Source organism: Sorex araneus, chromosome 6 (assembly GCF_027595985.1).
Source record: "Sorex araneus isolate mSorAra2 chromosome 6, mSorAra2.pri, whole genome shotgun sequence".
Taxonomy (NCBI): Eukaryota; Metazoa; Chordata; class Mammalia; order Eulipotyphla; family Soricidae; genus Sorex; species Sorex araneus.
The window spans coordinates 43,881,783-44,025,961 of NC_073307.1; the positions used below are offsets into that span (position 1 = coordinate 43,881,783).

Below are 144,179 nucleotides of genomic sequence, written 5' to 3' on the forward strand. Positions count from 1 at the left end.
GTTGCTTACAGGGAGTGGGTGGACATTCAGTTTGTCCTCATTGTAAGCCTGTTGAACCCAGACATTATCTCCCTGTATAGAAATACTAGTCTCTAGAAAAGCTCAAAGGTTTCTGCAGGAAGGTACCTAAAGAGGCCTCTGGAGTCCATGATCACGTGGACTTCGTGAGTCCACGTGGTCATGGGATGAAGCTGAAATAGAGTTCCTGAGCCTGCCTCATGAGCTGGGAGAGAAGGCAGCTGGAGTAGAGAAGGGATCACTAAGTAAGTGATGGGTGGAGGGATCATTTGGGATGGGAGATGTGTGCTGAAAGTAGATAAAGGACCAAATATGATAGCCTCTCAGTATCTGTATTGCAAATCATAATGCCCAAAGGTAGAGAGAGAATATGAGGGAAATTGTCTGCCATAGAGGCAGGGGGAAGTGTGGGGTTGGGTGGGGAGGATATTGGAGACATTTGTGGTGGAGAATGTGCACTGGTAGGGGAATGGGTGTTCAATTGTTGTATGACCGAAACTCAAACATGAAAGCCTTGTAACTGTATATCACAGCGCTTCAATAAAAAAGTTTTTTTAAAAATAGAGTTCCTGGACTCAGGGCAGGAATGTCTCAGGTGGCATGTAGGTTTTTAAGTTTCTTGTTTTTAAAGAATATTTTCAGGGAACTGGAGAGATAATACAGAGGGTAAGGCACTTGCTTTGCATGCAACCACTCCCTGTTGGATCCCCAGCACTGCCTATGGTCCCCTGAGCACCACCAGAAGTGATCCCTGAGTGCAGAGCCAAGAGTATATGTACCCCAAGTGTGGACCCCAAAAAAACCCAAAACAGACAGAATAGAATACAGACAAAGGGACCTGGGGTAGAGCACTTGCCTTGCATGTGTGATTGGGTGTGATTGAGTTTAATCTCCTATACCATAAAGGAAGGGAGGGAGAAAGTAAGGAAGAAGGGAAATTCTGACACATGCTTGTCGATGGAGGAAACTTGCTTGGCAATATGTCAGTCTTTGATGTTTCTCCCATCAAGTGTCAGCCCTCCTGGTCCACCCTGGCAGCCTTGCAGGTGCCTGTCCCGGCCCCTGCTCTCTGCCTTGAGAACCGGCGCCCTGATGCTGTGTCTGCAGAGGATTGTGCAGCTGCTGCTGTCATTTGAAGGTGGGGAGATAGCGGGCGACGCTCCTTAATTTTCTCTCCAGGAAGCATTAGGAAAACCAAAGAAAATTAGGTCCAGGGTCAGCGTTTGGCATTTCTTGGCCATATCATAGAAGTGTTCTTTGAGGGAAAAAATAACCCATCCGTTTCCTCCCCCCGAGGTAGGCGAGCTGCAGACAACCCCACATTCTGCCCCCACAGGCCCCTTAGGGTTCCTGGGAGTCCAGGCTCGTTAGCAGGGCCTGCAGAAGTAACAAGTGACCCCTGGTTCCATGTCACTGGGTAGCTGCCAGGGAAGAGAAAAGAAGAATGGATGGAAGGAAAAGGGATGAGGGGCCAGGGCAGTCTCTGCTTCCCCAGAGCAGCCCCTCATCCATGCTCCTCGCTTCTTGAGGTCAAGTCTGGGGCCAGGAGATGCTTAGTCTGTTGCTCTCACTGGACCTCCACCCCACCCCACCTCTGAGCCTGCTCCCCACATTTCCCCAAGGATGAGTGGCCCCAGGGCTCAGTGACAGGAGGCTCTGGGGGCACAAGCAGGGCTTCAGCCTGTGCCAAAGAGGAAGGGGCAGGGGGTCAGCATTCTTGGGGACTGCCTGGTCCTCCAGGGCCCAGGAGTAGGGCTCTGGTTGTGGTGGGCCCTGGCCTCTCCCCTAAGAGCTCCCACCCCACATAGGGCATCTGTGGGCCAGAGTGAAGAGAAGAGGCGACAGCAAGCAGGAAAGAAGTGGAGGTGAGTTCTCCTTTGGCCCAGCTAACGTGGCAAAAAAGAGTTTCTTCTTGGTGCTCCAGGCCTGCAGAGCCACTTCTGCCCGAGAGATCGTGTTTTCCTCCTGTGCCAAGCCTCCTACTCCTCCTCACTCCCATCCCAACGGCCACTCAAGAGAAACTGAACTTATGTCCAGTGGTGCTTGCTGGGAACCACTGCAGTTCTGTGTCAGCAGTATAGGAGGTGGGGTTGGGAGAGAGGCAAAAGCAGCCCAGGTCTCAGCCTTTGGGCGGGGAGAATGTCCAGCAGCCTGTCTGCAGCTGAGGAGCACTTGACAGAGTGGGGGGCCTGGCCCGGGTGGATTTTCTTCCCGTTTATTTGCACTTGGTCTGTCCCACACGACAGGTACAGTGACCCACAAATAACCAACATTCTTGGCCCATAGGATGCTTCTCAGATGCTTTCACGAGCTCTACAAGTTGTCTCCACATGTCAGGGCAGTCAGAGAACTCTCTGGAGAAACTATATTTGTAAAGTAAAAGGGAGGGAGTGTCATCAGAGAGATTACATGGGTTCAGGCCTGTGGCTTGCCTACAGATGGGGATGGAACCCAGGTAAGCTCAGAGCTTAATTTTCTCTCCAGGAAGAGCTTACCTGGGTTCCATCCCCAGGGTGAGCCGGTGCGGCCCTGGAAGACTCTTGAGCACTGCCAGGGATCCTCGCTGAGTCCAGAGCTGGGAACAGTGCCTGAGCACCCCTGGGTGAGCTTGCACCCCTTGGTTGGTAGAGACTCTTGCTACTCTTCACTGCGCCTGCACTACCAGGATGGGTTTGATTCCACTTATCCTGAGGTCCTGCCACTGGGTTGCTGCATGTAGGTGCTGGAGGACTGAGCTTTGCACTAATGACAGTGGTGCTCCGGCCCTCACAGATGGCCAGCCTGGCAGGGCAGCCAACCCAGGTGCTTAGAGGGAAGGAACAGGCCTCCCTGGAAGCAGAGATCTATTTTAAAGCAGATCTTCTGTAGGTCTCTGTCGTTAGAGGGTTTGGTGACCTTGGCAGCAATTGCTCAGGAGGTGGAGTGAAGTAGACCTCATATTGCTGTAGAAGTTGATGGTTTTAAGCCTGTCCCCAAGCGAGGGCGGCTGACGAACCCTTGATTCCTGTTGGAATGTTTCCAACATGCACTTTTCACATGTTGCAAATGCATGTCCATTCCGGCACAGGGCCCGGCTGTCTCAGCAGCAGCAGATCTTAGCCTTTGGGGAGGAGAGGGGGAGGAATCGCCCTGCCAACTCGAAGGGGCGGAGGTGGTGGCGGTAGTGACTCACGGGCCGCTGTCCCCCAGCCCTGCGCCATTTCTACCCTCTCGTCGGGGAAAGGCTCCTCCTGATGGCCCGCATCCTGAGCTGCGTCACGGGCAGGGCACAGAACATTAGGTTCTCAGTGCTCCCCGTGGCACTGCAAAGCGTTGTGGGCCCACGGAGACAAGCCCCAGGGCTGCATCACTGCCATGCATGCCCAGAGTGGATACATCACAGGAATGGTCACCTACAGGCTGAGAGGACTCACACTGACCCTGCCCCCCCCCCCACCGCCCAAGATCTTTATTTCTCGTGGGGGCCGGGGGGGGGGAGCAACATCCTGTGATGTTCAGGTCTTACTCCTGACTCTGCACTCAGGAATCACTTCTGACAGGCCTCAAGGGACCATATGAGATGCCGAGGATTGAACCTGAGTCCAGCTGCATGCAAGGCAAGTCCCCAACCTGCTGTACTTTCTCTCTGCCCTGTTAACGGGTTTTGAGGTAACAGTGTTAGTTGAATTCATGAGTGTTTCCTCCTTCTCTTCTCCAGCACTCCTCCCCAGGGGTGATGTGAAGAAATCCACCACTTTCAAAGGACATCATTAGCCAGGACCACCTGATGACAGTCTTATCTTACTGAAGATGCTGAGCAGTTTCTCCTAGTTGAGCTGTCATCAGACTGAAGCTGAGAATTCAGTGGGAATGACCCACACTAGTGGCAGAACTCTGTCACTAGTGATGGTAGTGACTAATAGGACAGCTATAGCCACCAGGACAGCAATGACCCATGTGCTCTCCATTGCCCCGCTCTGTGGAACCTACCATTGACTTACTCTGCCACCTGTTTTTTTTTCTATACTTGTGATTGTCGTTTCTTTTCTTTTTTTAAATTTTATTGTCAAAGTTGTTCACAATAATGGATTAGATTCAATATTTCGACACCAGTCCCACCACCATTACACCTTCCCACCACCATTACTTTGAATTTTTCCACCACCACTGAAGCCTGCCCAACAAACAGATGCTAGATAATCTGTTTTGTATTGTTTGTTATGAATAGCATGAGATGTTATGGCTGCACACTCCTAGAATTCTAAAATTTTAAATAGGGTCCAGAGAAATCTCTGCAGCGAGCTACTCTGTTCCGACATTCATTTGTGAGTCTCTGGATCATGGCCGTACATGCAGCTTAAAGGGCACCCGGAGGCAGTTTGTGGATGTGACAGTCAGGACCCTGTAGGGAAATGGGAAGGAGTGATCCATCCCCGATCTCTTGAGGCCTGGAGTTTTCAGTCACTGGTCCCTGGGGTTTTCATTGGGATCTGGAAGTTTGTGGCCACTGGGATTCATAGGGGGCAGGTGGAGGGACAATGCCTGCTTCCGTCTGAGGCACCCCAGTGAGATCAACCTGGTGCAAGGTCTAGCGGCATCTCTGCAGCAAGCTGCTTGGTTCTCAGATTCATTTGTGACTCTCTGGTCTGTCAACTGACTTTGAAGTGTTGAGCAATAAAATTCTGATAAGTGGTGGATTTCATCATCCTCCTTTCCCATGTTTTGACCTAAGGGTTGAACTTGTTTCAATTAAAAACTGTTGTTTTATTGGATTGTTTTTAAATAAAAACTGTTCAGACATCCCCTCCCTGATTGAAAGATGTATTTAAGAACTCTCTCTTTGTTCTCTGTTTTGGATTCCAATTAAACTGACCTATTTCACATATCCCAGGCCTAGATAAAAACATAAAGTTTCCCTTCTATTCTGGTGGTATGAGAATAAATTCAGAGTGAAATCTGAAATTAGGTCAAATGAAAGGAAGCTTCAAGTTGGGTAATAGTCTTTTCCTCTACGATTGCATCACTTCCCTCCAACATGGGAGGGGAAATAAAAGGAACAGAATGAGAGAACAGAAGGAGGGAAACGATACTGGCATCAGTACGAAGATGGGGCGAAACTTACCTTGATTGAACTGCCTCTGGTGGCAAGTGTATCTGGGTGGAAAGGTCAGCACTGAGACTTCATCAGCCTCCTTAACATTTCTCAAACTCACTTTTCAACCTGTTCCTCACTGTGGGTGGCAGAACTTGGGTGCTGTGCTGTACCCAGAGGCTGCAGGAGTTCAGACAGAGTCAGAGCTGGGGGTGGCAGGCAGGACCAGGCCCACCAGAGTCCTGTGCTTCAAAACCCCTGGAACATATTTAACCAACCCAGCTTCCCCTTCCTGGGACAAGGAGGAGGAAGTCAGTGCTTACAGAAAAGCTTTCATGTTACATAAGCCTGGAGGATGGAGTGAGAGTTTTGGAAAGGGCAGAGTGAAACAGTGGCAGGAGGAAAATGGGAAAGAAATTTCTGACCTGAGGAACATTCTCTTTTTGATTTTGTTTTGCGGACCACCTTCTGGTGCTCAGGGATTATTCCCCACATGTCTCTCCAGTCTCAGCATCTCTGCCTGTAGCCCGATCCTGTTTCCACTCTTTCAGGAATTTTCAGAAATTTTTCTCCACGAGTGGCAGGGGAAAACTTAGTTCTTTTGAAAAGTAGGTTTCCTAATGGAGCTGCTCAAGAGACAATATGGGGAGTTAAGATGCTTGCCTTGCACCAGACTGACCCAGGTTTGATCCCCATATCCCATATGGTCCCCCCTCCCCCCCGCCATCCATCCCTCCCCAGGAGTGACCCCTGAGGGCAGAGCCAGGATCTGAGCACTACCAGGTACAGCCTGAAAACAAGCAAATTCAAGTTTTGGTTTTTTTTTTCCCAAGGTGTCTATTTATTGAAAGGGTTTGGTGGGGCAGGAGGTATGGCCTGCCTGGCCTCTCGTTGTAATCTCTGATTTCTACCATAAAAGGAGAGCAGGGCCGCTCGGCAGACACATTGCTGAAGGTCTTCACACAGAAACCCTCTCTAGGAATTGTTCTGTTTCAGGAGAGCAACTGGGCCTCTGCCAGCATGGACTATGACGTCCAAGTCTCTGTGGTTGCCACAGAGTGTGGCTGTGGGGCAGAGGACAGAGAATTTTGTATCATCCCACTGGATTAGTGGCTGGAAAGGAGAACCAGGCAGAGTGACAAAGCTTCCCCTCAGTTCTGGATAACCTCTCAGTATCGATATTGCAAACCACAGTGCCCAAAAGGAGAGAGAGAGAGAGAGAGAGAGAGAGAGAGAGAGAGAGAGAGAGAGAGAGAGAGAGAGAGAGAGAGAGAGAGAGAGAGAGAGAGAGAGAGAGAAAGCGAGTGGGTGGGGGGTGGGAGTTGATGGGAGGGAACCTGGGGACACTGGTGCTAGGAAATATACATTGGTGGAGGGATGGATGGGTGTTGGAATACTGTATGACTGAAATCCAATCATGAATAGCTTTGTAAAAAAAATTTAAAGAAGGAAATTAATTTTTTTTTAAAAAAAAGAGCTTCCCCTCAGCTGTGTGAGGGTGAAAGTTCCCCTCTCTCAAAAATAGGTAATCTTTGGGCTCAATTTGTTAAAAGTTCAATCTGCTCATCACAGTTCTTTCCATCTGAGAGAACAGCAGAAGGCTGCCCAAGTCAGAAACCCAGCCTGTGAAGATTCCAGAATACTTTGAAGGAGCAACAACACCCACGCCCATTGCATTGTTTCCCGTCCCGCATTGTTGAGCCCCTGGCTCCCTGCGCTAGCGGCTCACACTCTGGGTTCTCCTCTGAAACTTGTTGAATGACTCATACATCTTGCAGCTGAGATCACAGATGCTTCTCTCTCACCGTTCATGGAATCATGTCACCTCAGTTGCCCTCTGTTCTGTTTGCTGGTTATAGATAGAATGCTACTGTGCCTTCTAAGCACTTTTGAATTTTTTTTTTTAAAGAGAAATCTCTGGATTTTGATCTTTTGGTCTACCTGCTTGAGGCTTTAGAGGAAAAGAAGGGATAAAGATTAGGTGCTTTGGGGCTTTTTTTAAAAACTTCTTTAGTGTCAACCCAGTGAGAGTCTGTATTTTCCATTCTTGAACTCCAGAATGTTGGAGGAATCTTTTGTTTCACTTTGCTTTGTACTCTCCACCGATTAAAGGAGGAGGAAAACACCCTGGAAGCCCTTTGAATGCATGGAGACAGTCTTGTTTCAGAATATTATAAAGATTATATTCAGAAATGTAAACATCAGTGAAGATCAGTACAAAGTGAATTCAATACATGGGTGTGAGGGGAATTACTTATTTTCTGTCACGGCGCAGACTGTAAGTTAAAAGTTTATTTGATCTAAGATTAATTGCATAATTTTTCAGATGAAAAATTAATTATTCCATTGAAATTTAAAATATAAATGATAGATATTGTGGTTAATATAGGCTAACTAAGGAGTTTCCATAATTAACATCAGTGTTAAAGATTGGTGGGAATAAAATTGTTCCATCGCTGGGGAATGGATATAACAGTACCTTTGAAACTAAATATGGGCCTGAGCAGTAGGAAAATGGGTAGGGCATATACTTATATGTGACTGACCCAGGTTTGAACCCTGGCAAACATATGGCTCCTCAACCCTGTCAGGAATGATCTCTGAGCACTGAGCCAGGAGTAATCCGTGAGCATCACAAGGGGGTCCTCCCACCTCCAAATATAAAAGAAACTAAACATGCGTTTACTATTTGAACCAGCAGTTGCATTTTGGTCATCTGTTTCAGAGAAGTGAAAATGTGCTTATTTATTCATGAACTTGTACATGAATGTTCAGAGATTTATTCACAATATCCCTAAACTAGAAACCAGTCAAATGCTCTTTTTGGGTGAATGGTTCGATCTCTGGTGGGTCCTCCATATGATGGAATATTACTCACCAAGAAAGGGGGAAGCTCCTGTCCATCTGGCACCAGGAACCAGGAACCACACCTAGCACAAAGCCAAGGTCATGTATCCTTGGGACTCTTGGTAGGTAACATTCTTTTCATTTTTTTATGTTTTGTTTTGTTTGGGGGCCACACCTGACTGTTTAGATCTTACTCCTGGCTCAGAGCTCAGGGATGACAGGTGCCAGGGGTCAAACCTGGGTCAACTGTGTATGAGACAGCAACTTTCCCAAAACACTGTCTCTCCAGTTTCTGGGTAACATCCTTGAAGTAAGTACATTAGAGCGATGGTGGGAGAACAGATTAGTGCCTTCAGGGGCTTGGGAGGGAGAGAGGAAAAGGTATATGAGGGAGACGTGTCAATGGAGCACTGACTATATGGATTGTGGGGGTGACACTTGTTTACAGTTGTGATCAAGTTGCCAAGGATGAGGCATAGACTCCCCAAAATATATAAAACTGGTGCAGTTTGTGAATGGTCAAATTCAGTTTCTGGCTTTTGGTATTGAAGAGTGGATATGTATGATACAGTTAAACCAGGTGAAGGCCCCTTGACATCCCCCCCTTCTATCTTGCAGCCTCTTGTAAATTTGTCAGTATTGGAAAATGAAAGTGTTCAACAAGATCATAATAATGCATTTAATTTCATACAAAATCACTCCAGGCTGGAGCGATAGCACAGTGGTAAGGCATTCACCTTGCATGTGGCCGACCCAGGTTCGATTCCTTCTCTCCTCTCGGAGAGCCTGTCAAGCTACAAGAGAGTATCTCGCCCACACGGCAGAGTCTGGCAAGCTACCCGTGGTGTATTTGTTATGCCAAAAACAGTAACAACAAGTCTCACAATGGAGATGTTACTGGTGCCTGCTTGAGCAAATCGACGAGCAACAGGATGACAGTGATACAGACAGTGATACAAAATAACTCCATTGCAGATATTTTTTCAGTAGACATAATAAAAAAAGGATCCCTCTGGCATCACAAATGAAGCATTGAGCTCTGAGGTCCGAAAGCTAATGCACAGACTTTGTCTTTGCCCTAACCTGTTAACACGGATGGAGTAAATTTGGCATAAAAATTTTGCTCTCTCAAGTTAATGACTAAACTTTAACACCAAACATTTTTTATCAGCTTCTCCATCTTAGAGCATTTCTCAGCAAGGCAGTTGAAAATAGAGTATGGGACAAAGATTTGATGCCTAAAACTCCTTGGCTGTTAATCGTGCCATTTTCCTATGGACTAATAAACTGAACCACCAGACAGGGGCATTTCTGGGCCTCCCTGAAGTATCCTACTGAGAAGGACTTGCAGATGTGAAGCGAGTGGACAGTCCAGCAGAGCAGCACTGTGAGTTGGGGTCAAACCCTTCTCTGTTGTCTCACCAGCCCCGGGAGGTGAGCATTCCTGGGAGATCCAGATCTGTCACAGAAAGGTCAGTGTGTGTAAAAAACTAAAGCTCGCCGAGGGGCGAGTGCACTCTCGGGCTCTCTGGGGCGGCTCTGTCTCACCACCCGCGTTCGGTGCTCTGGAACCGCAGTGTGTGGACTGGATCGGGACGGCCGGTGGTCAAGGACAGGCGAAGGAAGAACGAGGACCAAGCTGGTTGCTGATTAGTTACCGTTTGTTCAATCTTCAATCTTTCTCATCTCCCGCACTCCCAGCTCCGGCCTCTCTCTGGATCTACTGCTCAACTGCTGCCTCTCTCTGGCTTCTCTCTCTCCTCCTACTTGTCTCTCCCACCTTGCCCTCTAGGCTACACCCCGCCAGGTAGCCACATCAACATAAGAAAGCCCTTCCTGAGGGCAGGGCACTCCAAAGCCCTTCCTCACTCTTAAGGTTTTTTTTTTTTCCTTAGTCCAGGAACTCATTAACATCTTAATACTAGTTATTTTTGTATGGACATAGCAAGGGATACATTGAGGCTTGCAAGGCAGCTCTCCTGGCAACATCTTGCCACAGGCTCAGACCACAGCACTCAGGCCAGATTAATCATTCCTCACCCTAGCAGGGTCCAAATCTAGTATCACTGTTTGGATCATGACAGCATTTGTCCATGATCAAGCTCTTAACTTATAGTTAAGCATTAGGCACTTTGGCCAGGCCCATCTCGATGCCAGGGTAGCACACAACTCACCGCTTGCCCTGGGTCCTTCTGGTCCCACGTCGTCGGGACCCTTCTTTGGGGGTGCTAGGAAGTAAGGGCAGCTGAGGCTTAGGTCAAGAGAACAGATGCCCTGGAGGAAAATATCATGTAGAGTCAAATGACTCCCAGGTTACAAAAGCATAACATTTGTTAAGTCTTCCTGTGTCCATACAAAAAGGACTTGCTCTGAATAAACTATGCAAAGGACTCAAGGAGAAGAGAAAAACATTATTTACAAGTCAACAGAACACTAAGAAAGAAGCTACAAATAGACAAAGAGGAATAGGAGCACTGTAACGGGAGTAACCCAATAAACCTAAACTACTGAGGCTATGTTATCCTATAAGTGTGGAGTCTGCAGATAGCCCCGAGGGCCACTAGCATGGCAAGTAAACCCACAGCAACCCCCAGCACGGATGTGCCACTCAGTCCTGACCAACTTGAGCTACACCTTCTGCGTCCTCTCATGGCCGATTTGAGGCGCAGATTCCTCACATGGAGGTTCAGGGGAAATTTTCTCCTGCGGAAAGAACAGAACTCAAGATAGCCGGAGGATCAAATTAGTGAATACGTGTGAATGATTCAGACTGGAGGGCCCCACGCTGTGACGTGTGAGCCCCCTCCGCTGCCCATCTGGGGAGCTAGCTGCTCTGGGGGCCCCGCCACGCTCAGTCCTTGCATTGCTGCTTCGGGTCCCCTCTCACCCCAATCGCAAGTGGGCGTGCGGAGTCCCAGAGTCCCCATGGTCCATAGAAAATGAAGTCAGCCACTTTTGAGTCCGGTACAGGACATCAAAAGCCAGATTTGGAAAATTGAGGACAGAAATCGAGGACTCAGTCAATGCTTCTGTCCTCCCATATCAGGTCTGAATTCACTCAGAGGCCCAGAACTTGAGGCCCATGCCTCAGGCTATCGGGACCTAAACAGCCCTCCCATGTCCAGTGCTCCCTTCAGCAGATATGGAGGACTAAGGAGAGGGACCATAAATGAATCCAGATTTGTAGACATTTGAAAATTAAATGATCCTTTCACGGAACTAAGTAACACTCCCAAATTCACTGCTATCAGCCCCTAGAACAAGCGTAACATAGATTCATTCTTCAGACAGCACACAGAGCGTGGTTCCACAGCATGGGTGGGACATTATCCCTTCCTTGACCCGAATCTCCCACCAGCTTCTTTAGCACAAAATCTGGAGTCTGCTCTACCTCCCCCTGTAAGTATTGGCTCCTCTCAAATGTGTGCCTGCCCCGGGAACCACCAGTCTACCTGCCTCCCTGCATCCCTTCCTTCTTCCCTCCCTCCCTTCCTCCCTCCCTTCCTTCCTCCCTTCCTTCCTCTTTCTCTCCCTCCCTCCTTCTCTCCCTCCCCCCTTCCTCCCTCCCTCCCTCCCCCCTTCCTTCCTTCCTTCCTTCCTTCCTTCCTTCCTTCCTTCCTTCCTTCCTTCCTTCCTTCCTTCCTTCCTTCCTTCCTTCCTCCCTTCCTTCCTTCCTTCCTCCTTCTCTCCCTCCCTCCCTCTCTCCCTCCCTCCCCCCTTCCTTCCTTCCTTCCTTCCTTCCTTCCTTCCTTCCTTCCTTCCTTCCTTCCTTCCTTCCTTCCTTCCTTCCTTCCTTCCTTCCTTCCTTCCTTCCTCCTTCTCTCCCTTCCTCCCTCCTTCTCTCCTTCCCTCCCTCCCTCCCCCCTCCCTCCCTCCCTCCCCCCTCCCTCCCTCCCTCCATCCCCCACCTCCCGCATGCTGTTGCTGAGGAGCTGACGCCTGCTTTCCTCCCCCTGCCCCTCTCAACAGCGCTGCATCCTCACCTCTTCCCAGGCCTGGCTCCTGCATATGCATTAGGTCTCGGTGCCGGCAGCTCCTCCCCAGCAAACGTTCTCTCCAGATCACCCACTCACATCGTCTGGCACATCTTTCTGTTTTATTTCATTCATCAACCTCACCCTGCAGTTGTTTATTTATTTGCTTCTTGATCCTCGTCTGGCTCCCTCCACCAACACAGAAGCTCTGTGAGAAATGGAATTTCCCTGTGCCTATGAGGGAGTCCAGAAAGAGATCAGCGGGGCCCGAGCCACATTACAGGAGCTGTGGCGCTTAGTCTTGCATGCGGCAGGCAGAGCCCGGTTCTATCCCCCGCGTTGAATGTGGTTTCCCGTGAACTGAGCACAGAGCCAGAAATGACTCCTCAACCCCACTGGGTCTGGCCCCCAAACCAAGGCAAGGAACAGCTCCGTGAATGAATGAACTGGCCAGGTTTGGGCCCACCTCAATAGCAACAAATGGTGATGGCAAATAGCTGTGGTTTTTGTAGTTGTCATTTGTGTGATGACCGGAGCGAGAAAGTCTCAGACTCTTCATTTCAGTGCTCACATACTTGGGGTGCTTGTAGCAGAGGCTGCACGCCTGCTCCCAAGAGGCACACTCTGATGTGTTGCTGGGTAGAGGAGAACATGGGCAGCGCTGGCCCTGGGGTCACGCTTGGCCCATGTATAGTGACCCTGGGGGAGAACTTATCCCCAGACCAGAAAATATTGTGTCAGGGAGATTATTTTCGTTATGCTGTTGGTGATGGAAAGACCCTCCCACAGAGCTCTGGGGGCCGTGCCCCCTCATTCCCGCGTCCTCTCTGCTGCCACGTGGACAGGGCCAGCACCCCTGGAAAGACTGTGGAAATGTGTTCTGACCAGCACTCCTAGTGCCCGCCCTCTTCACCACACGGCCCTGACAGCCAGTGGACAAAACAGAATTCTCCCCAGGTTCACCTCAGTGCTGCCGGTCACTGGCCGTGTCCCTGGATCCTGGCCAGAAGATCAAGTTCCTCTCTCAGAAGATAACAAAGATCACTCAGGAATGCTCTGGGAACTTTTTGTGTAGGGTTCCATTTTCAGTTAAAAAAAAAAAATAGGTCAAGGTAACTAACATCAAGGCCTACTAAGAAAAATAAAAATAGACTTGCCAGGTCAGAGATGCTGTCTCCAGCCCTTGGAAAGATGTCTAACCGAGTTGTTTTCTATGGGTACTAGCGCAAGACACTAAGCACAGGCGAAGGGATGGCAATGTCCCATAAGTCTCTAGCGCTGAGGAAAGTAGGCAGCATGTGCACTCACACCAGCAGTTCTCCCGTGCCCAGCCCTTCTAGCACATTTCCCAGTGGCACATGGATGTTAGAGTTGTCTTTAAACTTGTGTATGGGGTGTTGCGCTGGGAGATAGGGCAGTGGGTAAAGCACTTGCCCTGCACGCAGCTGATCCCCGGCACCCCATATGGTCCCCAGAGCACAGCCAGAAGTGATTCCTGAGTGCAGAGCCAGGAGTAACCCCTGAACATTGCTGGGTGTGGCCCAAAACAAAAGTAAATTTTTTAATTTGCAGACAATGAAGAATGTACAGTTCATACATGTGAAAGATTCTCAAATAACCTTATCAATGAAAGAGTCTAGAATATAGTTCAGCATAAAATACTTGCTTCCCAGGTATGAGGCTCTGCACTTGATGCACAGCACCTATGGGTGTGTGTGTGTGTGTGTGTGTGTGTGTGTGTGTGTGTGTGTGTGTGTGTAATAAAGAGAGGAGACTGTAAAAATAATCACACTCACCTTTAAAACTACATGTGTTTAGGGGCTGGAGTGATAGCACAGCGGGTAGGGCGTTTGCCTTGCACGCGGCTGACCCGGGTTCTAATCCCAGCATCTCATATGGTCCCCTGAGCACTGCCAGGAGTAATTCCTGAGTGAAGAGCCAGGAGTAACCCTTGTGCATCGCCGGGTGTGGCCCAAAAACCAAAAAAAAAAAAAAAAAAAAACTACATGTGTTTAGATAAGATGGTCAATCCTAAAAAGATTTATTTTCTAACTCAGACATTAATTTTTTAGTTGTATGAAAAAACATAACTCATTTATTCATTCATTAATTCATTCATTCATTCCTTCCACAATGACTTACTGAGCAGGAGAAAGGATTCAACAGGCTGAACTTCCTGCTTTGCACTCAAAAAGCCCAGGTTTGTTCCTCTGAGCACTGTCAGGACCAATCCCTGGGCATGTGGCAGGAGCAGACCCTGAGCACTGCCAGGAATTATCCAAAAACTGAGGCCCACAAATGACTTACTAGGTGTGAATTATATATCAAGTGAGATTCCAAGTTCTCACAGAAGTTATGTACAGTGAGGGAGACCGACATAGATGAACTATGCAAACAAATTTGATCACAGCTTTAAATCTGGGAGTTTTAAAGGTCATAATTTTGGCTACTTTTAATAATGCTCATGTAAATTCCCTGGCATCTATCTAGGCAGGCCTCAGGAGCATTCATTTCAGCAGGGATTCTGAATTTCAGACACAGATTTGAGTGAGAATGTCAGCATGGGCAGACAGGTCTTGGAGTAGGATTATATTTTCCCACAGCAGAAAGAGGTTTGGAACCTAATTTCACCGAAGCAGATAACCATGGGGCATTTATTGTCGTTGTGTGACAACGTGCAAGCTTTAACTGGCACCTATGAAATTAAATAGTTTTTTTGTATTTGTGTAGTAGATTAGAAAGCTTCATCTTGGGCCAGAGAGACAGTACAGGAGTTAGGGCACTTGCCCTACATGTGGCAGAGCCTAAGCAGCACATGGCCCCCCAGTACTGCCAGGTATGGTCCACCCCACCTCACCCCACCCAAACACACATACAAACAGAAACAAACAGTAACAGTAAAAAGAAAAAAAAAGACTTTCACCAGGGCCGGAGTGATAGTACAGCGGGTAGGGCGTTTGCCTTGCACACGGCCGACCCGGGTTCGATCCCCGGCATCCCATATGGTCCCCCAAGCACCACCAGGAGTAATTCCTGAGTGCAGAGCCAGGAGTAACCCCTGAGCATCGCTGGGTGTGACCCAAAAAGCAAAAAAAAAAAAAAAAAAAAAGGACTTTCACCAGATTCTTCTAACTAAAGGGATGACCTTACCAGAGCAAGGCTTACATTTTGTCATCCTCACACGAGGTGACAAAATTACTTATCTGGACTCTATGGGATGACCCTTACCAGAGATCTCCATAGATTTTGTCTTTAATTTTTGTTTTTCTGATAACTAAACCAATGAACCTTAGCAGAAGATGTATGGCATTGCCTGGTACTCAGAGACCCAGGAACAAAGTTAGAGCTGGAAATAGTGACCTGGTTTCACTCAGTAATGCAGGGAAGTGTCTGATTTATAGGTCACTGTTTTTTTTCCTCTTTCTACTAGAGTATCTGACTAAATTAGGTTGCAGCCTGCGGGTTCTTCCCTGCCTCTCACATAAATAAAATTTCCCAGGAGTACCCTCTCCTCTCTGCCCTACTGCCTGGGTGACTGACACGAAGACATTTCCCAGTGTCAGCTCCCCCAACCCCACTTTCTATTTTGGTTTAAGAGGAAATTAGTTTCTCTCAAGTGAGCATGGCCAGAATGTTGGCCCAAGGTCATAGGTGAGAGACAAAATAAGACTGAAGGGTTGGAACAATAGTATAGCAGGTAGGGCACTTGCCTTGCATGCAGCTGACCCAGGTTCAATTCCGGCACCACATAAGTTGCATCCTTCTGCCCTCCTGTGCTCATACACACCAGGAGTGACACAATCTAGGAGTGAATCCTGAGTACAGAGCCAGGAGTAAGCCTTGAGCACCATCGGGTGTAGCCTCCGACCCCCACCCCCCACAAAAAAAAATGATTAAAGGATCCCTCCATGTGAGGTTCTAGAATTCTCTGCTTGTAGGTGTGAACTAGGAATCTGCCAGATCTGTTCCACATACTGGAGCAGATCTGGCATTTGAAGTGTGTCATAACTTGAAGACAATTCGAAACTTATTTTTAGACTACAAGAAGCTTTCAAGGTTCTGGATCTCAGAAACAAAACCCACTATAACTCATTTATGCCAAAAAAGGGGAAAAAAAGGTTTTGTTGAAGACTTAAGTCATTCCCAGAATGTCAGTGAGAGCCAGAAATCAGGCATGGAGATGCTGAGAAGTTAGACATGAGGATGGCTGTAGGGGGAGACCCCCCCGCCGTGTTTTGTTCTCACAAGAGTCAGCCCAGCTCTCGGCCCCTCCTTTCAAAGGACAGTGGACCCGGGAGACTCGGCTGGGCTCTCTCTGGCAGGTCCTGCCTCTGCCTCTGTCTCCTCAACTTATCCCCCTACCCCCATACACTTCATTTAAACACTGTGCTTTAAAAAGTTGTTTAAAAGATGATTTGTTACAGGCATTCAATATTCCAACCCCAATCCCACCACCACTGTCACCTTCGTTCCACTATTGTGTCCAATTTTCCCAACCACCTCTCAAGTAGAACCATAATAATTTATTTTTACATTGCTTGTTACCAAACAATTGCTAAGAGAATGATAAAAAACTTTGTTCTTAGAAGAAAATTAGGGTAAATTCTATCTCACCAGGGAGACATTAAGTTCTTGTCTGAGCAATGTGGTTCCAAGATGCTGTTACAAGTTAAGCCTTCTGGGTTAATGCTTTTCTTAGTGGAGATTGGTTGGCGTTTTATGGTTGCATCCCATACAGTCTGGTGTGCTGCTACTGGATTATCAGTGTTGTAAATTTTGGTCCATCTCATAACTTGAAGACAATTCAAGTTGGCACCTCACTCTCTTCCACCAGGCACATTTTCTGTAAGGGTCAGTGACGGGTGCACCCCGGGTCCCCTTCCCTCATATTTCAGATGCCAGGCAAGTGTCCAAGTTCTCTGGAAAGCAGACTGTCCAGAACTGGGCCAGTCGCAAATCCAAAGTGCACTCAAAAAGAGCGAGTGACCCAAAGCAGGGCAGATACCCACCTCTGTGTGTCCCCCGGGGTGCGTGAATCACCTTCTCAGCAGAACCAATCAATAGTCTCCCATCCAACTAACCCGACCCGGCCCTGCTTAGTTTCGGAGGTCAGACGAGATGAGGTACGTTCCGGGTGGTATGGCCGTAGACCCAGTCAATACTCTCGACCATGGAAAGACAGAGAATAGGGGCACTGCTGGATCCCTTCCTTTCTCTCCCTCTCCTCCATGGGCTGCCTTGGAATGCTGTAGCGGTTTATTGGGGAAACCCTCCCCGGAGAGGAAGTAGTGACTGCGCTTGCTACCAGCAAAGGGTCTTGCTCTTCTTTTTTGTTTTGCCTTGCTCTCTTGTTTGTTCACCCAGCCCCCGCCCCCACTCCTGGGATAGCATCTTCCCTCTCACCAACTGTTCTTACAGGGCTTGGTTTCAGGTGAGTCCGCGGCAGCCCCACTGCAATGTGGCCTGACCAAGGCTGCCTGGGTTCTCACCAGCTTCGTTTCCCTGAGCAACTCATAGAAGAAAAGCTGTATTGCTGGGTCATACGAAAGCTCAATTTACAGCGTTTTGAGGAATGCCCATATTATTTTCCAAAAAGACTGGAACAATTGGCATTCCCACTAGCAATGAAGGAGAGTCCCTTTCTCCCTGTATCCACGCCAGTATTACTTGTTCTTGTTCTTTTTGATGTGTGCCAGTCTCTGTGGTGTGAGATGGTATCTCATTGTTGTTTTGACTTGCATCTCCTCAATTATTGGTGATAGATATGCAGAGCATTCATTTGTGGAGTATAGAAAAACATCACATGAGGCTGACACCCAAGGACAGTAGATACAAGGGCCAGGAGGATTGCCCCATAGTTGAAAGCTTGCTCCATGAAGAAGGCAGATGGAATAGAGAAGGGATCACTAAGAAAATGATGGCAGGAGGAACCAGTCGATATGGGAGATGCGCGCTGAAAGTAGATAATGGACCAAACATGATGACCTCTCAGTGTCTGTGTTGCAAGCCATAATGCCCAAAAGTAGAGAGAGAGTATGGGGAATATTGCCTGCCATGGAGGCAGGGGGAGGGTGGGAAAGGTGGGGTATACCTGGGATATCGGTGAGAAAAATACAGAGCATTTTCTCATGTGCCTTTGTCCATTTGTATTCCTTCTTTAAGGAAGTTTTTGTTCCCCCATGTTTTGATGTTTTTTTTTTTATAAAGTTTTACCAGTTCTTTATGTATCTTTGATATTTAAGGCCTAATCAGATGGGTGTTGTATAAATAATTGTGTGTTGGTACATTGTATGACATTGTATGAGACCCTCCCTTAAGGTCTCACCTATTCTGAGGTTTCTGCCTTGCCTTGATTTCTGCAGTTCAATGTGTTTTTGTCCTTCAAGATTCAGCCTGGCTATCTCCTCCTTAGAGAGACTCCTTAGAGAAACCCAAACATGAACAACTTTGTAATTGTGTATCCAGTGGTGATTAAATAGAAAAAGGGGATAATTTAAAGGAGGGAGGGAGGGAGAGAGAGAGAGAGAGAGAGAAAGAGAGAGAGAGAGAGACTGGGATGAATTTGTAGAACCACTTTTGCCATCACTGTCACTCCAGCTGAAACCCTCTGTTCTCCTCACTCTCTCATTCTGATCTTGGCTTTGGGAAGAAGAATTTTTCGGCAGCAAGTTGTGCTTGTGTGATCGGAGGTGACTGATCCTGCAGCTCTCAGGAACGAGCACCTGGGGCTTGGTCGGAGCCTCCCTGACCTCTTGCCACATTCCTAAACAAGCCACCAAGCCCTCCCTTAGGGTCTCACCTGTTCTGAGGTTTCTGCCTTGCCTTGATTTCTGCAGTTCAATGTGTTTTTGTCCTTCAAGATTCAGCCTGGCTGTCTCCTCCTTAGAGAGACTCTTCCAAGAGTCTCACTCCCACCCCACTACAACTAACTTAGGTCAGACGGTGATGTCCTCCAAAATGCCCCATGTGCAGGAATTACACGGGTCACAATGGACTTCAGCTCTTGTTCGGTTGCCCTGTCCTGTCTGAAACAGAGCCAACTTTTTCAGGACATGGGAATAACACCTGGGGCGTTGTAACCTTAGATGTAGCTGTGTAATAGGCACAGTTCAATTATTCCATGAAAAGCCGTGAACCTGGAGAGGGATGCTTGTGGAATAATCTGGAGTAGCAATCAGGGGCCCTATCTGTGTTATGGCCATGCCTGGACAGCCCCCTTCCACCTACTCCCCTCTTACCCACCTGTGGCTCCATAACTTCACTGCTCCATCCACCAAGAAAACTGTCATTTCGGGGCTGGAGCAATAGCACAGCGGGTAGGGCATTTGCCTTGCATGCGGCCGACCTGGGTTCGATTCCCAGCATCCCATATGGTCCCCTGAGCACCGCCAGCGGTGATTCCTGAGTGCAGAGCCAGGAGTAACTCCTGTGCATTGCCGGGTGTGACCCAAAAAGCAAAAAACAAAACAAACAAACAAAAAATAAAACAAAACAAAAAACCCTGCCATTTCCCAGGTCTGGAAAGATAATATCGGGGTAAGGCACTTGCCGTGCGTGTTTTAGCCAACCTTGGTTTGATCCCCTGCACTGCACATGTTCCCCTGAGTCCTGCCAGGTGTGATCTCTGAGGACAAAGTCAGCAGTAAAGACCTGAGCACTGCTGGATGTGGCTCCCTAGGTTGCCCTCCACTCCCCCCAAAATGAGAGCGAAATAAAGAACTAAAAGCTGTTATTTCCCTCAGGAAAAAAAACAAACCTCCAGAAAGGAAGGTTTGTAGTTGTGAATGAGGATTTAAAAAAAAAAAAAACACTAACTTCATTGAAAATAAAGGGAAGAAAAGATAGTAAACTGTTATTCCATTAGGACTTGCACAAGACATGAACTGTGTTTTAGTCACTTCTATACCACTTTGCCACCAGGCGTGCCCTGCGGAGCTCTTGTGCTAGATCAAATCTCAAAAATAATAAGAAATGAAATTCAGACATCCCCAGTACTGCTTTGACCATCTCGGAGGTTTGCAGTTATTCCTCCTTCCATATACTGTCCAAGTAGGTCCTCGTTACTGGGTTAGAAAGTGGCATTCAACTCATTTGTGGAATATAAAATAACATAATGAGACTAACACCCAAGGACAATAGAGACAAGGGCCAGGAAGATTGCTCCGCAGTTGGGAGCCTGCCTCATGAGATGAGGGAGACGGCATGTGGGGTAGAGAAGGGATCACTAAGTCACTGATGGTTCGAGGGATCACTCGGGATGGAAGATGTGTGCTGAAAGTAGACTAAGGATCAAACATGATGGCCTCTCAGTATCTGTATTGCAAACCATAATGTCCAAAAGTAGAGAGTAAGAAGGACATTGTCTGCCACAGAGGCAGGTGGTGGGATAGAGTGGGGGTGGCGGGAGGGATATTGGGGACATTGATGTGGAACACTGATCCTGGTGGAGGGATGGATGTCTGATCATGTAAGACCGAAACTCAATCATGAAAGCTTTGTAACTGTATCTCATGGTGATTAAATTTAAAAAAAAAATTAAAGAAAGTGGCATTCATTTATTCATCAGGGGGTTCATTTTGCAAACATCTCTGGTACTGGTTTCCGGCAAGAAACTCAGCAGTGAACATCCCCTGTAGATGTTACATTCTAACAGCCATTGTAGCCTCTACTCAACATGCTTTCCTGGGACTGCAGAGATGGTACAGCGTGTTCTCTGGGAGCAGACTGTCCAGAACATTGCAGCGATAGTACAGCCAGGAGGGTACCTGCCTTGCACGTGGCCCACCAAGGTTCGATCCCAGTGTCCCATATGTTCCCCAAGCTCTGCCCAGAGTAATTCCTGAGTGCAGAACCCAGAGTAATCCCTGAGGAATACTGGGTGTGGTCTAGAAACAGAAACAAAACAAAACAAAAAAAGCGATACTTTCCTTATTGCATGCATTAATTCAGCACCATGATAGATGAGAGAGGGGCTATTGTGCTAGATCACATCATCACAATGATAAGAACGAACAGGTCACAGGGGACTCACCTGGTGCTGGGGGCAGAGTGGTTGAGGGGGGGCTTCCTTGGGAACTGATATCCTCTGTGCCCAGACTAGTCAGATAAAGGGAGTGTTAGAGGCTCGGTTCAGTTGAGCTGCTGACACATGCCAGGGGTTACTGGCACATTGGTGACTTGGAAAGAAGTCAAGGAGTGCTGGGGAGCCAGGGGACAGAGAAGGAACCGGAAAGGTGACCGAGAGGGGTTTCATGGGCCATCTAAGGTGCCTAGTCACACCAGAAAGGACTAGAGTGTATGCATGAGCATCAAGGAAGTCACTGGTAAAAATTAGCTGATGAACTTTAGAGTTCTTTTCTCTGTTCTCTTAGTTTACATTCTGGTGTAGGTTCTTTTTGTTTTTCTCTTTTCATATCATCCAGACACTGGTAGCAGTAATAATAATAAATATTCTAGCCAATTTCACCCAAAAGGACTCTAAGCCTGTAACATTTGGAAAACGGCATCTGTTGAACAGGAGATTAGATTTCAGTTGATGAACGCTGAGAATCTGAATATGAGAGCTGAATGTTTTTATTTACCTACTGGGTTTTCAACCAGTATGTGCCTACATATCCTTGTTGTCAGTGTACAAAAACAAGAGCATTCTCATATTCCTGCGTGTAAGATAGAAATAATTCCTTTTTCTTTGGCAAAGAATCAAACAGGCTGTAGTTGTTTTACTGTTTCTTGGGTGACATCTGGTGGATGAAAACTGAAATGTTGCAAGGATCTCAAACTCCATTGTTCTGAGACCATGAAAGCTGAATGGGGGGACGATCAGATTTTCCTTATGTGTTTGGAGTTACGTTCCTCACAGTAAGGTGGCAATATGGGATGAGATGGAGGGGAAGAGAATTCTAGTGCTCTCTTGGATTTGGTTGACTTTAAGTTCCTGTTGAGACCAATCAAACACAAGGAATGAAAGGGATTGATTTGGGGATTTGATTTTTCAGAGAGCGTCCAAGTATGAGCAAGGTAGATATGGATGAGACTGATAATGGGTTTCTCAATGCACTATTGAATAGAAAAGACAACAGAACAATTGTATTCAATATTCTGAGGAAGGTTTTTTTTATTGTTTTTTTCCAATGGTCCCAGCATCCCTCCCACTACCCCCACCACACCCGCCTCTGTGACAGGGCATTCCCTTTTGCTCTCTCTCTCCTTTTGGGTGTTGTGGTTTGCAGTAGAGGTATTAAGTGGCCATCATGTTCTTTACCCACTCTATTATTTAGAGAAGACAAAAGTACTTAGAGGTAACAGTCCTATTATTAATTTGTACACATCCAAGCGGGGTGATTAAGTCAGTAATAATTCTAAACCAGAAGGAAAGGACACTATAGGACTCTCCTTTAGGTGTGAGCAAAATAGAAGCATTTTCAGACTTGCATAGGCATAAATGGCAATTTGTATTGATAACCCTAGATGAAGAGAGTCTACAAAATGAGGATTCTAATTCTTTCCTCTGCAGTACAGGATAGCACACTAAAAAGAAAGGTGTATATAGGGGCTGGAGAGATCTTATGGTGAGTAGGGTGCTCATTGCACTGCACAACCCAGCTTCAATTCCCAATCACCCCAATCACCACCAGGAGTGATCTTTGAGTAAAGAGCAAAGAGAAAGCCCTGAACACAACCGTGTGTGGCCCCAAACCACTCCCATCCCCAAATAAGAAAGATGGATATATTGGGGCTGGAGTGATAGCACAGCAGGTAGAGCATCTGCCTTGCACGTGGCCGACCCGGGTTCAATTCCCAGCATTCCATATGGTCCCCCGAGCACTGCCAGGAGTAATTCCTGAGTGCATAAGCCAGGAATAATCCCTGTGCATCTCCAGGTATGACCCAAAAAAAGCAAAAAAAAAGAAAAAAAGAAAGCAAGAAAGATGGATATAGATTCTGAGTGAGCTGGTCACCCTCTTATATACAATAGCCTTGAATAATTTTAATGATCCTGGTATATAGGAGAGTGGAAATTATTTTTACTTTTAATTTTTGAAAGTGTTGTTTCTAAAACATCTTTTGCATAAATATTATAATCATCTATTTATTTTCTGTTTTTGGATTATACCCAGTGCTGCTCAGGGATCATTTCTGGTGGTGCTGGGAGTACCATATGCAACGTCAGGAATAAAACCCAGGTCAGCTGCGTGCAAGGCAAATGCCTTACTCACTGTACTATCCCTCTGGCCCCATAATCAATTGTTACAAGTAATGTTTTTTTCATGCTCTTACTGTCAGTTTATGGTAACAAGTTTATGCTACTTTGGGGGACTAGAAAGATAGTACAGTGGGTAGGGCATTTGCCTTGCACGCAGCCTACCTGGGTTTTATCCTTGGCATCCCATATGGTCCCGTGAGCATCTCCAGAGGTAATTCCTCAGTGCATCGCCAGGTGGATCCAAAAAGCTAAAAAAAAAAAAAGGCATGTTTATGCTACTTCATTAGAATTTTGTATGTTTTTTGTTGTTGTTTCTATGCTCAGGAACCATTTAGACCTACCATTCAGTCAACTTTTCCCTTTTTCTCTTTATTATTTTTTTGGTTTGTTTTGGGACTATACTCAGCAGTGCTCAGAAATTACTCCTGGATCCATGTTCAAATTACTTCTAGCAGGCTTAGGGGACCGTATGGGGCTCGGGGATCAAACCCAGGCCAGGTATGTGTAAGACAAACACCCTGTCTGCTGTATTCATGCTCCAGCCCCTTCTTTTACTTTTTAATACTTTCTAATGCTCCAATTTTTAATTTGCCAATTTTAGTGAATTTTCTTTTCTTAGAACAATAATTTATTTCATCTGGGTTTTCAAATTTTTTGCTTTTCCAATGTATATGTATACTTTCTTCATTTTAATTCTTGACCAGACTAACTTGTGATGCATATCTTAATTTATTTTTAAAAATTCACTGGAATCATCACTTTCATATTTTGATTTTATTTTTACTTTCATATCCCTAAATTTATTTTTCCTTCTTTTGCTGTTTATGATTTCTCCCCTGACTTCTTGAAGTAGGTAGTTAATTCATTTATTTAATTCTTTCTGATTTATTAGCGTAATTATTGAAACACCAATTTTCTTCTGAGGCTCACTTTACTGAGGATGCCATGGTTACTTGTATGCAACATTGCCAGTGTTTTCTAATTAACCACAATTTTACTTCTGATATTCTGCTTCTAGAATCTTAAAATTCCAGGTATAGGGGCCTGTCTATCTTCTCAGCTAGTTTTCTTCATAATCCAAGAGTGGTATCTACATCATTTGGGCTTTGTGGCATTTAGAGTGGATTTTGTAACTAAATATGTAGTCAATTTTTGTGGATATTTCATGAGTATTAAAGAAGAAGGGATAGGCCCTGATTTCTGAGGAGGGAATTAAATATATGCCAATTACACCAAAAATATTATTTATTTCACATTGCCCACCCTCCTCCACCCCCACACCAACACACACACACACACACACACACACACACACACACACACACACACACACACACACACACACACACACACACACACACCATCCCCAGGTATCTCTTGCCACCTGGAAGGGGCAGGTCTGTTACAGGTATCTGAAAGCTACCTCCCAGGTTTTACCATGCTAAAAACTCAGGCACTTGCAGAGAGACTGCTTGGGAGAGAAATCACAGACAGGGACCATCCACTGTTCACTCAGTGCACTGGCCCATAGAGCGATCGAGCTCTAACTGGACAGCATGCGTCTGCATACTCACACCCGCCCCTTTTGCCCTTTCTCCTTGGCTTCCATTGGGTCCTCTCTCATCAGCGCTCAGCACCCTCCACACCCTCAAGGTGTGTCTACCTGCCCACTCCCTGGCTCAAACCCACTTCCGTGCATTTCCCTGTCTTGGACATGCAGGTTTGGTATCTGCTGTGTTTCAGTCACAGAGCCCCACTGCTGTGCGGTTCTCCTTCCGTGGGCGTCGTCTGTGGGGTGGTTTCTCAGCCGCTGGGGATGTCACTACTAGAGATGGACTCAGTGGCATGTTAGAGGCACCAGGTGATGTGAAGCTGATGCTATCCATTAGGGTGAGCTCAGCCCACATGTAACCCAAAAAGCAGTAGCTTGAAAAATAGCATATTTTTTCCTCTCACATAACAGGAAGTCCATAAGAGTCCAGTTAATGTCTCAAATTAATAAAATTGTAAAAATTTCCCAATTGTCCAGAAGTCTCAACCACTCATTTATTGATTTTTTTGTTTTGTTCTGTTTTGTTCATATACAGTTTCTTTTCTTTTTTTTATAATTTTTTTTTCTTTTTGGATCACACCCGGCGATGCACAGGGGTTACTCTGTGCTCGGGGGACCATATGGGATGCTGGGAATCAAACCTGGGTCATCCACATGCAAGGCAAATGCCCTATCCACTGTGCTATTGCTCCAGCTCCTCATATACAGTTTCTTAACTCCCACATTTATGTATAAGGATGTATAGGGTTTCTTTGGGGGTGGAATTTTTAATGTTTTTTTCTTTAACTGTTGTTTTGTTTGTTTGCATTGGAGCCAGAGTCAGAGGTACTCAGAGGTTATACCAGGCTCAAGACTTGGAGTCAATCCTGCAGTGATTAGGGGATTAAACCCGGGCCTCCTGTATGCAAAGCCTGAACTCGAGCTTATCAAGTACGCTTATGCCTGGATCTGGGTTTTTTTTTTATTTTTGTTTTTGTTTTTCATTAAAAATTCTCAAATGGGGGCTGGAGTGATAGCACAGCGGGTAGGGTGTTTGCCTTGCATGCGGCCGACCTGGGTTCGATTCCCAGTGTCCCATATGGTCTCCTGAGCAACGCCAGGGGTAATTCCTGAGTTCAGAGCCAGGAGTAACCCCTGTGCATCACCGGGTGTAACCCAAAAAGCAAAAAAAAATAATAATAATAAATAAATTCTCAAACAGAGCTGGAGATAAAACTTAATGGCCAAGTGCAAGCTATGATGCAGGAAGCCAGTGGTCAATTCCCAGTGCCACATGGTTCCCATAAGCACATAGAGCCAGGAATGGTCCCAGAGCAATTCCAGGTGTACCAGCAAAGCCCCCTCACCCCCACCCCTCTGCCAACTTAAAAATCAAATGATCAAGCAAGAGTAAATATATTGTTGAAAATAACTTTGTTCCTGCAAGCTTGAAGTTTCCAGGAGCTTCTGAAAGTGTTTCTGTAACTCCAAGGGAAGGGTAGGCATTTCATATGAATTTAATCTTCAATGCAGCCATAAAAGGATGACTCTGTGATAACTTTTTCTGAAATCAATTTCTAAATGACAGATTCACATTTCTCAAATGGGTTGAAATTCTTGGGAACAGTACTACGTTGGGACTAAGTGGCATGGTGATAAAACTACCAAGCACACTGAAGATTTTACGTTTTGCCAAGGATAAATTAAGGGATGTAAGCTTAGAGAATCTGCACAATAACAATCAACATTTATTCAAACACAGTTGTTTTCTTTCTTTTCTACTCTGGGCCCCCTGGCAAAAGCACACACATTTGTTTCAAAAGAAGAACAGCACTGAATGATTCTATAGTTTAGGAAAATAAGCATTAACTTGAAAATTAGCTCCAAGTTAATGCTTGCTTGACCCAACTGTTCTGTAGCTTATAAAACTGAAGTCTTGAACTTGACTTATTAATTTTCACCAAAGCATAGTTATAGTGAGTTTCTGACACACTAGAGGTTTCAAAAGTAAAACTGGGCTGGGGAAGCAGTTTCGAGGGCAGGAGGGTTAGTCTTGCATGTGGGGGGCCCGCTCTGCATTGTCCCCTTCAACACTGAGGCAGGAAGGAATCCCTGAGCACCTCTGGGTGGGGCCCCAAACAGAACACCAAAGTAAAACTTACCTTTTAACAAATATTTTCGTTTTATCTATTATCTACTCCTATCCTTTAGCATACTTTACAGCCTCATTTAAATGGAGAGTCCTCAGTCGTTGCTACGTACATCGAAGTTCTTGTCAAACAGGACAATAACTTTTTTTTTCCCCCTTGACTCACCATGAGATACAGTTACAAAACTTTCATGATTAAACACACATTCCTCCCCCAGTGCACATTCTCTACCATCAATGTCCCCAGTATACACCCCCCTCTTTCCCTCCCCCTGCCTCCATGGCAGACAATTTCCCCCATACTCTCTCTCTACTTTGGGGCATTATGATTTGCAATACAGATACTGAGTGGTTATCACGTTTGGTCCTTTACCTACTTTCAGCACACATCTCCCATCTCAAGCAATCCCTCCAACCATCATTGTCTTAGTGATCCCTCTCCATTTCAGTGCCTTCTCCCCCAGCTCATGAGACAGGCTTCCAACGATGGGGCATTATTCGTGGCCCTTCTGTCCTGGGGTGTCAGTCTATTACGTTATTTTATATTCCAAAAATGAGTGTGGAATATGTCCTTTTATGTCTGTCCCTCTCTTTCTGACTCATTTTACTTAGCATGATACTTGCCATGACCGTCCACTTAGAAGCAAATTTCATAACTTCATCTTTCCTAACAGCTGCATAGTATTCCATTGTGTAGATGTACCGAAATTTCTTTAACCAGTTGTCTGTTCTCAGGCACTCAGGTTGTTTCCAGATTCTGATCAGTGCTACAATAAACTTATAGGTGCAAATGTCATCTCTACTGTGCTTTTTTGAGCCCTTGGAATATATTCCCAGAAGTGGTATTGCGGGGTTATATGGAAGCTCAATTTCTAGTTTTTGAAGGACTGTCCATATTGTTTTGCAAAAATGCTGGACCAGTCGGCATTCCCACCAACAGTGAAAGAGCATCCCTTTCTCCCCACATCCACACCAACACTGGTTGCTTTTGTTCTTTCCAATGTGAGCCAGTCTCTGTGGTGTGAGATGATATTTCATTGTTGTTTTGATTTGCATCTCCCTGATGATTAGAGATGTGGAGCATTTTTTCATGTGCCTTTTGGCCATTTGCATTTCTTTTTTTTGAGGAAGCTTCTGCTCATTTCTTCTCCCCATTTTTTGATGGGGTTGGAGGTTTTTTCTTGTACAATTCTACTAGTGCAAACAGGACATCTTTTGCTCCTTCTCACGGACCTGACAGTCTGTCTGTTGGAGGGTGGTTGATAGTTTCATCACCAACCACTCATGCACCACTGGGAGCGACCCTCAGCACTGAGCCTCAAGAAGCCCCTGAGCACTGTTAGCTGTGGCCCCCAAACAAAACAAAACAAGATGAAAACAATCCTAAAAGATAAATTCAGTGCCCGGGCCTAGAAATATATTTGATTTGACATAAGTCTCTGAGACAGTTCTACTAATTATTTTGTCACCCTGAGATGGATCTTCACTGACCAGTCTGTAAATGATTCTTAATGCTTGTGTAACCATCACAAACCCAAACTTTCCTCAACTCCTCAACTCCATGCAGGTGACTCCATGAATGCAGTTAAACGCATCAGCTGCCCAAGCAGCGGTGCTTGGAGGATGTTTTCTTCTTTACCTTCCCCCCACTCTCTGCACCTCCAGCACTGCTGCGGGCTACGTCAGGGTCCAGACAGGTTTGAGGAGCAAATGGAAAATCAGGAATGGTTGCCACCGAACACAGAGTACTTTTTTCTCAAAACTGACAATTAGAATTTTTTTAAAACTACTAATTTGACTCACATATTGGTCACAAAGTGAAATTCACCTTCGTGCTACGTACAAGAGATATGCCTGAACAACCTAATTTTTAACTAAATGTGCAGACAAAGGCATACCAGAAAAAAACTTACAAATAAAACTGAATCACTGAATAGTGCTTTTACATAAATGGAAGAGAAAATTGAATTAAGGATCAAAATCAGGACACAATAAGGGTATTTTATCGCAGCAAGAGGTGTAGTCCACAGGGAAGATCTGAAAGCTATAAATGGCCAGCACAACGTGGGCATTCATAAAGATTATGGGAGGTACAGAAAAATGGATAGAAAAACATTGGTATTGGGAGATTTTCATATACTTGTCTAAATATGTGACAGGTTAAGAATTAAAAAAGTTAAGGGCTGGGGGTTGGATCTATAGCACAGTGGGTAGGGCGTTTGCCTTGCACGCGACCAACCCGGGTTCCATTCCCAGCATCCCATATGGTTCCCCGAGCACCACCGGGAATAATTACTGAGTGCAGAGCCAGGAGTAACCCCTGAGCATCACTTGGGTGTGACCAAAAAAAGAGAAAAAAAAAGTTAAGAGCTGGTAGAAATTCAATGACATGAAGCAATAACTGACTATAAACTATTATTTTGCCTATAGTAAAGCCTGGCAAGCTACCCATTCAATATGCCAAAAACAGTAATAACAAGTCTCACAATGGAGACATTACTGGTGCCCGCTCAAGAAAACTGATGACCAATGGGATGACAGTGATACAGCGATACAGTGATAGTAATTTTGCCTATTTATAAAATGGATTTTTAGCAATGAGCTCATGTAACCTGGGGGAAAATAGGTTGTCCCTATTTTTAAAAATAGGGACAAAAATTAATAAAAAAAATTATAGGAACAGTTAAAAAAAAATGAATAGAGAGGTATGCTAAATCTAGTACGGCAGGCGGTGCTAGCAACTAACAGCTCCTAACATCCCAGAGAAAAACGCTCTCTTAGGATTCTCAGAGATAAGGTGGCCATGTGACTCACTTCCAGGTGAAAAGCATTGGGTACAGCTGGTAGGGAGCTTTTTTTTTTTTTTTTGGCTTTTTGGGTCACACCCGGCGATGCTCAGTGGTTACTCCTGGCTCTGTACTCAGGAATCACTCCTGGCGGTGCTCAGGGGACCATATGGGATGCTGGGAATCGAACCTGGGTCGGCCGCGTGCAAGCCAAATGCCCTACCCACTGTGCTATCATTCCAGCCCCTGGTAGGGAGCTTTTTAAAGGACAGATTAACATCATTAAATTGAACACAACACAGTCCAAGACCCATATCAATACCAAATAGATTTCATAACCACAGCGTAAAGATGAACTTGAGAAAACTGTTCAGCACGATACTTGACCAGTTATCTTGTGTAGCATACAGTTCCAGAATGAAGAGAACTGAAAATGATCATAAACTTTGTTCGATGGGTTGACTCTTTGTGGTAATCACAAACTGCTGTTTGACACTACCTAATTGTTTGAAGGGAAAACGAATGCATTCGTATTCTAAAGATCCAACATTCTAGCATCAGAAAAAAGAAAAGCAATTCCAAGCCTCTCCTTCCTTGGAGAACCACTGCTGCGCCTTGCTATCCCCCAGGCCTGTCCTGTTTTGTCTGGCTTTGTTAAATGTGAAATATCTTTTATTGTTAAGCATCATCAATAAATGCAGTTTTACAAACAGTTAATAAAGACCTGAAAGAGCACTATTATGTAAAATAGTTCTCTATGTATCATTTTTTTTCTTTCTAGGTCACACCCAGCGATGCACAGGGGTTACTCCTGGCTCTACACTCAGGAATTACTCCTAGTGGTACTAGGGGACCATATGGGGTGCTGGGAATTGAACCTGGGTCGGCCCCATGCAAGGCAAATGCCCTACCCTCTGTGCTATCACTCCAATCCCTCTCTACATATCTTTAAATAGAAGGAGCACTATAATGTAAAATAGCTCTATATATCTGTAAATAGAAGGACATATTAGAGATCTAGATAAGAATAAATTATAAGACAAAGGCAATGAATTTTATCAACAGGAAAGGAACATGAAGAGGGGGAGGGGTGATTTTGCCTAATAAGTGCAAGTATGCTCCGAAAAAGGTTTTACAAATCCACTGCAGAACAATGACACTGCTGCCAACCTTGCTGTCTGCGTCTTGCCCCACCACTGCCACTTTTAGCTCTGTGCTCAGGGATCTTTCCTGATGGTGCTCAGAGAACAATAGGCAGTGCCAGGGATCAAGCCTGCATGCAAAGGAAGCTCCCTACCCACTGTACTATCTTTCTGGCCCTCTCCCTAATAACTTATCATCTATAGAATGAAGTAGAAGCCCACCCATGGGTCTACCTCCCTGTCCTGAACTCCCTAGTGCACTAGTGCTTTGACATCGAACTGCTGCCCTCATTTCCAGAGAGTAGGCCCTAGTGCTTCTCTCTTGGTCTTTACTTCTTCCACATGGTGGCATGTTCCTTCTGCAGTGGACCCTCCCTTCAAGCTCCTTCTGTTTCAGCCTAAATCCCAAGCAGCAGGACTTGATTAAAAGTAAGTGCAACTAGGAGGAATTACATCACTTAAGTGGATTTAGCTAACTCTCTCTCTCTCTCTCTCTCTCTCTCTCTTTCTCTCTGTCTCTCTCTGTCTCTCTGTCTCTGTCTCTGTCTCTGTCTCTGTCTCTGTCTCTCTCTCTCTCTCTCTCTCTCTCTCTCTCTCTTTTGGCAAGAGGGGATGCAGCCCAGGAATGGCATACACAGACCATTCTTTTAACGTTAGTAATGTTTAAAGATGTCACAGATGAGACTCAGAGATCTTATCTGTGAAGAAGTAGGGGTAAGTTACTACCACATTGTTATCAAGAGCTAGTCAGAGACCCTTTGAGCTATCTCCCTGATCCTGGAATTATCTTTTTTTGGGGGGTGGTTTTGGGTTTTTGGGTCACACCCGGCGATGCACAGGGGTTACTCCTGGCTCATGCACTCAGGAATTACTCCTGGCGGTGCTCGGGGGACCATATGGGATGCTGGGATTCGAACCTGGGTTGGCCGCATGCAAGGCAAACGCCCTACCCACTGTGCTATTGCTCCAGCCCTGATCCTGGAATTATCTTGGTTTTCTTTTTTCCTTCACTGTTTGCTCTATAACCAGTGGTGATCAAGGGCTGTGCCTGGCTCAGTGCTCAGGGGTCCCTCCTGGCAGCGCTCAGACACCATATGGGGATGGAACCAGGGTCACTCGCATGCAAGGGAAGTGCCTTAACCCCTGAATTTTCTCTCTGGTCCTGAAATTATTTTAGGGCTCATGAGCTCACCAACCATTCATTGTCTGGTGGTTAAAAAGTCAATGGTGTCGGGGCTGGAGTGATAGCACAGTGGGTAGGGCGTTTGCCTTGCACGCGGCCGACCCGGGTTCTAATCCCAGCATCCCATATGGTCCCCTGAGCACCGCCAGGGGTAATTCCTGAGTGAAGAGCCAGGAGTAACCCCTGTGCATCGCCGGGTGTGACCCAAAAACCAAAAAAAAAAAAAAAGTCAATGGTGTCAAAAATAAAAGTCATTTCCTCTCTTCTGGAGCTGAACAGGAAAGAGTACGTTTTCCGTCCCCCCATTCTACTTAGAGAAGCAGGGAAGGAATTGATTCTTGTGAGGGTTGAGAGTACCCCTATGCCAGGGCAGGCACAAATGCTCAAGTGGAAGAAATATCTCTATTTGGTAGATGGGTTATTAGCCAGTATTAGTCTGTGACATTAGGCCTGATGTCATTTAAAATTCAAATCCAATTGTTTCTTGCCCTTGCTCTTCTTCTGGTTTCCCGGAGCAGGTTTCTGATCTCTATGCTTCCTTGCCTTGGAAGTTTCCTCACAGAGAACACAGAGATACCTGGTCTGTCTGACCTTTGTAATTTGCTTTATAAACTAATCAACTGACATTTGAGTATATGGGTTTTCATGTATATGGGTCTTCATGCGCTCAGTTTATTTGGGTCTTTGTTTTGGGAGCCATACCCAGCAATGCTCAGAGGTTACTCCTGGATTTGCACTCAGGAATCACTCCTGGCAATGCTCAGAGGATGTGGGATACCAGGGATTGAACCCGGGTCAGTTGCATGCAAGGCAAACACCCTAGCTGCTGTACTATCACCCTGGTCTTTCTTGTGCTCAGTTTAAAGTGATCTTAACAGTCCAGTAGCCAAACCTTTTCTAGCAACATCTTTGAGCACTGCCCTTCTCCTGGGATGAGAATGTTATCTCGACCTCTCATTTCTATGTTGGGAAACCAATGCCTACATCACAACATGTGGCTTCCACCCTCCACATTTAGCATTTTCGAGAGCTTTCTAGGAGGATGTTTAAAGCGTATTTTAGGGGCTGAGATAGTCCAGCCAGCACTGAGTGTAATTTTAAAGTGAGTATAATTTTTTTTTCTGTTTTTGTTAGGGGGGGGTGCACCCAAAGGTGCTCTGAGATGAGCCATGTGAAAGATAAACACCTAATTCCTATCCTCTGTCAGCCCACAGTGCATTTTAAATGTTTGATTTTGGGTTCAAAGAGAAAGAGTAAAGAATTTAGACATTTGCCTTTCATGCAGCCAACCCTGGCTGGATCCCACTGGAGTGCATTGAGCCAGGAGTGATGTACACCCCAGTACTGGGGTGACCCAAACAAGCTCCCTGAAAGTTTTGTTTTAAAATGATTGCAGATTCCCAGCAGTTGCAAAGTTTGTTTAAGATGTTCAGCATGGTTGTATGTCATATAACCATGGCACACTTAAGAAAATAGAGAGGCTGGGCTGGAGTGATAGCACAGCGGGTAGGGCATTTGCCTTGCACGCGGCCAACCCGGGTTCGATTCCCAGCATCCCATATGGTCCCCTGAGCACCGCCAGGGGTAATTCCTGAGTGCAGAGCCAGGAGTGACCCCTGTGCATCGCCAAGTGTGACCCAAAAAGCAAAAACAAACAAACAAACAAACACACACACACACACACAAAAGAAAATAGAGAGGAACAATATTAAGTAAAGAGTTTACTGGGATTTGGGGGCTGGAGCGATAATACAGCAGGTAGGGTGTTGGCCTTGCATGCGGCTGACCCAGGTTCGATTTTTAGCATCTCATCTGGTCCCCTGAGCACCGCCAGGGGTAATTCCTGAGTGCAGAGCCAGGAGTAACCCCTGTGCATCGCTGGGTGTGACCCAAAAATAGCAAAAAAAAAAAAAAGTTTACTGGGATTCCCTTGCTTCTTCACATGAGTTATCTTTTACTGTTCAAGGCTGTCTTCCAAGACACAGTGCTGCATCTTGTAGTCCTGTGTTCTTTGTTGCCTTAAACTGGTGCTGCAAAAGTTGCTCAACCTTTACCTGGCTTTCGTGACACCTTTAAAGAGTATTGATCAGGTGTTGAGCAGAATGTCCCTCTGCCTGGATTTGATTGATGTCTCCTCACATTTACATGGAGGTTTTGAAGTTTTCTGAGCAATACCGCATAGGTGAGGCTCTTTCTCATCAGGTGCACAGGGTGCACCAATGAACTGATCACTCATCACTTGGTTCAGCCTGCTGGGGGAAGGGTGAGGAAGGAGGGGGCTTTTCCACCAGGTGTGACCCTTGGTGGGTAGAGTCAGCAGTCTGACCTACAGTCAAGTAATGGGGAATTTAACTCCATCTGTTGGAGGGAGGAGCATCAAAGGATTGGTAGACGTCCCTTAAAAACACTATCGAGGGCTAGGGAGGTAGTTCAGCAGGTAGCGCGCTTGCCTTGCATGCGACTGACCCAAGTTTGATCCTTGGTATCGCAGATGATCCCTTGAGCTCTGCCAGGAGTGACCCCTAAGCACAGTGCCAGGAGTAAGGCCTGAGCATCACCAGGTGTGTCCAACAGACCCACCAAAAAATCCTCTATCTTGTGGCATCTGAACCTCCTCCAGCACAGAGTAGAACATTTCCAGCCAAGAAAGAGGTCACCAAATCATGCCCCGAGGCAGACGACGGCTGCATTAAATCTTGTCCCTGTTGTTGTGCATTATGCGTAATAGGAAATGCCCAAATCAGAGAAACTGTCCTCCTTTATAGAAGTGAACAATAATGCCCTAGCTTCAAAAGATTTGCAAATATGTTTTTAAAATAGGAAAAATATGAATTGGAACTAGGGTTAGTGGTGCAGCTATGGCAAGTCAGAAACATCAAATCTGTCTTTGGAGAAATTTCTGTAGGTCGATCAAAGGACTCGCCTGGAGTTGGAAAAACTCCCCTTTGGGGATCTGACTCAAGTTAGTTGAGAACCATGGTAGAAGCTCATCCCAAAATGGCAATGGCAATTTGAGGTCTTTTTGTGCATGTGAATAAAACAGCTTAATGTAGAGAAATGTGTGTGTGTGTGTGTGTGTGTGTGTGTGTGTGTGTGTGTGTGCGAGTGCGCATGCGCATGTGCGGGAGAGAAAGAGAGAGAGAGAGAGAGAGAGAGAGAGAGAGAGAGAGAGAGAGAGAGCATAGACTTCTTCAGAGACAAGGAAAAGGCAATTTAAGATCTTGCAGCAGGCTGGGGAGTTTCTGTTAAACACTTAACACTTTCTGAACATATTAGGAAGTGGGAAAGGTGTCTGGAATTGGGAATGGTGGATAAACTGGACAAAAGGTAGGCACCACACCTATTGATGCCTGATCAGATACTAAAATGGTTAAGATATATCTGCATCCCTTACAATTTGAAAGAACAAATCCTCTATTTTGTATAGGATGATAAAGAATTGACAAAAATTAAACTGATCTTGATATGGACAATGACTGAATATTGATGACGTTCCCAAGCATGTGAAAACCACTACTGGGATTTAAAAAATAGTTTGAGTAGAGGCTGGAGAGATAGCACAGGGGTTATGTTATGGGTGACCCTTGTTTGAACCTTGAGCTTTGCTGGGTGTGACCCAGCCCCACCCCCCCACGTGGGCCCACCCCTATGTTCTAGTAACTGTAGGTTGATCTGGATAAGGTGTATTTTTTGTGTGGGGGAGGTCACACCTGGCGATGCACAGGGGTTACTCCTGGTATGGGATGCTGAGAATCGAACCTGGGTTGGCGAATGCAAGGCAAACACCCTACCTTCTATGCTCTCGTTCCAGCCCCAATTTTTCTGGGCTTTTGTTTGTTTGAATTTGGGGCACACCCAGCACTTCTCAGGGCTTATTCCTGTCTCTGTGCTCAGGATTCACTTTTAACAGTGTTTGGGGGACTGTATGGGATATCAGGGATCAAGGCTAGGTCGGCCATGTGTCAGGCCAGCACCTTCCCCGCTGTACTATGATTCCAGCCCAATAAGGGGCATTTTTTTGTTGTTGTTAATGTTTTTTGGGTCACACCCAGTGATGCTCAGGGGTCACTCCTGGCTCTGCACTCAGGAATTATTCCTGTGGTGCTTGGGGGACCATATAGGATGCTGAGGGTCTAACCTGGAGCCTCGTGCAAGGCAAGCACCTCCTTACTTTCTGTACTATCGCTCCAGCACTAAAAGGGATATTTAATCACTACTTTTAAACCCAGGTAAAATGAACAGGAACATCTAATTTCATACTGAAAAATTTAAAAGAAGTATATAAAGCAAACATTTAATGATAAAAATCATAAAGAAATTTATTTTAAAACAAATTTTAATAGTTTTTATGAACCTCACCACCACCACCACTACCACATTCAGTTCTGTGACCCAATACAGGGATGCAATCCACAATTTAAGAAGTTATGGATTACATCAAGGAGAAAATTCTCTGTAAGTTACAGTTTCATAATTATACAGAAAGCAATTGTTTTTCAAATTTTAAAGGTTGTAATATACTTAGTAAGTCACATGACATTACCTTTCTGAAAAGGGGTCAACATAATAATTAGGATTTTAAGAAGAAAGGAAGTTCACTCAGTTAACAATTTGAGTCAGTGACCTAACAATATGAACCTTCAAAATAATTACTTCTGTACAATAGGATAAATAAATTGATTAAAAATAGCTTATATATTTGGCTTTTTTTCTTTCACAGTGCTGGGCATCAAACTCAGGGGAAGGCTGAAATACTTTTATAATTTTGCATTAAAAAATCAAGTAAGAGTCTTCTTTGATATTGTTAAAGAAAGAGTAGCAAGAACAGACAACTTAAATACTGGTAACGATTCTATGATTTCTAAATTCTTCCACAAAAGGGCATTCATATTTTAGTTTAAGTAACTTTAAAAAAAGTCAGCCCTAATGTTGAAGCTATAATACAAGTTTTTAAATATTGCCAATATACTGTAAGACAATGAAAAACATCTTATTTAAATGAAACATGGATAATAGTTCACTGAGGAATATATCCAACCGATTTTTTTTTCTCTCCATATCTATTCAATGATGATATTCTCTGGGCTAATTTCTAAACAAATGCATATTTAAAAAAACTAACGAAAGCCATGTTTTGCCCAGGAATACTACTGTACACAAATCATACAGATTATTTTATAGCAGATACTACAGTTTGCCAAGCTTCTGATGAGAAAGTGCTAAGTTGTGAGCTTGATACTGTCCAGCTAGTTGTTTCTCGTCTCCCTGCAGAAAGCACACGATGTTGAGATCCTTTGTCACCACTATTTCTCTTCTCACAGTGACTTCACTTAAGTTCACTGCAGTCCCCTTCACTTCATCTTAAGCACACTCATGTCCTTAAGATGCAAGGCCTAGCAAAAAGCCTCCCACAAATCCACTGGCGATCACGGTGTTCTGTTTGATAAATTCTGTTGCTTCTTCAATTCTATTGTTGATTTTAGGTGCTGCTTTATTTGTTCGTTTCTTAACCTGTCGCTTTGCTTTTACATCTTTTTCAACTCTTTTCCAGTCAACCTGAACATAGCCACTATAATTGGCAATCTGAAGGAGAAGAAAGCCACCAGCTACAGCAGTTGCTGCAAGTTTTCCAACTTTCTGAAACAAAAATCCCGTACACCAGCCAGTCACTCCACCAATGACAATCTGGGAGGCTACAGAGTGTTTTTCTACTGCAGGTCTGGAACTGTGACCCAACAATCGATTCCACCAGTCATGTCCTCTTGTATGCTCAGCTGAATCCAACACTTCGTAAGATTCATCATCACTTTCATGTTCTTGGGGAGGGGACTTCCGGGTTGCCATGAGACCACCGGAGGCCAGCTCTCATGCTGAAATTTTATATGGAAAAGTTACCTGTAAGCATTGGCTAGCACAAGGCTTCTTAACATGTTTCACTTGCAACTTATTCACCAGAGAAATTTTCACCAGACCCCCAGATTGATAGATATAAACATTTTCTGATAATAAGTAATTTCTTTCCAAACAGTTTGTTGGTATATATAAACAATTGTACCACTTATTAAAGACAAAAGCAAATTTGCATGCTAAAAAACCCGCAACATTATCTTAAGAACTTTTAGATGGAGATGTTTTGGGCCTACTGAGATATTTAGATGTTTATTCTTTCTTTCTGGTGTGGGATTGTGAGATTCCCAAATGGTGCTCACTGCATGCTTTGACAACAGATACCAAAAGGTGTTCATGGGCCCCCGAGACCAGACCCTGTGATATCCAGCCAACTGGGCCAGTAGTTCAGTGGTAGGGCCTGACAATGCTTTTTGCTCAGCCCCTGCACAGTGCCAGGGAACACCAAGGCCACATCTGGTGGTTCCTGGGGGGCCTTCAGGGGGGTCCCAGCCCCTTCACTAAATAATTTTACCCATCCCTTAAGAATCTTGCCTGTAGCAGTGAACACTGTGGTGTGCTAATGGTGATTTTTTGGTTTCCTCTGCATTTATTAGCAGCCATGTTTTAAGCAAATGTCTGCTGGTAACCTAAGTGTATTCATAGCCTGGCATCTTTTGAGTTAGTGCCTCGATTTAACCTATGTGGAGAAGTCCTTCTCCAGAGGGGCCCCTTTCTTCTAGGGTATAGAACCAGAAGAACTTATCCTCTTTCACTCTTTTTAGGGTCATAAGTAGATTTATCAGGGTTTTCATATTTTAAGAATTGCACATAGTGGGCCAGCAAGATAAGTACCTCAGGTAAGGCATTTACCTTGTATGCAGATCACTCAGATTTGATCCCCAGCATCGCATGGGAGTGACCTTTGGGCTCACAGCCAGGAGTAAGCTCTGTGCACAGCCAGGTATGATGCGAAAATTATCATCATCACAATAATAATTACAGAAACTATCAGTGTCAGCTTTACAATAAAAGGCCTTACTTGCTACTTTGTTATCTTAATTTGATTTATGAGGATGCTTATATTTTTTTAAGTTGTTCACAATAATTTATCACATTCAAATTTCCAACACCACTCCCACCAACATTATACCTTCGCATTGTCATTATTTTGAGTTTTCCCAAACAGCACCCAAGACTGCCCCAATAGCAGACCCTAAACGATTTATTTTGTATTGCTTTTTATGAATAATTTGCTAAATTTGATCAAAAAAGTTTCCCTTAGAAGAAAGTGAGTGTGAAGATTGTTGTATCTCACCCTGGAGTCATTACACACTTGCGTAAGAGATTACTAACATGTTGTTACAGATTAAGCCTTGTGTGCTAATTTTTTTTTGCTATTTGGGTCACAGCGATGCACAGGGGTTACTCCTGGCTCATGCGCTCAGGAATTAGCTCCTGGTGGTGTTCGGGGGACCATATGGGATGCTGGGAATTGAACCGAGATCCGCTTATGCTAAGGCAAACGCCCTACCCACTGTGCTGTTGCTCCAGCCCCTGTGCTAATATTTTTTAATCGATGTTGGTTGCCTTCTACTTTACACTCCATCAAATGTGATGTGTTATTCCTGGAATGTCAGTGGTATAAGGTATGAGATGTTGTGTACTCCAGGAATCTAAAATTTTAAATAAGGTCATATAGCTGAATTTAACTTTATAACTGGATGGTGACTCTGGGGTCTGGAGGAATCTCTACAGTTTGTTGATCTCTTCTGAGATTTATTTGTGAGTCTCTGGATGAAGGCCGATTAATAAGTTTATATGGTGCTAGAGGCAGTTCATGGGCATGTCTGCAGACTCCTGGAAGAACAGTGGTAGGGGAGAAATCACCTATCCCTGATTCCGTGAGATAGTACAGTGGGTAGGGCACTAGCCTTGCGCTCACAGCCTGAGTTTGATCCCTAATACCCGATCTGGTCTCGGGAGCTTGAAGAAGTGACCAGAAATAAGTCCTGAGAACCACCACTTTCTTTTACTACCTGCTTTTTTCTAGAGATAAAAAATAGTAAATTTATTTGCCAGGCAAAGGCATGAGAGGGGAGAAGTGGGTTTCAGAAAGAACAAAGAGCTGATAAAGTGCAAATGGCCAAATATAATTGAGGGAGAAGCTATGTGGGCCATGAGAAGGAAAAGAAAAGGCAGGGAACCTCTTAGGTCCTTTTAACTTTCTAGTCCCAGTGAAAATCTGAAACTGTTCCTTTTTATCTATTGATTATAGTAGTAGGAATCTGTTTTCTTGCAATCCTAAAATGTTTTGACTAGAGCAGATTTCTGCATTGAGTAGAGAATTTGATTTCTATCAATGGGAACTGTATACTATAGTATAGAAATGCTCTGTCTTCTGCTATCCTATATGCATGTCTTATTATTAAGAACACATCTTTGGACTCAGTATATTTACGTGTGCCTTCATTTATGCCCAGCTTTTAGCCCCATTTATGCTAGGCAAAGGCTGCTACTCTACATAATGGTTGAAAATAAAACAATGATTCTTGAGTTTCTCTTACCTAGGGAGGCAAAGATTAGAGGAAAGAAGTGAGAACTTTTTTTTTCTAAGCTTGGTAATTAGATCACAGAACAATGGAGTGACTGACAGTCCAATGTAATCGAGATGTCACCTGGAAAAGTGATGACCACTGCCCTGAGATGTGTAGATAGGACAGTGGGAATCTGAAAAGACTTCATATTCTGTTTACTGGTTGGGAGTGATCACTGTGAATGTGGACTCTTGTCATCTGACTGCCTAGATTTGTATTCTGGTTTTGCTGTTCACTAGCTGTATGACTCAAGCACATTTCATAACCTTTCTGTGCCTCGTTATGTATAAACTAGAAATAATAGTGGTGTTTACATGACAGAGCATTTATAAACATTCAACTCTATGAATATATTTAGAGTATCTAAAATAGTGTTTAACAGATAGAAAATTATTTTTAGAAGTTATTAAATGAGACTTATAGAATATACTTGACATCCTAGGAGGAACTCAAACAATATGTTACCTTTATTATAGCAACTCTTTACTTACCAAATAGAGAAGCTGAAACTATAGTAAGTCAAGTGACTAGCTCTGAACGTTAGAGCTAATAGTTAGGAGAGCCAGGGCTAGAATCCCAGTCTCATTTACCACCATACTGCGGTAGGTGAGGTGGTCAGTAGCTATACTGACCAATACGCCCCATTTCTGAGTGCTCCATCTCCATTTCTTATTTCCAGTAAGCAGTAAGCTGCATAATAGCTGCATAATAGAGAGTACTAGATTTATATACTTTTTGGGTAACATTGGTTTATCCTTGCTCCTCCTGCAGGGAGCTTAGGTTTACTGAGTTACTCCCACCTAAGTACTTCTTAGGCACACCCAATTCCATCAGGCACCAATAATCCTATATTACTTTTCTCTTGCCTTTATGTCCTTTGCATGGTTTAGTAATGTCCTATTTGTATAGACACAGGAAGACAGTTGATGCCATACTTTTGTAATTAACATGGGAGTTAAATGACTCCAAATAATATTTACTCCTGGGCATCCATCACATTTACTTAAGCCTCAGTTGCTCTTACTTCTTAACACCCCCAAAAGGAGGGTCCTGGCGAGGGATCAGATGTAACCAGGACAAGCTGTAAGTTACCCTAGCATTGCTAAGTGATATAAGAAGAATAATGTTAAGAACACAGTCATGGAACAAACTCTGTCATGACCCAAAAAGAAGTAACTGAATAAGGTCTGTGCTGGGGTTAGGAAAGACTAAGCTGACCTGAGGACTGTAGTCTGGGATATATAGTGAGATGTCCCTAGGAAAGGCCTAACCTTAAACTTAATATATCTCTTATTGTGTTCATTTCGATTCGATTCCTGAAAGGAATCGAAAGACATGATATGGTGGGAATATCATGTCTCACTCAAGTGAGAGAAGGAATCCGGAGTTCTGACCTCTGTCAACGGTCAAAAATCAGGGGTGCTGTCTTGTTTGCCAAGGCATCAAAAATCAGATGGGCCGGTCATGTAATGTGATTCAGAGATGACGTTGGACTAGAGCTGTTACAGACTGGATTCCATGGGACGTCAGAAGACCTCGTGACTGCCCACCAACTAGATGGTCAGATTTCTTCGTCAAATCTCTGAGTGAACGATTTGAGGCTTTTTCTGTTCCTGGAGCGAGCAGGTATCATTGGGCTACACTAGCTCGAGACAGAGACAAATGGAGATGTTACTGGCGCCTGCTCGAGCAAATTGAAGATCAACGGGACTACAAGTGATACAAGTGATACTGTGTTCATACAAAATGACTAGAAATATTAGTAAGAAGTAAATTTACTATGATTGCTTAAATGGATTACTAGCTAAGGAAAGGAGAAAGCAATATGCCCTTAGATGGGATCCCACCCTTGAGTGGATCTTCTAGTAATCTAGAGTGCTGAACTCCCAGATGAGATTTTTGTCCCTGAGTTAGTCTAGAACGTCTTCTGAAGGGGCTTTACATCTGTTTATTGTTATGGCAATGTTCAACCCCACCTATGTGTACCTCCACCCTTCAGGACTTCTATATAACTATGTTGAAGGAGAAAGTAAATGGTCAATGATCACCAAACAGCCTGTGGCCCCATTCCTCACCCCCCTCTCCTCACCCGTCACTGTTGGCTGGCCTGGGGAGGCGGTTCTCAATCACTGAATGCACGCCCAAACAGGCATGTGTCTCATGCCCACCCTTCTTGAACTCACTTCAAGTACTGAACACTTTCCTATCAATCAGGAATTCGTGAGGAAAATTAGAGGAGAAACTTTTAAAAGTATTTACGTTGAAAAGAGGAAGAGATGACACATACTGTCTTTCTAGTAGGAAGACTGATTTACCAGTTTCCCACCGACTTTAGTGTGAGAACCTGTACCTGAATCCTGGCTTCAAATCTTATCAACTCTGTTAATGTCATCTTGCTTATCATAGAGTCTCTGAGACTATTTTCCCAGCTCTAAAATGGAGACAATATGTCTGTGTTTAGAACTGTTTAAGAAAATAGTTTATGCAAAGTACCTACACAAGTGGTGCTTAAAAATGTTAGCAATCTAAAAAAAAAGTGCAGTTTCCCATTGGAATCACTTCTCAAGAGTCACTTCTGAAGGGTAACTTCATTCTTTAAACTCTAATACTTGCTTCATCTCACTTTGATGTATTAGGTTATAATTCAATTGTTGCTATAGGCTCAGTATAGCATTTGCATAGCATTTGCTTTTCTGTTCTGTATGGCCATCAATATTTAAATATTGATAAAAATGTTACCAAGCTTGGTTAAAGAATTCACTTTGTCTCTTAAACAATGTATTGAGTCTCATTATTTCTTCTGATTCAAAAAAATGATTCACCCTAGACACAGCTTCCGAGATCATTTCCGTATGTTTTACCAAGTATTGAGTACAAAATACCTGTAATTCTGGGGTCTAGAGATAGTACTGGAGGTAAGGTGCTGGCTTTGCATGTGGCTAACTAGGGTTAGAATCCCCCTTCCCAAACTCCACCTTCCTCGCACTATTCCCCAACACCACCAGGGGTCACTCCTGAGCACAGAACAGAAATAGCCCCCGAGCACCACCGGGTGTGGCCTGGATTTCAACAACGGGTTTATTCATAGTAAGCACCTTTTTTAGCATTTATATGACGTCTGAAAGATAACAAATCTAAAGTACCTAGAACAGCGCTGGTAAGTATGGTTGGCAAAAGTAATTTTGTTTATATTTTCATATTTCGTGCTCCATTATGATCACGTTTATTTTCATTGAGCCTTTGAAAAACCAGCATCTAATTTTTTTTTTTTTTTTGGCGATGGGGGATAAGCTTGACGGTGCTTAGAGGCTACTCCCACCTCTGCGCTCCAGGATCACTTCCAGCTGTACATGGCTTGGACCCGAGTCTCCTGCACACAACTCATATTCAGCCCTTGGAGCCATCTCTATGGTCCAAACATTTTTTCTTTAAAAAAAAATTGCAATTTTTTTTTTTTTTTAGGAAGGGTGGTTTGCAGACTGGTGGGCACCAGGGTAATCAGTAAATTCACTCATGGGCTGGTCCCCTGAGGCACACTCTGATGTAACTGTAAATAAAGATTTCCGATTAAGGTTTCTACCCTGTTATCCTTTAGGACAAGATAAAAAGGGCATTCTCGGCATTTTTAACCATCCCTGCCCAGACAAGTTTTCTGGCTTTTAATTCACTTCTTTGGGCCAGCTTCACTAATATCAGACAAGAATATTTTGAGTTGGAAGGAGAGACGCTTTAAAAAAAAATACTGCCGTCTTGCTTCACCCAATTGATCTTAATACAGCAACTAATAATCCCATCAGTATGCAGCAAACTAATACAATCTAGGAGGGATCGTGTAGTTAATAATAATCTACTCAAACTCTGGCATCTAACCGGGTGGGGCCTTAGGAGGGTCCTCTCGGAGGAGCTGGGCAATTGCTTGTTTCCACGGCACTCCGATTGGCTTAAAGGCATCCCAGGCCGTGATTTGATTGGCTCTCGCCGTGGAAATAGTCTTAGCCTAAGCCAATATAGCCAGTTTGTGGCCAACATGGCTCCACAATTGGCTTTCCAGGAAGGCGACAGACACGTGGCTCCGCCAGGCCCGGCAGTAAGTAGGAGGACCTAGCTCAGCCTACCTAGAGTGGGCGCCGGCGGTTCCTCGTTACTCAAGTCCCATTTCCCATAAAGCCTCTGAGCGGCCAATCCACCGGCGGTCTCCAAACCGCTTTCAAAGTCGGCGGGCCCCTGGACCAGTAGCAAGGTAGGTACCACCCCGAGCTGGAGGATTGATAGAAATGTGGGCCAATCCCCTTATAGCCCGCTGCTACTCCCGCCTCCCTCGCACGGGATTGACGACCAGCCTGACCAATCGAGTATTCCCAGTCGGCGGGTGGGTGAACGCGGCCTTCTGTAATGGCGGAGCGTGGCGGGGACGGGGGGGAAGGTGAGCGCTTCAACCCGGGGGAGCTCAGGTAAGGGGCGCTGCCCTTCTTCCCCTCTCGGCTCGCCGGCGTCCCGGGGGCGCTCGGCCTGCCGCGCCTAGACCCGGGGGGTGGGGGTGGCGGGCGTGGGGGTGGGGGGCGCCGAGCGGTCCGCGGCGGCTCGGGGCCGGGGACCGCATGGGGCTGGGGCAGGGGGAAGGGGAAGGCGGCTTGAATGGGAGCCCGGCCGGGCTTAGGCCGCGGCCTCCCGCGCGTCCTCGGGGCGCTCCCCGCGCTTCCTGCGCGGCCCCCGGAGCCGCAGGCGGCGCCGGGCGCTCGGGCCCGGGGAGGGCGCCCCTGCCGGAGCCGCGTGCCCGTCCGCCTCGGCCGGCCTCCGCCGCGCGGCCCCCGGCCCGCCGCCGCCGCCCGCCGCGCCCGCGCCCCCCGCGCCCGCCCGCCTCTCCCGGCCTCTCCCGAGGGCTCGCCTCGCCTCGGCTCCCGGGGCCGCGCATCCTCTCCTGCCCCCGGCTCCCGGCGCTGACTGACAACAATAGCCGCCGCCGCCGTTCCATCCGCGCCTCGGGGGGTCGGGGCGCCCGCTCGCGGCCGGCCGCCGGGCCGCCCCCCACCGCCCCCGGTGGGCCGCGCTGCGCGCCCAGCTCTCGGGTGAGGAGACTGAGCCTCTCGCCCTCCCAGGAGGTTGCGGGAGGGCCGCGGCGGCGGGATGTGACCCCGCAGCAGCGGCCCGCGGGCTCGGCTTGGCCCCCCCCCCCCCGCCCTTGCCCAAAAGAGTGCGGTGACCTTTCCTGCCGCGCCCGCGGCTCTCTCCGTACCTATGGAATTCGCGCTGGAGACTCGATAACGTCAGAGGTGGGGCGGGGGGTGGGTGGGGGGAACTTTTTCCCAGCGGTGTTTGAGGATGGAGCCGTGTAATGTCTAGTTGATAGTCCTCCCCGCCTCGTGTCATTTTTGGAGCCTCACTCCCCGCTCTGAATGGTTCTGTTGTTCGTGTTTGAAGAGGCAGAGGGGGCCGGGAGGGTATGGGGACCCTCCTTATTGCCTAGGGCTCAAGATGAATGGAAGGATCAGTGAGTACTGCCACTCAGGTTGGGGTTGTTTTTTTGGGGGGAGGGGGAGACAGGGGGCACCGGTGGGGAATGGGTGGGGGGGGGGAGATGTCGGCTTAAGCCGGTCTCATTCGTTGTTTTCGATTTTGGGCCACACCCGGCGCTGCTCAGGGCTTCCTGCTGGCCCTGCACTCTGGGACCAGTGCTGGCGGTGCTTGGGGGACCAGAGGGGGTGCCGGGAATCGAACCCGCTCTGCAGCGTGGAGGCACCGCTGTACCGGCACCGCGGCCCCTGGAGTCTAAAATTGTCACACACCCCCAAATCCTGACATAGGGCATAAGTAAAATACTTATTTCAGAGCAGAAGCTCAACTTCTTGAATCCACTTCAAGGGTGATCGGTATGCATGTACTAGTGACAAAAAGGCCCGCTTGAGATTCTGATCTCAAGAAGAGATTATTTAATGATCTCGAATTTATTTGGGAATTTTGTTTTGCACGGGAGAGAGTTGTTTCTTCCGTTAATAGAAGGCCTAGACATGGATGCAAAACTGAGTTGACTAGCTCTTTAAATTCGGTGTTCTGTTGCAAGTACTTTATAGTTTGGTTTGGAGGTCGGCTTCTGGAGCGTATGGTACATACCTGTTTAGCATGACTCTGGAATTGGCTGAAAACATAGTGATCCCTTTGGAGGAAATCGAGACGTATATTTCATGGTACAGTGTCTGGTAAATAAAATGCTTAGTGAATATTGGGGACAGAGGTGGTTCACTTATGAGACTCACATTTGTTGAATGTATGCCGTGTGACAGCCCCTGGGAGCTGGCAGTAGAGCTTGAGTCAACTGAAACCTTTGTTTGCAAGGAGCCTTCCATGCAAATTAAGATTGCTCTAAAATCTAAACCATGTCAAATGAGGAAGCCTCAAAGTGTGAAGTGACTGCTACAAACGCCCTTATAGTTGACAAGATCTGGGTTAAAACTTAGATTCCTGCACTCTCCATTTACTCTGTAACTTGCTTCCCATATATCAGTAGCTTCATCGCATTTTATTTCTTGATTTGGGAGCCATACCGGCAGTGCTCAGGACTTACTCCTGGCTCTGTGCTCAGGGATCACTCCCTGTGGGGCCCTCAAGATGAGATAGGGCTCTGGAGATTGAACCCAGGTAGGCCTTGTGCATGGCAAGCACTCAAGTACTCCTACCTGTTCTACTCTTTCTGTCCCCAGCACCCTCACATTTTTGCCTCTCCTATTAGTCTTCAACTTTGAACTAAGTTGCATACCTGGATGGAGTACTTGAGTACTAACAAAATAGATTGTTCTCTTGTTTTGTTTTTTTTTTTTTTTTAGAAAAAAGTTTCCCGTTCATACAAGTAGACTTTTGCTTTCCTTTTTTCCCCCACAGTTACATGATTGATATTATTGAGATAATGTGATTTTACAAGCATTAATGTTTATGCTTTGGTGTACGGTCACTGTTCGCGCTACCATACTAAGTGCTTGTGTTTCAAAAAGCCTGCAAGTGATAGAAATAAAAATAACCTATAATAGAGAAAAATTTATTTAGGGATTCAGTACACCACCCATTCCTTTATGGTTAAGCTTCATTTTGATAACTTTTAGAGTCATTTTTATAGACTTTTATTTTTTTATCCAGGACCTCATTTTGACTTATTAATACTTTGCCTTGTGACAAGGTAATTGGCAAGTCATGGTTTCCTCCTGTAAAATGGGAATAAGAGTGCACTGGTGCTAACACTGAGTAGCAGCCTAAAAGTATCAATTTTTCAGTATCATTGGAAAAGTAGTGCCAGTCTTTGTTGGGTTGTAAGGACTAAAATAGCACTGGCCTGGAGAGTTAGCTCAGCAGACTGAACACACGCCTTGCATGTGGGAGACCCAAGTTCAATCCCTGGATAGCCTCTGGCCACTGAGTGTGGCCCCCAAACTGAAAAAAGGTCAAATGAATCAATAATAAAAGATAGCACAGGGCCAGTGATACAGTACAGTTGGTAGTACAGTTGCACATGGCCAACCCTGGTTCAGTCCCTGGCATCACATATGCTCCCTCCAGCATTGCCAGGAGTAAACCCTGAGCATCGCTGGATACGGCCCAAAACAAACCAAAAAAGTAATAAATGGGTTTACATATAATTGTACCTTGTGTATAGAAGTTACCAGTGTTCACTATCATTAAAGTCATAATATTTGAGCTGCTGCCATCCAGTGTACTGGCATGCAGCACTATATGAAGGGGGAAAATATATATTAGTGGGGAACTATAAAACAAGGTGTAAAAAAGTGAAAGATTTCTTCAGCATTTTTCAAATAGGGTAATGAGTCAGAGAGGGTCTGGGAGAGGTGGGGTGTGGGAACCAATGAGTTTGCGATGACATTTGAGTTGAGGCTGACTAAGCCCATTGATGGAGCCAATAATGTAAAGATTTGGTGAAGAATGTGGCAGGCAGCCACAGACTTCAAGTTTGGAAACTTCAGAATAATGAATTTGAATCTTGCCTCTGTAGAGAGGTCAACAGGGCCAGGTATATGTGGTCTGATAATAATTATAGTAATAATAATTGCTATCGTTATTAATAGGGATGATACAACACTTTCAATACTATTGCTATGCTAATGTTACAGCAACCATAATAATAGCACTTCTGTGCCAGGCGCTGTTCCAAGTACTTCATTAGCTCATTTAATTCTTGCTGCGGGTTTTGCTAAGTTTCTTGTGATGAGGCAGCATATATCAATATGTAGTACACATATATCTGATACCAAAAATGTCAGTTTTCGATTCTTGATGGAAATATGGGAAATTTGTCACCATTTCAGTGGCAGACTTTAAAAGCCAGCTGCGGAAGTTGGTAACAAAATAAGTTTTATAGGTCAAATGTTGGGATTTTGTGGTGGGAGCAAGAGCAGTGAGCTAAGTGGTTACTGTGTACTAGGTGGTCTCAGATATTTAGCAGGAATTTTCTGGGTGATTAGAAATGTGAGATAGGCTTTTTTTCTGTTCTACTGCTCATTTATATTTGAGAAAATTCAGGCTCTGGGGTTATGTAACTAGTCTGAGGACAAAAGGCAGAAAGCCCTGATTTGACTTTTGGTGCTCTTTGAGTCTGTTAACACTTAACACCAGTTAGAACTAGAAAGTAAGAAGTTCTCTAGAGAGAAATTCTGCAGTATTTTTGAAAGGGATAGGCAGACCCTGGAAATGTAAAGTTAAGGCATATTACTAACTCAAGACAGGAGCTGATCTCTTTGAGTGGTGGTTAACTCTTTCTGCCTTACAGTCAGACATTCCTTCAGTAAGAGTGGCCGTGTCCTTAGCAACTAAATGCACACAGTTTGAAAATCTTCATATTCTGATTCAAAGTAGCCCGCCATCCCACCTCTTTTTAAAAAACAGTCTCTTTAACTCAAATACATTATAACTTCAAGTGTAAGATCTTTTTCAGGTTTGGCAAATTACACTTGGCATCATAGATCTAGTGTATTTTTATAGACTTAGTGTTTGTCTGTAACTTTACAGGAACACAGTTGTTACTCTACTGGACACAGAAACATAAGCTTTATATATTATGAAGACATAGTAGCTTTTAGGAATACTGTGATAGGTGGACAGTACCTATGAGGAATTTTATCAATTTTTATGAGTCCGCATACCTTATTTTTCATTGGTTCAGCAGATATCTCTTAATCCTTCTGTTGGGGTGAGCAGGACTCTCCATTGTCTGCATCATGTAACATGTAGAATCTGTTATACTGTATTTGAGCCCTGTCTGTATCCCTGAACTGTGGTTCTTTGCCTTGGTAAATTTGCTTTTTGTGTGCCTTAATGTCTTTATCTGGAAAAATGAGGTTGGTAATAGTATCTCTTGGGGTTGTTATGATAAACATATTTTTAAAAGCTTTGACCAGTGCTGTTGGATACATAGTAGCCAATTTTAAGAGAAGAGACCTTTTTAGAAAGCCACTGAGAGGAGATGAGTTAATATGTCAAATTGTTACTTTATTTACCTATTTTAATGCTCAGGAGAAAGTAAAGGAGGGTGTTTAGCTTCATTCACTGCTGACACTCCATAGTTGTCTTGCTCAGTTCCTATGGAAAACAGTATGGAGATTCTTTTTTAAACAAATAAGTATAGAGCTCTCATATAACTCAGTGATTCTACTTCTTGGCATTTATGTCCCAGACACACAAACATTAATTCAAAAAGATAATGTACCCCAAGGACAGTAGGTGCAAGGGCCAGGAGGATTGTCCCATAGCTGGAAGACTGCTTCATGAGTGGAGGGGAGAAGGCAGATGGAATCGAGAAGGGATCACTAAGAAAATGATGCTGGAGGAATCAGTTGGGATGGGAGGTGTGTGCCGAAAGTAGATACTGGACCAAACATGATGACCTCTCAGTGTCTGTGTTGCAAGCCATAATGCCCAAAAGTAGAGAGAGTATGGGGAATATTGTCTGCCATGGAGGCAGGGAGAGAGTGTGAGGGGTGTATACCGGGGATATCGGTGGTAGGGAATGTGCACTCGTGGAGGGATGGGTGTTTGATCATTGTGAGATTGTAACCCAAACATGAAAGCTTGTAACTATTTCACGATGATTCAATAATTTTTTTTAAAAAAGATAATGTACACATATGTTCATTGCAGTGCTTAGTACTGTGCCTGGCACATAAAAGCAACCAAATGCCTGGTGACAGGTGAATGGGTAAAGAAGTTGTAGTATATATACACAATAGAATACTGTGCAGCTGTTAAAAATGCAGTTATGCAGTTCCCTGCAACTTGAATGGAGCTAGATGGTACCATGTTAAGTGAAATAAATTAGAGGGAGAAAGACTCATGCAGAATGATCTCACTCATTTATTGTATTGTAGGGAACAGAGTAAGGAAGGGTACAGTGTCGAAGGATGACAGGCCTTGGCCTTAGTTTACAAAACTACAATTACAAAAAGTGTGGAGGGGGGAGTTGTTGGGGGAAAGGGCTTAGAAAGGGGGGCATGAAGACTGGTTGAGGTTCTTGGACAGTTTGATATTGGTAAATTGTGGTAATTACATCAGAGTCACAAACTTTACCACTACTGTTAAACTTCTTATCTAAAGCTAATATAAAAAGTAAAAAGTGGCAGAAAAGTAGCGGAAGATGTTAGAGATTGAAGGGTGGGGACAAGTGCAGTATAGAGATAAATTTTCAGTTTATTAATTTAAAGCTTTAGATTAAATAATAAATTGGGGAGGGTCTTAACTGGAAGGGCTCAGGGTCTGCTCCCAGTTTGTTGGGAGTAGGATGGTAGGTGTCACTCCCAGTGGTAATTGGGGCCAAGTCATTGTCATTGTCATTGTCATCCTGTTGCTCACCCATTTGCTCGAGTGGGCACCGGTAATGTCTCCATTGTGAGACTTGTTAGTGTTTTTGGCATATCGAATATGCCACAGGTAGCTTGCCAGGCTCTGCCATGCAGGTGGGATACTCTCGATAGCTTGCCGGACTTTCCGAGAGGGGCAGAGGAATCGAACACGGGTTGGCCACGTGAAAGGCGAACACCCTACCGCTGTGCTATCACTCCAGCCTGTCTGGGCCAAGTAGTGCCAGGAATTGAACCTGGGTCATCTCTCCAGCACTGGACTTCAACTTTTGATAGGGAATACTAGTCCTCTTTTAAGCTGGATAACTTTGTATTTGGAAATGAATTCAAACTGGTAAAAAATTGAAGGTAGTATATTTAATATTAGTATTCTGTCTCTTATTTGCACACATGCATGCTGTTACTCTGAATCATTTAAGAATAAGATACATTTACGCTTACTTTCTCAGGATAGAGATATTCTAATATCTATAGCAACTGTCAGCCTTAGAAATTTAATGTTATTCATTCTAGTTTTCGCAGAGAGTATGTCCTTTATGACATTGCTTCTCTTTTTTAAAGGATACAGTCTAGAGGAGTAGTAGTTTAGTAGTAGTAGTAGTCGTAGTCATAGTCGTAGTAGTAGTATAGTTTAGTAGTCCCCCAGTATCTGCTGGGAATACCCACCATACCACCAATAACCCGTGGATAGTACTGGACCCTATTTTTTTCTCTATACATACCTATCATATTGTTAAACTAGGCACAGTTACCAGTGATATACCAATGATAAAATAGACAATTTAAAAATATACCAAAATTAAGGGACTGTGGTTTCTCTTTGAAAATAACTGTATTTTCTGACTGCATTTGACTGGGTAGCTCAAATTGGAAAGAGAATCTGTGGCATAAAGGGGGCTATCTTGCTGCTGTAACATGTTTTTGTAACTCACCTTTATTTTTTATGAGTTTTAGCATTTCTGAAGAATACAACCCTGACTCCCCTTCTTAATTGAACATTTTTACATTTTGTGTTTGTGTAATAACTTTTCATTATTTGATCAAGGCTTACATTTTTGTCTGAAATAGGTGATAATTGTTTCTGTCATATGATGTTCATCTGTCCTCTTCAAATATTTCTAATTTTAGATGATATTAGCACATGGTCAAAGTGCTGCTGCCCACTTACCTATTAAATAGTGTTTTTCTCATCCTCCCTTGCAGCTGTTGGCAGCTTGTGGGGAGCCAGTATAAGGTCAGACAAATGTCTCCATTCAGATTTCTTCCCAGATTTAGTGTCCTTTGGTTTTCTTATTGATGTACTTTTAAAAGGAGATGATTGCAGAGGAACCCTCCAGTTTTGTTTGCTCTTAAGGTACCTTTTCAGTGCCATGTATTTTAGAAATCAGTAACTGTGTTTTTGTGCTTTCCTGCACAGGATGGCTCAGCAGCAGGCCTTGAGGTTCCGAGGCCCGGCTCCCCCTCCAAATGCAGTGATGCGAGGCCCACCGCCTCTCATGCGGCCTCCTCCACCTTTTGGTATGATGAGAGGCCCTCCTCCACCGCCACGGCCCCCTTTTGGACGTCCTCCTTTTGATCCTAATATGCCTCCAATGCCTCCACCAGGAGGAATTCCTCCGCCTATGGGTCCTCCACACCTCCAGGTAAGTAGAGGTTGCTTTTTCTTTGTCATTGTCAATATTCTTTATGAGTTTTACTTTAAAAACATGTTCCTCATTGCTATTTATAGGACTATTTATAGCAACTGACAAGAGCAAACACTAATGTATTCCTCCAAATGCAGTGGTAGCAGTAACTGGTTCAGAAGTTCAGAATGGGAATTTAGGTTGTGATAGAACAATCACGATCACGAAATCTCTTTAATCACCGATTTCTTGGGCGGGCTCAGTAACCTCTCATTTCGTCCTTTCCCTGAGATCTTAGAAGTCTGTCTCCACTCGGCCCTCCCAAGGATGTCGGCCCTCCCAAGGATGTCGCACTGGGGGCTCTTTCAGGGTCAGGGGAATGAGATCCAGCTTGTTACTGGAATTAGCATATGAATACACCATGGGAAGCTTGCAAGGCTGTCCCATGTGGGCAGGAAACTCTCAGAAGATTGCCAGTTTCTTCTCCCAGAGGGAGAAGAAGTAGGCTACAAGATACTGTGCCCGAGCGCTTCTGAGAGCTTGCTTTTAAGTTTCTCTCTGGATGTTGGCCGTTGATGGGATTACACACACCTGGGTTCCTCTGCCGGTACCTTCACGCATGAGGCCTGAACGTGTACAGAGGGGCCTCAAGCATGGCTGTAGCTAGGTTCCGGTGGTCTTTGGCTGCCGGGAGGTCTGCTCGGGGTGGGCAGGGAAGCTGGAAGCCCATCTCCCCCCCAGGGGCCCCGGGGAAGACAGCCAGGCATGCGGGCAAGAGACTCTCTGTGATAGAAAGTCATACATATATGGGACTGGAGAAATTGTATAGCGAGTAGGGCACTGAAGATAAATTTTAGAAATTATGTGAATTCTTCAGTTAAAAATTTTCTAGTATTTCAGCCTGAGGCAGATAATCCTCTTCAGTACATAGAAACACTGTGGGAAAGGAGATCTTGAAGTGGTTCATTCTTAGAGCCATTTTTTGGGACTGAACTATTTTTGTTTGAATATCTATATTTCCGTAGTTTATCTCGCTTGTACAACTAAAATAGTGTTATCTACTTTCTGTTAGATGTTCAAGAATGAACTTAGTAAAACTAGAAAAAGGTAATGATGCTTGCATTGAATCTGCAGAAGAGACTTAATGTTTTAATACTTAGCTGAATAATAGTGCTGCCTTACTACTAGCAAATGGCTCTTTTCCAAAAGCAAGTTATTGAATATTTTTCTATTTTCTCCAAGGTTAAAATAAGAGAGATTTTTCAGCCGATTTGCATATAATTGTTAAATGTGAATTTGTTCTTAATTTTTGCCTTTGAGAGTTGTACAATATGATGAAAATATACTTGTACAATATGATGAAAATGTAATGAGCCCACTAATGGCAAGGATATTAGATATTGGAATGGGACATTTCTTAGTGTTGTGATAATTTTCTTAGTCTTGATGAGCTATTGTATAGTTATACATATATAATAACAATTGTATAGTTAAATATCAAGTCTGAGTGATTTTTAGCTAATGGTGCATGAGATAGTTGGGGTGGGTATTGTATAGCAATAAATCTGTGCTAATACTTGAAAGACTAAACTGAATCCAGAAAAATTGGATTACTTGAAAAGAAAGTTATAAGTATGAAGTGTAGTTTATTATAATTAGCATGGTATCAATTCCATTATCCAGATTAAGGTGCTTTGGATAATTGAGTTCTAATATTACTAAGGTTGGGGCTGGAGCCATAGCACAGTGGGTAGGGCATTTGCCTTGCACATGACCAACCCGGGTTCAATTCCCAGCAATCCATGAGCACTGCCAGGAGTAATTCCTGAGTGCAGAGCCAGAAGTAACCCCTGTGCATTGCCGGGTGTGACCCAAAAAGCAAAAAAAAAAACCCCAAAAAACAAACACACACACACACACACACACACACACAAAATGTTACTAAGATTATAGAAGAAAAACTTCAAATGATTCCCACTTTCTATTTAATATTTGTCTAAAATACTGTGACTATTGCTGTTCAGGATCTTGTTTTGTGTTAGTAATTTTTCTTGTTTGTTTTTTTGTTTCCTTATTCTGGGCCATACTCAGCACTGCTTGGGGTCACTCCCAACAGGGGACCATGTGCTGAGGAATCTTCTTAAGACAGGGCTCTTGTTATGCAAAGTATGTGCTCAGTGCTTTGAGCCATCTCCATTGCTGTGTCAGTATTGTTGAAGAGTGATAGTGGAAGAACTATCAAAAGTAGGATTAAGTCAGTAATAGCTCCAGGGGAAACATGTTTTTCAAATTACTATATATGCATATTGACTTAAAAATTAATAGTTTAGGGGCCAGAGTGCCTAGTTCAGTGGGTAGGACACGTGCCTTGTACACAGCTGACCAGTTTGACTCCAGCACTCCTTATAGTCCCCCAAGCCACTCAGGAGTGATCCCTAAGTGCAGAACTAAGAGTAAGGTGCAGCCCCCAAACAAAACAAACAAAAACATTTTGTTTACTGTGTCTTTCTGTATGTAATTGATGTTCTTTGAGCTGTACTATTATTAGAAAAACTGAAAATGAATATTTTCCTCATTGAAAAATAGTTCAGGTAAGTTTTTAGTTATTGCTGTTATTTACCAAATAATGTTTCTTTTTATTGGTTATTTCCTGTTGTGAATTAATGGTGGACACTTTGGTGAGTCTGGGATACAAAAATCATTTTTTTTTTTAAAGTGGCCCAGTGCCTAAAATCAGAAATATAGTGAGTAAGCAATATTAGTTTATATTGCTGTAATCCATGTGACTCCTTTTAGTATTGTTACTTTTCATTTACTTAGAAATCATTTTTATGTTAGAGAAGTATTAATTATATAACATAGATGAATGCATTTGAATATCATGTTAAACTTACTTCCCTTACAGAAATTGGGAATTTAGTTACCGGTTTTAGGGGAAAAGGTAAACGCGCATGCCCCTTACACTTGTTGTACATTCACAGAGACCGCCTTTCATGCCCCCACCCATGGGAACCATGCCGCCGCCTCCGGGTATGATGTTCCCTCCAGGAATGCCTCCTGTGACTGCTCCTGGTACTCCAGCACTGCCTCCTACTGAGGAGATCTGGGTGGAAAATAAAACTCCTGATGGAAAGGTAAATGATAAAAGGTTCTGAGGGTCTTATTTCGTTGATGACAATAGAATAAAGTTTCTGAAAGCGAGAATATTGCTTTGTGCAGGTCTCATGTGTGTGGCCTTGGTTTCCATCACCAGAAATGAAGTTTGTTTAAAAAAAAAAATTCTGGTATATTGAAATTATGGCAGTATGAGTGGCCATTAAGAGTGAGAATTCTCGGGATGGGGTAAAGTTTTGATAGATTGAAATTATGCCACTCTGCTTGCCCATTAAGAGTTTAAGACTTGTCAAGGGGTGGGGTGGGAGGTGATGGAAGGGAAACTGGGGACACTGGTGCTGGGAATGTACACTGGTGGAGGGATGGGTGTTGGAACACTGGATGACTGAAACCTAATTGTGAACAGCTTTGTAAGGGTCTATCTCACAGTGATTCGATAATAAAATCTTTTTTAAGTGAGATTTGGGGGCTGGAGCGTTAGTACCGAGGAAATGCATTTGCCTTGCCTGTGGCCGACTGGGGATCGATCCTAGCATCCCATATGGTCCCCCGAGCACCACCAGGAGTAATTCCTGAGTATAGAGCCATGGGTAACACCTGAATATTGCTGATGTGACCCAAAAAGATCAAAAAAAATAGAGGGGAGGGAAGGAGGGAGGGAGGGAGGGAGGGAGGAGAGAAGGAGACAGACAGACAGAGTTGGAAACTGGAGAGAGTACAGTGCGTAAGGTGCTTAGAGTTGCATACGGCTGACCAGGTTCAGTTCCTGGCAGCCCATATGATACCCCAAGCACCGGCAGAGATAATTTCTCAGTGCAGAGCCAGGAGTTATTCTTGCGCACTTTCAGGTGTGCGGGCCTCCCCCCCCCCCACACACACCTCAAAAACAAAAAAAGAAATAGAATAGTGAAACTTGGGTCAGCACACACAATGATTAAGTACTTCAGAAGAGGTTTTTGTGGGCTAGTCACTGCTGTGGCATCTTCTACCTTAGCGTGCAGCCTTCTAAACTCCTCAAAGGCAAGCAGGTATTTAGTCTCAGTTGCATTGTGTACATTGTTTGGTCAAGGAAGCTCCTCTTACTCCTTAGGAAGTGGTGGCAATCAAGTTCCCAGATGCCAGGCAATGGGAACTTTGTTAGCAGGACTCTTTAAGGCTAGCAGTCTTATATCTGGTATCTTAATTCTGCACAAAACGTGCCTTTGATTTTTCCTTTGTGTGTTAGAAGTGTAGTGTGTGGGACCGGAGCAGTAGTACATGGGTGGGGTGGGTGGGGTGCTTACCTTGCACATGGCAGACTCAAGTCTGATTCTTAGCACCCCATATCATCCCCCAGCCCTGTCAGAAGTGATCCCTGAACATAGAACCAGGAGAAAAGCCCTGAGCATTGCTAGATGTGGCCCCCAAACCAAGTACATACGTCCTACTCATTGCAGAAAATTTATGAATTGGGAAGAAAGGAGGGGGGGGGGAATTACCCATAAATCTTTACTGCGTGAAAATCGATTTTGATAGACTTTCTCTTTGCTGCTTTTTTACCTTGCAGAACAAAATGTGGTTACACTATAATTCTTAAAAACAGTTAACAGGTTCTATGATACCAGTGATTTTACTTCTCTCCAGGTTTATTATTACAATGCGCGGACACGTGAATCGGCATGGACCAAGCCGGATGGAGTTAAGGTTATTCAGCAGTCAGAACTCACACCTATGCTTGCAGCCCAGGCACAGGTGCAGGCCCAGGCCCAGGCCCAGGCGCAGGCCCAGGCCCAGGCGCAGGCCCAAGCCCAAGCCCAGGCCCAGGCCCAGGCCCAGGCCCAGGCCCAGGCCCAGGCTCAGGCCCAGGCTCAGGCTCAGGCTCAGGCTCAGGCTCAGGCCCAGGCCCAGGCCCAGGCGCAGGCGCAGGCCCAGGCTCAGGCTCAGGCTCAGGCGCAAGCACAGGCCCAGGCCCAGGCGCAGGCGCAAGTCCAAGTGCAAGCACAAGCAGTAGGAGCTTCCACCCCTACGACCAGTAGCCCAGCACCTGCAGTGTCCACCTCAACATCTTCATCCACCCCATCTTCCACCACCTCTACCACAACAACTGCCTCTTCGGTTTCGCAGACAGTGTCAAGTGAGTAGCAGTCAGCATGCGCTTTCGTGTAGGGAGGGGCACAGAAACGGATAGGGAGGGAATACATTCCAAAATGACCCCTTTACTTCTGATACTATCCTGGATGTCATTGGAGATCTACTTTGACCAAATTCTGAGTTAATGAACAGACATTTATGCTGGTAGAAGAGGTTTGCCTGTTCCAGTTCAAAGTTAAAATGGGGAAGTGCAGCTCGGCTAATAGTAACCATGCTGTGGGGTTCTTGACTCATACCTGAATCCTAACTACAGGGCTTTCAAATGGTTTGAGGAGTCAAGAGGAATGCATGTGAAACAATTAGGGAATAGCGCGCAAAAATTCATACAGCAAAAATCAAAGGTGTAAGCAAGAAATAGGGAAACAGGAAGACTACATGGATATTGTGGTTGATATTGACGGATATAAGATATTTGAATAGGTTCATACGTAAGGAATGTTGGTCTTTCAGTTATGAGGAACAGCATGAACCAAGATCAGAAAATGAAGATAAGTGTAGTTCATGAAATTGTTAGGAAACATTTCCTAGGTGAGAGCATTTGTAGTTTGGCCAAGTTGTAAAGAACTTGATTAACGAGACAGCTGGCTCAGTCAGACTTTGGGGACCTGTATAAGTGGAGTATTCTGGAAGAATTTTCTGGTGCTAATTTTGGGTAGTGTTGAAATGGGAAAATTCTTAAGAAATTTTCAGTAATGTTACTTAGAGGTGGGAATGGGAAGTAGGTAGATGAAATGAGTTGGTAGAAGTACTCAGAAAGTAATAGAATTTTTAGTATACATTAACTCAGGAAGGCCCATAGATTAGGTCTTTCCTAAATAATGAGATACAGTGAAGATTTCAAGGATAAGCGGAAGAATATTTGCTTAAAAACAGTCATTGATACTTAAAGCACTGCTCTTAGCTTTTTCATTTTTATATGTATGCATTGCTATTTATTGAGCTTGAGTCCTAACATGCTTGAATAATCATTTTCTTAAATAATGATTGATTAATGAAATAAAGTTTTTCTTATGGGATGATTTTAAATTAGATGGTTTATTACCTGGAAAACAAGAAATTAAAAAAAAATAGTCATGCATCTCCCTTCCATAGCTTCAGGAATATATTAATGTATAGTACTCTGTAAGAAATATGCATATGAGAGCAATTGAAGGCTGTAATACTAAAAGATTTGGTTTTATTATTATAAGAAGCATCTGAAGAAGTAAGGTAAATGTAATAGGGAGATGATTTTTTTTTTTTTTTAAAGGCTCTGTCTACTTGGTGGAGAAATGCACTTAATCAGTTACAAATAAGTCTTTTGCAGTTGAAAGGTGAATTTTGGTCAGGAAGTCTATAGTGTTACTATTAGTTGAATTGTAAAATAAATAGGTTCTTTGCCTTTTAATTTATTTACTTATGTTTTTACGGGCTTCCTGTGTAGTAATGAAAGTAATAAAAACAGTAGATGGTTTCTATGTGGAAGCCCTATGTTACTTCTATAATTTGTCTTCATAAAGAGGGGAAAAATTAGTATTTTTTGTTTGGGGCTGGATCGATAGCACAGCGGCAGGGCGTTTGCCTTGCATGCGGCCAACCTGGGTTCGATTCCTCTGCCCCTCTCGGAGAGCTGGCAAGCTACCGAGAGTATCTCACCCGCACAGCAGAGCCTGGCAAGCTACCCATGGCTTATTTGATATGCCAAAAACAGTAACAATAAGTCTCACAATGGAGATGTTACTGGTGTCCACCCGAGCAAACTGGGATGACAGTGACAGTGACAGTTTTTGTTTTAAGAAGGTGGATAGCTAAATAATTTTAACTGCCCTATTTTGATGTCATAATGGTCTGGCAGTAGCTTAAAGCTATCTTATGATTATCAGTTACTCTATTAAGAAATCCTGCCTGTCATATTTTGCAGTTCTTCAGAATGATCGGGAACACTTTATTCTAAGAATAGACAGCAAAATCATGATCTTTTTATTACTTTAAACATCAGTTTTGATGTCTTTTTGGTATTCCTGACTATTTCACTTGATTCAGTGTTACGAAATGGTGTCATATTGTAGTCTCGTTAATATTACTTCATCTGTTACAGTTAGTCTGTTTTTAGTGAAGATAGTAGACTACATTAGTATTTTTGGGTTTAGTGTTTGCAAGTTATTTTAGCAAATGGAGTTAGGAATTTACAATCTCTAAAGTTCTAACTTTCATTCTCTTAGTTATGCATTTTATTCTTTATTACCTATTTCCTTTATCCTATTCTTCTCATGATTTATGACCCTTACCCAGTCAAATTCAGAAAGCCCTGTGCCACAAGAGAAATGAATTGAATGAATGTTTTTTTCCTATTGCATTGATGTTCCTTTTCACTTGAAATTTATGCCTTTGTAATTTATTTTCTTGTAATACTTTGTAACATAATTTAATGGCTATATTATTAGCAAACTATTTTTTAACAAATGTTAATTGTGGACTACTACAGTCCAGTTCTGTGGGTAAATGGGACCGAACCTTAAGGAAGTTATATTTCAGTCCTGGCTGAGCATAAACTCATTTTATCCTGAGCAAGTTTGTGAGAAATGATTAAAAAAAATGAAATCCTACTTCTCAGGGCAATTGGGAAGAATAACTAGATAGAGTTTCATCCATGGTTATAGATTACAAATGCTAATAATGGTATATGTATGGGACTGGGCAAATGTTGCATGTAATTTGTATTTTTCGAACTGTTATAAAACTATATTAATATGATACTGTACCTTAAGGCTAGGTCTATGCTAGACCAACAATTCATTCCTGGGCCCCTGAAGATACTTGTTTGGCCCTGCTGTCTATTTAGCCAAGGTGAGTCCCTCATTAACAAGTATGAAATTGCTCACATCTTCCCAGCCTAAGTGAGTTTCATTATTAGGAGCTGAAAAAAAGATAACTGACCTTTTTTTTGTTGCCAGTTGAATTATTTGGTACTTTCTATTAATGAGTGTACTTTTTTTTTAGAATGAAATTTGCGCACAAATTGGGAATATAGTTTTATTTCTTTTCCTTTGATGAAATAATTGTACTCTAATACATTTTTTTACATCACAAAAAAGATGAAGTATTTGTTGCCAATGAATTAAGAAAGTGAATTTTGTTTTGGAACTTTGATGGGTTATGAGTAAAATATAAAAATGTTTCAGAACTGAAATGCAGATTTTAATTTTTTTATATTTTGGGGGTCATAATTTGATTTTAAATGTGATTAGTAGGGATGAAATGTTTTACTTTTGGCATCTAAAAATAATGTATCAGGTCTGGAGATGTAGCTCAGTGGTAGATGATTTGTCTTATATTGTTAGGCCCTGGGTTTGATTCTTGGCATCACAACAGCAACAAAAATAATAAAGCAATAGAACCAAATTATCCTGACATACACATTCTCTGCTTCTCACATCAGAAACAGGAGGGTTTTTTTTGTTGTTGTTCAACTTCTGTTTTTTAACAACTATGGAAATATCTTAAGCTTTTTTTTGACCCCCTTTTGTTCATATCTAGGCAGTCAGTCATTTGCATAACTTTTTCTCTTTTTTGCTCATCCTTGCTTAGACTATTTCAATTATGTGGAAATAGATTTTTCTACCTGTTTTTTCTATCCATTTGCCAGATTAATTCATCAGATGAACACTGATTATTACTCATAGAAACAATGATTCACATTGCTTTATACACCTCTTAACATTCACAGAATAACAAATAGTATATAAATTCATTTTTTAAAAAAATTCAAGTTAATGAAGCATATATAGAAATAAGTGAAAGGTGTACATAGAAGTAACAAGCACATTCTGGTGTGCCTTCTTTAGATCACATCTTTCTATTTACATAATTTCTCTCCTTTTCTACTCCCTTCCAGTATAGACGCCTTAGCCATCCGTCCGGGGCCTTAGCATGTCTCTAACCTATTGTTCCAGCATCGATGGTTTTATGTTGTATGGCTAGTGTTGTACTAGCTTGTCCTTTCTTGTAAACAATTTCTTAGTGTCCTTTACTTTGTTTTTACTTACTTTTCTTACCATTTATTTACTTTCTCCTCCCACTTCATTTTTCTTATTGAAATCCTACTCTTTCAGGATCTATCACAGACCTGTGTAATAAAATTTCATGTACCCTTTCACAGATAGAAATGGTCTTTGGATCTTGATAAATATACCTATTTACTCCATTTCACTTTGTATTTTAGTTTATTTTGGTTTTTCATTTAACTATTTTCAAGCGACTTGAAGACAGACTTTTAAATTTATTTATTTTTTTTTTACAAATTTCTTGCAGTGCATGGAATGGGATCTTGAATACTGAATGAGTAAATAATGAATGAATGTAGTAAATGGTTTATGAAGGAGTGATACATATTTTTGTTTTATCTTTTATCAGCACCCACAACACAAGATCAGACCCCAAGTTCTGCTGTTTCAGTTGCCACGCCTACAGTTAGTGTTTCAGCTCCTGCTCCTACAGCCACACCTGTGCAAACCGTTCCCCAGCCGCACCCCCAGACGTTACCTCCTGCTGTTCCTCATTCAGTACCTCAGCCAGCAGCAGCAATACCTGCTTTTCCACCAGTAATGGTACCTCCATTTCGTGTTCCCCTTCCTGGCATGCCAATTCCTCTTCCAGGTAAACCAATAGATGGTAATAGCTTTTCTAGCTCTGTTTTCATATTGTCGGTTTGTTCTCATGTGTCTGTTGCATTTGAAATTTGCCTTGAATCTCACCTGTTTGGAATGTTTTTGAAAGATTCATGGCTAACGGCAATATTTTCTCTTCACTTTCGGTAAATGTCTTTTTTGTTGTTGTTTACATGTCTTAACCTTAGAGCCATATTTAAAGGTACACTTGTTTTGATTAATGACCTTAATGAATTAAAAATGATAATCTTTTCATAAATATGTTCTAAATGCATTATTTTTAGGGCTTGAGCCTATGAAGTCCAGAGTCACGAGTCATTGTAGCTAACATGTTGAGTGCTCTACATGTCATGCACAGTATTCTAAACACTTCATGTAATGATGTATTTAATTTTCACAACCACCTTATGAGGTAGATACACAGGTAGGTTAAGTTACTTGCCTGTGCTGCCTAACTAATATTGATGGTTATGTGGGATGTGAGCCTGGGCATACGAGTTCTGAGCACTATGCCCTTAATGACGATTACGTTGGGAAGAAAATGTAGGTCATGACTGAAAAATTTATCTAGATAAGATCAAATATCTCCCTGTCAACTATTAAGAAGTAAAGTTTAATACACATCATTTAAAATTTTAAGGTGAGGGGCTGGAGTGATAGCACAGCGGGTAGGGCGTTTGCCTTGCACGCGGCCAACCCGGGTTTGAATCCCAGCATCCCATATGGTCCCCTGAGCACCGCCAGGGGTAATTCCTGAGTGCAGAGCCAGGAGTAACCCCTGTGCATCGCCAGGTGTGACCCAAAAAGCAAAAAAAAAGTAAATAAATAAAAAAATAAAAATAAAAATAAAATTTTAAGGTGAATTATGTGTTTTATTGTTAGGGGACATTGTTAAAACTAGAGAAGGTGTTAGGGGACATTGTTAAAACTAGAGAAGGAATTGAGAGCAGAGTAGATGTCTTCCTATAAATATTAAATAGTGGTGCTGGACATTTTAATTTGAATACAGTAACTATTACCGGGCATTTTTAATTCTTATTCCTGGCCTATTTACCTAATAATGTGATTGAAAATATCACTGCCTTAGGACAAATTCACAGGGCTAATTTGTAGCGAAGATAAATGGAATGTAGACGTTATTTCCCAGATTCATATTCCAGTATCAATTGTCCCTGAGTTAGTTTCTGTTTGAAAACAGAGTTGAGATTCAGGTATTTTTTTTTTTTTAGACTCTGTACACACTGTAATAATTATTCTTCATCTAATTGTCCTTTTCCTTGTAACCAGTGTGAAAACAACAATTGCAGATACTACATCTGAGCAGGAGAGACACTAAAAATATTGGGAATTTGTGGTTTTATTCTTTTGGTGGGGGGGAGTTGGACTTTTACTTATTGTTGCTATAGTGTCAGGTGACTAAATATGTCACACCCAGGATGTGTTGAAGAACCTCAGATAATTTAAATATAAAAGTAAAACTGGAAATCTTTTTCTGATAACGGATTCCCCCTTTTCTAAATTAAAGACTAGCAGCCAAATACTTTCCTCTTTTTTATAAATTTTTCTATGAAGTTAGGTGGTATAAGGAAGATGGTTGACATTCATAATAAGTTGCAGTCTTTGCTTAGGGTCAAGAACAGTATTCACATCAGATCCTAGATTTTGAGTGGTCTGAGAAAAGATTGTTCAGAAAAGACCCAAAGATAGTATAACATTTTTCAAGTATTTGAAAGACAGTCATCTGAAAGAACTTTGGTCTTGCATTCGGGCAGAGGTTTCTAAACTTCTTTGTCCTACCCATCCACCTCACCCCCAGCCGCCTGGAACTTTTTCTTCTTTAAAGCAAAGAGGTCCCCCACCCCAGTGGGGCTTGGAGTGGGGGGCATAGTGTAGCCCAATTGGGGAATCACTGCTTTAGGGGCTCTTAGTAGAACCAGTGGCTGAAAGATTAAGTAGCAAAATTCTGTTCTATAGAGAGTAGAATTTTGTGAAAAATTAAGAACTTTTATTATAGCTATTTCTATGTTATTATCTACTTTGAGCCTCATTTCAATTGGTAAAAATTATAGAGCCTTGCACACACTGGCCTGTGTTTGATTCCGGCACCACATATATCTGTTCTCTAAGCAGCACAGAGTGTCTCTCTCTCAACATTTGCCCAGAAAAGAAAGTACTGGTGTTGGTTTATATTAAGGCATTTTTGGCATTAATGCTCATTGATTTTCCACTTAAATGAACTCTCCTTAGGTACTTTGTGGGGGGGAAAAAAACTATTTTTTTTTTCTTTTCTTTTTGGGTCACACCTGGCAATGCTCATGGGTTACTCCTGGCTCTGCACTCAGGAATTTCCCCAGGCTGTTTCTGAAGGGATCATATGGGATGCTGGGAATTGAACCCGGGTCAGCCGCATGCAAGGCAAATGCCCTACAAGCTGTGCTATTGCTCCAGCCCCAAACTCCATGGTTTTTTCCCTTCCCAAGTAGATGATTTTCATGTACAATGATATCTTTTTCCTTCAATTCGGCAGTAAAGTTAACCTTAATCGGAGAAATTTAGGTGTGATCCCCCCGCCTTGGAGTCTCAGATTCTGTGAGATCTAGCAATGATACATGTAGGTTCTAACAAGGATTATGGAAAGGATAGTCTAAGATGAATCATGGAAGAGACTGGAGTAATTATGGAAAAGCTTGGAGAAGCCTTAAAATTGAGAATAGAAAATTAGATTAGGATTATAGGGTTTATGTTGTAAGAATGTAAAGTCTTGAAATTTTAAGAAATAGTGACATCAGGGGCTGGAGTGATAGCACAGCGGGTAGGGCGTTTGCCTCACACGCGGCCGACCTGGGTTCGATTCCCAGCGTCCCATATGGTCCCCTGAGCACCGCCGGGGGTAATTCCTGAGTGCAGAGCCAGGAGTAAACCCTGTGCATCGCTGGGTGTGACCCAAAAAGAAAAAAAAAAAGAAATAGTGACATCAGAGTTAGTCAGATGCTAAATGGAATTTTCAAATGACTAACTAATACAGTGTAGGAAACTTGGACGTATACTGTTAGCATTGAATGTGTGGGGCCAGGGATGCACATTGGTGATAGAGTATTTATATATGTGAGGCTCTGATTCCCAGGACCAAATGGTTCCCTGAACACTTGGGTGAGACAGATTAAAAACATTTTTTAATACATCAGTACCTTATGTCTTCATATACATGTAATCACTCTCAGAAAATCTTTAGTCAAATACAAGAGCCTCTTTAACTGCTGCTTAATAGTTTTTGCAGTCATAGGTGTAAATAAGGCTTCATTTTGTTATAAGTTATGTAGTTAAACATTTATTGGGAGATGGTTTGGAGTTCTGCCTTTGAGAATTTCTATTTCTTAGGCTCAGTGGTCCTGCAGATGGCAGTATTTACACTAATTTAAACTGAATACATCTTACAATTTCTTTACCCAAACCAGTTCTTTCATTGCTTTCTTTAAACAGCAGGAAATTAGAAGTAAAAAACTTGACAGCACACTTTTTTGATTGTGCTTCAGAGTAGAAAGTCTGGCTTTAATACTTTTTAAATAATAACTGTAATAAATAAATGAAATTAAGATAATGGTAAAATAGCAATTAAAATTTATAAAGACAATTCAGAAATTGGCAGTATTTGTGTGCGTGTGTGTGGATATAGGTACATTCTTTACAAATTGAGGAGTTTAATTTTTTCCCTGAATTAAGAGAAATTTTGTTTTCTGTAGTTCAGTGGGGAAAAGAGTTTGTTTTTAATTTATATCAATACCAAACTAAGTTTAGTTTGTTCATCAGAAACAAAAAGTAAAATTTAATTCCTCCACTTTAATGTTTTCCTTTAAAACAAATTTAAATTAAGTCATAATTTTGGGTTTCTCAATTAATCAGTCATAGTTTTTCTAGCTTTTCCTTTTATTCCCTTTTTAACATCATTCTAATGCATCATGATGAGTCGTCATTCTTCTAAGAACTGTACGTAATTTCCACTCTTTGGAAAAAAAAGGCTACACATTCAGCTGACTTAAATGACAGGTTTCTGAATCAGACTATGTAGTTATTAGTGACATTTAAAGGGCTTTTTTCTTAACTCGTTACTCTGCCTTCATAGTTTTCCAAGCCCGTGCATTTTATAGAGCAGGCACTAAATATGAAAAGCTACCCTTCTAATCATCTTTGTCCTTCTTTTGTTTAAAATATTATTTGCAGTGCAGTATTTGGATTCATTTCATACTTATTTTCTTCTTTTCTCTCTCCGTCCTCTTTGTTCTATCTCATTTTTCTATTTCTGCATGGTTTTGCTCCATGCCATTCCTCTCCTTCTGTATGAAGTCCCCTTGCCAGTGGCAGAAAGACTCTTGTCCATGTCATGCTGCACCTGCCTTTTCACTTGTATCAAGCAACAGCAGCATGGTTTTGACGTCTGTGGGGAAATGTCCCGTATGAGGATTTAGGTCTGTGTAATGAAGGGGCTTTCCTTTGTTGAATTTAAGTCTTAAGACTCCTTCAGTATTACCAGAACTGGTTTGATAAAAAGGTAATTAATGCTGTAAAATAGAAGTAGTTATCATTAAACCACTTCCTATAAAAATGTCAAACAAATTTTGTTCCATTCTTGGTCTTTTTCTTTGGAAATGGCAGTCTAAATTGTAGTGGTAAATTATTACCCTGAATCCCAGTGGTAGCCGACATACAATGGCAGCTTTCCAACGTATGCTTGCTTATCCGTTTTACAGGTGTAGCAATGATGCAAATAGTCAGCTGCCCGTATGTAAAGACAGTCGCTACCACCAAGACCGGTAATTTTTAAAACCATCTTAGTTTGTTTTGTCTGTAAGTTGGCATGGTAGTGAATGTTGTTGTTTATCCTTTTATTTATTTATTTTTGCCCAAGTGAGTGGATTTTTTTATATTTTTCTTTTTAATGAGCAAGTATAATGCAGTTGTCATATTTGGCCAACACTTAATTTTCCCAGTTGCCTGTAGCATTAGCTTCTTTGGTTCACAAAGCAAATAAGGTCAGATCACTTTATATCTTAATTTTTGTAATAAGTGTAAACAACTTCATTCTCATATTCATAACATTTGGTTTTATTTCTTGATGTTTGTTTTTAAGTTAAATATAAAAAAATCATTTCCATGTGTTAAAGTGACGTGATTGTGCTTGCATGCTAGTGAATATATGTGTGTGATTATTTTTGTGTGTAGTATAAATATGCTCTTTAAAGCTATAGAGGACGGCCCAAAACTTGATTGTAGCTTAGAATTTAAGGTATTTTTCTTAATTTTGATGTACATATTCTTAATTATACAATATCAGTCTATTTGCCCAGCTTATAAAAAAATGCCATTCTTATCTGTTAAAAAACAGTTATTTCTTTTAGAAAAAAGACTGAACTGACAATTTAAGGGATATCTAAATTAATCAGCTATTATATTAAAGTAGATTTTACAAACTCATAGCTTTAAAACATCATTCAAATCCTTCTAAGGTAACTTAGAAATAGAAAATAAATTTGCCTCAGGAAACATGTATACTAAATATACTTGTTATTTGTTTTTATTAGAATTTGAGAGAATAAAAAATAAGTTCCTCTTAAGTGAAAAATGACAACATTTTAGTACTTCATGTTACAAATTCTAAATTCTTCGTAGGTGTGACCCACCTGAGGGTGGATCAGTTTTACTTTTTTAAAAGATAGTTCTTTGGTTCAATTTTTGATTTAGCTATTAAATCTAAAATGGGTAATAGATTAAGTATTTTATCTGATTTGTTTTTGTTTCAATTGGCTTTATTAATTGGAAAAATTTAGATCATATTTAAAATTTTTATTTTGTATTATAATCAGATTCATGGCAGTAACTTTTTGTTCTTCTTCTTCTAGGTGTATTGCCAGGAATGGCCCCTCCTATCGTCCCCATGATACACCCCCAAGTTGCTATTGCAGCTTCACCTGCTACCTTAGCTGGAGCAACAGCAGTTTCTGAATGGACTGAATATAAAACAGCTGATGGGAAAACTTACTATTATAATAATAGAACATTAGAATCAACATGGGAAAAACCGCAGGAATTAAAGGAAAAAGGTATAGTTGTCTTAAAGACTTGCTGGGACATAGTATCTACTGAAATTATGAATAGAATACTACTTGAAATTCTGACTTAATCTCTCCCTCCACCTAATTGTATAGTTGTTGGGTTATTCTCATAAATTGGTATATGAAGTTATTTTTAAAAGCCAATTCTTCTACTTAACACTCTTATCCATTATATTTTCTCTCTGTAGATACTAAATAATGTAGGCAATTGCCACTTATCAGAAATGATGTAATTATCAGAATTGCATAATTATTCTATTGTATAATTTATTTTCCTTGTTAAAGTAGTTTAGATCAGGAAGGAATGTGTATACAAGTGTTCTCAAAGGGAAAAATTTAGGCCTTTGGAGTCTTGAGTGAGTAACACTGATTTTCTGTATTTCTATTTCCTGTAACTGTTCTAAAGAATCTTAGTATATTATTCCTTTCGGCTAAATGAGTGATTTCTAGAAATCACCCAAGAGTGACCCAAAGGACTTTTATGTCCCTCTGAAATTTAGTGTTCATTTCTTGATTGGTACACCAAGGGATTTGATGTATTACATTAGACATTAGTGAATGGTGTTACAAGGAAGAACATTGTGACTTTGTGACTAATTCGAAATGGACTATCATAACTGCTTTGTCTCTGAAAAATTTCTTTTTGTTTTTTGGGCCACACTTGTTGTACAGGGCTTATTTCTGACTCTGTGTTCAGGGGTCACTCCTGGTGGGGCCTGGGGGCGGGGGGCAGTATGTGTTGTCATGGATTGAACCCCAGGGGTCAGCTGTGTGAGACAAGCCCTCTGCCAGCTATACTATCTCTCCCATAAAAAAGAACTCTTTGTAAGGTCTTAGAAAATCATATCCCAAACCCCTGAGTGACCACATCTTAACTCTTTTAATAGAAAAATTAGAGGAAAAGATTAAAGAGCCAATTAAAGAACCATCGGAGGAACCTCTTCCAATGGAGACGGAGGAGGAGGACCCGAAAGAAGAACCCATAAAGGAGATAAAAGAGGTAAAGGGTACCACCAGCCAGTCTGACAGCCAGTGTCGGGAGCGCTTACTGTTTGGTACAGTACTTGTAACTGAACATCCAATTGATAAAGCTTGATACTTGCTATAAATCTCATCTCTGGTATTTTTAGGGCTCTTCAGTGTTTGTAGTTCAGATTTCTTTCTGAATGTTTCATTGAATGCGTTTCCCAAAATTGATGCCCCTAAGAAGGGCTCAGACCAGGGCTTACATCTCATCTCCAGCTTCCTGACCAGTAGATCGGCTCTATATTACGGGAATGTTAATTAATTACACTCTCTGTTCTTTTCGACTGTTGATTGTATTCTGCATGGAAAGTTCTTTATACTGTATGAAGTAAAAGGAGATTTTGCATTTTGGTAGCTCTTTTATTCTGTGGGGGAGCATTAGTAGTCATGTTTAATTAAAAGGGAATAATAAAAAAGTAGTCTTGCCTTTCTATTCTAAAATCCCTCATTTTTGCTCCTTAAGCAAGTGGCTAGTGAGTCTTTGAGACAGGACGCTGTGGCTGCTGGGTTCTGTTGGAGTGGGTTTTGTTTCTAGCTAGAGGACCAGGATGTAGAACTTAAATTCCTTCTGAGCCTCCCTTTCCTATACTAGCAGCTCCTTATTTTTATTGCACTTTGAGTTATTTGCATTTATATTTATGTTGTCAGATGGTTAAGTGTTTTAAATAGAATGAATATTTCTCACAGGAGCCCAAAGAAGAGGAGATGACTGAAGAGGAAAAGGCTGCCCAGAAGGCAAAACCAGTAGCTACAACACCAATTCCTGGTACCCCATGGTAGGTGCTAAATTAATGATTAATAAATTAGTAATATGTATGTAGTTTGCCATGCCCTATTGAAAGAAAAAACTTTTTAAAAGCTTATTTGTCAAATGTCTTTGTCTAGTGAATATTTGTTTTGGTTCTTGTTGTATTTGGAGTGTTAGCTCTATAGAGCCTCTTTTGTTGATTTTGATTGTTCATAATTAGAGACCACTGCAAGATCCTGAGTCTGCCAATTATCCTTTAAGTGTTCTTTGTGTACATGGGGGCGGGAGGTCTCCCAAGCAGTGTTCAGGAGACTGGTGCCCTCTCCAGCAATTCTCGGTTGGCCGGCCTGCTGCTGGGGATGGAGAATGTGGTGCTGAGAGCCAGTGCAGTGGCCTTTGGGGCCTACCCAGCAGTGCTTCGGGTGCCCTGTGGTGTAGGGATTGAACTGCTGCTGTCTGCTTCAGGTTAACCCTGGTACCGTCTCTCTGGCTTCTTAAATTTTGTCTTGCAGGATCTGTCTTCAATTCTACGGGGTTGTTCATTTTGTGATGCTAGGGTTCAAACCCAGTACGTCACATAGGCACAGCAAGTGCTTTACCATTAAGCTGCTTCTCTGGATTCACAAAATGTAGCTTTATTATTTATTTAATGGGGCCGGGGGAGGGGCCTGCGGACGCATACCTGGTAGGCCACGGGGACCATAAATCGCTGGAGCCCAAACTCGACCTTGCACATGCTGTCCCTCTTGGGCCTCAGCATTGGGTCCCATTAGTTTTTTTCCTCTTGGTTGTTGCCGTGAGCAGGGGTCATACTCTTGACTGGGGACCTGGCACCCTTTGTGACTTTTGAACACATTTGGTTACAGTGAACAGAAGATTGTGGCGCCAGGGCTCACAGGCTGCAGTTGGCAGCATGGTTAGCATAAGTTGAATGTCCCCTGCGCGCCCCCCCTCCCTTGCTGCTGCTCTTGTGATGGTAGAGGGCCACTCACACTTGGTTGTGGTGCTCGCACTGATTTGCACACTTTTTCTCAGTGCTCAGGGCATACCTAGCTTCAGGGCTCAGAGGATTGCTTACTTTGTTATGATGCCAGTGGTTGGGACCACTGCTTGGGACAGTGGAGATGGCAGGATGGCACTTAGTGTATACGGGTGGTGACGGGGATTAGAATTTACAGTCTGATGTTTTCAAGGCAGGTGCTCAGCAGTCAGATACTGAACCATACTTGGTCCTCGCAGATATACTTGAGTATTTGTGTTTATGTATATGTCCATGTATGTGGTATGTTTATAGAACTATGTTTTTTGTTTGTTTGTTTGTTTGTTTGTTTTTTTGCTTTTTGGGTCACACCCAGCAATGCTCAGGGGTTACTCCTGGCTTTGCACTCAGGAATTACTCCTGGCGGTGCTTGGGGGACTATATGGGATGCCGGGGATCGAACCTGGGTCGGCCGCGTACAGGGCAAATGCCCTACCCGCTGTGCTATCCTCCGGCCCCTGTTTTTTTTTTTTTTTTTTAATTGAATCACCATGAGAACAGTTTTACAAAGCTTTCAGGTTTCAGTCTCACACAGTGCTCAAACACCCATCCCTTCACCAGTGCACATGTTCCACCACCAAGAACCCCAGTATACCCCATAGCCCACCCCTCACCCTGCCTGTGTGGCAGATGATTTTCACTTTACTCTCTCTTTGATTGCATTCAATGTTTGGACAGAAAACCACTATTATTATTTGGAATTTTCCCCCCCACAATCAGACCTGCCGAAAAGGTATCATTTGATAATTTGTTTTCTGTTGCTGGTAATGAGGAATATATGATTTTGGACTTCTGGTATTTTAGTAATTAAGTCCAGAGTGATTTCTGTCAGAAGCCACTGGGTTCTGAAATTGGTTTGTGTGCCTCTGGGATCATGGCCATTCAGGAGCAGAGGAGCTGTCTGTGGGTGGCCACTCAGGGTCTCGTCTGGGCTGGGAGCAGCGCCTGTACCGTGCCCCCGCCCATCCCAACATTTTCCATGCACCCCACCACTGCGAACTCGTACCTCTGTCCAATGGGCCTGAAAGATGGCGGTCGCCATGCCACCGCCACTGAAAGGAAAGGCCGAGGGACAAAAACCTTTCTTCTCCTGGGGCACAGGGCCATAGCTGAGTTCACAGTCTAGAGGCATTTCTGCAAGAAGCTGCTGGGTTCCGAAATTGGTTTGTGTGCCTCTGGGACCATGGCCGTTTAGGAGTGGAGGAGCTGCTCGGGAACTCGTCTGGATGGGAAAGGCCGAGGGACAAAAACCTTTCCCCTTTTGGGGCTGCACGGGGCCATAGCTTAGTTCACAGCCCAGGAGTATATCTACCAGCAGCTGCTGTGTTCCCAGATTGGTTTGTGTGCCTCTGGCATCCTGGCCACTCAGGGGCAGAGGAGCTGTTCCTGAGCGGTGTTTTGTATATCAGGAAAGGATATGCAGCTGCATAAGCGGCCATGCGGTTTGGAGAAATAGTCCTGGTCCCCACATACCAGAGCCATGTTAGTAGCAGCTCAGTGTTGCCGGGATTCCATCTGGAGAAGGCGGGGACTCTGCACCTTCTCTGTCTGGGGCACCCCGGTGTTGGCCTGGTCTGGGGTCCGGAGCATTCTCCAGCTTGCGATGCTCACTGGCCAGGATTCTTCACTGCTGAGTACTCCTTCAGTTAGTGAATTATTTAGAAGTCTGTAATTTTGTTCTAGAATTTTGGATATTTCTGGATAACATGTTATCAATGTATTTGCCATATGGTCAGAATGCACTGTTCTAATGCTTTCGATTTTATTAATTTTGTTTTAGTGCTCAGTACATGGACTGTCTTGGTCCTGTCTGGTTTTGGGTCTGGTTGGTCATCAGTTGCTCAGATGGTATTAGTCTGCTATAATTGTGTATTGCCATGTACAATCAAACCCTGGCCTCCTGTATGCGATCCAGCCTCTGAGCCATTTTCCCAGCCTTGAGCTTTTTCAGTTATTTTGAATTACTGTTTTAACCATAGCCAGTCAGCTCTCTTCTGCCCCAAAATACTGTGTTAGTATAGTTGTTTGCTTTTTAGGGAGGATGACGCTACACCCTGCCATGCTTAACGGGCTGTTTCCTCGTTCTGCTTGGGGTGGTCCCAGGCAGTTAGTGCTCAGGGCACCAAATGAGGTGCCAGGGATTTGAATCTCAGTGGGATGAGGCAGTTGCCTTAATTTCTGTACTATCTCTCCTGCCCCTTTTTTAACCATGTTTGACTCTCTGTTAGTAATAAGAACATGTCTTCCCCCTTCATTTTCATCTCTCCTTCGGGCAGAATGTCAGTAAAAAGCCTAACGAAAGAAAATTATATTTGAATTCATTCTTAGGTGTGTTGTCTGGACTGGTGATGAGCGAGTCTTCTTTTATAATCCTACCACTCGTCTCTCTATGTGGGACCGACCTGATGATCTCATTGGAAGGGCAGATGTTGACAAAATAATTCAGGAGCCCCCTCATAAAAAAGGGATGGAAGAAGTGAAGAAACTAAGTAAGTTTTAAGTTATAGCAGTTCATCGTCTAATTTTAACATTCTTTTAATAGTTTGACAAAATTTGGAACCGTTTAGAAATAGTTTCTTATTTTCAGGGAACATAGGAAATTTGGAAAAATGTTGGTTTGAGTTCAGTAGTGGAGTTTTAAGAAATAGGGAATTTGGGTAAAACTGGTTTTGTAAAATGTTTCATGTTTTTAAATCTTTTTTTTCCCTGTGTCAAGATTTTCAGCATGATGTTAAAAATAAGGATGATGGTACTGTTGATGAGCCTTTGATCCGTTGTGTGGCTATACTTTAGTTACTAAAACTATAGATTATTTAAAATATTTACTAAAGCATGTAAAGTGGAAATTTTATAGTAGTATTCAAATCTTGGTTTTAAAAGTAGAAGAAATTTAGGGAAGGTAAGCCTTAGTCCTGAAAATAAAAAATAGGTACTAAGGCTTTAGAGATTTTCTTATGTTTAGTCAGCATTCTGATAAATAAAGTATACACAAATTTTGTACATAATTTTTTGTCTATTTCGGCCACACCCAGTAGTACTTAGGGCTTACTCCTGGTACTGCTTGGCGATCATTCTTGGCGGGCTTTGGGGACCATATGTGGTGCCAGGGAGATCAAACCCAGGCCAACCACGTGCAAGGCAAGTACCGTACTTACTGTACTTTCAGGCCCTGATCTATTTGTGTGGTTTTTTTTTTTTTTTTAGAATATTCATTTAGTATAGAAATATGCTAGATGAATCATTTGATACTTAAAGTGAAACAAATCCTAGAATGTCATTTGTAATAACAGAGAAATAGTATACTAACACTTTCTACTTTTCATTTCCAAATAAAGTCAACTTTGCCTTTCTGGTTCTAAAGATACTAGCACTAGTTTTTTCTTCCCATTTAGTAATACGTTTTATAGTTGTAGTAAAAAAATTAAAATGAAACAACCACTACCACCATTTACTACTGAGTACTGGTGGCCAGATTCAAACCTAAGGCCTCCCTCCGATGTTTGAGGCATGAGCTCCACCACTGAGTTACTTGTTCTTTCCTGCTGGGATACTGATCGTTCTAATGCTTTCATGGGGATACTTCACCAGTGTTTTGAGTTATGCAAATAAGATAAGTGATGTGTCTGTGTTTTTATCTGCTTAAGCTCTTCAGTCTGCTCTGGCTATTCAGTTCATTTGACAAATACATCATAAACATAGGTTTCAAAATGAATAGAGAATTTTATATAACCATTCTACCTTGTTGAATGTTTTATGAAGCAATAAATGTTATGGATGCATATTTCATAGAATAGTAATATCTAAAAGAGAAGATTGTGTAATATATGCATATAGCTATTCAAATTAATATTTGAAATGTTTTTGCCAGGACACCCGACCCCAACAATGCTATCCATCCAAAAGTGGCAGTTCTCTATGAATGCAAGTAAGTAACTATAAATTGCAGCTTCTTTTAAAGCAGTTGTTCTGGTAGTTAACAGATATCTATATATGTTTGTATTGTTGCTTGTTTTTATTCTGACAAAGTTCAAATTTTTTTAGTTAAAGAAGAACAGGAATTATTGGAAGAAATGAATGAAGATGAACCTGTTAAAGCCAAAAAAAGGAAGTAAGTAATACTTATAGTTTATGTAATTCAGGTAGATTTTACTTTTTGCAAGTTGATTAGCTCACTTTCAAGTCGTGACTGAGAAAGGTAATGTGTGTGTTGTTAGGAGACAGAAGTTAATAATTGCCCTTTTAGGCCTGACTTTGCTTGAGAATATTGAAATGGTATCCTTGTGTTTCTAGATTTACTAAAGATTTGGTTATTTAAATATATGAAGCCAAATGACATTTTATGAATTAATTTAGCAATTATTTGTGGGCATTTATTAGACCTGAGCTTTATAAAAATGTTAATTTTCTCCCTAATATATTTCCTAAACAGACACCTTTCTAGAAATATATGTACAATCACATATTTCTCTCTTATATACTAGTCATTCCCTAGACCTGAAGTCTAGTCATGACTGCCTGGTCTAGAGGAACCTGTGTTAGAATATGCTCAAGATAATGCTCTAAGTGAAAGTTTTAGTTTGACTGTTAGAGCGGGTTAAAATGTGAATATTACTAATGAATGTTATTTGGGGTGGGGGAAAAGGGAGGTATAGGGTGTTTGTGTGAGGGTGGGGGAGGAATGGGACCATTATTTAGCAGCAAAAAGGAAAGTTTGAAGACATTAGGGACTGGTTGATCTTAGTCCTTATATGAAAAGGACAGATTGAATGCAGCCAAATTATAGCAAAGAAATTAGTAAGATAACCTCTGTGGAGGGTAATTGTTTTTTAAAATTTCTTCATTGGCAACAATGTTAAATTAAACTAATAAAGAGAGTCACATACTCTACCATAGTAACACAGTTATTTTCATCTTTTGCAGTTGCCTTTTTTAGTTCTTGACTAAATATCTTTTTGTAATCAACCAATTTTGTGTTCTTAAAAAGACCTAGAATGCTACATTTCTTTTCTTTATTATTACAAATGACTGTATTCATTCTGTTTACCATAATTTTGGCTGTTCCTACAATGTTAAACTTTTAGGTTGTTTTTAATTGTTTGTTCTTATAGACAACTCTGTAAGGTTTTTAACTGCTTTTATCAGGAGAATGTCAAAGAAGTCCTTTATGTGGATTGCCCGAGCTTCTCTATTTAGGTACAAAGCTAAAAGCCTATTTTTCCTGGCTTAGTTTTTCTTTATTTCTTTTATTGAGATAGATAGTGATAGTTTGTATTGTGACATTTTTATTTAGCATAATTCTGTAAAGATTATTTGTTTTCATTAGTTATATTTCTTGGATGTCTTTTACTCTTTATTTAAAGTTCTTAAATTATTTTAAGAGGGTATATTGTTTGGCAAATTACTTTTACCTGTTTGTTTTGTGCATATCTTAGGTCACAGACAATCTCGCTAAGTTCCTGCAGGTCACCGACCATGTCTTCTGTTTCTTTTGATTCATTCCCTAAGATGCTAATTAATTACCTCTCACTTAGCATATGTATGGGTTAGCCTTAGTTTCCTTTAAATCTGGGCTGCCTTCCTTCAGTCTCCAGTATAGCATGCTTTAAAATTTCCTAATGTTCTCTTTTCCTAATTCCCTTAATTCTACATAGGGAACATGAACATGAATTTTATTTTTATACTTAGCAGATCATTTTAAAAGGAGGAAGATCTGCTCAAACGCACCTGGCTATCATTGCATTACTTACTCTTTCTGATTATTCTTATGAACGGGCCTTCTTCATAGTGCTCACTTTTGAGAGGTGACTCGATTTTACGTTTGCAATTCCACTTGAGTACATACAGCATCAGGGCTATCCTTAGCCCTGAGTTACATTTTTTGAGGAACAAGAAGTAGTTTAGTCATTGATGAACAATTCTATTGGCACCTAACTACTCCTGGGCCTATGTTGCTCTCTGGGACCTGTCCTTCAAAAATCTCAACTTATCACCCAGAAAGTGAGTAAAAAAAATGTCAGGTAGGTAAGGTATATCTCTCACATGTCCACTTGGCCACGTTTGCAGATACTTTAATTTTATTTTTTTTTTAAATGCTGAGATTACTAAGACATACCCAATCTTCCTAGATTAAAATATTTTATGCATTATATAATATAAAATATTTTATGGTTGTTTTTTCTATATCATTTCAAGAACTAAAAATTAAATTCTGTGCTGTTTGATTCTAACACATAGAGTTCTACTGCAATGTTAAGTAAGGTGTTATTTTGGTTTTTTTTTTTAATTTGTTTTTTGTTTTTAAGTAAGATAGTTCATTATGTATATAAAATAGGGGAGATACCACAGTAAAGGTATACTCTTTTCCTAACAATGTAGCTAGTCATTATAACATCCATAGAAGCTCATTGTAACTTTATTATTTGTAGTAGTATTAATTATTATTACAATTATAATGAAAGCTGCTTATCCCTTAGAGTTCAGTTTGAACTCTCAATATAATCTGTTTTTGCCAAAAATATGCTGCTCAGTAGTGAGTCTTGAATATCCCATTGATTTTAAGATTTTTAAGATTCTTAATATTTTTCAGTTGACACGCTATATTTTATTTTTTATAGGAGAGACGATAATAAAGACATTGATTCAGAGAAAGAAGCCGCCATGGAAGCTGAAATTAAAGCTGCCCGAGAAAGGGCCATTGTCCCTCTGGAGGCCCGCATGAAGCAGTTCAAGGACATGCTGCTAGAGAGAGGGGTCAGAAAACAATCTTTGGGGGAGATATTTCTGTTTTGTATAAGTAATATAAATATGTCTTGCTAAAAGGTCAAATCTAAGGTTAGTGCTCATAATGTGGGGGGGATAAGGGAAGCCTGTCAAATTACTGTACTCTTTCAACCTTTTTCTTGGCTAATCATGTGTTTAACTGAATGCCATTTTACTATTCTTTTAAGTACAAATAACATTTAACATTTATTGAGTCGTTAAATTTTGGTGAGTAATGTAAGACGAGTATTAACATTACAGAATGGCGGACTGCCCAGGAGAGGTAAAGTATACATAATTCTTCCTTTAATATCTTCAGAATGGTTTTTTGTTAAAGGAGAACTGGTACTTTATGATACGAATGAAACTTAATTGAAAAAAGGAGTTTCAGCCTTTTGGTTCTATTCACAGATTCATTTGAATAAGTAAAATTGTTTAATTTTAAATCACAACATAGTTCTCAAGATAGGAGCAAGCATGGGAAATCAAAATGCAAATCTTCAAGGCTTTTTCTGATGTACTTATTTTTTAAATGTCACACAGTAGTGGTTATTTTAATGAGTAATTAAGTGTGTGTTATTTCTATATAATATCGGAATGTTCAGAGCCAATTAGTGTGGAAGTTTTCTATTGCTAGATCCCCACTGCTTGTCATCTATTAGTGATGGGAACTTCAGTATGGTTTTTATTATGTTTCCTTTTAAAACAGATGTCCTGTAGATTTCAAGCAAAATATATGACCTTTATGTTTTTAGAGCAAACTTAATTATGAGGCAATACCTTTTTTATTTTGAAGGTGTCTGCTTTTTCAACATGGGAGAAGGAATTACACAAGATAGTTTTTGATCCTCGGTACTTACTACTTAATCCTAAAGAGAGAAAACAGGTAAAAATATTATTTAAGAAATACATATCCATGCAGGCATTTTAAACTTACGTTTTGGCTCATAACCACGGAGTGCCTAATGGTGGTCTCGGGCCTCCTCTGATGGCATTGGGGAAAATTGGAGGAGGGGCAAGTTATACCAGGAATAGAATTCAGGGACAGTCTCATATCTTAGAACACAGTCATCCTTCTTGTGGACATTTTTGACTCAGAAATGCTTGGATATTTGTCCTTTATATATATATGGGCATACTGTAACCTTATGAACCGTTTGTCCTTCTGCCTCACTGTGGTTATAGGTAAAAAGTTTCAAAGTTAATTTCAAATGTAGTTTTTACATTTTATTGGGTGCAGGAGATCTATAAATCCTACCCACAGATCAGACTGTTGTTGAACGGTGTGGTTTGTAATCTTTGTGTATTTGTATACATGCCAGTTTATACAAATTTGTGGATATTGTGGGTAGACAGTATTTCAAAACAAGTAGATAGGCTTCTGTCTCACAGTCCCATATAAAGTCTGTATTAAATGGCACCTGTTAAAGGTCCATTCGTCATAAATGGAAATATTGGACACATCAGGGTCTCTTTTGAACTAGAGTTGCCTTATTACTGAGTTGCCATTTATTCCCATGATGATTCAGTGACTCATCTTCTTGGTGATTGCTGCCTCCTCTTAAGTATCACACAATTTGTGCTGTTCTGAATTACCTGAACCACCCTCACACTGGTCTTAGAAAAGTGGTGTCTTAAACCATGTATCTATCTTAGGTACATGGTTATCTAAGATTATGTATAATTTTTTTTAATTTTATTCAATAACAGTGAGATAGTTATTTCATGTTTGGGTTACAATCTCACAATGATCAAACAAACACCCATCCCTCCACCAGTGCACATTCCCCACCACCAATATCCCGGGTATACTCCCCCTTTCCCACCTTCCCCGTGCCTCTATGGCAGACAGTATTCCCCATACTCTGTCTCTAGATTATGTATATTCTTAGAACTACCAAGATTATTCTTTTGATAATAGTAGTGTCCATTTCTCATACTTAGAATTTATTAGTTGGAATAGTTCTCTACACAGTAGAATTCTAATCAAGAGCAGAAAATTGCAATCTGCTGGATGTATACTCCAGTACTCACAGTAGTAAAACCTGACATTCCAAATGAATTCGAGTATTTATGTGAAATGATACCAATTTCACCTCAGTTGATGTTCCTATTGTAATCTATTAAACAACCTTGATTCTTCAGTTTTCCCAACTTGTTTCAAGTCTCAGCAAAATCTGCCTCCCGAAATTTTTCTGAATCTTTATTCCTCATTTCCCACGCTAACACCTTAATTCAGGCCACCATGATAGCTCATTTTCTCTCATACTTTAAAATAACTTATTTTGGGGACGGGGATGTGGGTGAGACCTGGGTTCATTTTCAGATGATAGTATATGCTAGTCAGAATTACTTAGGTTGACATAAGGGATAGAACTTTATTACTACTGTAATTACTCATGATTGTTGAGATTTTTGTTAACTGACTTGAGAATTAGATAATAATGGAGACATTTGAAAAGGCAAAACCATTTATTTCTTCACACAGACATCAAATGGTGTTCTTCTAATACCAACCATTTCTTTGGCTGTGCTGGGCATGTTACAATTTACATAGTTCTGACATTATACCTGGAATTAGTATCAGGTTTTACTCTCAGTTTGTGTCCACTGTAGATGCCAGGTGTAGGAACCTACATGATAGTACATTGGGTAGGGCGCCAGCTTATACACAGCCAACCCAGTTTCTGTCCCGAGCACTGGATATGGTCCCTCGAGTACAGGGCCAGGAGTAATCCCTGGCCCAAAACCGGGAGAGGGGCCACGGTGGGGAATGAGGCCAGGCACAGTGGTAGGCCCTCCTGGGTTACCACACTTGGTGGGATTCAGTGACAAAATCCATGATCTTCTCCTTATATTTGATGATACATCAGCGAGACTCTCATAACTTAGGCAAACAATATATTCAGTGGTCCTTTACGTAAAAATTGATCAAATAATATTGATGGGCAGAAGATGATGAGATCCAAAGAGCAGGAACTGGAAGGAGCCAGAGTGCAGGAATACTCTTCTCAGGAGTTGGGTGCTCTGTCCTCCTAAAAGGTGACTCCTGAACACTTTTGTTTAGGGGTTTGGGGAAATCATTGTTACATAGGCACAGTTTATTCAAATATTGACCATTGATCACGGGGCTCAATTTTAGCTTCATTTTCAGCCACCTGTCCCTGTAGAAAGTACTGGAAGGGTGATGAAGGGTGTGTTCTGGCCATTTTAACCTCTAATCTATGGGTTGGTTCCTCTGGCAGTAAGCCCATACATCCGATGGCTGCCTAGAGGCCTTCACTCATAGGAACTTAGCTTGCTAGCTTGGAAAGTCTTGTTATCAATAACAGAAAACTGTTCTCTCCCTCTTTATTTCAGAAATGGTACAAAGTCAGATATAGCAAAAGGGGTTCCTGGGGCTTTTATTGTGCAGGAAATCGCTGAAGTTATATATAGTTAAGAGCCTGTAAACAGGCCAGATACTTATATTTTCTTACCAGATGGCAATATCACACCCATACTTTCTATAAACTTACATTTTGGAGGAAAATGTATGAAAGCCTGAAAGGTCTTTCAAATATTTCAAAGTGAACATACCGTGGTGGCCTGGATCAGGACAAGAAGTGGGCTGAGGAGGTAGAGCACTTGCCTTCATGTATGAGGCCCTGGTGCTGATTCCAAGTGTTGCCTAACAAACCGAGCATGGAAACTGTTCCCCAAGATAGTGAAATCTTGGAGTATAGTACCCTTTGTGAACAATACTGTATTGCATAGTATTTTCTAAAAGGATAACTCTTATGTTGAGGTTTTGCCACATACAAAATAATATTTGTGGTCTACATAATAACAGTAGTAATAAAAGGCCTAGAGGAACTTAGGGGAGGTGATTGATGTGTATGGCATGAAGACTTTATCAAGGTGGACCCTGGTCTCTGAGCTCTGGAGCTTTCCTAAGGTACCCACATATCTTAAGTCCCTGCGGTAGCTTGACTGCTAAGATTACAGAAGCATGAGCACATAGTAATGTTCATTGCAATGAGTTGTCGCCAGGGTCCCATAGGGCAGCCTGTACAAGGAGTGGGCTGTGGATGCTACATCAAACTCTGTGAGGAATTGCTTCCTTGGTGGCTTATTGCTAACTGTGCTCCTCTCTGTTACGGGTATTGTTATAATCTCTCACCTGTTCAAGGATTCTCCTGTAAGGGAAAAAAAATGGTTAGCATCATCATGTCTTGCCTGTCCAGCTCCTTCAGTATTTATTTCACCGTCTGCTTTTCAGCTTTCAGAGTTAACTCTTTTTTCTTTTTCCATTTCTCTGCTTTTGTTGGTTTGTGACTTTAAATGAAATTCCTCTGGTGTCATTGCTGTTCAAAGAAGGTGGTAGTAGTAGGTTGCTTCTTAATTTCGTTATCTTGAAATAAAAGGGTGAGATATCAAATTGATACAAGTCATGATTAGTGTGTTTTTGTTTTGTTTTGTTTGTTTGTCTTTGCCTTTTGGGTCACACCCGGTGATGCACAGGGATTACTCCTGGCTCTGCACTCAGGAATTTATCTTGGCCATGCTGGGGGGACCATATGGGATGCTAGGAATCGAACCTGGGTTGGCCGCGTGCAAGGCAAACGCCCTGCTCGTTGCTGTGCTATTGGTCCAGCCCCAAATCATGATTAGCTTTGGTAAAAGCAATCATGTCTTAAAAAGAAGCACAGGAACAAAATTAAATTATAGGGGTCTGGAGAGATGGTGCAGTGGGTATATATTGTGGATATATTATGGTAATTTTTCTTCCAGAACAGACTTAGAAGGAAGCTGGAGCGATAGTACAGCAGGTAGGGGCATTGTTTTTTTATGTGAGTGACCTGGGTTCGAACCCTAACCGCTCATATGGTCCTCAGAGCCCTTCATGAGTGATCCGTGAGCTCAGCAAGGAGTAAGCACTGAGCATCACTGGGTGTGACTCAAAACCCAGAAAACTTAACACTGAGTTGGGATGCTCAACTGAAAAAAAAAAAAATTTATTTTGCAGTTAAGTTAAATAAAAATTAAAAGAACTTTTAACCTTTTTTTGCTAATGGAAGCCTAAGCAGAAGTCTTGTTATCTGTTAAGGAAGCTTAAACTTATCTATCAGTTGAAACTTAAAATTGAATTCTATGTAATTAATACATTTTTCTTATTGTAGTTTGGAAAAAGTAGTGACTGTTGTTTTCTATGGAATCCATAATTTGGTGGGTAAAATTACCTGACTTGTCAAATTCTTTATTTTTGTAGGTATTTGATCAGTATGTAAAGACCAGGGCAGAGGAGGAACGTAGGGAAAAGAAAAACAAAATAATGCAAGCCAAGGAAGAATTCAAAAAAATGATGGAAGAAGCAAAATTTAATCCAAGGTATGTGTATCATCTCTGCCAGTATGCACTTTAGCCAAAGATCAGTTACATTATTTTATTTTTCACCGTCTGTATTTGAATATAAAACTTAATTTGATCATTAGTTTTGCTTTTCTAATTTACATTCTTACTGTATAGACTTTCTTTAGAGGAATTGATGGTGCTCTGTGAGTTACATTGGTTTTTATTTATTTATTTATCTTTCTTTCTTTCTTCCTTTATTTTTTTCTTTTGGGTTCACACCCGGTGATACACACGGTTTACTCCTGGCTCTGCACTCAGGAATTACCCCTGGTGGTGCTCAGGGGACCACATGGGATGCTGGGATTCGAACCTGGGTTGGCCTCATGCAAGGCAAACACCCTACCCGCTGTGCTACTGCTCCAGCCCCTACATTGGTTTTTAAGAAGGGCATCTTTGTTTCAAATACTTTCACACAGAAATTAGCTTTTGTCTTTAGAAACTGGGAAATGGTTGAAAATCTGTTTCTGTCTTAGTTTTGTGCATGAATTGCAGGACAAGAACATTTTTTTTTTATTTAAAGTGATGAGGTACCTTTAAGAATATTCTGAGTATCTAGATGATAGTTTTGTGTGCCATTTTCAATTAATAATATGTATTAACTACATGCAGTGATCTGAAGAAATACTTTAAATATATAATTGCAATATTTTGTGTGTGTTGCATATATGTATAGTTTTTCAAAGAGTTTTATTATTTCGGCACAGTTTTACACAATAAGGAAAGATAAGCAACATAGGTAACTTATTGGAGGCTGGAGTGATAGATAATGTAGTGAGTTTTGGGTTCCATCCTTAGCATCCATGTGGGCCCTCTGAGCATGCCAGGAGTGATCCCTGAGCACTGCCAGGTGTGGCAGAAATAGATAACTTACTGACGTGAATATGGAATTTCAGCTAAGTGGTGATGTTATACATAATAGTTCTGGCACGGGAATTGATTTTTCTTTTATAGTTTTAGTCATGGCAGTGTTGATCTTAGGTTGTGATAGAGGTATTATTTTATGGGGTCTCAGTGAACACCTCAGAACATGGAGGGTTTTTAAAATCACAGGGTAAATTCTTGGAGTTTCTGGGGGTCTGTGGCAGCTGTGGCCTTTTACATGACCAAGCCACGTTCTGTTCCCAGCACCACATGTTGTTCCTTGAGTTCCACCAGGAGTGATCCCTGAGTGTGCAGAGCCAGGAATAAGCCTTGAGCACCCATCTAGAAACAAATATACTGACACACATAGTGATAAACAAAATTAGTGATACTCCTAGCACTTTATTTATTGTTTTTTGGACCACACCTGTTAGTGCTCAAGGGGTTGCTCCTGGCTCTGTGCTTAGGAATTACAGTGGGCTTGGGGGACCATATGGGATGCTGGGGATTGAACATGGGTTGGCCATGTGCAAGACAGGTGCTCTCTCTCTCTCTCTCTCTCTCTCTCTCTCTCTCTCTCTCGCCCTTCATTTCATTATTTTTTCTAATTGCAGTTTATTTCATTTGGGACAGAGGTGCTGAGATCACATATACCTGGGTATGTGTGATACACACTTACACACATGCTCTTGTGGGGGTGTTGCAGTTGCCTAGCATAAATAAAAATATTCTGACCATAGTGCTGTCCAGGACAGCACAACTAAGGTGCACACACACATGCTGGTGGGGTCTCCTGCCCTGGCTGTGGGGCTCTGAGACTTCTGTTGTGGTGCCCGGGGTCTGAAACAACTGCAGGGGTGGCACTGGGTGTGTGTGACGGTCTGGGGAGAGAGCTTGTGGCCTCACACTTGTAAAAAGCTACTTTCTGCCCCTGAGACAGTCCCTCAGACCCCTGATTTTATGCTTTGTTCATATAGATCTCAGAAAGTGGAATGTATTTCTCTTCTCCTCATTTTGTGTGCTTTCTTGTCTAATATATTTCCCCACAGCCTAACTTGGCTCACAATCAGAAGTGCTGTTTCCCTGATCTTCAGCATCTTTGCCTTTCCCATCTGCTCCTGGGGAATTCCTTTCTATGACTCTACCCTGCTCTTTTAGTACTCAGACTAAAATTTTTGCTGCTTCTATTCATCCTACTCTTAATTGTGTCTCTGCACCCTATGAATTGTTGCAAAGTAGAGGACACGTCAGACATCAGTCTTATTCTAATTTTCCTAGCTGCTTCTTGACATAAATAATTGCGCTATTCATTTTGTTCTGTTTTATAGCTGATTGTGAAGCAAAACTTACTTAGCTGGAAACAGGACTAAATCTCTTCTTGGGGTGGCATAGATGAGCCACTGAGGCACACAAGTCCTTCCACTTTGGTGTTCAAATAATATGTGTTTTCCCTTAACACTTTATCAAATCTTTAACTTCATTTTTACCCTTCAGCCTTTCTGTTTTATGCTGTTCATTATTCACTGCTTAGATATTGGGACCTAGTCTCTCTGGCAGTCTTGGTGGAAAAAACAGTATTGTTTGCTATACCTGTGTACAAACAAAAGTACCTCCATCAAAGTTAGCTTGCTTTGCTGTTTTGTTACAGAGTTACCTTTAGTGAATTTGCAGCTAAGCATGCTAAAGACTCAAGATTTAAAGCAATTGAAAAGATGAAAGATAGAGAAGTTTTATTTAATGAGTTTGTGGCGGCTGCAAGGAAGAAGGAGAAAGAAGATTCGAAGACCAGAGGTGAGAAGGTAAGATGGACTTAGTCCCAGTGGTGCAGTTACCTGAGTGTGATAGGAAGGAGCTAAACTAGTTGCCGTTTCTCATCTCACTACAGGGATAAACAGCAGAATTTATTATGTGGGTGAATTCTATCACTTTACTTACATGGTCTTTCAGTACCTGCACTGAACTGCATAGGTTCACATTAAATTTTATTAATATGAACTTAAGAACTGATTGTTAGACCTGTCCACTGGTGCTGTTATTTCAAAACTTTTGATTGGTGGTAACATTAAAATTTCAAAAAGCTTTATCTTTTTGCCCTCTGAAAGATAACCGTTTGAGTGACTTTCTGTCTTTTGGTAAACATATCTTACATATGAATTACTGCTTATTAGAATTAAAGGTCAGCTATTAAAGATTAATGTATTCCAAATGTCACTCGACAGCAGTGTCAGGAATGGGAAGGATCTTATGCTTCTGGGAGGGTGATAGCACCCGTGTGGGTGAGTGTTCAGAGCTTGCAGCCCCTGGCAGCATCAAGAATGTAAAAGAAATAACTTTGGAAGCTTTAATATTTAAGTCGGTTTCTTCTTCAGGCTGAAAAATACTGCAGATTTGAAAAGCAAATGTGGTCAAGAGCCAGAGAGGTAGTATAGGAATTCCCAGCACCATATCTGAACCCCCACTACGGCCAAGGGTCACTCAGAGGATGGAGCCAGGAATAGCCCTCGGTCACTGATGGGTGTGGGCCCAGGACCGAAGGGGGAGTGAGAAAGAGGAATGATTCAAGAACAAAACCACTCTTTTTTTTTAAAATTATTTATTTTATTGAATAACCATGTGGAAAGTTACAAAGTTCCCAGGCTTATGTCTCAGTTATACAATGCTCGAACACCCGTCCCTTTACTAGTTCCCATATTCCACCACCAACCCCCAGTATACCTCCCACCCCCCCCACCCCTCCACCCCCGCCTGCGTAGCTGGTAAATTTCACTTCATTTTCTCTTTACCTTGATTACATTCCATATTTCAACACAAAACTCACTATTGTTGTTGGACTTTCCCCCCCAAAAAACAGTCCTACTGACAAGGAAGCATTTGATAATTAGTTTTCCATTGCTGAGAATGACGAGATAAGCTATTGCAGCCTCGAGAGTTAGGATTTCTGTATTTTAGTATTTTAGTAATTAAGTCCAGGGAGATTTATGTTAGAAATTGCATCATTTTCCCATCATGGGGCAGCATGGGGCAATGGCTTAGTTCACAGTCTAGAGACATGGCTGCAAGCAGTTGCTAAAGCCACTCTTGTTGAGAAAAAAATTTCCTTTAAAAATAAAATGATATTTAAAAAAAGGAACTTGTCAGACTACCTGAAAAATCTCTGTATTTCAGATTTATGGACTCTTATATGTTCACTGAAATATACACCACTGGTAACTCACTTGAATATGATTTAATTATAGCGCAGCTTGCAGAACTGGCATCAACGTGTTAAAGTAGATATTTCCAAAATTATTTCACAATCTTCCTAGAGCTGTGGATTTTTTTCAGAGGAAATTTACAAAATTGAGTTACACATGTATGTTGAGTTAGAATCAAGTTAATGAATTGCTTGGTACTTTTGATCTTTCATAATGACTTTGACTAAAGAAAGCCAAATAAAATCCAGTTGATATCGTATGTTTGATTTTATACCTTTATGTTCTTCTCATGAATACTTTTTGTAACTTTTATGTATTCTGTTTTGTAACAAGTGGATAGACTTAACAGTTGGTGCTTTGCGGTCTGTCAGTCAGTTCAGTCTGATAGCTGTCAATCACTGATGTGCCACTATTGTTGAATTCCTGAGTAGGAAAGAATTGCTCTTTCTGTGGTGATGTTAGCCTCCTCCATGTCTGGTACTTTACAGTTTTTTAGTCATCTTTATGAAGTTAATGAGAGTGTGCTCTGAATGTGTTAATTAAAGTAAAACTTAAATAGATACTATATCTAAATAGAGCTGATAGATTGAGCATTATTTTCTTTTGATTGTTTATTCTTTATAGGTATTGCTTCGCACCATTGCTAAATTTTAAAAAGACTTGAAATTACTGAAAAACTATCAACCAATGTATAAAGTATGCAGGAATCATTTACTAACTAGGCCATGGAAGCAGACATTTTTAGGGGTTCAATATAATACATTTTTAGGGCCAAAGAGGTAGTATAGTGGGAGTGCATGTCTGAGGAAGTTGGCTTTTTCTTTTTCTTTCTTCTCTTAAATTGACTAAACTTTTTTTCTTTTTCTAGTTACAGTATCATTAAGTTGATACTTCAAAATTTCAAATGTTTGAGGACAAGTTAAATTGTGCTTTCTACTATTTCTACTCTCACGTAAATTAAACCTAAGATATTGTAATTTTTTATATTGAAGGAAATCAGGAAAATAAGGCCTTGAGTTACTGATAATGATAACTGGCATTTTTTGATATATGTGCTGTAAATGATTTCTATTTTAGCAGCTTACTTTTCATTATGATAAGTCTACAGTGAAAAGATGTTAAGTTTTTTAGTGTTTACTGTATATTTCACATATAAAAACCATTGTAATTCTTTACTTCATAGGTTTTGTGTCTAAAATTAAAACTAGTTCCTATTCAGGGATGTAAACTGATAAGGCTGGCTAGAGAAATAGTACAGCAAGTAGGGTGTGTGCCTTGTATGTGACTGACCCTGATTTGGTTCCCAGAACCCCGTATGTTCCCTCAAACATTTCAGCCTGAGTGTAGAGCCAGGAGTAAGTACTGAGCACCACTTGGTGTGGCCAAAAACCAGTGCTAATCACTGAAAATGCTGGGTATCGCTGGGTATGGCCCAAAAAGAAAAAAAAAAAAGGAAAAGAAAATGCTGGTTTTTTTTTTTTCTTTTTTGGGTCACACCCAGCGATGCACAGGGATCACTCCTGGCTCAGTGCTCAGGGGACCATATGGATGCTGGGAATCGAACCTGGGTCAGCCACGTGCAAAACACTACCTGCTTTACTATCACTCCAGCCCTGAAAATACTGGGTTTATGGATAATTTTCATTAATAAAAGCAAATTCAAAAAATAAGTTTAATTATGAGAAATTCATAACTGTAGCTCTGATCTTTTCAAAAAGTTCCTAATGCACAAACTGTTACTTACAATTCTTCATATATTTTTTGTCTAAATTTAAAAACTGGTGCCAGACTCAGCAATGCTTGGTCACTACTGGTTCTGCACTCAGAAATTACCCCTAGCCGTGCCCAGGGTACCGTATGGGATGCTGGGGATTGAATCTGGGTCGGCTCTGTGCAGGACAAGCACCCTACCTGCTGTACTATGTCTCCCAGTTCCTGAATTTGGTATATTTTAAGTTAGAACCAATATGTTGGGAGGGGGGAGGGTGTTGCCAAGGCCTTATACTTACCATGAGCTCTCCTACTGAACCACATCCCTGGTGCATTGATTTTTAATTTCTTGTAAGAGCAGTTTTGATACTTACTTCATTGCAGCTTATTCCATTCCTAAATGATACTCATAAAAGTAAGTGAACTTTTTTTTCTGTTGTAAACATGAAGATTTCTCATACCAAATTGTTTGTTTCCCCCTACCCTACTACATGTTTTGGAATATAGATTAAATCAGACTTCTTTGAACTATTATCTAATCATCATTTGGATGGCCAGTCTCGATGGAGCAAAGTGAAAGACAAAGTAGAAAGTGATCCACGCTACAAAGCAGTGGACAGCTCCTCTATGAGAGAGGACCTTTTCAAGCAGTATATAGAGAAAATAGCCAAGGTGAGTATGTTTACTTGCACTTTAGAGTTCTTCTTGTTCAGAATCCTGACTCACGCGCATGCATAAGCACTCCACACATCCTGGTGTGGTACGCCATGTTACATACCATATAGTGCATAGGTCTAGTCTATTCTAGTTTTCAAGTGTTGTGTTAGACTTGCTATTACTTTTCTGGAAACATCGCATGTTGAAGTTTGTCAGGAAGAGTAATGTATACTTTTACTTTCGTAGAATTTAGATTCAGAGAAAGAAAAGGAGCTTGAAAGGCAAGCCCGAATCGAGGCAAGCCTTCGAGAACGAGAAAGAGAGGTTCAAAAGGCTCGTTCAGAACAAACTAAAGAAATAGATCGAGAGAGGGAACAGCACAAACGAGAAGAAGCGATCCAGAATTTCAAGGCTCTTCTGTCTGACATGGTAAATTTTATTCCTTTCCTTATTTTCTTGACATTAGAAATCTATTATAACACTTCCTCATTAGTCAGCACTATAATATTCTTAAAGTCGACTAAGATATAACTTGTAAGCTACTTACAAAACTTTAAAGTTTTGGACTTACTGGAACCATTAGAATAGGAAAAACTAGTTATGTAACATGTTTTGTGTATATATATATATATATAGTGTACTTTTTTAGGCATAAAACTGCTTTTTATTGTTTGATGGAACTCAAATTACAACATTTTATGCAGTGGTGATATGTAGTGTGCTGAACTTCTCTATTCAGCCAATATTCAGGGCCAGTATTTTGATGATCAGTTATGGTACATGTCGATGATACGAGATGTATTTGGAGGTGTACTGACCCAGGAGACAAGCTGAAATTTCTGAAAGCCCTTGCCCATTGCCCAGAGTTGTTCAGATGTGCAGTAGAGTAAGATTTGTCTTTTACGTGAATTATCAGTGTTCTATTGTCATACTTCCGTTTTCCTTTTCTTCTGGTCACCGTCTTTCTTACTGTTTCTTTTTTGTCTTGCAACAGGACTTTTGACATAACTCATGATTTCTTGTTTCTGCTAATTTGTTTTTAATTTCTTGTTTCTGTTCTTTGGATAACTACTAGTTTTCTGATTTTTCCCCTCCCTGCCCTATTCCATAAATTATTGTAAATTACAGAAACATTACAGAAACATTTTGTTTGTTTGCTTTGGGGGCCACACCCAGCTTGTTGTGCTAAAGACTTATGATCACAGGTCATTCCTTGTGGCTCTGGGAAACATAAGGGGTGCCAGGGGTCGAACCCCAGTCAGTCCCTACCCATTGTCCTATTGCTCTGGCTCCTCAGTTATAGAAGCCCTTTTAAAAGGCAAGTCTTGATTGTTCTCTCCCTGTTGGCTTTCAGAGAAGAGCATTCTCGAGTGTATTTCATTTTCCGCTTCCTTCACATAACATAACGGAGGGTCATCTCCTGACTCTCCGCCTTTCTTTCTCTTCAGTTTCATTAGCTGTCCCCTAATGTCCAGGCTTGCTGAACTTAATCTTTAATAATTCCATACTTTAATGAATCTCATCATTGTTTATGTTAGTGATTCCGCCTAGAATACTTATTTGTGATGCTGGGGATGGAGCCCAGGCCTCACCTCTGCAAGACAGTGCTGCCCCATACTCCTAGTGCCTCCATCAGATGCTTTTAACTTCCCACTGCCGTGGCAAACTTGAATCAAGTATCTTTTTAGGAAGACTGACCGTCACTTATCTAGCTCAGATTACAGTGAGCTTTGATCTCACTCTTCTTCTGCCACCCTGATGCTCAGTGGGTACTTTGGCATACTACTCCATGTTACTGAGATTATTTGCTTGCATGCCTCTCTTCCTTAAAAGACAAGCCCTTTGAAGGAAGGGCTCGGAACATCTTGGGTATTTTGCTATTTCTATTATTGAGCACAGTTGTTTACCTGACAGTGATTTAGATACTTGGCGGTTGTTGGTTAATTTCATTTTTCTTTCCTAGCTTTCTTTTTGGCTTCCCCTGTTTCTTCATATTGGCGGAGTGTGATTTGAGTAAGCCAACAATGAAAACTTATTTTCTGCTGGCTGATGACCCAATCAGATCTGCCATGACTTCTGTTAATTTGTCTTTTGAACTGTGATAATGCTTAACGCTAAGAAGTACAGCTTTGAGTATGTTGTTGGAAGTTTCAATTTAAGATAACATCTTTTTTTTTCCCCATGAATTGCTTAGTGCTATAAGACCCGGTATATTTCTTCATTTACCAGCTGTGAGTAGAATATTTGTATTCGTTTTTCTACTCACAGTTGGTAAGATGTTACTGTTTACATATGTGTACATGCTATTCAAGCCCTCCAGGATCCCGGTTGGTGGGGGGTGTGTTTTCTCATCTTTCCCTACCTCTTCACCTCTTCACCTGATAACTTAGGTGATCTCTGGGAGGGATGAGATTTTTTTTTTTTTGCTTTTTGGGTCACACCTGGCGATGCACAGGGGTTACTCCTGGCTCTGCACTCAGGAATTACCCCTGGCGGTGCTCAGGGGACCATATGGGATGCTGGGATTCGAACCTGGGTTGGCCGCGTGCAAGGCAAACGCCCTACCCTCTGTGCTATCACTCCAGCCCCGGGATGAGATTTTTTTAAATGGCAGATGAGATGGAGTCAGTAGACACTTCTACAAAATCTAACTACTAAACGAAATAAATGAGCCTCTCTTTGAGTATGGAAAGGTGAATCAGGCTGGTGATCTATTCACTGCTCTTGTTTTAGGTTCGTTCTTCAGATGTGTCGTGGTCTGATACTCGGAGAACTCTCCGGAAAGATCACCGCTGGGAATCTGGGTCCTTGTTGGAAAGAGAGGAGAAAGAGAAGCTTTTTAACGAACACATTGAAGCACTTACCAAAAAGAAGAGGGAGCACTTTAGGCAACTTCTGGATGAAACTTCTGCAGTAAGTTTTTTTTTCTTTCTTATTTTAGCTAAGAGGAATTTTCCTCAATGATTTCAGATAAAACACTATAAAGATTTCAGAATCATGATTTTTAGATTCATTACTGGAACTTGTAGGATTTCTGACTTTTTTTTTTTTAAGTAAAATGTTGATGGCATTTCTAATATTTAGAAGTTATTTCCTGTTGCAATTTTCTTTTTTTCACCTTTCCTACAGTGATTCAAAATGTGCCTTAACTGTGTGTGATCATTGACCCCTCCAATGATAGTTTTAATAGAGTCCTTCTTTTGCTCCATTTTCTATTTGGTACCATGACCTCCTCCTTTGGGGGCCAATTTGTACACTGTGTTGTCCAGGTTTTGCTCCTGTTTATCTGCTCTCTTTTTGGTGATGGTTTCTTCAGAAGTTATGATGTTGCCCATGGAGATACAGGGTTTGCAGCTGATTGTCTTAGGCCACCTTGAAAGTATGGCCATGAAAATAACTCTTGTGGCAAGACAACAAAACGAAATTGCATTAGAGCTGCTTCCCTGTCCCTAACTAGTCCAGTTACACTTGGGCATAACAAGATATTTCAGGTCAGTGTGTTATATATTATGTATGTATTGTATGTGCTGCGGTTTGGCTCTTACCGTGAAAGTGAGTTATATTTATGGTTCTTTTTTTTATCTGTCTTTTTTTCCCGAAGATTACCTTAACATCCACATGGAAAGAAGTAAAAAAAATCATTAAGGAAGACCCTCGATGCATTAAATTCTCCTCCAGTGACAGGGTAAGTGGATTTGTTTGAGATTTACTGTAATTTATAAATATGAATTATATGCTTAATTGGTAGCACTCGACATAATAAAGAAGTCGTTGTTCAACATCTATGAGAAGTAAGCCTGAGTTTTGTGTTTATGATATTTCTTGCATGAGACAGTAGTAAGATTGGGTAGTAGAAACGTTAAATATCTAACCTTTGGGGCAAACAGGTAATTTGAATCTTAGAGATTAAAGCTGCACTTTTTGTTTCCGGTGTGCTCGCTCAGGTCCTTGGTAGATGCAGATGGCAGTACTGGCCCTCAGCGCACCAGAGCATGCCTATAGCTTGTTAGGATCGTTCGGATCCTTGGGTCTTGTTTGTAGATTCTCTGGTCTGCTCTGATTTCTTTGGTCTTGTCTCTGGTTTGGCTTCTCTAAATCTAGAATCCAAATCCCCCACTGATCTCATATTCTTCCTCTCCTAATTCTGTTGTTGGATAGAAATAGTGGACCCTGTATGGTTGAGTTTCTTAAGTTCTGAATTTATGCCCATTATTACTATTCCCTTATTAGAAAAGCTAACGGCTCAGTATGATGGAAGTTTTGAGTATTGTTTTATAGCTGGTAAATATCTAAATTATGTCTTTATTCCTAATGATACAGATATTATAGGGAAAACACACTTAACTTTTACTTTCGATTTTTAATGAGTTTTCTATGAACAGAAATTGACCCTTTGCTCTTTTTCTTTAAGGCTTTTAAGGCCTGACTTAGGAATTACTGATTCAGTAAGGCATTGATACTAATTTTAAAATTAGATTTAATTTTCTAATTACTGTTTCTTTGCAGAAAAAGCAGAGAGAATTTGAGGAATATATCAGAGACAAATACATCACAGCCAAAGCCGACTTCAGGACGCTTTTGAAAGAGACCAAATTCATAACATACAGGTGTGTATAATGAAATGTTTCATATCAGCACTCATCGTCTTTACTAGTTCTTACTCTAATGGCCAAAAGCATACTTTGCATTCACACACACATTGGCATTATTTTTAAGAGTGAGAAGAATCAACTTGATCAAAGGTCAAATACAGTCTCTTGCTCTCCTGTGCCCCACACTCCCCCTCCTTTTTTCTTTTTTTTTTTTTAAAGAAAGGGCCCAGATGTCAGTTCTTATTTTGTGTCACCCACTCATCCAGGTTTTTAAACATAATTTTGTTTTACCTTCACTGCTTTTTTTAGAATTGCCCTCAGTTATAAAAGAATTATAGTTCATGATGAGACTTCATAACTTTTCAGCATTATCTTTGCCTCCTCTGAAGACTGTTCAGTTGTGAACACCATTCTAAAGCTTGGAATTATTTAATTTCAGCTCAGCAAAACTCATCTCCCTTCCTCCAGAGGAAAGCAGTTTTTGCTGGATCCTTTTAAAAGACCAAATCAGTGTTTTAAAACAAGATTTCTCTATACCATATCCCCAACAGTTACTCATCAGGGAAACACTTTGACATGGCTTAGCAGTCAGTATGCAGGAATCAATTTTTGTTTCATGCTTCGGCTTTCTTTCTGTAAGAGAAAAATTGGAAACATTTCAATGAAGGGTATGTGCACGGGAGGATAGATAGTGCTGAGGGTGTGGTTTTTAGGTATTTCGTCATTTGGAATTTTTGGTCAGGATCCTTAATGTTTTGCATCAGCTTGGGTTTTTAAACTAGATGTGAAGTAAGACTTCTTTCTACATTTTTATAGTTAATTTAGTGAAAGATGTGAAAGTGAAAGCTTGTGAAAGATGCTGGGATTGGCAGCCCCGCAGACTGAAGTCCTCTGTTCATCCACAGAACAGGTACAGCACGGGCAAGATTTACCCACCCACCCTCAGCCCTGATCTGGAGGGACCACCAGTAGGGGTGGGAGGGTAATTCAGCTTCTGAGGCCCTTTCACTCCTTGGAGTCTTTGCTGAGGCGACTTACAAAGGTGACCACTGCAGTGAAATTTTTCTTTTAAAAAAAAAAAATGGAAACACAATTAGGAACTAGATGGACATTTCCAGCTCATTTCTAAAAGACCTGTGAACAGCAGTCAGTAATTCTTGAACTTGTTTTCTTATTCCAGATCCAAAAAGCTAATCCAGGAATCTGACCAGCACCTGAAAGATGTAGAAAAAATCTTGCAGAATGACAAACGGTATCTAGTACTGGACTGTGTGCCAGAGGAGAGGCGTAAACTGATCGTGGCCTATGTGGACGACCTGGACCGCCGGGGTCCACCCCCACCTCCCACAGCCTCTGAGCCCACGAGGCGATCAACGAAATAATTCTGGATACTCTCCTTAGAGGGTATCTATTCAGAACGCTTGCATGAGCCAATTTTCAGGTTTTTATATGTACGTGCATTAGTCAAACTTTTGCAGAACCATCTGACAGAAGGAGAAGCATTTGTGAACAGTTTCTGGACAGAGAACACTTTGGAAATATTTATGCTTTTCTTTGTGTGGCATGACTGACATACATACTCAAATATAGGCTGTCTCTAGTAAATCTAAAATATTGAAACTAAAAATCATCCCTCCGAGGTATGGAAGTCAGTGACTGGTGACTTTCTTTCTAGCAGTGTTACACATGCAAGATGTAAGAGCATTTGTGGTTTATACTTGCAAGATGCAAATACCGTACCACAGACTCCAAGAAAACCTAAATTTGGGTTTGTTTTGATTTTGTTTTTTAAAGCGGGTAAGAGAGATAACACTGAATATTGAATCCTTATCTTCCAGAGACTAAGGTTATTATAATGGACATACTTTTGTCTCTAAAGAACATTTTAGTTTTATTTGTTCACTTACGTGCTTTGATTACCCCCTCTGAATTATAGACCAAGTCTCATTTAGCCAAGAGAAGATTTATTTAGTAATTTCTTCTCAGGTATGGAACCACGGTCATAACTATTATGTTGGCCCAAATAGGACTGCTGGTTAAACACATTTTATTTACCATTAAGTGATCTTTGTCAATATTCTGGGTTAGACAACAAATAAATAACCTTTCTGGATATTCTCTGTAAACTATACTCCCGTTCGAATGTTAAACTTTTGTTTCTAAAGTTTAATTTTAAAATGTTTGAATGTTCAGTTTATGTATTTGAACTACAATAAACCAACGCTTTTTATATATGTGGATTGTATATGATTATTACATAATTTATAAAGACTTTTTTTACAAGCGACAAGTAATTTGGCTCAGAGAAAATTGTCTTGAGTATTAGTTTTGAAAATTTTGAATATAATCAATTGTATTAAGGGGGAGGTGTCTATACACAGTCATTTTGGTGCTCGGTCTCTTAGCAATATCCATTGTTCTGCAGTACAAGAAAACTGCTTCCTGCTGTTCCCTTGTTTTTGTCTTCTACAGTGAAGCCTTGGTGGTGAGCACCTTTCGGGCACTCTTCTAGGGTGTCCTACACATGATAGCGTGCAGTTACCCTCCTTGGTTCCCAGTCACTTTTTTAGTTTTACCTCTCAAGTTCAAAAAAGATCCTTCTATTCAGCCCTTCTAGATTTTTAGTTTGAGTAGTTGGAGTACTACATGAATAAAATGTTTTAAGAAAACCGTGTTAATATGACAATTTATTTTCTTTCTTCTCGTATATAGCAAACATGATTGCAGTAGAAGAAGAAATACCAGCAGATGTGTAGTTTTGTGTGCATAGAAACATACAGTTACAAATATTCGTGTGTGGTACTTGATCCTTAGTTGAAACATGTTAAGGGGCACTGAAAGTGGAGTGCTGGATGTAGAAAGCTGGAATTGGTGATCAGTTTGAAACTGTGAAACTGTTTAGTAACAAGATATGTAGGTTCCCCCTCCCCCTCCTTTTTTTTTTCTCTTATTGAAGTTTATTTTCATAAGTCTGTTGAATGGCTGTCAAGAGTGAAATGCAGATGCTTCATTTTAAAAGTTATAACTTTTACATAAATGTTGTCTCTGGTGAAGTTTCTAGAATGCGTTATTTTGTTCATCTGATTTCCACACAGTAGCTGCCTGCAGGACTGCATTCTGTTTCTCACAGAGGAGTGTGAAGAGAAAGGCTTGGTGACGCATATTCTAATTTCCTAGGCATTTAACTCCTTCTGTTTCACCAAGTGATCATTTTGAAAGGAGCATTCAGAACAGAGGCAGCTTTAAAATCTAAATTATCTGAGGTAAAGCTTTTTATTTGTTTACAAGTTAAAATGTCAGACAATGCAAGCATATAGCCCGCATTTACTACATATAATGAACATAATGAACTCAGATACTCGGCAGGTAAAATTTTACATGTAAGACAAATCACAAACAATTTTTTTAACACTTGGATTAAATTATATTTTACATGATCTTTACATGAGTCCCAGACAAAACAGTGCTATTTATTGTGTTAAAAAAAAAGACTTTTGAAAAACAAAACAACACTCCTAGGCTGAGGTTTTTTTTTTTTTTTTTTTTTTTTTAATTCTAGCTTACCCATTGCTTGCCCTAAAGGGCATTTTTTTTCTAAGGGGACCCAACCCCTCTGAAAATAGCCAGAGTTCCTTTACAAAGGAAATGGAATGTGGATGAATGTTAGTCTGTTTAGTGGGAGAAATGTGTCATAACTTTTATTTGGTGTGCTTTACCTGTCCATAAATGAAGTTTTACTGCACATTATGCAAATTACACTGCTAAAATGTTTGGGGACACAAAATCTAGTTTATTATTTTCTCACACTTGCGCCCTCCCCCCCATGCCGCACTGAAGTGATCAGTGAGCAGGTATTAGTATATGGTCAGATTTGAACTTACTTAAACCAAGCTCAAAAACAGCCACCATTTAAAATGAGAGCACAATAACAAATTAGAATAACAGAGGTGGTTTTCCTTACTGTTGCAATCATGAAAATTATGTATGTTTTTCATCAAATAAATTAGCATACTTACACGATTTCTTGTTAAGATTTCACTAATGTGTTAATGATTTTACATGGAAGTAGATTTTGAGCTTTTGACTCTAAAAGCTTGCTGGATACATGTGAGGGAGCAGGTTCAGGAAGAAATAAAGGGCCAGACTTGAGTCTGCAGGGAAAGCTCTACCCCAGGAGGGACAACTGCACCTAAGTCCCCTCTGAACCAGTGGCAAAATGCTGGGCTCTCATCGCCTAGAAACAGCTTCCACACAGCATGATTCTGGGGACAGCCAGGTCAGAATTCTGAAACTCAAATGTCGCTCCTAACAGTGATCTGCCTGCTCTGCTCACTTTGAATTCATCTCAGTTGCTCATTTTGAAAACACAGCCTTTTTGTCATTCTTAGTGGCGATACTTGGATCCTGCTTACATGGTACAGTCAGCGATATTGATCAGTAGTGGTACAAATACATAGAATCACATGAATTTGTCTTTAGAATTTATTTACCGCAGGCTCCTGTTTCTTGGTCCTCATGTTCCCAGGGTATGGGGTCGCTGTCCTGCGTGCACACAACTGCATCCCTGTGTTGCCAGAATTGCTCTACGTCAGGGAGGGTGGGAACCTCTGCCTTCTCGCTGTTGTCTTTGCTGGAGGAGGGCGAAGCTGCTTTCTCTCTCTCTGGCATGGACGTTGGGGACTCTGGTAACAGGCCATTGTCAGGAGGGGCCTCTGAGTCACCAGCCGGTGTTTCCCGAGACTCTGAAGTTGTTGGATGTCTTTTGGTTATCATCCATTTCCATAAACCTTTCAAGACTTCTTTGAACTCCTCTGACATCAGGAGAAAAATAAGAGGGTTTGCTGAAGAGATGGAAAACATTAGGACTTGAGATAGAGCTATAAAGCCCTGTGGTGGGGGCCGACTGCCGGCATCCAGATGCCAGACCCACAACCATGTCACCCACTCAGGGAGCCATAGGATGGCGGAGGTGACAGCAATGCTGAGCAGCATCACAGTGAGTTGCTTGCAGCGCATCTGGTTTCTCAGGTTCTGAGTCTTGGGCCCTCGCTTTTGACATTGGCCATACGCTCTCCAGAAATAACAGCCTGCAAAGAGTAACGGAAGGCAGAATACCAGGAAAGGGTAGAGTTTACCGAACATTGCCATGAACTCTCTGGCCATGGCCGGTACCTCCACAAGACACATCTCCACACCTGCCTGGTGCCTGACGGTGCTGAAGAACCATTCCGGCAGTGGTAGCAGGCTAGCCAGAGCCCAGATGGCCGCCAGCACTGACCCGACCGTGCGATGGTGGATATTCACTTGCTTAGCTGGGTCACTCGCGTACATGAAGCATGCTTTGGCCACCGCAACGATCGTCAGGCTCTTGGCTGCCATGCATGTGTGCATGAACCAGTCCGAGGACTTGCAGATGAACCATCCTAGACTCCAGATGCCTTTGGAATAGGCTGTAGCGCGCACGGGTGCAGAAAACAGCAGCAGCGAGAGATCGGCCAGACTCAGATTCAGAATCAGGGAGTGGATCATAGAAGGCTTTCCTCTCCAGGCACCGTGAAGGAGGATGCCAATCACACACAGATTCCCCACGAAGCCCAACACGCAGACCGCCACCAAGAGAGCCGGAACGACGGTCCTCCAGTCCTTGGAGTCCGAGGGCAGGTACCCTCCGGCAAAGTGGAGGTGAGCCAAAGACGAGTTCATGATGCTGGGGCCGGAGGTCTGCAGGGGCAGCTGCCAGCAGCTCCTCTTCCAGCCTGGACTTTCCTCGTTAGGCGTTTTGTCTTTTTCTCTTTGGCACAAGAAATAAATAAGCTCTGGTCAGTGTCAAATGACACCTCTGGACCCACCCCTTGCTTATTTCCTGTGAGCAGACTGGTTAAGAGACTACTGGCTAAGCTTTTGATCCACGCTGCGCAGGAGGTAGCAGTGCCCTGACCGCAGCTCATTAGCAAGTCTAATAGATCGGCAGCCCTGTGGGGTGAAAAAGACACCACACCCGTGAGTGATGAGGGAGGGAGATCACTGGAGTCAGGGCAATTTATTTCCAGCAATCTGTTTTTAAAATGCCCCAGCCAGTAATCGGGATGTAGCTGCATCTGAACAGTATGAGCCCCCTTTTCTTTTTCCTTTCATCTTGGGGTCATGCCTGATGGTGCTCAGGGCTTACTTCTGACTGCACTCAGGAGGGATCCGGTGCCCGAGAGGAGTTTATGCAGGATGCCAGGGAATGAGCCTGGGTTGACCGTGTGCAAGTCAGATCAACTTGTCTTACCCACTGTAAGGTCTTTTTAAAGTCTCTCAATGAGAGACGTTACTGGTGCCCGCTCGAACAAATCGATGAGCAACGGGATGGCAGTGACAGTTGCACAAGAATTACTTGGACCTTGTTTTGACACGTTCCAGGGGTCCTTGGTCATTCCGAATGATGCTGCTGGGACTAGCACAGCAGGGGGGGGTGGTGTTGGCCGGTTCTATGCCCAGCACCCCATATGATTCCCTGACGTAGGATGACATTACTTGGTCCTTTCCCCCCATGCCTCAAGGAGCTCAACCCGGTTTTTCCTGGAGTTTAGGCTTACTTACCCCAGTCACACCCATCAAGGTGTTCCTGAGTCACTCCCATCCCTTTGTTTAGCTGTAATCACTTCTCTATGCTCTCTTCCCCAAAAAGAGTTAATCAGCTTCTCCCCCTAATCTGACTCTGCTAATTTGTAAGGTCAGAGCTTCCTAGGACACTGAATATTATAATATTGCCTTTCTCCTCTCTTTATGCCTTTTGAATAATTTACTTTAAAGCAATGTCCTTTTTATATAGACACAAGAAGACAATATTATGCTTTTGTAACTTGGGACTTAATTAGCTTCGAATATTATTCCCTCCCCGGCATCTGCTTTCTTGACTTAAGCCTCAGTTGCCCTCAGTTCCTAACACCCCAGAAGCAGGGTCCCGACGAGGGACTGGACGGATCCAGGGCAAGTAGCGAGTTATGTGCTACCCTGGCATCGAGATGGGCCTGGCCAAAGTGCCTAATTCTTAACTATAAGTTAAGAGCTTGATCATAGACAAATGCTGTCATGATCCAAAAGTAATGATGAGACTAGGACCCTGCTAGGGATAGGAAAGACTGATCTGGCCTGAGCACTGTAGTCTGAGATCGAGATGGCCCCAGGAGAGCAATTCTATAAGCTTCAATGCATCTCTTATTGTGTCCATACAAAATGATTATTATGAATGCTTATATGTTTACTGGATGAGGAGAAGAAAAACACACTCATGGGACTCCGCCCTTGGGTGGATCCTCCTGCTGAAAGAGAATTAAGTCCTAGGAGAAGCATCCCCCGAGGGAAAGGAACCTCACCCCTATTGATAGTGACCACACCTATGTGTGCGCCCCAACCCCCTCATGCTGGGGGGATTTAACTAGGCTGTAAGAGTGGGTTGGGGGGCCAGATCCACAGATCCAGAGAGAGATCCAGAGCCAGGAGAGAAGCAGAGAGAGAGAGAGAGAGAATGAAATAAACTGATTGAGCAACCAGTTTGGCCTTCTTCCTTCCTTCGCCTGCCCTTGACTGACAGCACACACAGCGGTTCCAGAGCACCGAACGTGGGCGGTGAGACAGAGCCGCTCAGAGAGCCCGAGAGTGCACACGCCTGTCGGCGTGCCTTAGTTTTTTACACCCTGAGCTCAGCCAGAAGTGATCCCCGAGTGCAAAGCCAGGAATAAACCCTGAGAACCCCCAGGTGTGTCCCCTCCTTGCCCCCCCCCATAAAAAGGCAGGCTGCCTTTCCCACTGCCAAGGGGCGCCGTCACCCCATCCCAGCCCTCCCCTCGTGGTGCCCTGGCAGCTGCCTTAGGAGGCAGAGCTGGGGAAAGCAGAGACATGCTGAGAAGTTTCATTTGAAGCATCTGATTATTGGATGGCTAAATTCTGAGTTGGTATTGTGAGCTTTTGAGGGGGATTTTAGAGCTCTAAATTAGAAGAGGTTTGAATGCTAATAGGACTTTTCAGCAAGTCAGGATAACCAAATGCAAGAAGGATAGCCAAATGATCAATTAGGCTGCTTTTCAGAGACAGTTCTCGTGGGTTTACTGAGAGAGGAGAAACGAAAAACAGCTTCCCTGTAATAAGCAGTCAGCACTCAGCAGCTTTCTTTGCCAACTGCAGGACACCTTTCCCCATGCCCAGGGGTCCTAAGTACTGACTTAGCAGCGAGTCCTGAGTGCTGAGAAGGCCATACTTGGTTGGTTGGTTGTCTCAGCGAAGCCCCGTGTGTATGGTGCACAGGGAGTTTCTTTAAACTTCTGCAACCCTTTTAGGGGTGAAGAGGCCCCTGACATCCAAAGGGCAGAAACATTGGTGGGGGAGGGCGGGGGGGTGCAGAGAAAACACTTTGAATCCTACTTAAAACAAATGTTTTGGCAGATTGCAGAATAAACCTGATTCTGCCTGATACGTGTACAGAGATCAGCTAGCACCAGGGGACAAATACTGCATGGGGCACATGAGTTGATGCTGCAGCAGGCTCTAAAGAAGGAGAGCCAAACAGCCATGCTGTGCGTATGCAGGTCCTACCTGTAGACAATTGGGGAAGACTAAGGATTTCCAGGTGGATCTCCCTGGATCAGTGAAAACGGACACAGGGAAGAATTGTTGGGGGCTCCCAGTAGAACTGTTGGCCTGAAGGACTGGAAGACCAAGTGCATTTTCATCTGAAGGAAAATAAGTTTTAAATTTTGAAATATTAAGAATATTAAATATTTAAACATTTAAAATATCAAATACATTGATTTTAAAAGCAGAGCCCTGGCAGTTGAAGTCCTCCGGAACCCAGCCACAGCCATGCTCAAGGCCACTCTCCACATGTTCGATATGCCAAACACAGTAACAACAAGTCTCACAATGGAGATGTTACTGGTGCCTGCTCGAGCAAATCCATGAGCAACGGGATGACGGTGATACAGTGATTGATGACAGTGAATAGAGTTGCAATGAATAGCACAGTGGTGCAAATATCTTTTCTGAAGAGAGTTTTTGGGCTCTTGGGGTCATGCTTAGACATGGAATTGCTGGATCATATGGAAGATCAGTTTCAATGTTTTTGAGATGTGTCCATATTGTTTTCCAAAAAGGTTGAATCAATTGATATTCCCACCAGCAGTGGATGAGGGTTCCTTTCTTCCCACATCCCCAGCTCTGGTTGTTTCTGAGCTTTGTGATGTGTCAGCCCACCGGTGCGAGATGATATCTTATTGACTTTTAAAAAGTTTTTATTGTTTTGACTTGGGCTGGAGTGATAGCACAGTGGGGAGGGCGTTTGCCTTACACGCAGGCAACACGGGTTTGATTCCTCCGCCCCTCTCGGAGAGCCCGGCAAACTACCCAGAGTATGAATGACAGTAACAGTGACAGTGACAGTTTTGACTTACTCTCATCTCTAGAATTCCGAGAGTATCCCGCCCGCACGGCAGAGCCTGGCAAGCTATCCGTGGCGTATTCGATATGCCAAAGACAGTAACAAGAAGTATCACAATGGAGATGTTACTGGTGCCCGCTCAAGCAAATCGATGAACAATGAGATGACAGTGCTACAGTTTTGACTTACATTTCCTTGATGATAAACAGTGCAGAGTCTAATTTTGATGTGCCTTTTGACCATCTGTCTTTTTTAAATACATTTTAATGCATTTTATTTTCATAAAGTAGTTCACAAAGGTTCATTACAGATAGTATTCAAACACCCACCCAACCCGTGAGTGTCTTCCCACCACAATAAGAGGGAAGTGTGTGAAAGTTGTTGATTTTATCCTGGGGCCACTTAAACTCGTATGTAAGAGAATACAAGTAAGTATGTTAAAACCGAACATATGTGTGCTGCTTCAGGTACATCAGTGGGCTAGAGTGTAAGAGGTTGCACGGTTGCAAATGCGGCCATGCACTCCAAGAAATACTGTGTTGCTCTCTTCTGGGAGCTTTGTTTTATAATCTCTGGATCTTGGCTGTTGATGAGATTACATGGTGCTGGGGGCAGTTTGTGGGTGTGAGTGTGAAGCTACTGAAAAACTGGGGATCTGGGTGGAGGAGGCCCAGTCCTGATCCAAGCAGGCTTGGAGATCTCAGCCACGGGTCCCGCATACCTGGGTTCCTCTGCCAGTTCCTTCATGCGTGAGGCTCATCTGAGTGTGTGGAGAGTGTCCTTGAGCATGGCTGTGGTTGGGTTCTGGAGGTTTTTGGCTGCTGGGGTTCTGCTCGGGGGGTGGGGAGGGAAACTCAACCCGCCCACCTCTGAGGGGTCCCCGTGAAGACAGCCTGGAACAGGGTAGGAGATTCTGCCCAACTGTCTTTTCTTTGAAGAAGTTTTTAGAAAGTTTTTTGATCACCTCTCTCCCCTTCTGGGGTGGGGGTGAGGAGGGTCATATCAGGCAGTGTTCAGGCGTTACTGCCGGGAACCAATGCCTGGGAATGGCCAGAAACCCATGCCTGGGAACCAATATGTCAGTACAAACTGACCTGTAACTAAGGAACAGCCGATACTTGGGAAAGGTTGCAGAACAATGCCCAGGGAAACTGCCATCAGGGCCCACATCCAGTTTTGTTAAACGTTTGCATTCTTTGTTATTCTCCCATTCTGCCCACTTCCTCATATAATCAATTATGAAAGACTAGCTTAGGAGAAATAAAATTGGAGCTTGCTCTCATTCTTGTGTCTGTCTCTTTCTTCTTGTGTCTGTCTCCTTTTAACTCAAGCACCCTCTCCTGGATACCCACGTTGACCAAGTCCTGTGGGACGGGACACGTTACTACTGACTGCACTTAGGAATCATCCCAAGAGGGTTTGTGGGACATTTGAGAAGCAAAGAATCAAACTTGCGTTGGCTGTATGCAAGGCAAGCATTCTCCCTGCTGCATCATCTGTCCAACTTCACCCCACCCCCATTTCTGGATGGAGTTGGTTGTTTTTTTCTTGTAAAGTTCTACCAGTGCTTTATATATGTTGAATGATAACCCTTTGTCAGAATGAGTGGTAGGCAAATATTTTCTCCAAGTCTGGAACCCATGTCTAGTTATTCTGGTCATTATTTGTTTTACAGTGCAGAAGCTTCTTAGATTTATGTAGCGCCTTTTGTTTATCTTTGCTCCTGTTTGCTTGGCCAATGGCATTGAATCATTGAAGATGTCTCTCGATTCAATGTCATGAAGGGTTCTCTGTTTTCCAATCCTTTGTGCTATGTCCTGGCTCCCAGCTGGCGTGGGCTGGGTGTGGGAGGTCTCTATGGGAAGATGATGCAGAAATATCTTGAGTGGAATTAATCTATTATTTAAAAAAGATTCATTATGGGTGGAGGGATGGGTACTCAAGTAATGTATGACTGTAATACAAGCACGAAACTCTGTAACTGCACCATCACGGTGACTCACTAATAAAAATTCAAAAAAATATTTATTACAAATACCCAATAATTTGTGATATTTATATCTATTTCCCTATAACTAGGAATATCCTTAATTTCATGTTATTTTTCATAAATTTAATTGACTGCCTCTGTGGCCAAAGAGGTATTCTCATCTTTATTTTAGATTTACTGCTATTTTGCCTGAATTAGTCTAGCTCACCGCAAAGCTATTTCAGTTGTATTACACTGGAGAGCCAAATTTATGGTCACAGACAGCAAATTTGTTTCTTTGTTTATGTGCCACAGTGGGCGGTGATCAGAACTTTCTTCTGACTCTGCACTCAGCACTCCTGGAAGTGCTGGAGGGACCGACCATATGAGGTGCCGGGGATCCTGTCGGCGCGTGCAAGGCAAGCGCCCCCTCCCTGTACTATCTCTCTGGTCCCACCACCAGCAATGTTATTTGTCCAGTTCACATTCATGTAAAAGAAAGTGTCGCTGGAACTGCCCAGTCCCACCCACAAGGGGCTAAACACAGCAGCTCTTGGCCTCAACTATCCATGAGTAGATGGTGCCCCCTAGTGGCAGCACAAAAATATTAGTTGTTCAGAGGATGGGAGACGGAAGATTAGAAAGTCCAAAGATTGTGGACTTTCGTGTTGGGACACAACATTTCAAACATAAATGTTAAATAAGCCTCAGGGAACATTATTGAATGGGACACGAAGAAAATATTTAAGGATTACGATATTCTAGTAAATACTGAGGGAAATGAACACAAAGATTAAAAAGTGGTTTCTGAAGCGTTTCGTTGGGGTGAGGTACCAACATGTACCCTCCTACATGCTCACCACAAGTCTCACTCCCACCCACCCACACACCACCACGTGGTGGCCCCTGTTCCCCATTTTCTGTGTCCACCCCACAACCTCATGCTTGGTCAGCCCCAGCCCATCTTTGTATCCACAGGATGACACTAACGTAGTGCCACCAAGACCAGCAACTCAAGGCCATCAGTGCTAGTATTCAGTGGAGATTTCCCTTGCGTCTCCCTGCCTTGGGGCTCCGAGGGTCCTACTGTGCAGTGCTTAGGAGGCCAAGGTCTGTGAGTGCCAGATGTGCTCTCAAGCCCCTTGAGCTTTCTCCCTGGACAGGGTGATGGTTTCTCTTTTATCCACTTGGCCACACCCACAGGGACTGTTCCCGGCTCAGTGTTTGAAGGTTCTTCCCAGCAGTGCTCAAGGATGATGCAGTGCCAGCAACTGAACCCAGGTCTCCCATATGAAAAGTAAGCCTTAGTCTATGCAGACCCAGGCTTGTGGCTCTGTGCTCCTTTGAGAGGTGGCTGGTTCCAGGGGAGAAGGAAAGACCAGGTTCAGCATATGGGCTGGGGGTGGGAATGTTGAGGTTTCTAGGATCTCTCTCTCTCTCTCTCTCTCTCTCTCCTCTCTCTCTCCTATCTGTCTTCTCTCTCCTCCCCTATCTTCTCTCTCTCTAAAATTTATTATCAACTTTCCCCCCTAATTTGAACTGGTCTCACATATATGTAGGTTTTATTGTCCTTCTACGGTCTGGAGTGATAGCACAGCGGGTAGGGCGTTTGCCTTGCACGCAGCTGACCTGGGTTCGATTCCTCTGTCCCTCTCAGAGAGCCTGGCAAGCTACTGAGAGTATCCCACCCGCACCGCAGAGCCTGGCAAGCTCCCCGTGGCATATTTGATATGCCCAAGACAGTAACAACAGGTCTCACAATGGAGACATTACTGGTGCCCGCTCGAGCAAATTGATGAACAATGGGACAACAGTGCTATACAGTGCTATTTGTCCTTCCAAAGAATCTTTGATTCGCCATGCCTGGAAATTACTTTCAGGTTTCTAATTCAGTTGCATAAAACCTGCCAGTTATATTTTTGTTGTCTCTTCCCTGCTACTAGTGACTGTGGCGATTCACTTCCAGGGTCTGTTTGGTTGTGGCTTGACTGTTTGTGGTTTTGGCCACAGCAGTGGTGCTGGGGGCCTAGTCCTGGCTCAGTGCTTGGGATCACTCTCAGCAGTGCGGAGGGGACCAGGAGGAACCACCAGGGATTGGATCTCGGATCCCCACCTGGGCTTCATCCCCTTGAGTCACCCCGCCAGACCTTCCTTGATTTTTATGCCAACCACAGAGAGAGAGAGAGAGAGAGAGAGAGAGAGAGAGAGAGAGAGAGAGAGAGAGAGAGAGAGAGAGAGAGAGAGAGAGAGAGAGAGAGAGAGGAGATCGGTGGTGAGAGGTAGGAATCTAATTGAGAGCATGTCTTCCAGAAGACAGCTGCCCAGAGCAGGAACTCAGTAGGCAATGAAGTCTTCGCACTCTGGAAGGCGTCACTTTGCCCTGCCAGGAAGATCACACTTCACAGTAGCTCAATGACTCACAGACTCTCTTTGCCTCAGTGGTGGCTTTTGTATCCACTGTGTTGAGACAGGAACTTTGGATTTCAGGCTTTGAGATGTTGACATCATGACCAAGTTAATATGCTGGGATCATATCCTGGAAGAATTTACAGGCAGGGATATATGTATGTATGTATGTATGTATGTATGTATGTATATATACATACGTGAATAACTATTAAGTCATTAGTTACAGAAATTCAATATTTCTACACCAATCCCACCACAATTGCACCATTATTTCCAATTTTCCCAACCACCCTTGAGCCTGCCCAAGGGTGGTTGGGAAAGCAGGCCCTCAATAATTTAAACATTGCTTGTTATAAATAATGTGCCAAAAGGATGATCAAAATATGTTTCCTTAGAAGGAAGTGAGTGAAGATTGTTGTATCTCACCATAGAGCCCTTAAGCGCTGGTATAAGAGATTGCTAAGCTGCTGTTGTAGCTGAAAGCTTCAGTATTTACACTTTGTTAATCGAGATTGGTTGCCCTCTACATTACATCCCATCCAATCTGGTGTGCTGCTACTCCTGGTTTATCAGTGTTTTAGAGTTTGTGAGTGGCCGAAATCGCGGCTGTGCACTCCATGGTGTCTAGAATTTTTAACAGGCTGGTATAGCTGGAGTTAAATTCTTCCCGGACTGGTGGCTCTGGGGCATGTGCGTGACTGAAGGGCTTCTGGAGGTACAGAAGCTGGGAGGAGGTAGCTTAGCCCCATGGGAGCCTGGGAATTTCAGTCACAAAATCTGCATACCCGATTGTTTCAACAAATTAATTTCTGGATAGGCTTATCTGAGCAGTGGGGTCTGGCCGGGAGCATGGTGGCGATTGTGGAGTGTCGGGAATTATATTTTTGAGAAAGATGAAAATTTTTTGTTATGTTATAAACAATTCTCAGGTGCCCTCAGAAATCTAAACTGTAGTAAGAGAAATTTTGTAAACAATGTTTGTTCATGTGGGGCTGGAGCAATAGTACAGTGGGTAGGGCATTTGCCTTGCACATGGCCAACCCGGGTTTGATTCCCAGCATCTCAAATGGTCCCCTGAGATTCCCAGCATCCCATATGGTCCCCTGAGATTCCCAGCATCCCATATGGTCCCCTGAGCACCGCCAAGGTTAATTCCTGAGTGCAAAGCCAGGAGTGACCCCTGTGCATTGCCGGGTGTGACCCCCCAAAACAAACAAACAAACAAAAATGTTTGTTCATGATTAGAAGGAGGCTCCTGTTAAATCAGACTTGGTTGTGTATTTGTTTTGTTTTGAGGGGGTCACACCCGGTGATGCACAGGGTTTACTCCTGGCTCATGCACTCAGGAATTACTCCTGGCGGTGTTTGGGGAACCATATGGGATGCTGGGAATCAAACCCAGGTCGGCTGCGTGCAACGCCCTGCCCGCTGTGTTATCGCTCCAGCCTCAGACTTGGTTGCGTATCTGAGGCTAGGGGAAGGCCAGGAATGCGGAAGAAAAGAATTTGTTCTTGAGTGACTGTACCCATTCGCAGATAGAGAGGAACAGGCCCCGAGGATCTGGTCCTCTTATGCAATTTCACATAGTCACCAGCAGAGGGCGGGAGAGTGAAGTGCTTTGCAGAATGAGAAGTCCAATATGTGACTGGCCAGCAGCCCCCAACCAGAATCCTGTTCTAGGCTTGAAAGCAAAGGCCCAGCTCGCTGTTGCTTCTAAGCGTTGGCTGCTTTGTGGAAAGAAAGCTCCGGGACTGCCAGGCCTTCAGTAGCTTGTGCTTGTTTTGTTTTTTTGGGTCACACGTTGCAGCGCTCAGGGGCTACTCCAGACCCAGTGCTCTGCTATAGCTCTGGGTGGTGCTGGGGGTGGGGTGGGGGTGGGGGAACGAGTCAGTGCTGGGGAAATCTGCGTCTTGATCAAATCTGTCCTCTGACCTGAGAGGTAGTACAGTGAGTAAGGTGCTTGGCTTGCACGCACCCACCCGGGTTCTCCCTCGTCTTCCTCGGGAGTGATCCCTGAGCACAGAACCAGGAGTGGTCCCTGAGCACAGCCCGGTGTGGCCTCCAAGCAGAGACCCGGGGCTCCCACATGCGACGCGTGCTCAGCCCCACGGCTCGCTCTTCAACGACTGGATCATTATTTTCAATCAAGAACGGTCCGGGCCAAGCATCTCGCTGCAGAGATGCCTTTGGACTCTGCCCCAGGCCGATTTCACGGCGCTACTCCAGACGGGAGCAGGTGCTGGCCCTCCGCCGGCCCCCTAGGAATCCCGGCAGCTGCCCTCCTCCAGAACCCAACGAGAAGCTCAGGCACTACGTGGGAGCAGGAGCAGCAAATCCCTCACGGGATAGGGGAGCCGCGCCTCTATCCTGAGATGATGCCCACCAACTGCCTCCGCCTACTATTTTAGCTCCTTAATGGCCATGACCTAGAGACACACAAAAGAACCTCGGAACCCATCAGCTCACCTCAGAGATCTCTCCAGACCCCAGTTATTAAGATTTTAGAATTCCAGGAGTGCACAGCCGCTCTCGTAGCTGCGTGACATCTTATGCTATTCATAACAAGCGATACAAAATAAATTGTCTAGACATAGAAAGATTGCACTCATCTGTGGAATATAGAATAATAGACTATAAGACTAACGCCCAAGAATAGTAGAAATAAGTACCAGGAGATTGTTTCCATGGCTTGGAGGCTGGTCTCTCATTCTGGGTAACTCAGGGAAGGGACCACCAAGTAAAATGTGGTTGGAGGTCATGTGGGGGAAGGGTGAGGCGGGCGGAATACAGACTAGAGACTGAACACAATGGCCACTCAACACCTCTATTGCAAACCACAACACCTAATCAGAGAGAGAGAACAAAAGGGAATTCCCTGCCATAGTGGCAGGGTGGGGTGGGGGGAGACGGGACTGGGGAGGGGGGGAGGGATGTTGGGTTTACTGGTGGTGGAGAATGGGCACTGGTGAAGGGATGGGTTATTGAACTTTGTATGGGGGAAGCATGAGCACAAAGATGTATGGATCTGTAACTGAACCCTCACGATGACTCTCTAATTAAAAATAAACTAATAAAAAAATAAAAAATTAAAAAAAAAAAAAAAACAAAATAAATTGTCTAGCATTGCCTTTTCAGCAGGTTTGAGTGGTGGCAGGAAAATTCCAAATAATAATGGTGGGACCTGTGTGGAAATATTGACTGTAACCAAAGCAGAGAGAGAGTATTGTGGAAATTGTCTGACACACAGGCAGGGGAAGGGTTGGGATGGGGTGGGGGTGGGGGTGGATACTGGGGACTTTGGTGGTGGAAAATGTGAAGGGATGGGTGTTTGTTCATTGTATGACCGAAAATCAAACATGCAAGTTTTGTAACTGTATCTCACGGTGATCCAATTAAAAAATTTTTTTTGAATAAAAAAAAAAACAAAAAGAGCAGTCCGGCTTAGCTTGTGCAATGAGTGAGATATTTCAGAAAGTTTCTTAATTTCTTCCTTCTATAACCCCGCTTCCCTGCCCTGCCCAGGTCCCGGGAGGGCGGGGCCGTCCATGATGCGGGAGGGCGGGGCCTGCGCGCTGGGCTGTGGCTCAGGGCAGGAGGATCGGCCTCTGCAGGGCTCGCACACCTGCGCTGTGAGCCGTCCTGTGTATCTTTGTCCTCAGTGGCTGCGCTCTCCGGGGGCTGTTCCCCGTTCTGGCGCTGCTCCGTGGGGAGCACTGGGAGCGCCAGAATCAGCTCCAGAGTGATTCCCCTGGGCCCATCAGATTGCTGCTTTTTTTTTTTGTTTTGCTTTTTGGGTCACACCCAGTGATGCACAGGGGTTACTCCTGGCTCTGCACTCAGGAACCACCCCCGGCGGTGCTCAGGGGACCATATGGGATGCTGGGAATCGAACCTGGGTCGGTCACGTGCAAGGCAAATGCCCTACCCGCTGTGCTATTCATCAGATTGCTTTTTAAAAATATCTTTTTTTAAAAAAAACCCAAGCTGCTGAAAGTAGACTACAGACCAAATGACGGCCACTCAATCCCTCTATTGCAAACCACAACACCCATAAGGACAGAGAGACCAAAAGGGAATGCCCTGCCACAGAGGCGGGGATGAGGGTGGGGTGGGGTGGGAGTGGTGGGAGGGATGCTGGGATCATCGGTGGTGGAGAATGGGCACTGGTGGAGGGATGGTTAGTCCATCACTGTATGAGTGGAACGTAAGCTTGAAAGTTTGTACCTCACAGTGATTCATTCAAAATATACATATGTAAAAAAACCACCCCAAGCCCCTCTGATTCCCAGGGTTCACTCCTGGCAGTGCTCGGGGACCATATGCGCTGTCAGCGGTCCAACCCAACCCAGGCAGGCTGCATGCAAGGCAAGTGCCTTAACCTCTGTCCTATCTCTCCAGCCCCCCCACCTTTATTTTAAAACCAGTGTTTTATATGTTCAAATATGTAGATAAGCAAATTGTCCCCAAAGTGAAAGGAGAGCCGGAGCCGCGTTCCCTGGGGCCTGCTCGCCGCAGGTGCGGCCCTGAGGGACGGGAGCACTCTCCGTGTCTCCTCTGGCTGCGCCTGCTCTGTCACAGCGCGGGCTGGAGGGACCTCTAGGAGAAGTAGGTGGAATAAAGCTGCTCTAGCTCCAGCAGGGTAGAGGTCGCCCTGTCTTGCCTCCAGGCTGTCAGTCAGGACGTCTGGGCGCAAGTTGCCTGGGATGCCGTGGTGGCTCCACAGTCAGCCAAGCGTGGTCGGCTCATCCTTGGACCCTGTCTCCACTTTCAAGGGCACATCCTGCAGGAGTGCAGTGTGACAGCAACCGTTCTAGGCCATGCCAGAGTGAGAGAGAGGGAAGGAAGGAAGGAAGGAAGGAAGGAAGGAAGGAAGGAAGGAAGGAAGGAAGGAAGGAAGGAAGGGAGGGAGGGAGGGAGGGAGGGAGGGAGGGAGGGAGGGAGGAAGGAAGGAAGGGAGAGAGGGAGGGAGGGAGGGAGGAAGGAAGGAAGGAAGTGAGGGAGGGAGGGAGGAAGGAAGGAAGGAAGGAAGGAAGGAAGGAAGGAAGGAAGGAAGGAAGGAAGGAAGGAAGGAAGGAAGGAAGGAAGGAAGGAACTTGGTCTTGTCTGCATTTATCTCTGGTGATTCACCAGGATTTAGTCATAGCCTGTAGGTTACATAGCATCTTCAAAAGGTGCTGGGAGCCACAGTCTTTCCACTGAATTTGTTGTCATGGCACATAAATTCACAGTTCTGTTACCAAATGGAGAAGGCACACAGACTCTCTGCCACCTAATAGTGTACAAGAGCACATGACCCTGTTACTGTGGACGATGTCGCTGCGGTGGACTCTGCCCCCAGTACAATGTGCTTTAGGCAGTTCACTCAGGCAGTCCATGGACCTGCCCTAGCCTCCTCACTCCCTCCGTTTAGTGGTATTCCAGGTGGCGGAAGGACTGGAATGGCTTTTGCTGTCTCCGCAGGTGGGTGGGGTCTGGGCAGGGGTGGTTGCTCTGCTGGCAATGCCCCCCTGGCTCCCCCCCCCCCGCCCCGCCCCAGCTGTGCCCTCTCATGCTGGAAGGGGCTCAGTGCATCCCTCAGGTGAGCTCAGACCTGGCTTCTGAAGCCCGACTCTCACGCCCGAGCCACCTCCTCCACCAGCCCAACACTGTCGCACTAGGCACTGGGTTTCCAAAATAAGACTGAGAGCACAGCACAGGTGTCACCTTCCAGAACAGACACTAACAGTGATGTGGCTATCTAAGGGTGCTGCGTTGGGAGCTGGAGTGTTAGCACAGCGGGGAGGGCATTTGCTTTGCATGTGGCAGACCCGGGTTTGATCTTGGGCATCCCATATGGCTCCCCAAGCACCGCCAGGAGTAATTCCTTAGTGCAGAACCAGGTATGACTCAAAGAGCAAACAAACAAATAAACAAACTAAGGGCCTGAGTTGGGAGATGGCGCCATTGGCTCCCGTCTGGCTCTGCGTCTCTTCACTCCATCAGGCCTGAGTCCTGCCCTTCACTGCGCCCGTGTGTGATCTGATTGTACTCTCGAGTCTGGTGCTCCTTATACTACCTCCAAATCAGTGGCTGCTAAGACCAAAGCTTTTGAACCAGATCCACAAATCAATTAATTTGAGGGGGGAGGCCACTTGGGAATGTTCAGGGCTTCCTCCTGGCTCTGTGAGTAGGGATAACATCTGGTGGTCCTTGGGGGACCATAGGTGCTGGGGATTGGGCTCAGATCGGCCACCTTTAAGAAAAGCACCTTATATAGTAGAGATAACATCTGCATTTCTATGTTCATTGCCGCACTGTTTACAATAGCCACAACATGGAAAAAACCAGAGTGCCCAAATACAGATGACTGGTTAAAGAAACTCTGGTATATCTACATAATGGAATACTATGTAGCTGTCAGAAAACATGAAGTCATGAAATTTGCATATAAATGGATCAACATGGAAAGTATCATGTTGAGTGAAATGAGTCAGAAAGAAACAGACAGACATAGAAAGATTGCACTCATATGTGGAATATAAAGTAGCTGAGAGGTAGAAGCTTACAATGATGCAATTTCTGGCAGATATTTCTCTGGACTTAGTTACTAAAATACTAAAATACAGAAATCCAAAACCGTGCGGCTGCTAGTGCGGCCACTCGAACTCATATCACTTCATTCTCAGCAATGGAAAACAAATTATCAAATGCTTCCTTTTCAGAAGGTCGACTTTAGGGGGGAGAAACTCCAAACAATAATAGTGAGTTTTTTGTTGAAATATTGAATGTAATCAAAGTAAAGTGAAAGTAAAGTGAAATTTACCAGTTACACAGGCAGGGTGGGGGACTGGGGAGGTGGGGGGTGGAGTGAGAGGTATACTGTGATTCCTGGTGGTGGAATATGTGCACTGGTGAAGGGATGGGTGTTCGAGCATTGTATAACTGAGACTTAAACCTGAAAGGTTTGTAACTTTCCACATGGTTATTCAATAAAAGAATAAATTTTAAAAAAAATGACCAATAAAAAAAAAAAAGAAAAGCACCTTATCAGCTACACTGTCTCTCTGGCCCACAAACTGGTTTTTAACTTTTAAAAACAAATGAGTTTTTTATCTAACCTCAAAGCATCCTATTTAGTAAGGTAAATTACCACTAACTTTGCTTCTGGTTTTGCTTCTAGTACTGATAGTAACTGTTATTTTCTTGTTTGTTTTTGTTTGCTTGTTTAGGTTTATTTTGGGGGCCACACTCAGCAGTGCTTAGGATTTACTCCTGGCTCTGCATTCAGAGATCACTCCTGGTGAGGTTTGGGGGACACTGTATAGGATCAGGGATCAAACTTGCGTTGGCCTTGTGTCAGGCAAGCACTTTATCCACTGGACTGTCTCTCTGGCCACATCAGTGCTTTCTGATCACCCCCGGTCACCTGTGGAGCAGGAGACGTCAGAGAGCAGAGCGTGCCATGCCGAGGGCCTTCTTATTTTATTTTATTTATATATTTTTATTGAATCACTGGACTGGAGCGATAGCACAGTGGGTATGGCATTTGCCTTGCACGTGGCTTACCCGTGTTTGATTCCTCCGTCCCTCTCAGAGAGCCTGGCAAGCTACTGAAAGTATCTCACTTACAAGGCAGAGCCTGGCAAACTCCCCGTGGCGCATTCGATATGCCAAAAACAGTAACAAGTCTTACAATGGAGACGTTACTGGTGCCCACTCGAGCAAATCAATGAACAATGGGACACCAGTGCTATTTTTTAAAATTTATTTTATTGAATCACCAAGTGGAAAGTTACAAAGAAGGCTTATGTCTCAGTTATACAATGCTCAAACACCCATTCTTTCACCAGTGTCCATATTTCACCACCAAAAAAAACCAACCCAGTATACCTCCCACCCTCCCACCCCCCAACCCCCCTACCTGCATAACTGATAAATTTCACTTCATTTTCTCTTTACCTTGATTACATTCCATATTTCAACACAAAACTCACTATTGTTGTTGGAGTTTCAACACAGAACTCACTATTCTTGTTGGAGTTTATCTCCCCAAAATACGGCCCTATTGACAAGGAAACATTTGATAATTAGTTTTCCACTGATGAGAATGAAGAGATATAAAGTTGCACGGCCGCAGTAGCGGCCGTGCGATTTAGGATTTCTGTATTTTAGTAATTAGGTCCAGGGAGATTTAAGTTGGAAATTGTATCATTTCTCTTCCTGGGGCATCATGAAGCAAAAGCTTAGTTCACCCTGGTCGAATCTCGGCGGAGCGCGAGCCGGTATAGGCCCCGGCCCGAGACTGCCGAAGGGTCCCACTGTTTCAAGTTCAAAACACATATTTTTTTCCCCCGCTCCACCAAGTTTATACCTGTTTAAAAGTCCCATAATATGGCGGATGTCACGCCGCTTCTTCCCAGAGGGAAGAAAAACCAAGGAAGAAGGATATTTCCCCTCCTCAGCTGGCATGGGGCAAAGGCTTAGTTCACAGTCTGACGCCAGTGCTATTGAATCACTGTGAGATACAGTCACAGAGCTGTCACGTTTGAGTTTCAGTCATACAATGATTGAACACTCATCCCTCCACCAGTGTACATATTCCACCACCAATTTCCCCAGTATCCTTTCACCCATCTCAATCCTTCCCCTGCCTTCATGGCAGACAATTTCCCCCATACTCTCTCTCTACTTCTGGGCATTATGGTTTGCAATACAGATACTGAGAGGCTATCACGTTTGTCCTTTATCCACTTTCAGCACAATCTCTCATCCCGAACAATCCCTCCAACCATCATTGACTTAGTAATCCCTTCTCTATTCCAGCTGCCTTCTCCCCCAGCTTATGAGAGAGGCTTCCAACTATGGAACAATATTCCTGGCCCTTGTGTCTACTGTTCTTGGGTGTCAGTCTCATATTATGTTATTTTATATTCCACAAATGAATGCAGTCATTCTATGTCTGTCCTTCTACTTCTGACTCATTTCACTTAGCATGATACTCTCCATATGCATTCATGTATAAGCAAATTTCATGACTTCATCTCTCTTAATAGCTGCATAGTATTCCATTGTGTAGATGTACCGAAGTTTCTGTCCTTCTACTTCTGACTCATTTCACTTAGCACGATACTCTCCATATGCATTCATGTATAAGCAAATTTCATGACTTCATCTCTCTTAATAGCTGCATAGTATTCCATTGTGTAGATGTACTGAAGTTTCTTTAGCCAGTTGTCTGTTCTCAGGCACTTGGGTTGTTTCCAGATTCTAGCTATTGTGAACAGTGCTGCAGTGACTATTCTGTGTGCCTGCCACACAGAGGACACACCTGGGGCCCAACATTTCCCTTGGGGCAGCACTGACCTTCAGCAGGAGGTGTGGCCCCTCATTTCTGTGGGGATCAGGGTCGGGGTTGGGGGGAGCAGATGCTTAAGAAGGGGGAGGTCAGTTGGTTCAAGTGATAGAAAGCGTCAGAGCTGGGACATGGATGGGGCTCACGGAGACACCATCCCTGCCTGTGATGGTTTGACGATAAGAACACAAACATTGGGGGCCAGAGAGAGAGGTCAGGGGTGGCACGCTTGCCTCTCACATGTCCTGCTCAAGTTCAATCCCTGGCATCCCCTGGGTCCCTGACCTAAGCTCTGCCTGAGTGCTCCTGAGCACAGAGCCAGGAGTAAGGCCTGAGCACTTCTGGGTGTGTTTCCCCCACTAAAAATTCCCAACCAAGCAAACAATAGCAACAACCCCCCCGAGCAACACTGGGGAGAGAGTTCAGGGGTGGTGTACGCCGTGCATGCGAACAACCCTGACTTGACCCCCTGTACCACAGGGTTGCCCAAGAGCTTCAAGGCTAGTCGGGGGTAGCCCCTGACACTGCAGGCCTGAGCAGCAGCGCCTCCCCTGGGCCTGTCTGGAACTGCCCGCTGCCGGGGGCAGTCTCCACATCAACAGCACACCGTGTAGAGGGACCAGAAGGGCTTGTGCCCAGCCGGGCCTTGGCATGCGCCTGACCGGGTTCGATTCTCAGCATCACAGGATCCTCCAAGCATGGCCAGGTGCCATCTCAGAGGCCCCCAGACACTGCTGGGGTGGCCTGGGGAATCCTTCAACACTGAAGGGCCTGAGCAGCACCATATCCACAAGTCTTAGTGGTGCAGTCCCTGTTTTATAAGCAACTTAAAAAACGGCAACAACTAGGGGGCCGGAGCCATGGTACAGTGGGGAGGGTGTTTACCTTGCACACAGCCGACCCGGGTTCAACCCCCAGCGTCCCATATGGTCCTCCAAGCACCATCAGGAGAATTCCTGAGTGCAGAGCCAGGAGTACCCCCTGAGCATTGCTGGGTGTGACCCAGAAAGCAAAACAACACCACCACCAACAACAAAGAAAACAACCAGACAAAAAAAAATTCTCCGCCAACTACTGAACATAGGCAAGCAAGGCTCAACCCTCCAAGAGTTAATGCTGTTGCTTTGCATGAAACTTGGGTTCGATGCCCAGCCCAGCTGGATTCACCCAGCAACGTGTTGGGAGTTCTAGTATAATCCCTAAACCAACTGCACAGAGAAAAGAGGAGCAAGGACTGGAGGTGGGCCACAGGGGTTAAGGTTCTTTCCTTGGTGCAACTCTGAAGGTCAGATTCTGGCACTGCCAGGAACATGGCCCCCAAACCAAAAAGCAAAAGAAAAAAAAAGAGAGAGAGAGAAAAGAAAAAAGACCAGCGGCTCAGTCACAGCTCCCAGGTTGCCCTATTTTACCACTAAATAAATTTTCTTCAGCTGGCCCGGCTTGGCAGGAGATCACACATGTATTATGTCGCAGATTTAAAAAGTGGGTAATTCATTTGTTAAATGAATACGGCAATTATTAATTTCAATTTATCCTGTTTATTGGGAACAGCTGTTCATTAACGTTTATTTAACTGCTAATTTTAGAGCCAAACTAATTACCTCAAACAGCGCTGTGGTATCCGGTAGGGAGAGGCGCTCTAACTGCCCCGTGAGCCAGGGGATAAAAATAGCAAGCATCGCAGGGTGCTATCCTGCAAGCGGGCAGGTGGGGGCGCTCCTCGACTGGCATTCAGACCAAACGCAGCACACTCTGGCCAGGGGCTGGATGCTGCTGGACGCTCCAAGGCCAGAGGGACCAACTGTCCCCAACCAGGAACGTTTAAGGACTCACAATGCCTCACTGATCTATTCTTCTTTCTCCACTTTTGATTGGCCTACAAGTTATGAGATCTCGTTCTTCAGAGGGAGAAATGATTTTAAGCATGGTGAGAAGCAGGCCCTCAGCCTGAGGGGGGTCTCCCAGGGGGAGGCCTGGGGCTTGGCTGTGACTTCTCAGTGAGCCAATTGTCTGGTGGGAATGTCGACCCCAGGTAAGCACTTGCTAATTTTCTTGCTGATTTTCAAGAGAAGCCATCTACATAGATATTTTGGTGAAATATCCCAATTTAAATGTTAGCACTGTAGCCCTGTCCTCCCATTCATTGTTCATGGATTTGCTCGAGTGGGCACCAGTAACATCTCCATTGTGAGACTTGTTACTGGTTTTGGCATGTCAAATACATCACGGGGAGCTTGCCAGGCTCTGTGGTGCGGGTGGGATACTCTCAGTAGCTTGCCCGGCTCTCTGAGAGGGATGGAGGAATCGAACCTGGGTCGGTAGCGTGCAAGGCAAACGCCCTACCCGCTTTGCTATCGCTCCAGCCTGGACTTCCAATTTAGATGTTAACTCGTATCAAAAGGATAGGGAGTGGACTGCAGAATGCTCAGCGGATGAGCATGTATTTTGCATGTGGGAGGTCTGAGTTTGATTCCCAGCTCCACATGGTTCCCTGAATATTGCCAGGTGTGGCCCCCCAAATGAAACATAGTATATAATAAAATGACCAGAATACAGCTATAGCTTGATGGCTACCTATAGGGGATAGTTTTTTTTTTTTGCTACCTAAAGGCAATAATTTTCATGTGAATCTTTTGTTTTGAATCTTTTTTTTTTTTTGTCTTTCTTGGGGAATTACCACACCCAGAAGTACTCAGGACTTATTCATGGCTCTGTAGGGCTGGGAGATATAGTCCATATAGTCCTGGGGATTGGATCTGGGTGCATTGCATGCAAACCTACTGCCCTAACCTCTGTACTATCTCTCCACTCCAGTCCTATGGAGATGATACTTTCTATCTGGAAGAATTGCTTTGAGCATAAAGCCTTTAAAATGGCAACTCTCGCATACTGATTCAATAAATTTGAGCCAATTAGGCACTATCTACTGAGTCCCAAAGTCTGAGACATTCATGCAGCCATACATTTTTGTCTGTTTGTTTTGGGGTCCCATCCAGTAGTGCTCAGAGTTTACTCCTAACCTTTGCTCAGAGATCTATCCTGGTTGGACTCAGGGAACCATATTTGTTTCTGGGGATCAAACCCAGATCAGCTGCATACAAGGCAAACTCCCTACCTTCTGTCCTATTGCTCTGGCTTGGGAAAATACTTTTTTTGGTGGGAGGGTGGCATACTATTTCATATAGGTAAGCATTTAATTCAAACAAGTATATTCCCGCACCAGGCTGCTTTCACTTGGGGCGCTCCAGAGGGGGATGGGTGAGAACCCTCCCCACCCCAAGGGACCCAGCCCTGGCGGCTGACCTCCACTACCCAACCACCGCCATGGTCTAGGCTGCTTTTTTTTTTTTTTTTTTTTTTGCTTTTTGGGTCACACCCAGCAATGCTCAGGGGTTACTCCTGGCTTTGCACTCAGGAATTACTCCTGGCGGTGCTTGGGGACCATATGGGATGCCAGGGATCGAACCTGGGTCGGCTGCGTGCAAGGCAAACGCCCTACCCGCTGTGCTATCGCTCCGGCCCCTAGGCTGCTTTTTGAGCTGCGTGGCCACAGAGCAGCCGTGCGACACATTATAAGACACTTCCTACCCATTTTCCATAATTACCACACCATATTTGATGGAGTTCAGACAGTAGGCAACAAATCATAGAGAGTAATATATAAATATGTATATATATAATATACATACCTTTCAGAGAACGCTGCAAGCTACTGAGAGTATTCCACCCACACTGGCAGAGCCTGGCAAGCTACCCGTGCTGTATTCAATATGCCAAAAAAAACAGTAATGATAGGTCTCATTCCCCTGACCCTGAAAGAACCTCCAATCGATGGGAAAGACGAGTAAGGAGAGATGCTAAAATCTCAGGGCTGAGTGTAATAGAGACGTTACTGGTGCCCGCTCGAGTAAACCAATGAACAACAGGATGACAGTGATACAGTCATACTCCCTTTCAATTATTTTTATTTTTATTTTTGGGCCACACCCAGTGTTGCATAGGGGTTACTCCTGGCTCATGCACTCAGGAATCACTCCTGGCAGTGCTCAAGGGACCATATAGGATGCTGGGAATTGAAACCCGGGTTGGCTGCCCTACCCGCTGTGCTATCACTCCAGCCCCTCCCTTTCAATTCTTTTACTCCCTCAAAGACATGGTCTTAGTTGCTAACATCTATTACAGTCCCTTAGTTTCTTAGGCCAGAACAATGCTACAGTGAGTTGAGTGCTTGTCTTGCATGCAGTCAAGCTGGGTTCAATCCCTAGCATCCCATGGGCCCCTGAGCGATCTCTGGGCACTCCAGCACTTCCAGGAGTGATTCCCAAGTGAAGACCCCAAAGTAAGTCCCTGTGTGACCAAAATCAAACAAAAACCAACCATCTCTTTAGACACTGACTTACAGGAGTCGCATGAATGACTGAAGCGCTAGAAATCTTGATTCAGTCTGGCAGTCAACTTCTCTCCATTTTCTCCCTGGCCTCACAGTTAGGCAGCCTAAGTAACAAAGAGCCTATTCATACCCATCCAAAGTAGGCTAGGTTAGTAGGTGTTTTTTTTTTTTTTCACCAAGAAAGAGCACAAGAAAATGGATGCTGGCTTAGAAATATTCTCAGGCTGATTGTCACACGAATAGGTCTTGCTGAACCTTACTAGTTTGCTCCCGGACTTATCCTTACTATGGAACGACTACATTTAGCCCGCGTGATTTACAGTAGAGTGGATGGTAGGCTTCATGCAAACACCATCCCAACACCACAGCCTGCACAGTGCCGGTCCCTTCTACTACCATCTCTCTTACAAACAGATCATAGGGACATTCTTCCTTTCCCTCAAGGCTCATTTCTCTTTCTTTTCTCCCTTTTTCTGTTTGTTTTTGGTTTGGGGCCACATCTGGTGCGCTCAGGACATGGTCTTGGCTCTGTGCTCGGGGGTCTCTCCTAGTGAGGCTCAATCATACGGGGTTCCAGGGATCAAAGCAAGAGTCTCCAGCCCCACACTGTTGTTTTTATGGACAAGTAACTGTAGGAACCTGCTGACTAGGTGGGGGATGTGAGTGATCACAGTAGGGAGTTCACCAACGGAGACCACAGAGCAAGCAGGTCTGGGGCAAGGATGGCTATGGGAGGGGAGTGTGGGCTGCAGAGTCCAGATAATTTCCGGGTGGGTTTTCCCTGATAGTTACCAGGAGACCTCTCCTTACAAATCAGGGCAGACAGGCTAGAAATTTTCCCATGGGAATTAAGTCAGGTTCCTTCACTTTTTACCTGTCTGTCTCACTCCAGATGGCCGGAGCAGCCTTGCTAGAAGTAACGCTAATTACTGCAATAACCGTAGTTGCCATTTACTGTCCATCTGCCACATTCTAGAAGGTGACCGAGGGTTTCCTGTGTGTTGCCTCCTTTACTCTTCATAGTTGAGGTAGGCAGGTAGAAGGGGCAGGCGGGGGGCTTAGCAATGAGTTCTCTGGAAGTAATCAAGCCAAGATGAGATTTTAAAATATTACTCTGTCACTATCACTGATAGCACAGCGGGTAGGGCGTTTGCCTTGCACGTGGTTGACCTGGGTTTGATTCCTCTGTCCCTCTCAGAGAGCCTGGCAAGCTACTGGGAGTATCCCGCCCACATGGCACATGTTCCTGTGCCATGGCAAGCTCCCCGTGGCATATTCGATATGCCAAAAACAGTAACAGCAAGTCTCTCAATGGAGATATTACTGGTGCCCACTCGAGCAAATCGATGAACAATGGGACGACAGTGCTGCAGTGCTACTCTGTCACTGGCAGGTAAAAGCATTATAGCAGGACCCACATTGTGGAAACAGGAACTCACTCTAACTGATGCCAACACAGGCCCAAAGGAGGCTAAATCCACTCTGGAGGAAAGCTCCTGCAGGAACATGTGATAAGGTCATGAAGGTGGACATCCAAAGTTTCAAATTATTTCTCTTGACAACACCACAGGCATAGAAATTGACTCTTTTAAAAAAATTTAATTTAATTTTCGTGTTTTGGGTCACACCCAACAATGCTCAGGGGTTACTCTTGGCTCTACACTCAGGAATTACCCCCTGGGGGTGCATGGGGGGGGCCATATGGGATGCTGGGGATTGAACCCAGGTCAGCCGCATGCAAGGCAAACGCCCTCTCCGCTAGACTATCCCTTCGACCCCCGCAATGGGCTCTTATCTACATAGAAAAATCCTACACCAGGGCAGATTGGGAGAAAACTTCTAAAATCAACTCTGCAGAGGCAAGTAGGATGCTTCTGCATTTTGGGGGCTGGAGATGTGTGCTCTCAGCTCTCCCTTCTGGAGAAGCCCACGTCCTCTCTTGTACATATTCTCCTTTCTTTTTCCTTCCTCATAATCTCTAGATAAAACTGCCTTCACTATTTGTCTCCTCCTGAAAGTTCTTCTCTGTGTGGGAAGGCAATGTTCCTCGAAAGCCTGGGTAAGATCTAGGACCGATTTCCTTTCCTGCGAAGGGCAATTCCTCACTCCAGCCTAGGGTCCACAGCTCTGTGGGAGCGATCATTTCCCATGCTTGGTAGGACAAGTGGAACCCAGGTACGTACGATTTGGTGACTGCTTCATGGGGCTGGCAAGACATCAGGTCCGTACCCTGTAGGTGCTCAGAACAGACTCTCTTTAGTCCTACATTTCCCCAGGCACTTCCTTCCAGGAATAGTCGGGTAGAGAGCGAAGTGGTGAACTCCCTTCTCAACTTCCTTTCAACTCCCTTCTCTCTCCTTCCCACTTCACATGAGTCACTACCATTATCAGCACCACCGCCATAAACTATCTTTTGCTATTTCCCTTTGGGAGACATCTACCTTGAGAGAGAGAGAGAGAGAGAGAGAGAGAGAGAGAGAGAGAGAGAGAGAGAGAGAGAGTGTGTGTGTGTGCGTGCGCACATGCTCACTTGCACGTGCACGCACACGTGCATTGCATGCACACATGGGTGGTCCAAACAGCTTGCCTCCTCTTCCTTGTCCAGCCTAGCAGATGGGTCAGCCGGAGATGCTTGTGTGGGAGTCTAGCCGAGAGCAGGAGCCAAGAAGCTCAAGGGCGGAGCTGGGATGGTGGGATATGTGCTGGGAGCTCCTGCCTTCCCAGTCTTCAGAGCACCGGCTCCATCCTGCATACCCCTTCAATGGTGATTTGAGAAGTCTTCTGTCATTTGAACTCTGTGACTCTTGCCGAGTATCTTCTTGTATCTCTGAACTGATTGCTGTCGTTGCTCCTCTTTTATAGGAGAGGAAGCCGAAACTCCTATAAACAAAGCAGCTTGACCAAGGTCATGGATGTATGTGTTGCAGGGCTTGGACTCAGTGTCAAAGACATTGGCTACTGGAATCTGTTCCTTCCATTAGCTAAATAACAGGACCCCCTGCCCACCATTCATGTTTGCCTGATTCTTTGACTGTGGCCAGCATTTGAGAAAGAGAATAGAATGGCCTACTTCTCATCAAAGACACATCACCTTCCTTCTTTTTTTTGGGGGGTGGGGAGTGGGTTACACACCCAGCATTACTCAGGCTTACTCCTGGCCCTGAGCTCAGGGATCTCTCCTGGCAGGGCTCAGAGAACCATGTGGGTGGGATTCTGGGGATAGAACCCAAGTGAGCTTCATGCAAGGCAAGCTCCCTACCAGCTGTACTATCACTCCAGTCCCAGGTAATTCTTCTTTTTGTGGGGGAGAGAGAGTTATTTGGACCACATTCAGCATTTATTCCTGGGTCTTAGCTCAGGGGTACCTCCTGGTGAGGCTCTAGAGACCATATCTGGTGCCAGCAATCAAATCAGCATCTGCTACGTGCAAGGCAAGTATCTCTGTACTAACTCTCTGGCTCACCTCTCCTCATCTGAAAAATAAACTTCACCTCTGTGTGTGTGTGTGTAGGGGGGGTGGGGGTGGTGTTTGGGCCACACCAAATGGCTCAAAGGGTCTACTTGTTCTGTGCTAAAGGGTCTCTCTTGGCGATGCTCATGAATTCACTATGTATAAGGCAAGAACTCTACCCATCTCTCTGGTCCACGTGGCTTACCTTTTTAAGGTAAGAGATGCCTTCTTTATTTTGTTTTTGAGCTGTATATGGTGGTGCTCAGGGATTACACCTGGCTCTGTGCTCAGAGATCACTCCTGGTGGTGCTTGGGAGACCATATAGGGTGCCAGGGACCAAACCCAGGTTGGCTATGTGCAAGGCAAACACCTTCCCTGCTGTCCTACTGCCTGGCTCCCCTTAATTTTCTTTACAACAAATTATTAGAGTTCCCCTCTTTCTGGACTCCATTTCTCCCTGCTTTACAGTAACTACAGATTGTCAACTTATACATAATTTTTTTAGTTTAAATGCATGTTTTCCCCCTTGAAAATTAAAAAAATATATTTGCATGAGATTTTTTTTTTAATTGTATTGAATCACTGTGAGATAGTTACAAGCTTTCATACCGGGGATATTGATGGTGGGGAATGTGCACTAATTAAATTTTTAAAAACCACAGTTACGGGGCTGGAGCAATAGCATACTGAGTAGAGCATTTGCCTTGCACGCGGCTGACCCGGGTTCGATTCCCAGCATCCCATATGGTCCCCCATGCACTGCCAGGAGTAACTCCTGAGTGCAGAGGCAGGAGTAACCCCTATGCATCACCGGGTGTGACCTGCAAAAAAATAAATAAAAACCACAGTTGCATACAATTTATCATAGATAAACAGTGATTCTGGAAATGAATGAGAGGTCTTTGTTAGCTGGGCTTAGCACTTGGCTTGGGGCTAGAGGCTTGGCTAATTCAGACTGGTTTAAAACATAATTCATGGAGCAAGAGAGATAGCACAGTGGGTAGGGCTCTTGTCTTGTAGCTGTTATGGGCTCTGTCCCCCGTATGATCCCAGAGCTCTGCCAGGAGTGATTACTGAGTGCAGACCTGGTGGTCCAATTCTCCCCAAACCCCAAACGAAAAACCCACCCAGAACCCAATTCTCTGATGGAAATCTGTAGAAGAGAGAGCAGAGGGTGGGTGGGAGGGCACACTGTTTGACTGACAGGGACCCTGACCAAAGGGTTTCCAGAGAGAGGAGGGGCAGCTTCCTGGAAAAGGACCTGGGGTGACCTGGGAAAGGGAGACAAGGAAGCCGGTGGATGCTGGGAAGCAAAATTAACCCTATGTTGACCCCAGAGACTTCTGCATTCACCCTTTCGGTAAGAGTCCCCTACCTAGGGTTCTGAGGGTCCATGTTTTAACTCTGCAGTGCTAGGTGTGAAGGGAGGGATGGCTTGTAAGCCTAGGAGCCTGACTGTGTCCCACTACAATTTTGATGATGGACTCTAATTGAAATATTTTTTACCTTTTTAAAATTTTTTTCCAGCTAAGGAACATGTGGAAACCACTCAGACAGTAGCCGACTGGACTCCACCAACCGTTGGCTTGCAGGTTCAAACCAAGAATTTCATTGGTCCTCCCGCAGCTGTGTTTATCGACCCCGACCCTAACCTCTTATTTTGCTTAAGGGCTTACCAGGAGAGCTCAGGGGCCACGGGGTCTCAGGGATGTCTCCTCTGGGTGCAGGAGCACCAGGCCCGCAGGCTGCCGCCCCCCGAGCTCTCTGCAGCCCCAGATAGCTCCTCGGCAGGGCGTAGGGCGGCTGCTCAGTGCCGTCTTGGGACTCCGAGCTCCGTGCACAGTCGCGCATTTATCTGGCTCTCGTGGCCATCCCAGATGAAGATGCCAGGAATACTCGTTAATTTCCTTTGCTTTGTAAGTCCTGGAGGACTCTTCAATCAAACCACAAGCACCTTCTTGCTCCCCAGTGAGTCTTCTGAGTAGCCATAGGAGGTTGAAAGAAGGCGAGAACCCTTTGATCTACGCAGACTCCAACTATAGCTGAAGCCAGAATAGAAATTCTTCTTATTCTTCAAGGAGGCATCAGTATTCTACATCAGGATACTTGGGGTTTCCTCTATCCTCACATAGTTGAGCTTGGTGAAGGCAAAGAAAATAGGGCCAAGATTTCCCGGAGACCAGTCTTTAAGATCTTACTCCAGAGTTGCTTTTTTTTTTTCCTTCCCTAGTATAAATATATAGATAATACCGGAGTTATTTGCAAAGATGAATGAGTGACAAGGATTTAAAAAGAAAAATTTGAGATTATGGCCTTCCCACATCTCTAACTATCCCTGGCACCACATATGTTCCCCCAAGTCCTGCCAGGAGTGATCCCTGAGCACAGGACAGAGTAAGCCCTGAGTGGTCCCCAAACAAAACAAAAATCTAAAATAGGAGCATGAAATACGTAGTAAGAATTAAAAAAAATTCACTGTGAATTACAAAGTAAACTTCACAGTTCTAAATCCCTTTCTAGGTAAAAATTGTGAGCAGGCGATACTAGTTTATGTAGCATTGTAGCACTAGTTTACGTAGCACTAGTTTATGTATCACTGTCGTCTCATTGTTCATCGATTTGCTCGAGCGGGCACCAGTAATATCTCCACTGTGAGACTTGTTTTTACTGTTTTTGGCATATCAAATAAGCCATGAGAAGCTTGCCAGGCTCTGCCATGCGGGCGGGATACTCTCAGTAGTTTGCCGGGCTCTCAGAGACGGAAGGAGGAATCTAACCCGGGTTGGCCGTGTGCAAGGCAAACATATATATTTATTTATAAAATATCTATAAAATCATTGCTGGGGCTGGAGCAATAGTACAGCAGGTAGGGCATTTGCCTTACACATGGCTAACCCAGGTTCGAATCCCAGCATCCCATATGGTCCCCCAAGCATCGCCAAGAGTAATTCCTGAGTACATGAGCCAGGAGTAACCCCTGTGCATCTCTGGGTGTGACCAAAAAGAAAATATACATATATATTTATATAATCATTTCTTATTATACTTAGGCTAAGTAATAGTAACTCATATAAGCTTTTCTATATAGAAAATAATATTTTCATACTTCAATGAACAAATTCACATTTCTGAGGCGACTAGTTTGATTTACATGGTGTAAAGGGGCTAAGGATATGGTTATGTGGAAAAATATTCCTTATCTGGGTAAAGATCTGGATTTGAGTCTGACATTCACAATCAATCAATCAATAAATGAAAAAAAGGTAAGAGTGGGGCCAGAGTAATAGCACAGTGGAAGGGTGTTTGCCTTTTATGCAACCAACCAGGGTTTGATCCCTGGCATCCCATATGGTTCCCTGAGCACCACCAGGAGTCATTCCTGAGTGCAGAGCCAAGAGTTGCTAGGTGTGACCAAAAAAGCCAAAAAAAAAAAAAGGCAAGCTTATTAAAGAACAGGAAACCTCTCTGAGTTTTGAAAACTCTGAGAAAACATTTCTCCAGAGCTCTTGGGAGTGGATGTCAGATGTTTTATGCATTTACATGAGATCAGGAATCCTCTACAAAATGATGTAGGTGTATTCAGAATCCTCTGAAAAATAATTTAAGTATATATATGTATATATATATTTTAAGGAGTTTGGGTACATCATTTAAATAAGTTTTAGAATCTTTGGTTTTTGATTTGTTGACAAATGCACAAATCAAGGCCAGCTGCTCCAAATGAAAGTTGATGGCCCAGTTCAAGGAGTAAAGGCACGATTGAGATGGAATTTGTATTACCAGGCGTGTGTTTCATTCCTTCTCAGCATTGACAAGATTCTCACTTTTTAAAGTCTCATGTTGTGGATGGTAGGTATTCATAGTCGAAGTCACACAACATATTCTCCTAATTGTAAAGCGTGTTTCCCAAATGTTAAGTCTCTTTCACTGAGGGCTAATTAGCATAGAGAAAAATGCACAATTTTTAAGTATACAGTTGATGAGTTTTGATAAATATTTATATCTAATCATCTAAGATAGAGAACTTTTTCATTGCCTCAGGCTCATTCCCTGAAGGCAGTAGCTCGTTCCCACCAGAGTACACTACTCATGAATTCTATCACTGGGCATTATTATGCCTCTTCTGATATTGGTATGAATGAAATCATGGTATGCTGTCCTTTCGGGGGTAACTGATTTCTTTCATTCAGTATAATGTTGTCGCTATTCAGCTAAGTTGTTGCATGCAGTAGATTATTTTAAATTGTCAAGCATATTTTATCAAGCATATTGTATTGTCTAAATTTACCAGTTTATTCATTCTCTTGATAATAGATATTTGTATAGATTTCTGTCTTTGGTTTCTATGAATAATGAGGCATATGCATGTCTTTTTTGTGGACATATGCACTGGCTTCTCTTAGGAGTGAAATTTCTGTGTCATGGAGTAGAAGCTATTAAACTTCATTAGAAACTGCCAAACTGTTTCTAGGAGTGATTTATCATTTTGTGTTCTTGTAGTTTGTGAAGACTCTAATTGCTCTGTATCCTTGCCCACACTTGCTTGTCATCTGTCTTTAAAGGGAGGGCTTGGGGATGTGGGGCCACACCTGGCACTGCTCAGGGCTTACTCATGGCTCTGTGCTCAGAGATCAGTCCTGCAGTGCCAGAGGCGGAGCCAGGGTCAGCTGTATGCAAGTCCAGCACCTCAGACTATAGTATCTCTGTCACCTGTCTTTTATTTTAATCATTTATTTATTTATTTATTTATTTTGCAGCCACACCTGGCAGTGCTAGGGGTTACTCCTGGCACTGCACTAAGGAATTACTCTTGGTGGTTCACAGGGGACACATGGGATGTTGAGAATTGAACCCGGGTCAGCCTGTGCAAAGCAAGCACCCCACCACCTGTACTATTGCTCCAGCCCCTCTCACCTGTCTTTTAAAAATGTAGTCAGGGTACTGGCAGGGGCGATTTCTGAACAGAGAGGTAGGAGTAAGCCCCAAGCATTGCCTGGTGTTGCCTGAACCACACCCTCCTCCAAATTAGCTATTCTGGTGCATATATTGTATTCTTCCTCCCCTCTCCGTCTATTGAATATTCTGAAGTTCCAGATACTTTCCCCCCCAGATACTTTTTAAGAGTTAATAGGAAAAGAAATTTTCCAGTGGAGAAAGGAGTTGTGACTCTTTTCTCAGATTGAGTTTGCCCTTGACGGAGAATGTCTATGGCTCCACTTAAGGTGAATCTAAATTAATTTGGAGGGGGCGGAGTGATAGTATAGTGGGTAGGGTGTTTGCCTTGCATGTAACTGACATGGGTTCGATCTCCAGCATTCAATATATTTCCCCCAGCACTGTCAGGAGTAATTCCTGAGTGCAGAGCCAGGAGTAACCCCTGAGCGTCGCAGGGTATGACCCCCCAAAAAAACCAACAAATGGGGATACCACTTTGTTGGTCAAAATATTTTCAAAGGCAGGAGGATTTTATAAATGAGTTGGGTCTTTTTTTCTGCTTGTCTGGTTTGGGGTCATGCCTCGTAGTGCTCTGGGGTTACCCCTGGCTCTGCACTCAGGGATCACTCCTGGCAAACTTGGGGGACCATATGGGGTGCTGGGAGTCAAACCCGAGTTGGCTGTGTGCAAGGCAAATGCCCTACCCGCTGTACTACCCCTAAGGCCCCTTTAAATGGTTTGAAAGAGATGATAGTGCTATCTAATTTCTAAGAGGATGAAATTAAAATCAAATGCTTGAATTTCCTTTGATTTACTTTAGAGTGAAGCTGTTTGCCTTTCAGAGGCATAGATTTCAGTTACAGAAAGTAAAATGATGAGTTTAACCAAATAGGAAATGAAGATTAAACGTGTTATTCTTTGATTGCCCTGAAAGTGTTTTAAAAACCACTTACTTGGTTTCAAATTTAAGCATGATAAAAGTAAACAGTGAAATATCTCCTTATAGTCTTCCTCCATGGACTCAGCCAGGACCAGTGGTTACTCACGTAAACTTTAGGAGATGTCCTATAAACGGTCACAATATAACATATGGACATGCAATCTGTAAAAAATAAATATCTAATTTGTAAATTAGATATTCTTTCTCCCTATGATATATATATATTTTTAATTGTAGCTGGAAGCATACAAGGGATACCGCTTAGTACTTTTGTCACTGAACAAAAAATCTTGTTTTATTTTAAAACAAAATCTCTAAAATCTCAGGGCTTGGACGAATGGAGACGTTACTTGGACCGCTCGAGAAATTCGACGATCAACTGGATGATGATGATGATGATGATGATGATGATGATGATGATGATGATTTTAAAATTGTACTATTTCATTAACTTATCATTGATTTACAATACTATGGAATTCCAGGGGTTGGTGTCCCACCTTTAAATGTGTGACACCACTTTAATTGTCTCCATCCATGAAAATTTCGCCACTCAAGTGACACCTCTCCTCATACCTTCCCCTTTCTTGGCCCTTTGGAAACAAGTATAGTTTTAACCAAGGCTAGGTCATTTTAATTAAAAATCCAAGGGCTAATCTGCTTTGTCACAGCAATTGGTCTCTTTAAACAATATATAATAATTCAGTTTGAATTTGTTACTGCCAATGTAGCACCAAAAAGTAAAAAATTCCAATTGTACATTGCCATGATGCCAGCAAGACTGTCTGAGGCCTAAAGAGTTTCAGAAGCAACTTTATTTTCTCCAGTAAGCTTCGTTGCTTGGAGGGGATATCACAAAGAAAGATGCTTCTGTTGATGACTCAAGTATGCTTACTAATAAGCTAAAACCATGCTCCTTTAAAACCACTGTTTTTTGGAGCCAGAGAGATAGTACAGAAGGTCGGGTACTTGTCTTTCACACAGTTTACTCAGGGTTGATTCGTGAGCACTGTCAGGACTGATCACAACAGGAATAAGCCCCAAGCACAGCTGGGTGTGACCATAGACTGCACTGCATTGCACTGTCATCCCGTTGTTCATCAATTTGCTGGAGCAGGCACCAGTAACGTCTCCATTGTGAGACTTGTTACTGTTTTTTGGCATATCGAATATGCCACGGGTAGCTTGCCAGGTTCTGCTGTGCAGGCTTGATACTCTTGGTAGCTTGCTGGGCTCTCCGAGAGGGACAGAGGAATCGAACTCAACAGAACAACACAAAAATTCATTGCTTTTAAAATTTATTGAAATGCTCTTGCATTTTTGGTGGTACTAACTTCTTGAAGATAAACTTGCAGGGGTGTTTTCCTGGCTCACTGTGGAGTTGTGTCTCCAGTGGAGTGGTCTTGTTCCCTCCCACTCTGGTACCTGAAAAATCCATGCAGGATTCTTAGAGACAGCTGACTTTATTTGGGGGCCAAATCTCCCTATAGTTCCCTGTGGCAGATTTCCTGAAGCAAGTAGCTGGTTCAGATCTGGGTGGGGATTATGGGTAGTTTGCATTGTTTATTTCCTATTGCTAGGGATTTTCAGTTCTGAGACCCTCATTTCTCCCCCCCCCTTTATTTAAATAACGCTGTTTATAAAGTTGTTCATGGTACATTTGTTACAGGCACTCAATATCCCAACACCAATCCCACCGGCAGTGTGACCCTCCCTCCACCATTGTCCCCCCTTTCCCAACCATCCCCAAGGCTATCCCCTCAGCAGGCACAAAATAGCTTAATTTATATTGCTTGTCATAACAACGTGGCTAATCAAATTATCAAAAAATACTTCAGTCAAAGAAAGTTTATGAAAATTGTCATATATTAATGACCCACTGGGTCATGAAGTCCTTGTCGGAAGGCTCACTAGGCCGATTGTTGCTCATCGAGCCCTCTGTGTAACTGTCTTTGTTTATGGAGCTCAGTCGGCTTCTCTGCTACTTCCCCATCTAATGTGGTGTGCTCCCACTGGGCTGTCAGCCTTGGAGAGTTCCGAGAGTGTAGCACGACTGTGAAGGTGGCTCCAGAAACTCAAGGATCTTTCATTGGGCTGCGAGTTTTCATGGCAGTTGTTGTGGAATGGGGGTGTGGCTGCCAGAGCTTCCAGGAATGCGGACTAAGGTTTGGGGAGGCTGCCCGCCCCTGCCCCCCATGAGAAGACCCCAGAGTTCTCACCCCGAAGACTGGTGTACCTGCAATTTTCAGCTGCTTGGCATCTATCTCTGCAGAGGCAGAGCTTAGTCTCGAGGCAGTGGAGTTGGGCCGTTGGCATGATGGCAGCTGTGGGGGGTGAGGGTAGCTGCTGGGGTCTGGGCAGGGCAGAGACTAGGTGCCTCCCCCTCCTCCGGAGGGTGCCCCAGAGTGTTTAGTGGGAACCTGTGTATATCTGTGAATTTTTGCATGAGCCCCTCATTCCCATGACTTTAGAACAATGGTGGGAGAGAAACTGCAATACCGTTCTTTAGGGCACATGTTAGCCAACAAAGCTTCAAAATATTTCCTCCCCTAAAATAATGGCTTGAGTTTGGATATTTAGAAGTTATATCTGACAGTGTAGCCTTGCGTGTGGCCATCCCTGGCGCCATGTGGGACACAGGCACTGCAGGCATAGCCCCCGCCAGGCTTTTCCCAAACACAGGTTGTGTGTATCTGTGTGTGTCTGTGTGCACATTACTCTCTGTGTGTGCTTACGTATGTGTGCACATGAATCTGGGTGCGTGCATGAATTTCTATGTCTCTCTCTATGCACGTACAATCTCTATGTCTGCAACTACTTTCTTCCCAAGCCATCTTCAGACTGAGAAGAGAAAAGATGCTAAGAAATGCAAGAAATAAAGACTCAAGAGGTTCATTCATCACCTGGGTCTGCTGTTCCACCTGCCTAGCGGCTCCCCAGAGAGTGCTAGGGGACTCTGTGCTGCCAACTCCGTGTCTTCTCCTTACCTGCAAACAACCCTGAGAACACAATAATTTGAGGCTGTTCTATCACCTTAACCCCCAGGCTCTGCAGCCCTCCCCTCCCCCACTCATCTCTGGGCTGGCAGGGACGTGGGCCAAGGAAGTATTAAAATGGATGGATTGATAGCCCTGTGGTCACATCCATCTTCATCCGTGTTGAATATCATGTCAATGATTCATCACTCAGAGATATCATTCCGGGGCGGGGGGGGGGTGTAAATCACATTAAGAAGAGCTGGAAAAGTAAAGGTTATAAATCCTAGCCCTCCTGTTGTCACTGAGTCCCACAACCATCTCCCCAGAGTCAGTTTTGCTGGGTGCCGGGAATACATCTTTTGGGAAGGATTCTCCTCCAGTACCTCAGCTGGCTCACCTCCCAGAGGGGGCGAAGGGTTGCATTCATAGCAGCTTTCTCAGTTACCTGCCCGTTTGCTCCTCCTAAGTTTCCTTTGAATTCTGGCATCATAAAGACCATGTTGTAAAAAATGCCCGTAATTCTCAGGGTTCTCCTTGGTGAGCTACATTATCCAGCCCCAGGTGAACCAACCTGGTGGTGTCGTAAGAAGAGAGCAATGGCAAGTAGAACTCAGCGCAGCAGGTACAGAGCAAATGACAGAGAAGTGTGGGTGCAGGACTCTGCCACCCGCAGCTGCTCAGCCTTGCATTTTCTTATTTTGTGAGTTTAGGAATCACGCCAATGTGTGGGGGTAGCTGTGAAGTTTAAATAAAAATAACTTACCTCCAGGGGGCCCTGGCTCACGCGTCAGTGGTAGAGGGCTTCCCTGTGTGGGGCCTCTGGGTTCCATCCTTGCCACCGCAAACAATCAGAGGTGGGAGAAATAGTCCAGTAAGGGGCTTGCTGGGTATGTGTCCATCCTCGATTCTGTCCCTGGCACTGCCCCACCAGAAGTGATCCGCGGAGCACAGAGCCAGTAGTAAGCCTGGAGCAGTCAGGTGTGCGCCCCAAGCAGACAGCAAGTGAAAAAGCAAATCAAATAATCTCATTCACATCACTCCGAGCCTCCTTCCTCCATGCCTCTCAGGGAGCTGCCACTGCTTTGTCACTTGGGGCCACCCTGGAGGAGGGGCGTGTTCTATCAGGGGGCCCCCCGGGCTCCCACACACATGAGTCCCATCCCTGTGAACTATTTCCCCTGCCCTCGTATTTCTTTATGTCATATTGTGTGGGAGCCCACCAATCTGTCCTTGGTTTGCTATGGGGTAGTTTCCCAGGGTAAAATTTCTGTGTTTCTGGAGGGTTCTATACCCTGCATCTGTGGTTTTCAGATATGGTCTGCAGATTGGAGCCCGAGTGCAGAAATTTCCTGCCAACCCTGAAAAAGTTACTGCAATCACTAAAGTATCCAGGCATAGTATGTGGTAAGTGTTAGCCACTTTTCCCGAGGACCAGCACAAAATGTCCCAAATTTCCATATAAACCAATACAGATGGCTTTTCCTGAGAGGCTGGTCTAGCAGGGACTGGACCTTTTCCCAGCCTTCCTGGCAATGCACAGCCTGAACAGCAGTTTTTGAAAGAGCTTGACGAGGATTGTAACATGCCATCTTAGAAGACTTGATAGAAACACTTGAGAAACCACAAAGATACGGGTTTTTCTTGCTGGGAGACTTGTTTTTCACTTTGAAAGATCCAGACTAGGTTGGCCTGGGTACTTATTTTTTAAAAAGAATTTATAAAAAGCATTGTGATCTATAGTACAGCTAAATATTACTGTTAGTGTTTCAGAGACAGTGTTGTTGCATCATACTCAGTGTCATTCCTTTTGCTGTCTCTCTTCCCCTCAGGAGAATGGGTTCTCCAGGCTGACTCTCAGGATCTGTCGTCACTGACCATTGTTTATTCCCTCACTATATTTCTGTCTACTCCACATATGAGAGAGTGGAGTACTATTTTGATTACTATTTTAATTTAAATGATGATTAGGTGATGATTAAATATCACTGTATCACTGTCACCCCGTTGTTCGTCGGTTTACTCAAGCGGGCATCAATAATGTCTCTATTACTCCCAGCCCTGAGATTTTAGCAGCCTCTTTACTTGTTTTACCCAACGATTGGAGGCTCTTTCAGGCTCAAGGGAATGAGACCTATCGTTACTGTTTTTGGCATATTGAATACGCCATATTATTATTGGACACTTCCTACCCATTTTCCATAATTACCACACCATATTTGATGGAGTTCAGATAGTAGGCAACAAATCATAGAGAGTAATATATATATGCTTATATCTATATCTATATCTATATCTATATCTATATCTATATCTATATGCATACCTCTCGAGAGCCTGGCAAGCTACTGAGAGTATCCCGTCCGCACGATCAGAGCCTGGCAATTTACCATGGCATATACAATATTCGGTGATTAAATAATAATTATTATTTTAATTTTCCTGGGAAGATTTCATGTTTCCTTCTGATTCAATCTCAGGAAGTTGTGTCATTCTGAAAATTCACGCATTTCTGGGCTGGAAAGATAGTACAATGGGTAGGCCACTTGCCTTGCCCATGGTTTATTTGAGGAAGCTTATATTCTTCTCTTTTCCCCAATTTATTTTGTGCCACACCTGGCTGTGCTTAGGGGTTACTCCTAGTGGTGCTCAGGGGAAATAAACATCAAAACATCATTAATATATCATCACACCAGTGATACGGGTGCATATCACAAAGATAAAACAACAACTGGTGTTGGCATGGATGTGGAGAATTAAAGAATCCTTATCCACTGTTGTGGGAATGTAAACTGGGTTCGACTTTTGGAAAACAATATGGACGCTTGCCAAAAAACTAGAGACTGAGCTTCCATATGACCTAACAATTCTACTTCTTGGCATTTACCTCCAAAACTCTATTCAGAAAAGACATTTGTGCTTCTCTGTTCATTGCAGCACTACTCACACTAGTCAAAGTGTGGAAACAACCCAAGTGTCCAAGAACAGATGACTGGATAAAGAAACTCTGGTATTTATACACCATGGAATACTACTTGGCTCTAAGAAAAGGCAAAATCAAGCCATTTGCTGCTATGTGAATATTCGGAGAGTATCATGCCAAGTGTAGTAGTCAGAAGGGTAGAAACAGATACAGAATCTCTCTCTCATATGTGTGATTTAAGGAAACACAATAATAAAATGGCAAATGGCCGAAGGCAATAAAATCTAAGAACTGTACTACAAAACTGGGCCTTCTGTGGTGGGGGGACAAAGAGTTGGTTAGTAGGAGACAGAGAGGTCACTCTGATGCAAGGTGTGGCATTGGAAGATTATGCATGAAACCCTATTGTTAACAGTACTCTGAATTGTGGACTGGAGTCATAGCACAGTGGGTAGGGCATTTGCCTTACGTGTGGCTGCCCTGGGTTCAATTCCTTTGTCCCTCTCGAAGAGTCCAGCAAGCTACCGAGTATCCCGCCCGCATGGCAGAGCCTGGCAAGCTACCTGTGGCATTTTCTATATGCCAAAAACAGTAACAACAAGTCGCACAATGGAGATGTTACTGGTGCCTGCTCAAGCAAATTGATGAACAATGGGACGATAGTGCTACAATGCTACTCTGAATCATGGTGCCTACAATTAAAAAAATTATAAAGAATGTTTCAAAGTTGAACTCTTTTGGGGGTGGGAGAAGGAGAGTTGGGCCCCAACCTGTGGTGTTCAGGGTTTACTTCTGGCTCTTTGTCCAGATATTTTTCCTAGCGGCAGGCAGGAAACCAGATGAGGTGCCAGGGATTGAACCTCGGTCTACCATATGCAAGGCAATACAACCTTTGTCTCTGAACTGTACCCATTTTATTCTATATATCATCAAGGACCTTCCAGTTCCCTCTTGAGTCTGTTTAAGTGGTTTCCAATTCTTAGATAATAAAAACACGGTTGCTACAAATATACATGAACATTTGTCTTTATGTACCCATGTATCTGTGTAAAATATATTCATAAAAGTAGAAGTTATAGTCATAAGGAATGTAAATTTTAGATTTTGGAAGGATCAAGTAATATACCAGAGTTATATTTCCATCCCTACTTCTATAAGCACAGTTCCTGTTTGTGCTGGAGTTTGTAGAATAGAAGCAATGATGAGAGTGTGAACATAATTTTCAGAAGAGAAGATTTTGAGTAAAGACAGATTTAGGAATGAATATGACCTGATTGGGAGCTACAAAGAGAACAACCATATGAATAGCTATTGAATTTTTGCCATGTTCTCAGTTCTTTACGTACACTCTCTCACTCAATCTGCCCACAGCTCTGTGCTTTAGATTCCCCTGATTGCCATTGGACAGATGAGGACAGTGAGTCTCAGTGTAAATCATTTTCTCAGAGTCAAACAATCTGTAGTGTTGCAGTGTGGCAGAAGTTGGGACTAGCTCCAAAGCCCAGGCTCTTAGACATTAATGATAGTGCTTGAAGTGTGATGTGTGTGTGTGTGTGTGTGTACTAAGTGTGCTAAAGAGCACACCAAACTGTTCTAGAGTTCTGTTCAGTAGAAGACTTGTCCAATGTGAAAGACCTTTGAGGTCATATTATTTTATCCTCCACCCTCACCACCAGAATCCTCCTCTCTCATGTCCCTGCCCAATACTCCTGCCTTGAGGGAGCCTGACGCTTCTGTTGATTCATTCAACTCTGTCCTGTGGTTGATATAGTGACCAATGAAATAATCTGTTTACATATTGAGTTCGGCACCTCCTCAGCTGCTGCCATCTTCGTGTGCCCACCCAACTTGATAGCCCACTCAACAGCGGCCGAGGAGGGACCAAAAACCCAAAAAGCTGAAGGTGGAGTCTGCATGTGCACTGAGGCCACTCTCCACACATTCAGACGAGCCCCATGCATGAAGGAACCAGCAGAGGAATCCAGGTGTGTGGGACCCAGGACTGAGATCTCCAAGGCTGCTCGGATCAGGACTGGGCCTCTTCCACCCAGATTTCCCATTTTCCAATAGCTAGGCAGTCACACCCAGAAACTGCCCCCTGCGCCATGTAATCCTATCAATGGCCAACATCCAGAGACTATAAAACAAAGCTCTTGGAAGTATGAACATGACGTCTGATAGCCTAGTTTTCCCTCTTGGAGAACCTGGCAAGCTACCGAGAGAGCTTACTGCCCACATGGGGGAGAGCCTGGCAAACTCCCCGTGGCGTAGTCATATGCCAAATACAGTATCAATGATGGGTCTCATTCCCCAGACCCTGAAGAGCCTCTAATGCGGCACCATTGGGAAGGACGAATAAAGAGAGGCTGCTAAAATCTCAGTGCTAGGATGAATTGATACGTTACTGGGCCCGCTCGAGCAAATTGATGATCAATGGGATGACAGTAATACAGTGCTACATATTGAGTTCGAATTTCTCTTTAGCTTCCATACATTTTTGTTTGTTTTGGGGCTACATCTCGTGATGTTCAGGGCTTGCTCCTGGTTGGGTGCTCAGGGATTACTCCTGATAGGGCTCTGCATGGATTGTTTGTGGTGATGGGGCTTGAATGGGGTCAGCCTCTTGCAAGACAAGTGCCTTACCCAGAGTACTATTTCTCTAGCCCATCTTCCACTAGCAGTAGCTCTGGAGTCACAAAATAGTTACATTCTTATTTGAAAATAATTTTTTCACTGGCAGGGGAGGTGTTATTGAACTATGCCCAGCTGTGCCCAGGTAACTGGCAACGTCCTCAGGAGTGACCCCTAGTGTTTCTGGAGGACATATATGATTCTAGGAATTTGAACTGGGGTTAACTACATCCATGGAAAGTGCCTTAATTTTCCAGCAGGAAAATTATTATTATTTTTTAAAAAATCACCTATATCAAAGAGTTTTGCAAAATAGATGTCTGTACAGTTTAGCAGAATAGAGACCATAGAGAAGGCTCTGTATTCAGACAGAATCATGCTTCTGTCTGATTGTTGAGTCTTTGGAAACATGTTTAATTTATATGCCTCAATTTTATTCTTTAATTTTTTTATTATAGTGGGAATGTCTGACTTTAGGATTATGGTGACAATCTGATGAGATCTGACACATAGCCGATGCTTATCAAGCGCTTAATGTTACTAGTGAGATCCAGTCATATATAACCCTTAGATGAACAACACATGTGTGTTTACTGAGAGCCAATTTTACTTGAAGGACTTGGAACTAATTGCTTTAGTGTACTTTTATTTCAAAGGTAGTCTACAGGTAAATCCAATAAAAGTTATCTTAGGTGGTTGTGAATTCCAGACTAGTGGCGTGGAATGGACATTCCATGATTTTTTATTGCACTAGAACCAGCTTTCCATAAATCCATTCTACACCTCAGGGCACCCAATGCTCTTGCATTCCTCTTGTTCCTTGAGTAGACCTCAGGCATTCTGCCAGCGGTTACGGAGGCCTGCATCCGGACTCTGCTAATGCCAAGATCCAGAAAGATGGATGACTTCAGCCACCTGAAACTGTTATTAGAAAGCACACAAAATAGCCTGTCATGAGAATGAGAGGGGGCCAGGAGTATGGGCAGGAAAGAGTGGTGTGTGTGTGTGTGTGTGTGTGTGTGTGTGTGTGTGTGTGTGTGTGTGTGTGTGTTGAGGGCAAGGTTGTGATGGATTGGTTAGCACCTGTAAACAAAGATCTGTGCCTCAGGCTTGTCTGGCTGTTGGAAATCTCATCCAGATGTTCAGTGACTCAATTCCTATCCAGCTTGTTTAGGTCCATGCCATTTGTCCATCTGATGGGATTTTATGAGACATTTCACAGTCAGTCCCTGCCACAGCTTGGGGAAATAACACCAGAAGGCCCGGTCTTCTTTCTTGTTCCATTTTGTGAGGTACTTCTGCAAAAATCACCTTAGTGTGGCACAGTGCTCTTGGCTACAGTTGGTTGAAACAGTTGGTTTCAACCTTACAAATCCAGCCTGCCATCCAGTGTGGGGCACCTTTGCTTATGATTTTTCCAAAGGGTTGGGATTTCTTGGTTCTTGTTAAAAAGCACGAATGGCTGAGCCTGATTGTTCTGGGAGATCAAAAAATATTCATGTTGTTGAAGCACATTTTTATGTTCTGTTACTCTACATGGGTGATGAACGTTAAGGGATTTAGGGGAAGATTTATTTATTTTTGTTTCATTTAAGTAATACCGGTATATAAGCATTATACAGATTTCAGGTGTACAGTCTTTTAAAGCAACATCTGTATATACTACTTATATTGCCACAGACTTCTGGTTTCCATCTGGCACCAAATAGAAAACATTTCTTACCTGATTGATTCCCCCAACCTGCTTCCCTTCTTTCTGATTTGGTCTTGCAGTTCGGAAAATTGTTTCCATTTCTTTCAGTTCATTCATTTGTTTGGTTTCTCGGTATGCCACATGAGTGAAATCATAAGGTATTTGATTAGCTTCTTTTCTTTTTTGGGGGGCGGGGGAAGGGAGAGGAGTTACTCCCAGTACTGCTCAGAACTTACTCCTGGCTCTGTGCTCAGAAATCACTCCTGGCAGGGCTCGGGGGACCATATGGAAAGCTAGGGTTTGTACCTTTGCTAAGGTACATGCAAGGCAAGCGTACCACCTGCTATTGCTCTGGCCTATTGCTCTGCTACTATTGCTCTGGCCCTGTCTGGCCTCTTTCACTAAGCATAATATGTTTTTATAAATTTTATTTTAACGAATCACCATGAGATACAGTTACAGACTTACAAACTTTCGTGATTACATTTCAGTCATACAATGTTTGAGTAACAACAAGTCTCACAATGGAGATATTACTGGTGCCCGCTCGAGCAAATTGATGAGCAACAGGATGACAGTGACAGTGACACAGTGATATTCTACAAATAAGTGCAGTCATTCTATTTCCCTTTCTTTTTTAAAAAATTTATTTATTTTATTGAATCACCATGTGGAAAGTTACCAAAGCTTTCAGGTTTATGTCTCAGTTATACAATGCTCGAACACCCATACCTTCACCAGTGCACATATTCCACCACCCAAAACCCCAGTATACCTCCCACTCCCCCACCCCCCACCCCCGCTTTCGTAGCTGATAAATTTCACTTCACTTTCTCTTTACCTTGATTACATTCCATATTTCAACACCAAACTCACTATTGTTGTTGGAGTTTCCCCCAAAGAGCAGCCCTGCTGACAAGGAAGCATTTGATAATTAGTTTTCCATTGCTGACAATGAAGAGATATGAAGTTGCGCAGCTGCTATTGCGGCCACACGGTTTGAGAGTTCTGTATTTTGGTATTTTAGTAACTAAGTCCAGGGAGATTTATGTTAGAAATTGCATCATTTCCCTTCCTGGGGCAGCATGGGGCTATGGCTTAGTTCACCGTCTAGAGACATTGCTGCAAGCAGCTGCTGGTACCAAAAGTAGTCTAGCTGGCTTCTGGATCATGGTCAATCAGTATCAGAGCGGCCGCACAAATGTGTGGCCACCCGGGTTGCATCTCAGCGGAAAGGACGCCGGTATGGCCCTCGGCCCGAGATCGCCCACGTGTCCCTCTGTTGCAAGTTCATACCTCTTTTTCTTTTTTCTTCCCGCACCACCAAGTTTGTACCTCCTTAATGGTCCTTATAATAGGGCGGTATGTCCCTCTCTTTCTGACTCATTTCACTAGCATGATATTCTCCATGTCTATCTACTTATATGCAAAGTTCATGATTTCATCTTTTCTAACCACTGCACAGTATTCCATTGTGTAGACAATGCATAACCTATTTTAGGTTAATCCATGATTTGCAAATGACAGAATTTTACTTGTGTGTGTGTGTGTGTGTGTGTGTGTGTGTGTGTATGTGTATGTGTGAGGAGGGCAGCAAGAGGGCCTTAAGCATCTTCATATTTGAATTCTATATTCATGTCTTCCCAGCTATTTTCTTGGGCAAGTTAGAGAATCTCTGCCCTTCCCCCTCTATTTCTAAAATGGGGGTAATAAAACACCTTTTTAATTTGCTCTAAGACTTACAACATATGGGAACCAGAAATGGCATTTTTGTTTGTTTTGGGGTTATACCCAGCAGTTCCCAGAGCTTATTCCTGGCTCTGTGCTCAGGCATCACTCCTGGAGGTGTTTAGCCACCACACGTGGTGGCAGAGATTGAACCCAGATCAGCCATAGGTGAGGCAAGTACCTACTCACTGTACCGTCGCTCTAGATCAGAACTGGCTTTAAATAAGTGGTTACTATAAGGACCAATCTTTATTTCCTGCCTCACCTTCTTCCTCATCTTCACTAGAAGGTCCGAGTGGCTGGTCTATTTCCCTTGTCACTTAGAATTCTTATCTGTGCGCTCTCTGACATGGTCTTGCTAATGAACCTTGGTTTGTTTATTGGGGGGATCTCTCCTCCCCTGCTCACCATGTTCCAGTGAGAGTACACCCTGATTTCCACCCAGGCCAACGGCCGGGTGCTCCCCTGCTCCACCACGTCTTTTTTCTCTCCTCCACGATACCGACCCAAAGAACCATTTTATTATATAACTCAGGTATTAGCAAA

The 144,179-nt window shown here is 43.4% G+C and overlaps 3 protein-coding genes across 12 annotated transcripts; 1 reads left to right on the forward strand and 2 right to left on the reverse strand.

Moving 5' to 3' along the window:
* Positions 1–36,288: 36,288 nt before the first annotated feature.
* On the reverse strand, positions 36,289–45,634 carry LOC101557829 (FUN14 domain-containing protein 1-like). 3 transcript variants are annotated; one of them, XM_055141744.1, is made up of 2 exons: positions 45,621–45,634; positions 36,289–37,774 (listed from the first exon to the last, which is right to left on the reverse strand). In XM_055141744.1, the coding sequence occupies exon 2, from the start codon at positions 37,746–37,748 to the stop codon at positions 37,284–37,286; it is 465 nt and encodes a 154-aa protein (XP_054997719.1). In that variant the 5' UTR covers positions 37,749–37,774; positions 45,621–45,634; the 3' UTR covers positions 36,289–37,283. The 3 variants fall into 3 exon arrangements, with proteins under 3 accessions (XP_054997719.1, XP_054997718.1, XP_054997720.1); XM_055141743.1 differs by lacking the exon at positions 45,621–45,634 and adding an exon at positions 45,273–45,447; XM_055141745.1 differs by lacking the exon at positions 45,621–45,634 and adding an exon at positions 44,503–44,604.
* On the forward strand, positions 44,495–97,071 carry TCERG1 (transcription elongation regulator 1). Of its 8 annotated transcripts, XR_008630670.1 has the most exons (24): positions 44,752–44,838; positions 52,655–52,880; positions 55,844–55,996; positions 57,600–58,089; positions 62,499–62,741; positions 67,498–67,560; positions 68,647–68,847; positions 69,747–69,859; positions 70,573–70,661; positions 74,001–74,161; positions 75,541–75,597; positions 75,714–75,780; positions 76,815–76,865; positions 78,287–78,422; positions 79,228–79,317; positions 83,683–83,801; positions 86,335–86,485; positions 90,098–90,262; positions 90,494–90,676; positions 92,981–93,160; positions 93,849–93,932; positions 94,754–94,854; positions 95,656–95,749; positions 96,020–96,152. XR_008630670.1 is itself a non-coding variant. In XM_055141737.1 (23 exons), the coding sequence occupies exons 2-23, from the start codon at positions 52,656–52,658 to the stop codon at positions 96,219–96,221; spliced, it is 3,324 nt and encodes a 1,107-aa protein (XP_054997712.1). In that variant the 5' UTR covers positions 44,495–44,627; position 52,655; the 3' UTR covers positions 96,222–97,071. The 8 variants fall into 8 exon arrangements, 7 of the variants coding, with proteins under 7 accessions (XP_054997712.1, XP_054997710.1, XP_054997711.1 ...); XM_055141737.1 differs by lacking the exons at positions 44,752–44,838; positions 95,656–95,749 and adding an exon at positions 44,495–44,627 and having other exon boundaries at positions 96,020–97,071; XM_055141735.1 differs by lacking the exon at positions 95,656–95,749 and having other exon boundaries at positions 96,020–97,071.
* Positions 97,072–99,321: 2,250 nt separating this feature from the next.
* Positions 99,322–100,542, reverse strand: GPR151 (G protein-coupled receptor 151). Its single transcript, XM_004618182.2, has one exon. The coding sequence runs from the start codon at positions 100,540–100,542 to the stop codon at positions 99,322–99,324; it is 1,221 nt and encodes a 406-aa protein (XP_004618239.2).
* Between the last annotated feature and the right edge of the window lie 43,637 nt (positions 100,543–144,179).

Excerpts from the sequence above, each read along its gene's own strand:
- LOC101557829 (XM_055141744.1), bottom strand. The coding sequence starts at position 37,748 with ATGGCAACCCGGAAGTCCCCTCCCCAAGAACATGAAAGTGATGATGAA.
- TCERG1 (XM_055141735.1), top strand. The coding sequence starts at position 44,780 with ATGGCGGAGCGTGGCGGGGACGGGGGGGAAGGTGAGCGCTTCAACCCG. Across the intron at positions 69,860-70,572 it reads CCATAAAGGAGATAAAAGAG|GAGCCCAAAGAAGAGGAGAT; the intron begins GTAAAGGGTACC and ends TATTTCTCACAG. Across the intron at positions 93,161-93,848 it reads TTCTGGATGAAACTTCTGCA|ATTACCTTAACATCCACATG; the intron begins GTAAGTTTTTTT and ends TTTTTCCCGAAG.
- GPR151 (XM_004618182.2), bottom strand. The coding sequence starts at position 100,542 with ATGAACTCGTCTTTGGCTCACCTCCACTTTGCCGGAGGGTACCTGCCC.